The 144,179-nt window shown below is 37.1% G+C and overlaps 2 protein-coding genes and 1 long non-coding RNA gene across 4 annotated transcripts; 2 read left to right on the forward strand and 1 right to left on the reverse strand.

Moving 5' to 3' along the window:
* Positions 1 to 72,061: 72,061 nt before the first annotated feature.
* On the forward strand, positions 72,062 to 77,260 carry LOC139133172 (uncharacterized). Its single transcript, XR_011552543.1, has 3 exons — positions 72,062 to 72,199; positions 76,249 to 76,379; positions 77,074 to 77,260. It is a non-coding gene; the product is annotated as an uncharacterized lncRNA (long non-coding RNA).
* A 1,110-nt stretch (positions 77,261 to 78,370) lies between these two features.
* LOC139133173 (uncharacterized) lies at positions 78,371 to 89,293 on the forward strand. The gene is made up of 14 exons (XM_070699601.1): positions 78,371 to 78,622; positions 79,004 to 79,124; positions 80,025 to 80,239; positions 81,317 to 81,563; positions 82,396 to 82,487; positions 83,021 to 83,114; positions 83,440 to 83,531; positions 84,060 to 84,153; positions 84,493 to 84,815; positions 85,196 to 85,304; positions 86,213 to 86,340; positions 86,546 to 86,777; positions 87,044 to 87,135; positions 87,844 to 89,293. Exons 3-14 carry the CDS (start codon positions 80,159 to 80,161, stop codon positions 87,955 to 87,957), a joined length of 1,698 nt encoding a protein of 565 aa, XP_070555702.1. The 5' UTR covers positions 78,371 to 78,622; positions 79,004 to 79,124; positions 80,025 to 80,158; the 3' UTR covers positions 87,958 to 89,293.
* An 8,945-nt stretch (positions 89,294 to 98,238) lies between these two features.
* On the reverse strand, positions 98,239 to 118,035 carry LOC139133174 (uncharacterized). 2 transcript variants are annotated; one of them, XM_070699602.1, is made up of 17 exons: positions 117,839 to 118,035; positions 110,708 to 110,838; positions 109,824 to 110,010; positions 108,468 to 108,719; positions 107,967 to 108,086; positions 106,848 to 107,062; positions 106,108 to 106,354; positions 104,830 to 104,921; positions 104,202 to 104,295; positions 103,781 to 103,872; positions 103,158 to 103,251; positions 102,474 to 102,796; positions 101,985 to 102,093; positions 100,953 to 101,080; positions 100,516 to 100,747; positions 100,158 to 100,249; positions 98,239 to 99,689 (listed from the first exon to the last, which is right to left on the reverse strand). In XM_070699602.1, exons 1-17 carry the CDS (start codon positions 117,885 to 117,887, stop codon positions 99,576 to 99,578), a joined length of 2,571 nt encoding a protein of 856 aa, XP_070555703.1. In that variant the 5' UTR covers positions 117,888 to 118,035; the 3' UTR covers positions 98,239 to 99,575. The 2 variants fall into 2 exon arrangements, with proteins under 2 accessions (XP_070555703.1, XP_070555704.1); XM_070699603.1 differs by lacking the exons at positions 103,158 to 103,251; positions 103,781 to 103,872.
* Positions 118,036 to 144,179: the final 26,144 nt, after the last annotated feature.

The raw sequence follows: 144,179 nt of genomic DNA on the forward strand, positions 1-144,179 counted from the left end.
ATATACGCTCAATAGCGTTTTTAGCTTCAGATCCAACCTATTCTCTTGTTTGTTCACCTGCACATTTTCGTCCGCGCTTTCAGCAGATCATTCAACAAATTTACAATTCAAGCAGGTATGTCCTCGGCAGTTAACCGTTCGTGCCTCGACTTGCAAAGCTGCTAGCTAAATTATTGCAAACGCTCCACTTATAAATTAATATCACATAGCGCTCAGCCCTTGGTGTCGCGCCAGAGGTTATAATTAGAAATTTTATTTTCAGGTGGACGATTACTTGAATAGTATTGGTTCATTATTGAAGAATAAAATTCAAATAATTATTAATGCTATGTAAATTAGTGTATTATGTTAATTAGTAGTACCACCATGCATTGCGTAAACAATAAATTCAAACAGTTTACTAGGTCACCCGCTGATATATGATGCGCAAAGTTCACACATGTTTTGTCACGGGCAGGTATAGATTTCATATTTAATTGCCACAAAGTTTGACATAAATGGCAATTTTTAATTCTGTGCCATGATAACAACCAACCATATTCTCTATAAGGGACGTATTTATGCCATCACTATAGTTGCCATAGCAACTGTAATGCTAAACGTTCAGTATTGTGATGCAAGCCCGGGGATGTCTTTTTGTGTTTACCTGCGTTATTAATTTGACCAAATCCTTATGATTTATGCCTTCTTATGCATAACAGGGACTAAATTCACCAGTTTTTACCAAATGCTACCAAATTCATCCTTATCATTACAAATGGCTTAAAACATAATTCACTATCAGATAATAGATTCCATAAGTTAAGGTAGTCTAGTGTGTAAATGTGCGTTCTGTTGAAATTCCGGTTAAAAGTTTGTTCTTTTGCAGCTATCAATTTGTGAAGTCGGCAACGTTAACGTGAGCATAAACTTCAAATGATTTGGTAAATGCGGCTCTTTATTTCGCAACAATTATATAAGTAAACGCTGGTGACAGTCACGTTATAAAATGTGGCGGCGCCCATGATTTTAGTCGGATACACGTCCGGTTACTCGCATAGTTTATATTGAACATGCGCATGCAAGGAGACAAGCATTTATGACAAAATCTGACTAATGGCAGCTCCACGGGCATTCAGAGCTTTCAATTATTTCAACATTTTTGCAACGACTTCATTGAAACTACGGCAACTGTTGCTTTCGTAGTGCAACCACATTTTGGGGATTTATTTTCTTTACCAGCGTTGTCAATTTTACTAACTCGTAATGATTCATGGCCTTGTTATGCATAACAGGGACTGAATCACCAGTTGTTACCAAATGCTACGAAATTTAACCTTATCATTACAAATTGTCTAAAACATAATTCACTATCAAACAAAACATTCAACACTGTCATTGATTTTCTAAATATGAGTGTAAAGTGGCGTTCTGTTGAAACTCCGTTTAAATGTATGTTCTTTTGTAATTATCAATTGGTGAAGAGGTCATTTTGGGCATATAATTCAAACGATTGGTTAATACGTCCCTTTGTTTCGCAACAATTATAGATTTGAAAGCAGTGACAGTCACTTTTCATACGTGAAAGATGGTCACACGATTGTACAGACCGGGCGCCGTTGCATGTACAGGGAGCAGTCTGAAGTATCCACGAATAGGTCAATATATGCCATCACAATTCTACTTTGCTATACATCAGCAAGTGTTCAGCTGATTTATTGGCCCCCGAGAAATCATAAATCACTATGGTCGCAAATGGCGAGCTTACGTGCTTGAAATAGCAGTATCAACAATTCAAAAAGACGGTAATGACATGAACAGTGAAACTTTCATTTTTATGGCAAGCGGACTCCCGGGGATTTCTCTCATGATGCGGATCACGAAGTATTTTTCCAAACTCATGAACATAAATTTTGGATCACCTTGTCGCATCACACACGAAATGCATTTACCATATTTTCTCTGACCACACAGTCATACATTTGACATCCGACTCACTGCGGCGTCAAAGGTCCTAGTATTGAGCGTTTTGCTGCAATATTATGTCATCAAATTTATTGTGAAAGTATTGAACATTTTCTTTGACGTCCTTTGGGATAACCTGTTAACTATACGTACAGAGCTCAAGACATATTCTCGCGGTCACCCGGTTGGTTCCGCGAAACTATTTAACAGTGTTCTATACTTATTTTTAGTACATGCAAAATTTTTCTATTTTATAGGTGATAAATGTACAATATCTAACACATCACCAAACTGCTACAAAACATCACAGGTGATGGCAATTGTGAAATTAACTTGCCGCACATTTGAAGAGTAAATGCTAGTAGATCATTAGTACATTGGAAAATGAACTTTATACTGCCCCTATCATTGTGAAATAAGAAAAGTTAACACGTCAATTCCTGCTGGAAGGAAGATACTTAGAGGGTCTTTTCAGGGTTTACAAGGAGAGTACAAACACAGGAAACGAATACAAAATCACATAAAAAAGTAATATGCACGGTTCAATAAATGAAACGGTCTTTCAAATATGTTGAGTGAATGTTAAAACCACTGCGACTACAGGAAAAAATAAATAACTAGAACTGTGCTTTTGAAAGTGATAATGGAAGGAATTAATATCAGATTGCTGATAAAATGTTGACAAACAGTAGTTTGATCAAGTGATCAGCTTACGGTAGTAAAAATACATATGTACCAAGGTATTCTATGTTTAATAATATGCAACTGATGAAACGCTGTAAGATAAGTATTTCTTGACATTTATGGTTTACACCGGATAAGAATCGGCTTTATCACTGTTAATTTTTACGGCGAGTATGCAGAAGACAAGATATAGCGATTTGTTGTTAAGGCCTATATTCAATTCAGTATATGACAATAGAAAAATATAGAACTAAATGGATTAGGTTAAACAATTTGATCCATTCACAATAATCGGTTCATGCACTAGGAAATGCAGTTATCAGTGCATAATGGCTGCGCACATGGAAAATGGAAACAAAATAACCACTTTATTTGTATATTGGATCGTATCACACAACTAGTCAACGTACATAACGGTACTTCGCAGTTAATTGTCCTTGTACCAAGTTTATAAAAAGTCCACCGCGGCATCTGGGATATCTGCACGCAGGGAGCCCAATCTATAGTCTTCCGGACTTTGCCTTGGGAAAATAAATTAGGTTAGCTAGTTCTTTGAAATAGCATGCAGGTATTTCTCTCATATTGTAGTACGTGTTCGAGGTAATTTTGTTTGAACAGTACTTTTTAATTTTTTATACATAAATAAGACAAAAAACTGCTCTACACATTGTCAGAGAAAGGAACACATTTCTCAAAATTTGACCTCATTGTTAAATGTAAGTATTTTGGCTCACTTTACAGGGCTTTGACTCAACGCTAATCATGATTTATATGCATATTCGATTGTTGGTTACGACTTTTGTTATAGTTGGTTTGGAATTCCGTTCAATACATAAGAAACATCTAATGAGAACACAAATTTTGTACTATATACTGTAATTCCAATAAGTAAATACCTAAAAGTTTCCGTAAAGTAATTACAATGGATTCAGAGAAAAGGAACTAAATTTGTAATAATTTAGTCTACAAGGTGTCTAAAAGAAAAAGAATATACAAAAATGCTTTATTAATGTATTTCCCTCAGTCATCATGTAGGGCGATTTAACACTAAAAGAAAAATAGCAGACTCTAAGGTAGTGTGACCCTCGAAAATAAGAGACTTAAACTTTCGATCAAATTTTCCTCACGGAATCTTTCAACCATTCACTTTCAAAGTCAAGAATAAAAATAAGGCGGAGTGTCACCGTGCAAATTTGGTACTAGGGAGACAACATACCCAAGATTTACCGATATTTGAAATTCAAAATGGCCGCCATACCTTGTTAACTCTATGGAGCAAAGTTAAAGATTCAACTTTGACAAAAAACAAGATGGCGAAGGTTTTTTCTTAGTCAACGACCTTCAAAATGAACCCCACCAAGCGGTATTTCAGAAAAGAATCGAAAAAGTTTGAGAGTTTAAATATCTGTCCCCGAGGCGAGTTCGACCTTAACACAGCTGCAATTTTTGTATTTACATTATCCATAGAAATCGTCTGACTAATCGCAATAGGGTAAAGATTACTTTGTGTTTATATTTCAGAGGAAAATGTCGGATATTTAAGTGATGAAGGTGTAGCGACTGTCGGCTATCAGGCTGGCATTGTCTGCGTCATTATCTGTCACTCGTCGAGTTTATCGACCTACATTTATCATGCAGTATTGTTTATAAAGTTCTAGTAATTAACATATTATGATTGGAAGTCTCTTCAGTACAGGTTTAAGAGTATATTTAACAACAGATTTTACATTCCATTGGCTTTGACTTAAAACTAAATATGATCTATATGCATATCCGATTGTTAATTACAAGCTTTTGCAATGGCTCGTTTGAACATCCCTTTAATGTGTAAAAACACCAATATGAACAAAAATGAGAACTGTTTTCTGTAGTACTGTTCTAATGATGTAAACGTCGAAACCTCTTATTAAAGTATACAAATGAATGATGGAAACTCATACTTGTTATTCAGCTTATTAGGTGTCTAGGATGAATGGACATAATTCACTGAGCTTTTATCGTACCCCGTTTCATCGCATGCGGACCTTAACATCGACAAATTCGTCAACGTTCCAGCTGTTGCACATAGGAATAGAAATTTATTAGTTTAGGTTCACTTATCGCAACAGATTAACGATTACTAAGAGTAACCTGTTTGCATTTTTGGGAGAAAATCGGATAAAAAAATCGTAAATTTGAATGATGAAAGAAGCTAACGTCAGCTGCCACGGTAACATTATGCACTTTCGTTCACTGACAGTCCGTAGGGCAAATCGACGAGTTTTTATTCTGCAGTATTGTTCATAAAAGTTCCAGTAATTTACTTATTGTGATGGAACATTGTCTCTTCGGTAATGTTTTGAAAGTATATTTTATTTAAAACAAATATGCGCTTAGTATTACTGTAAGTTTCAAAACAGCTTGGAGTTAGGACGTGCTTGGGTGACTAGAAAAACGTTTCTGGCGATAGAAAATATCGCCAACTGCATTCATTGCAAACGTTCTCATTGGATAGATTTTTCAACAATTGAACCCAATTTGACGTCCACTGTTCTCAATCACAGAACACGTTCAGTGTAGGAAACACCAATCGTTGTACCGACCCTGCACTGTACCGAAAAGAAAAAACTATCGTCAGCGTTCTGTGCAGTTTCATCGCCGGGAAATATGATACAGGCAATATAAGAATGTTCAATCAGTCAGTGGGTGAGTTTTTCAGTGGGAACGCAGCAACACTGACAATGTTGAGTGTGGCACACTGAACGTCGTATAAGGTTAAATTGTTGCAGCAAAATCTATTCAAGGAGGACGTTTGTAATAAATGCAGCTGGTGTTATTTCCATCGCGAGAAGCGTTTTTTCTTATCACCCAAGCACGTTGTAACAGGTGCAGCCAACGAACAATGCACTTTTAAAAAGGTCCTTACTATGATAAGATATATTGTGCATGACAAGTAATGTGAACTGACTAATTTTAAGTCAAGAGGGTAATTAATTAGCTGTTCATAATTTGCCCTCCCACAGAAATTTTTCGACTTACCCTCCCACACTCAAACTTCATTTTTACCCACTCCCACTTATTTTTGCCTGTTTCCCCTCCCCACTGTGAATTTTTGAAGCTCCCTCGCCCTGTGGGGAAAAAAACTTGCCAATTTCCCCTGCCCTGGAAACAATTCCCCTCAAAAAGTTTTTCACCAAGCCCTGTCCCCAGGACAATCAACCGATATCCGCCCTGCCCTACAAAAAAACCCCTAAAATTTGCTCCCCTACCACCTAAAAACATGTCCCCTGCCCTAGCAAAATTAAAATTTCCCCTGCCCTCAAAAATTGCTCCTGGAATAGCTTTTTCGATGAATAGCTCCGTTGGCTGCACCTGTTGTAATCTCAAGCTATTTTGAAATTCAGTGTATACCATCACAATAGTTCGGTGCTACATAATCATAGATGAAGTGTTCACATTGGGTCACATTTCATTTAAAATAATGCATGAAGCCTGCATAAATACATTTTATGGGTAGAAATTTTGCGACGAAAAGGCATGAAATACAGCTGCACACTCTTGAGTCAAGAGACTATTGTGTTTTTATATTTCAAGTTTTTCATTGAGTTTTTTCAACGTTTCCGCTGCTCAATTACGAGCTCCTGATGTGAAAAGAAACCAGTGAAACCAAATAATACTATAACTACTTATTGTAAATAATGACCTACCAGTAGCAGAAAATATCTAAGATTGTTTTGTTCAAAGTAACGATATTTCTCGGATGAAGACTCGCCAATGAAACACGCACTGACATGTACTCATTCTAAACTTTCCATTGCTAGATGTTCAAGTTTCAATACATTTTAATAACCAACGTCAAAGACATGTAAAGATGTCACATATATTGGAAAATGTAAAAGTGTCCTTAGATCGGGAACCCAAACCCTCTCCTTTATTTAGTGCATACCCGTATGTTTGGCAAGCTTATACATCCAGCCAACACGAATCTGGTTGAATCCAATCATAATAATGCTGGCTGTTGCCATGAGTGTCTGTAGTTACAGTTACCATGGCACTATGTCGGGGATGGTCAAACCGTGAAAAGGGGAAAATGATGGACTTAAAAGAAGGAATGAATAAATTTAGAATGCCTTGAGTTACTAGATAAGGATTTCATTTTGCTTCCTAGAACGACAAAGTCAAAGGTATAACGTCACTTATAGAACGGGGTGAATGGGGAAATTTTGTGATATTCACACAGTGATCGCATAAAACTTGTCTTTGCTGAAATCATCCTAGGAGTCTGTTATTTAGTCCAAATATAGTTTGTTATATAACCGTTTAGGACTGCAAGTAAATTTATTCTAGAAATATTGTTTTATATACTTATTCTTTCACCATGATAAAAGCTATGAAATTTGTTTGAAATTCAACTAAAACTGGTGGCGATAATATAGAAAGGCTACTTGTATCGATTTATTTATGTCCCGCTATGTCTCCCATTAAATAGTAAAAGCGGTGAACTCACCCGTTTTTAAATATAAAAAGCTCATAAGTAATTTGCTTGGCTTTAGTTTGTTGTCAGTGACCATCATCCTCCACAAAGTTCTCCTTCTCATGAATATACAGGTGTGACCTTACTTTGATTGAGGTAAAATGTGGTATTTACGATACAAATTTAGGCTTTATTTTGTTTAAATTTGATTTGCAGTTTCCCAGAGCTGCCTTGATTCCTTAATAAAATGTGCTTCAATTAACGTATTATTTTCATCTCTTAATTGTTGAGAGTTTCATTTCATCTGTTCCAAAGGTTGTCATTCTGAAATTGCCAATGCGTTAGTTTTGAAATTTGTATTAATCTTCCATGGGACGACATCCTTCAAGTATGTTCAAATTGTTGTTTGATTTTCATGTGTAAATCACAGGCCCTAATATCCTAGGCCTTTATGCCATTTCAGATTAATAGGTTCCTGGGTTTGCCTAATATAATAGTAACATAACATTTCTCTAACATTCGACATTTGGGTTTTTCATCTTGCTTCACAAACGTCCTTTTGATACTTCAAGAAATAAATTACCCCTTAGGTCGAATACAAAATATGAAATCGAAAAGGAATCTTCGTTTTCACAATTTCGTTGTTTTTGTTCAAAATGTCCCAAAACAATGAATCAAATGTGAAAGTATTCTTATATGGTTAGTGAAATCGTGAAGTGAAGGGGAAACGTGATGGCTAAGGCACGGGCCCTAACGAGTGTTTGCTTTAAAGTAACGTAATATAAACATGGAGTGTTATTGTCTTCCTTTACACATCATTTACACATTGACACTACAACAATTTTCAGTAATAGAGCGCGAAGCTACTGCAGTGAACTGCAATAAAACTGATCACACTAATTAGTTTCAGCTGTAGCCAGCTGGCAAAGTCGACAACATTGTATGTCCTATGCAGACAGTTTGTCTGGGGAAGTTGAAATAAACAAGATTTGTACAGTACATGGACCAGTGCATGGTAATGTTACATTGTATCTTAATCTTGAACACAGGGTGCCAATCATAAACTCTCATTTACAACTCGAGCCTCAGACAGAGCTAGTTTTGCAGACATTTTGGTCTTTATCAATTAGCCTTGTTCAACACCAAAGTGACCACGGCTACAGCTGAAACTAATTAGTGTAAGCAGTTTTATTGCAGTTCACTGCAGTGGCTTCGCGCTCTACTACTGAAAATGGTTGTAATAGTGGCGCTTGTAGTTATAGCCTTGAACGCTCAGTGAGGGTCCAGGCGCAGTACATGTGGTGAACCGACTGGCTATTTACACACACAACGACATGTAGCCCTACGAACCAAATATACAAATCACCGACTGACGGTCAAAATAAAAACGGTTGCACTGCCCTCAGCCTATATTATTGCAACCCGTATGCCAAAGGCAACAGCTAATTACCGTGAATACAGAGGCAAATTCGAAACAGCGCCGACAGCGACAGAGTTGCAAATGGTAGCTTGAACGTTTGAATGACCGACATGTCAAAGTGATTTTCATTATTATGTGCATATACCTTGTTTGTATTCATCACATCGTCGTAAAGATTTTGCCATTTTTCATCACCAAACTCCATTTCTTTCTTTGCAATAAGCAGTGGAGATAAATGATTTTAAAATACTTAAGCACTGCTCACGGGTTACTCCTTGACACTATACAGTACGCTTACAAGTGTTCGTGCACGAAGTCGGAATACCAAACTTTCCCGCTCACCGTTTTTATAAAGCTGTCAACCATATTTGTACGTAGATTTTGTGAGTGTATTTTAAGCCCAATGCCCCCGGGCTGAATGATACAATCAAGTAACTTGAACATTACACCATAGATCTACTAGTAAAAGACCGTCGTCGAAAAAAAACCCAACTGATTTATGGTTTGTTCTAACATGCCAAGATTAAATATATGGTCATACAGACGCACGCTATGTCTGGTAACGTCACTTTGTCCCCATTGCCAACGATTGTTGAGAACTTATATCGACTCATGATCAATCGCTCCTGCTGCAAATTAGCGAATTTAGAGCTGGTGTACAGTATCGTATAATTATACCACATGGCTATAAGCTGATTAATCTGAAAGCTTTCAAAAGAATGAAAATACTTTATTTTCTTTCGTCTATGCTAAGAACACTTTCATTGCCAATGTCGCGAAATAGATAATTTTGAAAGTTTATAAAAGTTATTGAATTTTTTTGTGTGTGTTCAACAAAAGCATACCTTATAAAATGTTCAGTGAGGACCTTCATCTTATAGGAGGTGACTGTTGACAAGATAATCTTGCAGATATTGTAACTTGCTCCTTCGGACATAATCTTATATAGTTTGTCTTGTCTAAATTTTGCCTACTAACTATGGGCATAATCTATATATGAATGGCACAGCGAAATTTACATGGTCACTATCGACCCGACTATAAAGTAAATATTTAAGTATGTTGTTAACAAATAGGTAATATCAGTAGTCAACGTAAGCGCCTTATTTAAATTTCCTACTCAAATTCTGAACTGTTTAACGGTGACGATTATAAGATTCATCTAGTCTACTGTCACATAGAGTCATTTGTCGATTACTTGATATAACAACAAATTAAAATCAAGGAAAACGCGTCGGATAGCAAAACCACTCCATTTAAATTAACAACTGTTCATTTTTTTCTGAAAATAACTGAAAGGCACATCACCAACCAGCGTTCTCCGCTTTAGCACTCTGACATTAAACTCAAAGAAGTTTCTTTCACTCTCGTATTTTACAACGGTGTGTTGTTAAGCACTGCTCGGCCGCGCTTTGTGATTTCTGTACATGTTGTACAGTCGTGTGTTGGCATGATCGTGTCTTTTGCACTGAAAGTTTACAGTATTGCCATTTATTTGATGATTCTTTATCTAGGTATTGTGGAATGTACGACTAGTATGACCTAAAGTATGCCACGAAGGCGTTTTTTCTCAAAGTTGGATCGAGTTTCCTGTATATTGTGACAAAGTCTACAAGAACGAGTGTTAACGTAGCTAATGTGTGAGATAAATGTAATCTTAAAGGCCTAGGTATATTGTCACCTGTTCCAATTTTGCCACAGATACCATGGAAAGAGTAAATCTAACCGTCACAGATTTTAAGCGGGTGGCAGCTTTTTAAAAAACAGCGCCCTCACATTGGCATTTTGAATACCAAGGAACGCCTCTTTGACCATATATGGATATATTTAGATTACAATTGACTGTATACCTTTAAGAACATCATTTGTTATAACATTGGTAAATGAATCTCATCCACAACTGCTTACATCAAAGCTTCTACCTTTCAGACACTTCACATGTTTGAAATATTTCTGCAGTCTGATCATGAAGCTTTGCTTTGCAAAGAAAATTGAAGATGTGTTCTAACCGTTGAACTGAGTAGGAACGCGTTGGCGTTAATTTGGAATGCTTGTGGGCGGCAGTCTTTTCGCGAAACCATGCCGGGTCAACTTCTTCGGATGAATGACCGGTGAAATATAAAGGTCTTCCACAGAGACCGGTGAATGACATGAGTTTCGCATTAGTGGTGTTGTCCACTCGTTGATTTTATTGATATTCGAATTACGTACTTTCATTTAGGTAACTATACGGGGACTGTATCTTAGTGAATGCAGAGAGAACAATTTTAACTTTCAGAAATGCACGCGACGTCCACGTTCAAATTGATTCTTATCAGTGTTCATTTGCTCTTTCACGATTGAGTTTAATGCCAGATCGTGATTATAATAACAGACAGAGCAAAATTAGGGCAGAGGGCCCATGTATTTCTAAATATTGAACGGTCCACCCTACATGACAATAATTTATCCTCTTTGTACCTGTAAGGAGGAAATATATATCTGCTTTAATACATATGCAAACAGTGTCAACCATAAAACTATAAAACCATACGCACAAACGACTGTTTGTCCTCTCTGCTTACTGTACAAGGTCACCCAACTACATGTAGAAGTTGACCTGCCAGTCAACTTCTACATATAGTTTGGTGACCTGATAAGTAAGATACCAATCTACGATATCCGAATCGTGGCCAATTTGGTCAATTTGATTCTTGCTCTCTCCCAGTGCGACACAATCTCGATAGTGCTCGTCCATATGTTTTGTGAAAATGATCAGAATATGTAGAGAAGCCGCAAGGGAACTAGTTTTCCTTATGGTTAAAGTTGAATTAATTACATTCAGAATACGATTCATCTGATGGTCTTGTTGTGGTAGTCTCTTTAATATTAGACTAAAATGCTTAGATTTTCAGAAACATATTTAAGTTTCTGAAGCAACGTAACATTGTTGAGAGCACATCTTGCGCTCCATGTATCGTGAGGGACTAAATTTTAAAAACCCTGAAATTCATGTGAAAAGTAAAGGACTAATAACAAATTATAACTTTAATCGTTTCAATGATATCAACTGAGCACGCCTATAGTATGAAACAGCATTTTGATTTGTGAAAAGAGCATTACCATATTACCTTAGTACACAAACATTGCATGAGTTTAATTACATTAAGTGAAAGCTACGCTGCAAGAGTCGGGATCAGGTTGCTATGCCAATATTTCAAGTTAACTACAGAGTGTGTCCAAACGTGACGAAATTATTGTATCCAAACGTTAACTCCTTCACAAAATCCAAAGTCAAATAACAGCATAAAAAGGGGAATGACTTAAGATTTGTGTTTAAATAGGCATTGGGTGTACGTGGATTTTCAAATATTAAACTGCTCGCAAGACCTGGTTGCCGCAACACATGAAGGTTATCCTTTCCATGTAGGTAGTAAAGGAAAAGGTTATGTTAAGTTCTAATAAATGCAAACAGTGTTAACACAGTGAGTAAACATATAGCGTAAGCACTAAAGAATGTTACTTCCTTTCTGCGTCAGTTTGAACGACGTAATTATTCCATCTTGAAATGTTAACCAATCATAGCTTGGGTCAGAATCAGTAACCACATCCAGACCCTTACATGCAGGGACACGTCCATGAATATCAATAGTCAAGATATGCAGAGATACCGAGTTTTTAATGGCTTATGTGTTTAATTTCAGGCTAAAATTAAAATCGTTAATGTTAAAATGAGACTCAGTCGTTGGTCCTGTTATATTCCCCTTGAATGGGGACATAACGAAAAACGAATCAGCTTTTTTAAGCACCAGCTTTGGAATCAATGATATCATGTGCTGTACTTAACTTCGTATAGTAAGAAATGGCGTGCAAAACAAACATTGATGACGAGCAGGCTGTATAACGAAAAAAGCGACATAATTGTGATTATAGCGACATGAATAGTGATTATAGTTTAACAGAATGGCACCAGTTATAAGCACATGGCATAACTTCTGATTATTTAGAAGTTCACAGCAAACATTGACGCAACTACCGTGCCAAAGTTGTTTTACTCAATTGTACACCAATGCTTCTACAACATTTCTTGACCTTATCGGGACTTTTTGTCTAGGCCTCTCAATGAATTATGCATGGACACCAGGAGAATAAAACGTCAGCAAGCTAAGTATCCAAGAGAATAGAAGTTGTCACTGAAGGCACGATAATCATTTCCAATGACATCAGGCACACCTTTTCGGGCATCATTTTATTCATATGAATCGTTCGTGCCGTGATATGCAGCCACTGCATGAATGTAACAAACAAATCACGATCACGTGGCCAAGCCAACCCCCGACCGTACCGCGAGTCCAAACGTAACGTAAGCACCATGTCAAAACGCGAGTCCCTGTATAAAATCCCGACCACAAATTACGCGTATTGAAAAAACTGGGAGTTATGAATATTGAACCATCCTTAATGCATGGTAATAAGTTAATATGTGCTCAATACAGATGGTAAGAAGAATATACAGAATCTAATTACGAACATGGTACTAATTGAAAACGCACCATAAAGGTTTGAAACGGTGTTTTGATAGAACTGCTTCATAGTGATATTTTGCTTCCCTGTACATAGCCACATTCAACTATGGCCGTAAAATGTTACATTAAAACTCGATCTCGTTGTCCAGCGACGCTTGCTGAATTTGAAATCTGTTTTCGACGCTTACGATCATCTTATGGCTCACACTACAAGGAAAATCCAAATGTTGGAAATTTGTTTTGATATACTATGACTTAAGAGCAACTAAAACCTCTGTTAGAGAGTACATTTGTATATAATCATTTTGGTTACAAATAACTTAACATAGCACTTGGCCATTGGCTCGTGCGACTCGATATAGGTCAGCTAACTTTCAGAGTTTACATCATCTGTTAGACTCGCCCACACATCCAAATATTTGGAGTAACGTTTCTCTTGACCCAGATTTATATATGCTATTGCCACTTACACGAACCTCAGCTCTGAAGAAACACACCTCTCGAAATCCGCTACTCGTACAAGCAAGCAATACACAGCATGTTGCCGCCCACGCGGGATTATCAACAAGAATTATTCCAGGTAGTATTTCGGTAGTATGCCTTCTGGAAATTTAAAGATATCGCTGTATATATATATATTTTTGTCTGACAAAAAGACAACAATGCTGTTATTAAGTGGAGATTACCGGCGCTCACTCGATGTTCAATGTCACAAGTGGATACGTACAGATTTAATACCACCCTGTGAGTTCATTGGGTCAACTCGATAACCGAAATTAGATAACTAATACTTTATGGTCTTGAAATATTTCGAGGGCTGCTATTATGTACCTGTCATGTAATTCAAACATTTTCAGAAAACCAGTGTAAATAAAACGGTAGAGAACAGGCTAAGTGCTTTGCCAACGCTGGAGTAGACGTCCACAATGGTCCAAGCGCATTATTCGGGGGGGGGGGGGGGTAGCTCCTTACGTGCCAAAACGTTATCAGCCACATCCAGTTTTTGTAAGCCAGCGCCTTTCTAGTTTTTGACTTAAACGTTGTCCAGAGTCTCATCCTGAAATTGAGTCTCACAGCTTTCGTTTAAGGTTATCTTGATACCAAACGCCATAGTTTGAATTTTGCGTTTTCCTTTGTTGTTTATGTATGGTTCGAGTTGGATCGTACAATACCACGGCATGTGATAATCAAAATGTCGCCAACAAGTACAATCGAAAGGACCTCAGATTTGACTGAATGCTATAATGTAACATGTCTAGTAACGTCCACTACACATTTTTTTCTGTCGTTGCTGCTATCACGTATTTCATGAAAACATATAGATTCTGATCCAAACTGACACAGAAGTTTTCTGAATGGTTCGCTACAACACAGAGCGACAATTTTGGAGAAAATGGTTGGAGGTAGTCGGAAGATTAGCTTGACCTGATTGTATATTGGAACGCAAACAAGTTGCAATGTCGTAGCCCACACCCATCCGCCGTCTACAGTCACGAAGAACTTACCAAATTTTTCATTCACACAAAATTCATGAAACCCTCTTTTCAAGCTTGTGACCGCCATCATGATAGTCTGCCTAATTCTGACTCATTCGTCCGAAATGATGGTACTGGTAGAACGCACGTACACCTGCATCACCAATTCATGCACCCAGTCCAAACAGACCAGTAGCGCCATAGGCGGCCCAACGCACTATCAATAAGCTTATTATTGAGTTTTCTCAGTTTTTCTCCAGCAGTTCTTCTCCCTTTCTTCATGCTCTGACTGATCGTAGTAAATGAAATACATGACTATATAGCCTAACCTAGCCTCTTGACTTTTTATTTATTTTACATTCAATTACAAGGACGTTTATCTCTCATATACACACATCTTGTAATTAATTAGTCAACATAACTATAGGTTAGGCTATATAGTCATTTATTTTTATTTACCACGTTCAGTCAGATTATGAAGAAAAGGAGAGGGACTGACAGTGACAGAAGAAAACTGAGAAAAACTCAATAATAAGCTTATTAATAGCGTTTGGGCCGCCTGTGGTAGCGCCTTCCTCTACGACATACACCCTACTTGTTACCATTGGCAAATTGCTAAATAGGAGCGCTCAACTGATATCTTACATGTTCAGTTATTGAACATGAACAAGTACATTCACAGCAATTCGATTTTTAGCCTACTGACACCAATTATTGTCCTTGGTAACCGAATGTACACATTATTACAGACTTTGAAGCGTTATTTTTCACGATTGATGTGACTACTTACACATGAGAATCGGTGTAAAAATAAAATATGAAATTGGAACTCTTTTCCAGGGTTCGAAACAAAATGTTTTTATAATGCACATTATTTTCATTCTCTCATCTTGCGCCCTGTGTAAGTTCTCATTAAGTCTATCATATTCTTTGCTTATGGAGCCGTCAAAGGGAAAATTGTCTTCGAGGGCAATATGCTATCACAGGCGGTAATTTAACCTTGCACAACTGTAACTGCTCTTCAGTTGAAGCAAAATTAATCAAAGGTCTTTATAACACACCACATCCGTAGTCTGTGTTCTAATTCGCCAAGTGAGAGGCGTTATTTTTGTGCTAATCCACGAAAACTACGTCATCAGGCATCATTTGTCGGGGCTGGTCGATAACGGTAAAATTGTTTAAAAATGCCCTGCATGTAACTAAATATCATAGAGCGTTAACTGTGAAGAGGCATGTAATAAAAATATTGACTGAGTACATGGGTTTATGTACCCTCGCAGCAGGAGACAATTTGCCCGACGCCAGGAGGGCAAATTGTCACCTGCACTCGGGCACATAAACCCGTGTATTCAGGCAATAATTTATAGTACTACACGACAGTGGCTCTGTTTACGCATTTGATGCTTCATGAAGCTGTCCCTTTTGTTGCTTCGAGCTCAGAGTGAGTACTGACGGGCGTTTATGGGAAACACTACGTGGCATCAACTAACTTGGCTTGAACTGACACCTAATTCAGAAGTTAAGTAGCTTCATAATTATTACATACATCACTTCTTCTTAGAATTCTTTCTAAAATAGTTAAAATATGTGGCTCTGGGTAAACGACAGGACTGCATAGAACCAAGCGCGCTGATCACGTTGACCGCCCTCAGCAATATATTGAACTCAGGTCGTATAAACCAAGGGAGCTACTCTCGCGTACAGCATTCTGAGTCACTTGTGCAGAAATATACATATTTAGTACACATTTCAGCCATCTTCTTGTGATTCTCGATTGGAAGAATTTTTACGATCCCACTCCCCACCACCCACGGGATACACAGCAAGTGCCGCCCACTAGCAATTTGATGCCATCCAGACCTGCAGAAATTCAGAAAGCGACTTTCTAGCAAAACGTACCAAATATCTCACATGTATGTCACTATGAGCGAGGTCACAGCATCCCGTGCCGATGACATCTGCCCCACACACAATTGCATTTCAGGTATAAAATTAGAAGTGACTGCATGATATGTCAGGGGTCTGCGAGGTCCCAATACAGCAACCATATCCGTTCTAAAGGTTGGGGGGGGGGGAAGGATGTCGGACTCTCAAATTTCTACAAGTTTTTCTGATCTACCACTTGTGTGGGGGTCACATTTTAGAGCTCTTGGAGGAAGAAAAACTTGCACCGGCTTAGTTTTTCAAAAATCCAAAATTTAATTTACCCTGCACAGAGTTAACAAGGGACAGCAACCTAACAGACTTATTTAAACCATGATTTAGACTGTCAAAAGTAAAGACAGATATCAAAAACCCTGAATTGCTTCTTATCTCACCGTGTGCGTGTAGGACAAATTTGAAATTATCGACTCTGATATTATCGACTCTGATAAAAAATATATAAAAACCAACCATTTGCGTATAGCGGGAGATATGATTACTGCAGACGAATAATTCGAGAGCATTGACTACGGGACGGAAGTATGAGAGCTGAGAACATTTAGGATTAAAAATTCACGACAGTTGAAGTCCTTCTTTACGCCTGCTAGTTGGCAGAAATTCGCGGTCCGCGCGCAGTCGCCATGTCAAATATCGACCGTTGGCATTTAAAAAATGTGCTTTAAAAATGTTAGCAAGTGGGAGTGCCACTTTAATAATCCGAGCTGATAATTTGAACCGTGGTGACTCAACAAAATTAAAAGTAAATGAGTGAAACCCAAAATAATTATTAAGCAGATGTTCTTTGGACGACCCCTGTCACAATGGGTTTTAAAATCGTTGTGAAATTAAAGACTAACATTCTTTTTTTTTGGTCGAAAGATCACATCACATGACCTAATACACTAAGTCTTGACGACTTGATTTTTAGGTTCTCAGCTATATAGAAACCTCATAAAACGTAATAACCCATAGGTCGAAAACGCAAGCACTGTCATCGAAACAGCGACGGTCGTAAATAAGTCACTATACCAGAGTACAAAGCACTACCGAAAACGTATCGGTTTTAAACGTATTCGCACATGATCGTGAAGCGAGACTTCGTGAGAGTTTCGCCGGCGCGGTAAAGAAAGAAGACCAAGGGAATGTCGAGGATACAGGCCCTGGGGATGCTCAGTAACTAACGGAAAGAAGTTTATTGTCTCCGTTTAAACATGAACATCGATCGCTTGTAGGCTTGAGCGGTCCTTGCGGGCGCAGTTACTGCAGATTTGATGAACATACTTGCTATTTCAACAGAGTGCGACCTGTAGTCTTGTGAGCCAAATATACAGACCGTTGACTGCCGACGACAAATCTACGCCCTGCAATTATTGCAGTACGTCGATGTGGTCCGAAGGTAACAGCTGATAAAAAACGCACCAAACGAGCTACAGCTGTCGTTGTATGGTCCCCTGCCCATTTCTACCGCTGGCTGCGCTGATTATGTACGAAAATAGGCTCAGGTATGGGCCGTCATTGTAGTCAGAATTTTGACCGTATACACAGTCATCTGGCAAGGTCGTGTGATCAGCACGTCTAGTGGCAAGCCTCGAAGGTAGACGAAATAACATCGCCGTTGAAGATATTTGCGCTACTTCACTTTCAAGTCTACGACTCTTCTTCTATGATTGCATATAGTCACTGCGGTGAAATGACGATATCGTTCTTGATTTAGTCTCACACATGACAAAGGATCCCTCCTTTCGCCGCATGTACGGCAGTGAATAAAAAATGAGTGATTTTCCGTTTTTCATTCAATTTCTATAATGCATGCTTGGTTTAGCAAACTATGGAGGTAAAAATTACATCCCACAGTGAACGAAGTTTAAATTTGATGGTCAGAAAGTGGAAAAAGTTTAAGGCGAAACATCTGAGATCTTCGTCGAATAATGTTAACTCTTCAAGTTTGGAGATGGGGGAGTTAACCCCTTAAAGTTTTCTATCCGACAGAAACAATGTTACTTTGATTTATTTGAAAATTCTATAAAATTCACAGCAATTATGCATTTTTTCTCCTTTTTCGACAAAGTCATATTCCTACTCCTTATACTTTGATATTAGGAAAGAAACTTACAATCGAAGACTTGGGTTTTTGAATATAATAAAGGTGTTTAAATTTTCATTTGAATTATGCTGTCTTTTGCAATATCACCCATCCTGAGTATGTTTAAGTATGAATGGAAGTATCACAGTAAGGAAATAATGGGAACCTCTGTTTCATGGGGTGGTGGGATTGTGCAAGACTTAAAGAATTGGTTTTTTTATCAGACATAACTGAACCTTTGATATCGCCCCTAATGCAATTGCAGTAGATTTAACAATAACGCTCGTTACTATTAACCAATGACAGCCGTGCTAACAGAGGCCATACCTGACCCTATTTTCGTGAGCAGCGCAGCCAGTGTAGAAATGGGGCTGGGAGCAAGACTACAATTGTTGCAGCTACTTATCGTTGACAGACTTTGCAGAATTCGAAACAGCGCCAACAGCAACGATCCTCAAATGAGCAACTTCAAGTTAATAAAGACCAACACGACAAACAAATGCCAGCATTACATGTGTTTAATATTCAGTTTGTCGTAAAACGTTTGCCATTTGCGTCAACACATTCAATATCGCCAATAAAAATATGGAAAATCTGACTCACAGCAAATTAAAATAAATTACGTCATTTTGGAAAACCTGAAATTTATTTCCCCCCCCCGCCCTGAAGATAACACAGCGATGGCGGTCATTTTGAATTTCAAATATCGGTTAATATTGGATAACTTTTGTCAATCGTACCAAAATTTGCACTGTGATCCTGATGTTTATTCTTGATTTTAAAAAGGAATGTCGAAAGTAGGGCAAACATTTGAGTGTCGAGCCGCAAACTATTTGAGAACTAGATTAAATACATCGAGATAATTGTAAGAATATTGCAAGAATGTTGCTCTAAGAACTGTTTTACCACAGCATAAGACTTACGCACCGCCAAATCAGCGGTGTTATCTGCCATAGCCGAGTACAAAAGCTATGTATTCTCGCATCAACAATGCTCGGTTCCGGGGCTGAATTTTTGTCTGAAATTTCTGTTTCCGATTGCTCAATATTTGATTCTACTCTCTTCTGTTGTAGATGACAAAACTGCAGCGGAGGGAGCGGCTTTAAACGCCATGAACTCAAATGTTGATATAACATGATAGCAATACGCTATTCGCAGGCAGCAATACGCTAAATTTGTGTCTTTCCTGTGTCGAGCCACTTGGCGAGTGTTATGAAGTGCATTGTACCCATATCTCGTATACACGTCTACTCCGAAGGTTATTGCTTTCATTAAGCATTATGCTAATGGTACCATGTAGTTTTAAAATTCTAACACATACTGAGAAGTGTCTTTCATAGTTGCTAAACGGTAAATATTTTCACAAACAGACGACACATTCTATGTGTAAATTTCATCCAAGCTGTCAACCATTTTGTAATCATATTTTGTGAATGTCTTCAAGGTTCGTAAGGTTGGGTGGGTCAAGTTAGAAGGGCACGTCCTCACATTACACCACATGATTTAATAATAATAAAGCATTAGACGTGGCGACGCCTATTCAAGTATTTGCAAAGTTTCCTCACGAAAGATGAACTGATCAACGTTGACATTAAACAAATATCTCGGAACATATATTGTGCATATGTTGAAAATGTCCATTTTTATCTGTAAACAAGCAAACAGAGGTGAGCCCTTGGTACGCTTAGTAACGATGACATATTTGGAATCATATAAATTATGGCCAATTCTGCTGTTAAGCTTGTTTGATGTGGTTCTTTCTCAATACTAAAGTACAATGCTCTTGACAACCTGCTTGTTCATTCTCCCACCGCCGCCTGCCTTTTCTTTTCTTTTCTTATTGTTGTACGGTCTCGTGTTCCGCAGTGTTACTTTCTAATTTAAACGACTTGCCTTTCTTATTAGTTCTTTAGGGACTATTCCTTCAACCATGATTGTATTCAAACTAAATTCGGAACATTTAGAAATCAAAATACTTATAACTCGCTATCAAATGTTTTCTTCATCCCTACGTTTTCAGTTGTGAACGTACGCGTCTGCTTTCCTTACGAGTGAAAAAGTTGACAAGACCATGCAGAGGAGTATTGTGCACTATTGATTATTCAAAAATGCACGAATACAACTAAATCACGTGTTTGTAGCTAGCCAATGACCTTACTTCGTGTTTGACTCATTATTCGTAAGTGCTGACATATTTGCATCTTCAAGTGCGTCTTGTCAGCATAAATGTTGCCATGGCTGCAACGTTTTGAAAAATATACTATTCTTGGACATTGTACGCACCCACAGAGACACGCATCAGGGCTAACTTCGATTTTTGTCTGTTGAAAGAAGCGCTAATATGAACGAGAAGCAGTTAAGAATTATCGCCTATATTTAATATGACCATGGTATTTATAAACAAAAGAACTTGTATATGATATATTTCCTAGAAACCGCGGAATAAATGTTATTCGCTTAGTTGCTGAGCCAATGATGATAAACCCTCGTTCACTTGCATGAAAAATATTTCAAAAGTTAGTTTACAAACGTTTTGCCCAGTCAGAGATTGCATACGTCATTTTATCAAGAATCACGCCAAGATCACATTAGGTTGTCAGCTATTGGCAGACACGTGCACAAATATTATCCTTTCAGAATTTATCTACCCCAAATAACACATGAAGTTCCCATAAGCAAGACTTAGTTCTCTGCGGCAAGTTTCCAGAAACTAAGCTTAGATGTAAAGTATCTCCTTTCAGCATAGCCATGTCTGACATATGTTTAGGATAAGACGGTTACACTTTTTTCTCTAAGACACGAAATTTAGCCAACTTATTGCCTTTTAGTGAGATTGCCTTTTAGTGAACGCAGTCTGGAGGTTACGTTACGACAGCATCTCAGCCACATGCGCATCCTTTTTTAATGCCTTGCGAGCATTTGGGCCAGGATTTTGCTGATGAATTACAAAATGAATTTCTCCAATCGACAATCATCATTATCATTAAAGGTAAGTAAATTACCTGGTCGCAGAAACAAATGGAAAAATGATACTGGGCCACCTTGAACCACTGATTTGTGGTTGAAGAAATTAAGTGTGGCAGAGATGTAATGTTTTGAATAGGTGATTATTTTGATTTCTCTCCATATTTGGTGCTATATTAGAGCCGATAATGTACGTCTGTCCTGCTACGACATCCAAAATATCAATACACAGTCGCTCAGGCCATAGTCTGTATTGATACGAACAATAAATATTCAAAGAAAATATTCGGGTCATCGTCCCCTTCCACACTTTATTTCATGTTTCAACACCATAACGATTTTCTGACTTTGTTTTACAATGACATCTCACTTCATTGTCCGGTCTGCCCACCCCCCCGCACTGTGTTGCTATCATCTGTGGTTACTGATTACCCACACTGTCACTAGGATGTAGTCTTTTACAAACATTGCCATTTCTGACTTTGTTTTACAATGACATCTCACTTCATTGTCCGGTCTGCCCTCCCCGCACTGTGTTGCTATCATCTGTGGTTACTGATTACCCACACTGTCACTAGGATGTAGTCTTTTACAAACATTGCCATTTTAACTTTGTTTTACAATGACATCTCACTTCATTGTCCTGTCTGCCCCCGCACTGTGTTGCTATCATCTGTGGTTACTGATTACCCTCACTGTCACTAGGGTGTAGTCTTTTACAAACATTGCCACGATCTGACATTGTACACCTACACTGCACGTTAATTTGCAGCTAATTTTTAATAATTTAAAGCATTAGACGCGGCGACGCATATTTAATTATTTGCAAAGTTTCCTCACTTATATCAAAAGATTAACTGATCAACGTGGATAGTAGACAAATATCTCGGAAGTTATATATTTTGCACATGTTGCAAATATCCCTGTTTACTTTAGACAAGCCAACAAGCTCTTTGCGCGTTTGGAAGGTCGACAGATGTTGAATTAGAAATTATGACGTACTTGCGCTGTTAAGGTTGCTTGTTGTGGTTACTTTTCAAACATTAAACGTAGAACGCTCTTGACAACCCGCTTGTTGACTCTCCCACCGCCCCCGTTGGCTAATCTTTTTTATGTTATCGGCCTCAAGTTCCGTTGCAACAGCTAGTGTGACTGTTAAAAAAATTTTCGCCTTCCTAATTACACCCGTGGCTACTTTTACTGTTGATTAAGCCGACTTGATGCAAGTTAGAAATTTTGTTAGTACAAAGGCAAAATCAGTTCTATCTGGGGTTGTAGATGAGATTTTACGATTGGCACCCTGTACTCAAGATTGGGATACAATGTAACATTCTAGTACCATGCACTGGTCCATGTACAAGCCTTATTTATTTTAATTTCCACCGACATACGGCATTGGACACATAAATTTGCGTGATGCTATAGCAATGATCTCTTAAGAATGTTTTGCCTCGTTAGTATTTGAAATAACCTGTGAACGGTGTATTTGCTTGACTTATTGGAAGGTGTACCCGTGCTGCAATTTATTTTTATATCTTTTCTTTTAATAATCTGAACTGATAATTTGAACTGGTGACTCAACAAAAAGTAAATGAGCGAAACCCAAAATAATTAATGCGCAGATGTTCTTGGGACGACCCCTGTCTCAATTGGTTTTTACATCGTTGTGAAATTAAAGGCTGACATCCTTTTTTTTAGTTGAAAGATCACATTACATGACCAAGTAATTCGAAGGAGTGAAATATCTGGCAAGTTTTAGCCAAGTTGAAATTTTAATATTTTGGTCACGGAATGCGAGAGCAAAATGTCATTTGCGTGAAAGAAACCCTACAGACTTATTTAAACCATTATTAAGATTGTCAAAAGTAAAGACAGATATCAGAAACCTGCATTGCTTCTTACTTACCGTGTGCGTTGAGGACAAATTTGAAATTATTGACTTTGATAAAAAAAATTATATAAAATCCAACCATTTGCGTATAGCGGGAGATATGATTACTGCAGACGATTAATTCGAAAGCATTGACTACGGGACGGAAGTGTGAGAGCTGAGAACATTTAGGATTCAACATTCACCACAGTTTTAAGTCCTTCTTTACGCAGGCACGTTGGTCTGGTTAAATCCATTTTAGTACCATATTTTTTCCCACCAATTGTAGTGCAATATTTTGTAATTTTTGTATATTTTTCTATATTTTTTGTAATAAACTTGGACTGAATTGACATGATATCATATTGGCTTCAGATTTTTATTACAAATTCTCGGAATATGTGAAAGAAATTGTTTGAGTTTTATTTTACAAATGACAAAATTTATGTTGGCGCTTAAAGGATTAAATTTCTGAAAATAGACGGGCTTAGTTTCTTTCTCCATATAACTTAGTGCATCGGATAGAAATATTCGTAGTTGTTTTAAAATATATATTTATCAAGGAAAACATATAACTACAATATCTGTGTCCTCGAAATGATTGTATAATTATAGGGGCGGCTGTTTAGCTTTATATTCTTAGCTTGTTCAAGTATGTCTCTCTAAAATAGTGAAGTGCATGGTGTGCTCTTCTGATCATAAATGTGTAAAAATTGCGTTGAGAACATTCGTTAATAGATTTTCTGTTAGTGACACATCATCGTCTGGAAACTTTCCTGTCAAATTTTCACATTTTGAAAAATGTGAAGAAAAATGTTATAAATTACAATTTTAGACATGACTCCGATTTTAGGCAAAATATAATAAGAAGACTATGTAAATTTTTAAGGATTGATTTTGTTTGGTTAACAGGTTACAGGGCGTTACTAGAATGTCTTTTGAAAAGTTTTTTTTTCAAATTGACATTTTATTGGCATCTGTTAATTGTTGAGCAATACATTCCATAGCTTCCAAAGTTCATTATTTATAAATTACGCGCAGACACAGACAAAGACACACACACACACACACACACACACACACACACACACACACATATATAATATATATATATATATATAATAAAATATATATATATATATATATATAAAATATATATATAATATATATATATATATATATATATATATATATATATGACTGGTTAAATATATGTATTTTGAGGTTACGCTAATTAGTATTTGCTTAGTCATTTCAAGTTAAATTTTGATCAAAAAAGTGAAAAATAATGTAAAATAACCTGTGGAAGGCGTATTTGCTTGACTAATTTGTAGGTGTACTCGTGCTGCAATTTATTTTTTATTTTTTTTCCTTTAATAATCTGAACTAATAGTTTTAATTGCGATGACTCAACAAAAACTCAATGAGCGAAACCAAAAATTTATCTTCGGACGACACCTCTTTCAAAGTATCTTGAAATCGTTGTGAAATTAAAAGCTGACATTGTTTGTTTTTTTGTCGAAAGATTACGTGACCGGATACACTAGGTCTTGATAACTTGTTTTTAGGTTCCCAGCTGTACAGAAACTAATTTCGAGGCTTGCCTCTAGACACGTGCTGATCACATGACCTTGCAAGGTAACTGTGTATGCCGTCAAAATTCTGACTACAATGACGGCACATACCTGAGCCTAAGTAGATATAACGATAACGTTAACGCTCGTTACTGTTGACCAATGACAGCCATGCTAACAATAGCCCAAAGTACCTGACCCTATTTTCGTGAGCAGCGCAGCCGGCGGTAGAAATGGGGCTTGGAGCAAGACTACAATTGTTGCAGCTACTTATCGTGGGTAGACTTTGCAAAATTCGAAACAGCGCCAATGGCACCGATCCTCAAATGAGCAACTTCAAGTTGATAAAGACCAACACGACAAACAAATGCCAGCACTACATGTGTTTAATATTCACTTTGTCGTAAAACGTTTGCCATTTGCGTCAACTCATTCCATATCGCCGTATAAAATATGGAAAATCTGACTCACAGAACATTGTAATAAATTACGACATTTTTTGATAATCTTGAATTTTAACCCCCCCCCCCAAGATAATACAGCGATGGCGGCCATTTTGAATTTGAATATCGATTATATTGGATAACTTGTGTCAATCGCACCAAAATTTGCACCCCTGATGTTTATTCCTGATTTTAAAAAGGAATGTCGAAAGTAGGGCAAACATTTGAGTGTCGAGCCGCAAACTATTTGAAAACTAGATTAAATACATCGAGATAATTGTAAGAATATTGCAAGAATGTTGCTCTAAGAACTGTTTTACCACAGCATAAGACTTACGCACCGCCAAATCAGCGGTGTTATCTGCCATAGCAGAGTACAAAACTACGTATTATTGCATCAACAATGCTCGGTTTCAGGGCTGAATTTCTTCTGAAATTTCTGTTTCCGATTGCTCAATATTTGATTCTACTCTCTTCTGTTGTAGATGCAAAAACTACAGCAGAGGGAGCGGCTTTAAACGCCATGAACTCAAACGTTGATATAACATGATAGCAATACGCTATTCGCAGGCAGCAATACGCTAAATTTGTGTCTCTCCTGTGTCGAGCCACTTGGCGAGTGTTATGAAGTGCATTGTACCCATATCTCGTATACACGTCTACTCCGAAGGTTATTGCTTTCATTAAGCATTATGCTAATGGATACCATGTAGTTTTAAAATTCTAACACGTACTGAGAAGTGTCTTTCATAGTTGCTAAACGGTAAATATTTTCACAAACAGACGACACATTCTATGTGTAAATTTCCTCCAAGCTGTCAACCATTTTGTAATCATATTTTGTGAATGTCTTCAAGGTTCGTAAGGTTGGATGGGTCAACTTAGAAGGGCACGTCCTCACATTACACCACATGCGTGAAAGTTATACAACGGCAATATTATCAGATATATTCATCGATAGATTCATGGTTTATTGAGACTTATGAGAGTCAAATATATACTTTAGTAATACACATCATACAATGGCAGGGAAGGAAAGGGTTACAACTCAGAAAAAAAGAAAAAAAATCCAATGTTTCAGAAATCTCACTAAAAATACAAAGAAAAAGCCTTAAGGAACACACTAATTTGAAATATCAATAAAAAGACAACATTATTATTAAATATTGTTGCCATCACGCCATACATGATTGTATGTATTTTGCCGAGCGGAATTCCATTGTAAACTTTCCCATAATACAAACTTACTCGACATATTTTTGAAACTGAATGAAGTTCTTTTTCGAGGTAGCAAATAGACGAGTCTTTGGTTCTTATAAGCGGGGGATATGATAAACAATATTCATCTTCAATTTCATTAATGCGATACAAATCATATTAAGGTACACAAAATAATGTTAACTCCATCGCCTAGGCGGGTTTTAATTCAAATAAAGCTGATTGCTCCTGTTTGCAATAATGGAAGCTAGAGATGAGATCATCCATGAATTATCGATATGTCACATGTATATCTACCATGTGATTGGATCAGTGAATTTAGTAACAAAAGGCAGAAATTAAGGGATACGGTTATGTTATGGACTGATTACGTGAATACGGAACTATCGCTACAAGAATATGACCTCAAATTTAGGCCTAAGACTCACAAAGTCAAAATTTAAACAAACGGTAGTAACAATGCTAACCAAAATATTATTCAACAAATGCTAACACTGCGTACACTTCAAAATGACGATGGCATAGCAACCAAAGAAAAAGAACTATTTATTTTTTTACATTGACTATGAAATCGTTCTTGAGCAATGAGAAAACAGAATAATTGATTTCGTGGTTTTTGAACTGTCACATTTAAGAGTTTTCAGACACCACGCGTGGCTATTTATGTACAGTAAGGTATCTCTGGGATAAATCATCCTAAAAAAATCATCGACAAAAACAACACACAATTGACCGTCATTAGAGAAATCAGTATCAGTTGCCGTATAGGCGTTACGGCTTTTCCGCCGGAAAAAGGGTCTGCCATTACAAATGTATGCTGAGTTTCAATGTCACTGAGGGTCGTCTCAAAGGAACACTGACACGAAGATAATGCCGACACCCGCAACAAGGAGAAGCAGTACGGCACTGATGTTAAGTTTCATAGCAGTCATATCGTTTTCTTTTTTCTCATTATCTTTATCGTATTGATCTTGAAGAAAAAACTCTGAAAGAACAAAGCAAGAGTTCACGAGATGGTAAATAAAAAAATTGCAACTTTACAACCAAAATGTACACATATTTTACCTAAATGTATTCGCATGATTATTTGATGTGTGAATGAGTTTTGCTCCAAATGACATAAAACAAGAAAATAAAATTTTCACATGCATTGCTAAAAATCAATAAGAAATTTATTCTTTTGACACCATACTCGATGGGTTTCAGGTATCTAACCTAGAGTCAGTATAAATTGTTTTGTATTTATGTTTGCATAATGTGTTTGTTCTTTTGTTATTCTCCTCAACTTTGTGTCAACACATTTTCTATTTGGACATTACCCTTTTATGCGATAAAATTGATTTTTGCCTCGAACTCAATCGATTTCATAAAGTTTCATGATTGTCACAAATTATCATTACAGAAAAGATACATATCTGCGACACAAAATCATAATGTACAATCTTTAAAAGCATGCTTTAGTTTCAAAACTATAAATATACCCAGGCTAAAGTGTGGTGTAAAAGTCACATGCCATGCCAAGACGCGTAATAAGGAGCCTTGTGGAAAGTTTTAGAAAAAGAGCTTCAATGTCTGTAAACTTACCCCAATGGCCAACAAAATGCCAGCAATCACTTCCAAAACAATCGATATGATGATCATTGTGACTAACAAGTTGTAATTATCTGTTTCTTGTCCACGGGCAAGGACATCTTTTAATAGTCCTACATGGGAAAAAATCAACGCCCCATCCAATACTTCTTCAGCGAATATCTTTGCTTTCTGGAAGGTGGTAGCCATCTGTAAGAAAATAATCACGGAAAGCATCTGGTTTTCATTGATGATATAATTCAATTGTGCGCCGAACTTGACATTGTGAAAGAACAAATAGAGATCATTGCTGCAACTTGACTTTCTGATCAATTAAAACTCCCTTGCTCGTTTGCTACTTGCTAGCTTGCTTAGTTACATCTGCTGCAATGAATACTTCTTATCGATATTACTACACGAATTCATACTTTCACTAAAATCTTTCCCTTGCGAAGTTTAAAGCTATTTTCAACATTGATTATTCTCTATATGTAAATTCCAAAACCTTCCTTTGCAAAGTGCATGTCTTACCGACAAATTCGGAGCTCTACTTGACCAAATTGCGATGATTCTGATAAAAAAGACGCGACGTATGTGCTTTTATTCAAACACATGATTTTAAGGCTTAAAATCATCATTCTACGCCAGATTCAAAAAATTGCGAAACAAAGAATTACTTAATGAACATTACTGATGAACATCTGATTGCTACAATATATTTCAAATATATTGCAGGATAGTACATAAAACAATACAATAATGAAGCCATTGAAAATATGTACACAGAAGTGTACGGAACACTCACAAGCATAAATAAAAATTATATTTGCTAGTAGAAAGGACTCTCCCAATGACGACAATTTTAAAGCAAAGGGTCATAATTTAATATATATATATATATATATATATATATATATATATATATATATATATATATATATATATATATATATATATATCAGACTTGATGTGAGTACCGTCCGTGAGAGAGAGAGAGAGAGAGAGAGAGAGAGAGAGAGAGAGAGAGAGAGGGGGTGTCCCGTTACTATCCCACCCGCCACTTTCCCTCCGCTTTCTTTTTAATAGATTAGAACATTGTCTTTTTGTGTGATATTTAACTGATATTTATATTCGGTAGAACTCACCGGTGGATTCGGTGCTTCGGCCATCACCTTCCCGCGTACAATACTGTTGCAAATTGACAATAAGAAACGAAGGGATGACAAAAATATTTACGAAAGAACATCGATCAGAAGACGTTGATATATGGAATTTTAAAACTAACCAAAAAAAGATTTTTATTCAGATATATATTAATTACTGTGTATACCATCAACCATAACCAAAGATATGGGTGCAAATTAAAATAATAAAGTACAACATTAAAGGACATTACACAAATTGGTAAAACCATTCACTAACCCTTCCCTCTCCTATATTAAATGAACATCATGATGACGACATTGTCCCATATAGATAGTTAAACAGACGACACAAGAATTCAGCTCGGTGAATTTAGAAATGACTTGCAGAAAAAGATATAAACATACAGACAATAAAGTACGCAACATTAAACTGTCCTTTTCGGGCTTGCCTAGATCGTAAATGTGGTGTTACTGAAAACTACGCATTCCCTAGAATAAAAGCTACTGTGTTGAATTTTTTCTTTCAATTTATTTATGAATCTATTTTGAGATATTCCAAATTACTCTGATTACATAGAGTTTACAGCGTTAGCGTTGTGGAATCCCTTGCCCACCGAAGGCTGACTTGCTTGGCTAGGGACAGTGCTAGCGAAGATTGACAAGTTCAAGTGGCATATTCTTTATGTCTGATTGGTGAATATGGCATAAGTAAATAAAAAGTGAAACTTAATTATTTTTAATGGACGTAGAATCATACTCAGATGCATATCTTGGTGACGATCCGTTTTACCCGTTAAAAGAAGGCAATCCCGGAAAATAAACTCAGATCGCGACAACATTTTTTGCAATCTGGTAAAATATATTTTCTGTCCATATCAAACGAAAAGCAGAAAGACCATTAACGCGACAGATACATAATCCCATGGATTCTTTCTTCTTTTAGTGTTTTTCGCTTAGCCTTTTAACTTCTAGCCTTGGCCTTAACGAATATTGCTCCGCGAAATACAGTCGTATCATCTTATGACGTCAAAAAAAGTAGAATTTAGAACAATATATACACATAAGTATACACAGATTTCTAAACCATACAATGACGAATACATTTAATGATAGATGAACTTAAAAATAAGATAATCTCAGATACAGTAATCTACAGTCTGCTGAAAAGTGCATGTTGTACAGATATTATAAATCTGAAAAAGTGAAAATAATGAATAAAAGTGAAAGAGAATTTATTCTAAACTCACCGAACTCAATACTTAAATTTTAGTAACAGTATATCACAATTATGGACTGCTACATACCTCAAAACTTCCTTAAGTAGTATAGTAAGTCGTCCTTACAGGTAACGTGTCTGGTAGACGGGAATGCGTATGACAACCTTAGGGCAATCGTGAGGGGATTTATAACGTTTACAGGATTGTACCATTCTCATACGACAGGGGCATAAGGTAAGCTGATCAATAGACATTGAAGGTATGCAATCATAACACAAAATAAGAAAGGTTCCAAGGATTATTTAATCAAGCACATAGTACTCAAACGTAATTTAAAACATACACGATATCAAAATAGTTATTTTTCACAATCAAAATGTTTTTGTCACCCGACTGTTTCAGTTGTGAACGTACGCTTCTATCTTCCTTACCCCTACAAAAGTAGTAAGACCGTACCAATGCATGGGTTATTGCTCAAGATAGATTATTCAAGAATACACAAAGAAAAAGAAATCACACGTCTTTAGCTGGCCAATGGCCTTACTTCGTGTTTGCATATTTGCGTCGTCAAATGTGCCTTGTTAGCGTTTATGTTGCCATGGCTGCAATGTTTTGGAAAACATGCTAAGCTCGGACATTGTACGCAAACAGATCTAGGCGAAACTCCAGAGAAGCAAAATTATGGCTGATACTTATATTTTTCTCGAGTTACCATGGTATTTATAACAAAAGGAGCTATATATCCTATTCACTGGATAAAGCGGAATAAATGTTACTCGTTTAGTTGCTCGGACGATAATCAATTCTCGGTCATGTGCAGGAAAGTATTTCAAAAGATAATGTCAAAAGTTTGCCCAGTCAGGGATTCCATAGGCATATAATCATTTACCAGGCATCATGCTATGAGAGGCCGTTAATGTCTAGCCTTTAAGAATTCTCTACCCAAATAACAAATGAAATTCCAAAAGAAAGTTCTCTCTAGCCAGTTTCCCATAACCAAGCGAAGATTGCAAGTACCTCCTTTCCACATACCCATGTTTGACATGTATGTATATATATATATATATATATATATATATATATATATATATATATATAATATATATATATATATATATAATATGATAAAATGGTAATAGTTTTTGCAAGAAGATACGAAAATTAGCCACCTTATTGCTTTTTGAACCCCGTTACGATGTTATGTTACGACAGCATCTAAGTCATATGCGCATCTCTTTAATCTCATGATAGCATTTCGACCGAGATTTTGCCAAGATTTCTACAATCGACAGTTATCATTATCATTAAAGGTAAGTGAATTACCTGGTCGCAGAAACAAATGAAAAAAATATACTTGTAAATGGGCCATCTTGAACCACTGGTTAGTGGTTGAAGAACTTTAGTGCGGCAGTGATGTCATGTTTTGAATAGATTTTTGTTCTTGTTTTTTTTTAAAAAAGGTCGATTTCTCTCCATATTTGGTGTATATTAGAGACGATAATGTACGTCTGTTCTGCTACGACATTCAAAAAGTATAATACTCAGTCGATCCGTCGATAGTCTGTATAGATACGAACAATGATACTCAAAGAAAATATTTAGGTCCGCGTCCACTCCCACGCTTTATTTCATGTTCCAGCACGATTTTTTACTTTGTTTTACAAAACATCACACCACTTCATTGTCCTGTCTTCCCCCTCCGGAGTACTGTGTTGCTATCATCCGTGATAACTGATTATCCACACTGTCACTTGGGTGTAGTCTTTTACAACATTGCAACGATCTGACATCGTACATCTACGTTGCACGTTAATTTGCAGCTAATATCTTATAATTTAAAGCATTAGACATGGCGACGCCTATTAAATTATTTGCAAAGTTTCCTCGCTTATATCGTTGACAGTAAAAAATGCCTCGGAACTCATCTATTTCGCAAATGTTGCAAAGGTCCATCTAGTTTATCTTTAAACATGCAAACAGAGGTAAGCCCTTGGTGCTTATGGTAACGACGACACATAATGAATTATATAAATTATGACACACTTGCACTCTGAAGGTTGCTTATTGTGATCCTTTCGCAAATACTAACATAGGAACGCTCTTGATAACCCGCTCGTTGACTCTCCCACCGGCCCCCTGGTGACTCGTCTATTTTCTTGTTGTCCGGCCTCATGTTCCACAATGTTATTTTCTTAACGGTTCGCCTATCTTATTATTTCTTTAGGGATTATTCCACTAAATTTGGAACATTTACAATATATCAAAATACTTATTTCAACTCACTGTCAAAATGTTTTTCTACACCCTGCGTTTTGAGTTGTGAACGCACGCGTCTACTTTTCTTACGAGTACAAAAGTTGGCAAGACCAATGCAGGGGAATATTGTGCATTATTGATTATTCAAAAATGCACGAAGAAAACGAAATCACGTGTTTGTAGCAAATGACCTTACTTCGTGTTTGACACATTATTCGTGACTGATGACATATTTGCATCAAGGTATGTGTCCTGTCAGCGTTGATGTTGCCATGGCTGCAATGTTTTGAAAAATCTGCTATACAGTCTAATACATAGTACGCCTACACACAGACATACATCAGGGCATTCTTCCATCTTTTGTTTGTTGAAAGAAACACTTACATGAAGGAGAAGCAAGTAAAGAATTATCACACATTTAATATTTTTCCTAAGGTACCATGGTATTTATAAAAAATGGACCTGTATTTGACATATATCCTACAAAAACTGAAATAAATGTTACTCGTTTAGTTGCCCGGCCAATGATGATAAATCGTCGATCACGTGTATGAAAATATTTCAAAAGTTTGTAGGCAACTACTTGCCGGGTCAAAGATTCTATACGTCACCAAACAACATGCTATGACAATCCTTTGATGTCTGCTATCGGCAGACACCTGCACAAATATGGCCTTTTAGAATTTTTTCTATCCCAAATAACACATGAAGTTCCGAAAAGCAAAAATTAGTTCTCTCCAGCAAGTTTCCGATGACTGAGCTAAGATAGCAAGTACCTCCTTTCACCATAGCAATGTCTGGCATGTGTTTAGGATAAGATGAAACACTTTTTTCTCTAAGACACAGAATTTAGCAAACTTATTGCCTTTTAGTGAACGCCGTTTGGATGTTATATTACGACGGTATCTAAGCAACATGTGAATCGTTTTTACATGCAATGTGAGCATTTCGGCCGGGATTTTGCCGATGCATTACTTAATTAACTTCTCGAATCGACAATCATCATTATCATAAAAGGTAAGTAAATGGGTCACAGAGACAAAAAGAACAATTATACTAATAACTGGGCCACCCTGAATCACTGGATAGTGGAAGAACAACTTTAGCACCGCAGTGATGTCATGTTTGAATAAGTAATCATTTTTGATTCCTCTCCTTATTTGGTGCTATATTAGAGCCAATCGTACGTCTGTCCTGCTTCGACATTTAAAACGTTTAATACACAGTCGCTCCGCCCATAGTCTGTATGGATACGAACAATGAATACTCAAAGAAAATATTTGGGTCCGCGTCCTCCCACGCTTTATTTCATGTTTCAGCACGATTTCTTGACTTTGTTTTACAATGACATCTCACTTCATTGTCCTGTCTGCCTTCCCCCGCACTGTGTTGCTATCATCTGCGGTTACTGATTACCCTCACTGTCACTAGGGTGTAAGTCTTTTACAAACATTGCCACGATCTGACATTGTACACCTACACTGCACGTTAATTTGCAGCTAATTTTTAATAAAGCATGAGAATTGATGACTGCTATTAAATTATTTGAAAATTTCCCCCACTGTATATAAAATGATGAACTAATCAATGTTTATAGTAAACAAATTTCTCGGAACTTATACATGTTGTAAATGTTGCAAATGTCCGTGTTAACCTTTAGACAAGCAAATAAGCTCTTTGTGCGTTTAGTAAGGTCGACAGATGTTGAATTATATAAATTATGACGCACTCGCGCTGTTAAGGTCGTTTGTTGACACTAACACAGGAATGCTCTTGACAATCCGCTTGTTGACTATCCCACCGCCCCCTGCTGACTAATCTTTTTATCTTATTGTTGTCCGGCCTCATGCTCAGCGGCAACAGCCAATGTTACTTTCTTTAAAAAAACAACTCGCCTTCCTTATTACACCTGTGGCCACTTTTACTGTTGATTAAGCTCACTTGATCCAAGTCAGAAATTCTGTTTGTACAAAGGGAAAACTAGTTCTATCTGGGGTTATAAATTGAACTTTACAATCGGCACCGTGTGTACAAGATTGTGATACAATGTAACATTACCATGCACTGGTCTATCTTCAATCCTTGTTTATCTCAATTTCCCAGACACATTGTCTGCACTGGGAACACAAATTTGCGTCATGCTATAGCAGTGATCTCGTAAGAATGTGTTACCTAAATTATTAGAAGCGGTATTTTGTGTCTTAATTTTAACACAGGGTGCCAATTGTAAACTCTCATTAACAACCCTTTGTAGGGTCAGTTTTGTCTTTATACAAGCAGAGTTTCTGACTGCATCACGTAGGTTTAACAACAGTAAAGTGGCAATGGGTGTAGTTCTTTTATGGACGTATGATTGAATCAGTGTTAACAACTATTTATGCCTATTTCTTAGTTTCCATACGAAGCAACCATATGATGTGCTGTTGTCTTGCAACTGGTGTGTCTTCACAATAACTCAATTCTAACGAAAAAGTTGAGGGATGAAAGTAACTCGAAGTGATTTATTCTTAGAAAAGACGACGAAATTGACTGGAGCGCTGACAAAGTCACCCCACTGATGCTCAGGTATCGAGCCAAATCAGCTTGCCGTCAATAACAAATCATGTCCTAGACTATATAAAGATCATAAAAGCTTCAATTCTTCGATCCTCAATGCTAATCGTTTAAAAAATGAAAGTGTTGTTTATAAAGAAAAAACAATAGTTTAAGACCCTCTGTAGGTATAAGGAACGTCACACTTATAACCCATTTAATAACAATCTCTCCTCAAGATCTCAGTATTCTAATCCTGGATACGGTTTCTATTTGTTTTGCGATGATATTCAGTAAGGCCGCCTTGAGGCTATTTATCCTACAATTTTTCATGTCTGAAGCCATTACATATTGGATGCACCCCAACTCACTGAAATGCATGTTTAACGCACGTATACGTACAGTGCAGAATGACATGAAAAATTTCAACTTCTGTCAAACGATGCAAAATGAAAATGTGCATCTCGTAAATCGGGAAAGAATTGTAAAAGTTTGAGAGTTAAAACATTGAGTCCTGTCTGACTAAGACCAGGGGACAAATTGTTAATTGTCTATATACAACCATTATTGGCTTTAGAGCGCCTATGTCATTTAAACTGCCCGCGCTCATACGTTTTCACTGTCTGGGTTTCTAATAAAAGTCAACACAAGAACCAACTTAGTTGACGCTACACGCAAATCTGAAACAAGGAAAAACTGTAGTTTTTCAGATGATTTCTCTCTTCAAAGTAACAATTGCAATGTCACTATTCGGGACAGAGTACCATAGTCGAAGTGCGTGTAATTTGTCACGATTCTCACCTTTATTCCGCAGTTTTAGTTTGCAAAAATTAAACTTGTTTCCAACCAGCTTTGCAGGTAGCGTCAAGTTGAACTAGCTTGTTTCCTGTTGATTGTTCTGACAGCAAACGTCTAGACAAGCTGATGCTGTCAGTTACAAAAGAGTGAAACTGTGAAAACTGATAAGTGCAGGCAGTTTAAACGACGTTCAGATCAATCGTTTGCTGTCCAAAGCAAATACTGGTTGTAGAATGCTATACCAGCGATGTACACATGGACAGAGAAATAAAATATCATGCATCATCAATTACATTGAGGCTTTTTCCATATTTCAGCTTGCTGTTTTGACGTCACTTTACAATGAAATCTCATTTCCCTTGGCCTGACAGCCTTTTCAGCCCCTGTGTTGTTATCATACCTTTGAAAAACATTGCACCTACACTGTCATCATGTGCCTACCTTGCATTAAGCAAAATTTGCCTATTCTTATTTTAAGATTAACTCACCAACGAGGACATGAAACTCAATTAAATGGCACTCTTTTATAAAAAAACATGGCACCCAATAATACCCAGTTAGCCATATTTTCATATTCGATTAATTTTCTCAATTAGGGTGGTACATATGACAGGAAACACTGCAGTAACTTAATATAGATGTTGTTCTCATAGTGTTTAAATGGAATGCAAAGAAATATTTAGCAGTATCATGTAAATTAATTGCTAACTTGCATATGTTAAAGAGTTTCCGTACTTCATTACAGTCTTTAAATTGTTAAGGAAGATGTTTAGCGGTATCGTGTTAATTAATTTCTGATATGCGTATGTAATGAACGTTACTAATTAGTATGCTGTGTCCAGAAATACAGCATGGATTTTGGTGAATCTTGGTACAGTTCTCTATTTCTCAATACTGTAATAGTGTGCAAAGACATTTAAAAGTATCATGTCTTTTAATTGTTTATTTGCATAATTTAGTAGTTTTCTTAAATAGTGTGATATGTCTAGAAATACTTAAGCAAAATTGATGAAATTTGGTACAGATGCTGATCTCATAATTTTGTATTAGCATGCAAAGACAATTAGCAGTAGTTCGTTCAATAAAGTGCTGATTTCATATTAATGAATTTCATGATTGGGTTTATATGTCCAGAAAGACTGCGTCCAATTGATGACATGGGGTATAGCTGTAATGTTATATTGCTTTAACAGTGTACAAAAGTGTTTATTTTTAATAATAACACATGAGAACGAGGGCAATATCACGATTTATTGCCTGCCCAAGGGATGGTGGTCATGATCGAAATATTGATGATGCCCGAGCCGTAGGCGAGGGCATCATCAATATTTCGATCATGACCACCAGCCCGAGGGCAGGCAAAAAATCGTGATATTGCCCTAGCTCTCATGTGTTATTATTTTTATTACACCGAACAAGCAAACATGCAAAGACACAAAAACACAAAGACTTCTTCGAGTACAGTTCGCCTTTCTGAGTCCGGACCTCAGCGTAAGTTGTCAGTGCCGAGTCCAGGGTTGCCGCTGAAAGTTTGCCGATCTCCACGGTGGCGTATCCAAATTTGTCGCTTGCATAGTCGCTGAACACAGAAATTGCATTCCTTGTTGCTATTTTCGTTCGTTTGCTGTTTACTTGCATCAAAATATCGTCTAACTGTGCCGGTGACAGCTCTGCATGACGTTTCGCAGCGATAGTAGCAAGTACAAGCGAACGACAATTTGTTTTGCGCAGAAAGGATGCGCAGTAAGTAAAATGACGTCATCCATGTAATATCAAATGCAGAGGGCATCATCAAGTTCGCAGAGGGCATCATCACGTTCTTTTACATGTCACGTGAGTCGTGTTTAACCAATGGTAGTGCACGCTGAATGAGTGAGGTGTAATAATACCTGCTATCTTATTCAACATATTCCTTGCCAACCATCTCAAATGCCTATTTTTCCACTGGGGCCACAGTCCAGTAAACTGAACATACACTTTGACTTGACACCACCATACCTAGCTGATGTTCTCAGTGCATCAGGCACAAAATAACAAGTGGGGATTGTGTCTTTCACGGTAACTTGTCTGTTGATACTTTGTCCAGCAGGTGTATACTATTGCATAGTGAGTAACGGTAATTGACAGCAGTGTCTTCACTAGCAGAATGTTTATAATTATCCTATGATTAGCATCAGAAAAGATTCCACTTGGGGAACAATAGCAGTGCAGAACTTCAGTGACAGCAAAGTATGAAGAGTCAAATTTTTCCAATGGAAAATCGGTGAAATCTAGTCAACAAAGGTCCAAACAAGGGTGAAATATACAGAGATATTGTTATTAAATGTTCACAGAGGATCTGTAATGAAATGAGGCTCCTGTGGCTATGGCAAGATGTAAACTGCGGCAAAATTGAAGAGCGCAGTATGGAGGCTGCCTATAAGACGCTCTATCATCTGCAATGGTTAAATGTTAGCATAACTATGGCTTTAACGTAATGTTTCAAAGGTGAATAATGCACTGTATATAAGAAAATAAAATAAAACTGGTTTGAAATGTCTGGTGCCATAGCGAATACATCTACTAAAGAGAGGAGACGTTTGAACTTGTAATACTGATCCCATTCTTATAGTGAAATTTGACTATCTTCGAAGAAGTAGTATACGTAAACATTAGTTTAACACGCACGTTCTACACACTCTTTCCTTGCATTTATATTTGTAAGATGCAGGTTAAAGTAGAGCCTTGAAGTTCGTACAATGTAAATGAATTGATACTCAGCCAGCAGGCGGATCATAATCGACCCAAGGGTAAAATAATTTAACCCTAGTTACCGATGGATAACTTATAATTAAGAGCCAGCAAAAAATATTTACGTGATAAAGACATCACTACTGTAACAGTTAATGTCAATTTGTACAATTTGTAAAAAATCTATAATCTTAATCATCTTTGGCCATGAAGTAAAGAAAAAATTGCAGAGAACGAATTCTGAGGTCATTGTCAATACGTAAAATCCTACACCAAGAAAGAGAGACGCGTGACCTTATAATTATGACTCCATTAGTCCTGATTTTTTTTTAAGCATTTGCTTCGATAAACACAATTCTACTACTGTTACAGTCACCCACTTGCAGAATTCCTATGGTTTTTCCTCCCCCGCATTTACTTTGTGTGACCGAGAAGTAATAGATTCATTGAACAAAGAATACAAAAAAATCGATTGCAAAGTTTTATCATGCCTTATTACAGTTGCTTAGGTGCTGCGCTGACCAGCCCCTTGATGAACAAAGAGCTTTAGTACTTTCATTTGTCAATGCAGTGGTTGTAAAGGCTTGATTTCTTTCGCAATTGTTCTAATTCTTTAAAGAAAACAAAAGCGTCATGATTGACAGGCCCCATTCCCCATTTCTATTATTAAGTTTGGTGGTTTTCCATTTTACATTCAACAGTAAAAATTCCTATTCAAATGAAAAAAATGGAACTAAACGGAATTATTTTTACCACGTTTGTCATTATTACAGATAAAAGTTCTGAGATTAAATGTTCATTAAAATATTTTAAACTTCCAGTATTGCCAATTTTGAAAAACTTCTTAAGTAGCTTCTTATTCATATATGTCTTGTAGATTTGAAAAAAATAAAATTTGGTAGGTCACTGTGTGCTCAGCTTTTCACATTTTGCCACTATGTAGCCAGGAATTCATAATTTTCATACTCTGTCACGATCGTCATTTTTTGTGCTCTTCAGTACATACCAGCGACCTGGCCTGATTTGGGTTAACTCTAGTAGGTTTGACTGATAAATCCAAAAAGTCCACCGATGTATTTAAAATGCATCAATATAAGATTTGCCTTAGAAATGTGGCTTTACAAACTGCTGATAACAGGTAGTGTCGAACATCTGTAGGCAGAACTGTAAAATGCGTGTTTATTTTTTGTTTGCGTCGATCCCTAATAATTATGCGGCTATATGATAATTTTTTGGTGGGTAGGCTTGACATTTTCTGATCATATAGATGGGCTGGATTTGAAAACGTTTTGAGGGTATCAAGGGAGGATTTAAAAACGCATCAGATTTCAATCGCGATTCCTGTAGCATCCCCGCTCCCTTATCGCTATTTGTGAACGCAGCCATACGGGTGCTGGAAAAGGTTGGAAAGCATGCGCAGTGGAAAACACGTAATGACCAGCTTCCTCCTCTTCTGAGCATTAATAAGACGACCATGAATATGCTACTCGCTGAACTTATTAATCAGTAGATTTAGTATTATGTTGTCTGGAAAAGAATTAAATTTTTCAGATAAATGGTGTTCTATTATGTGTGTAACTTGACTTTTTTCTAAATACCATGCCAAGATGTCGAATTGTCAGTTTAAACCATCCAAATCTAAGATGCGTTTAGAACTATTTGGTGAAAATAATGTTCAAAAACACTAACAAAGCAGCGCTGCTATAATCCTGCATTTCTTTTTGTGACAGTTATGAGTTAAGACATTTCTTAAATCAGGCTATGATAATAAAGCCTGGAGGCCCAGACAGTGTTAAGGCATTGATGTTCAGGCGTCATGCCAACGAGCGTTGGCTAACGTCAGTCTTTGGTTTGCATATTCACGCCTCATACAACGATAAAATTATCGCAATCGGCTGTTTTCATTGACAATATTTTATCATTTAAAATCTGGTGGACTATTGCACAAAACATACCGCAAAGCGCCACAAGCGTTCCCCTTGTATTGTGCTTTTTTTGATGCTCAACGAACATTACATATAGTAGTGTCACATACGCACACTGCTATAAAAATCAGAGGCAAAAACTTACATCTTACAGATAGAATGGCAAGTTTCACAAGTGTTACTTCAACAAAGTCCCATGATTTCCTTGAGCTTGAATGATTTGAGATGGACCAGTGGAAATGCCTAATTGAAATAAATCTGCCTTGCTTCCCTGGTCATCCCGTTAAGAAAAGATGGGAATTTTAAATTTGTTGAAAGCAACTTGAAGTCAGTGTCAATATGTAAAAATATAACCAACTGAGGAAATCTGCAGGACGATATCTGAATAAAGTCATAATAAATGTGTAGAAACGTGTACTTGGCAATGTTGGAAGAAAAAGAGAAGTACGACATTGCAATTATGATCTCATCATTCCTGAAAGATTGGACTTGTTGAGTAGTTACTCCAATAAGCACAATTCTACTATGGTCACAGTCACCCACTTGCAGAATTTCTATGATGCTTCCTCCCCTGCATTTACTTTGTGTGTCCGAGAAGTAATAAATTCATCGAACAAAGAATACACAAAACGATTGCAAAGTTTGATTATGCCTTCTTACAGTTGCTTAGGTACCGCGCTCACCAGCCCCTTGATGATCAAAGAGCTTTTTACAAATAACTTTAATACTTTCATTTTTCAATGCAGTGTTTGTAAAGGCTTGATTTCTTTCGCAATTGTTCTAATTCTTTAAAGAAAACCGGAATGTCATGAATGTCAGGCCCCATTCCCCGTTTCTATAGTTTAGTTTGGTTGTGTTCTCATGACTCATACTGCATTATCCACGGGTTTTACAGACCTTCTTCTCCATCAATCTCAATGTGCATAAAGGTACTGTCACCTGAGCTTTTGACATGACTCTTGACAAAATTTTTTCGTGAGTGAACTTATGATATACAATGATTCCATCCCTTTCTGAAATCTGAAGAAATGTTATCATTAAATCGGCCTTTTTAAAGTTAATGTCTGATTCCCTTGTTTGGCAGTGACAGGAATTAGATCATTTCAACAAGAACGTTAATGACCAGCTAACGATAATGTCAACCGAAATGTGGATGCACATGATATGACTAGTTTGAAGGAAAACTACGCATGAAGCGTGAACGAAAGTTTCAAGATGGTACACTCATGCAACCTGCACACTCGAGAGAAATTAGATTTATTCTCGAAACTTGGTGCTTAACGTTCGCAAGTCTCATTTCGATACAATTACGGGCCTAAAACACAAAGTGTCTAAGTTACTTATTTACAAAACGATGTAACAGAAACAAAGTACTCAAATTGATTAGGTGGTACACACTCCTCCTCAACAAACACAATTGAAATGCGTACAGCTTCTTCGTTCAGTGGACATAAATATGAGCGCAAGAATTCTAAAAAAGTCAAAGAGATTTGTTTATTGCAAGACACCACACTGCCATATGCGCTGTTACGGTCTGAAAGCCACTGTTCAAAGTACAGGTCATAAAACATTCAAAGGTAGAAATTCATTACAAGTGCTTCAAGACACAAACTCAGTAGTTCGAAGGGCAATACTATTACTGCTGTGGAAGGAAGCGTCACACCTCACTGTCTTGAAAGAAATCACGTCAGGCTTCATTCACGAAAGTGGTGGTGGAGTGGAGGAATGCAGGGAGGTTTGAAAATTCGTGGGGTAGTAGAGGGGGTTTAAAAATTTTGCTCTGCGTATAATCGGGGGCCTAAAATTATTTTTGTTCCCTTCTACATTTTACATTATCCGATTCCAAAGTTTGGTGGGTAGTGCAATTAAAATGAATGACATGTTTCTGTTATACAATGGCACTAGTGTTAATAATAATTAAACACTATAGAGAAAAATTTTGTCGCATTTCATGAATTAATTCGAAAATATCTAAAGATATGAATGTCATTGAATTTTCGAATTAAAAAACAAGTAGGCCTCGTAACAGAGCTGAAACTACGACTGTTGATACTCTTTTCAATATTTCAATGTCAAATGCAGTTACTTGCTGTCTACCTACAGCATGCTGAAACACATAGAATTCAGTTTGTCGACAAAGTCTTCATACATAAATATTGATGATAAGTAAATTAGAGTCCAGACTGAAAGTTCTTTGTCAATTATACAAATGCACTGTACACATACACAATCAGTGATGGCAAGCTGAATACTTGACAGTTAAACATGCTGTCTTGTAACCTGAACAAAATATTGTTAACATTATTAAAGTTAATACAGCTATAGCCCCGCTAATGTTTAGGAACAGTGTCACTGTCACTGCATACCGGCCGTGACAAAGGTAGCTCTGATTCTGATGTAGTTGATGTAGAGTTTGGGTCATATGACGCTAATAACAGTGAAACATACATAAGATCAGGCCAGAGAGTAACACAGGAAAGACCAGGGGACTTGACAGTTATCAGCGATTTTTGAATTTTAGCATATTAAAATAATCCGATATTAAAGAAAAAAGATTGGGTCACCATGCATGTTTTTCTAAACAAAATTACAATGAAAGCCACTGTTTTTCACTAAAATCACTGAACATTAATATATAAAAGCTGTCATTTCAAGTTTATGCAGTCAATGAAAGATCACATTCTCGTCGTAAAACAACACAAAAGTGAAACTTTGAACGAAGAAGACTCCAATTTAAATGAAAAAATTGTGTGACTAAATGGAATTATGTACGTTTTACCAAATTTGTCATTCTTTCACCCATAAGTTAAAAGACTACAACGGTTTGATGGAATATTTTAAACTTCCAGTATTGTCAATTTTGTAAAACGTTGTAAGTAGCATTTAAGTCATATAAGCGTTTGTCTTGTGCTTTTGAAAATTATATTCGCTAGGTCATTGTGATCAGTTTTTCACATTTTGCAAAGTGCAGCCAGGAATTCCTAATTTGCAAGCTCTCTTATGATCGTTAATATGTGTGCTCTTCAGAGTTGGATTAACTCAAGTCAGTTTAGACTGATTCATCCAAAAAGTCCAGTGATGAATTTAAAAAGTGATTCATTTTAGGGACATGCCTAAGGAATATGACTCTAAAAGCTTCTGATAACGGGTAGTGTCGAACGTGTGCGAGCAGAATTGCGCAATACATGTTTATTTTTTTTTCTGTTTGTAGATAACTAATAGTTATGTGGCTATATGATCGTATAGATAGGGGACTTGACAATGTTTTAGGGTATTGAGGGAGGATCTGGAAAAATCGGATTGCAATCCCTATACATGAAGCCACCTGAACTCCCTCCTATCCCACCCACCATTATTTATAAACATAGCCTTAAGGACCCTTGAAAAGCTAGGAAAGCGATGGGAAACAAACGTGATGACAAGCTTCCTCCTCTTCTAAGCCTTAATAAGACCACTATGGATGTGTTACTCGCCGAACTAATATATCAATAGATGTAGCATTAAGTGCGAACAATTAATGTTTTCAGATAATTGGTGTTTTATTAAGAGTGTAACTTGACTTTGACTTGACCACTGTAATAGCTAAGGATACAGATGCTTCGTTTTACAGATTTTACAATTTTTTAAAATAAAATGACATTAGGTAATTTATTTCACAAAACTCAGATGTATTACATATTTTACTGTAATATATATGTGAAACTATTTGGTTCTCCACATAATGGGGACAAGCTGCTAAAAAGCCATATTATATAGTTTGTGAAGGAGGGGCATCACTATGCAGTGTCCTATAACTTCTTCTTTTATCAGTGGTTACCTTTGGATATAACAGAAATGAAATTACAAAGAACCACTTAATAGATTTATGTTTGACACAAAGTCGAGGGTGGCTAGAGCTTGTAATGAGCCTTTGGTATTCATATTCATGGCTCATATGACAATTAAGTTATCGCAATCGACTTTTTCATTGACAACATTTTATCATTAAAAATCTGGTCGACTATTGCAGCAAACATACTGCAAAGCGCCGCCAGTGGCCATGTTGTATTGTGCTTTTTGGGATGCTCAACAAGCATAACATATAGTAGTGTCACATACGCACACTACTATACTATGGTTAGTGTTAAGTGGTAGATGATGTAAAAATCAGAGGCAAAAAAACAGATCTTACAGATAGAATGGCAAGTTTCACAAGTAAGACTTAAGCAGAGATCATGTTGATTTCGCTGACATTGAATGATTTGAGATGGACCAGTGGAAATATCTAATAGAAAGAAAATCTGCCTGGTTTCCGCAGTCATCCCGGAAAGAGAAGATTGGAATCTTAAATTTGTTGAAAGCAACCTGAAGTCAGTATCAGTTGAGTATACACCAATGGTGGAAATTTGCAAAAAGAGATATGAATGAAGTCAGCATTTATGTGTAGAAACGTGTAACTGGCTTTGGTACACAAAAAAGAGACGCGTAACCACGCAGTTATGATCTCATTAGTCCTGAAAGATTGGACTTGTTTTGTAGTTGCTTCGATGACACATTTCTTCTTCTATCACAGGACGCCCACTTGCAGAAATTCTGTAGTGCTTCCTCCCCCGCATTTACTTTGTGTGACCAAGAAAGTGTAAGCTCATTGAACCCGCCCCCCCCCCCCCAACAAAAAAAAAACTTTTGCTGGATTCGATGTCTTCTTAACGGTGAATTGCTATGGCACCGTTCTGACCAGCTTGCTCTTGTTCATGAAAACGCAAAAGTGGGACGCCCGTATAATCCAAAACAATTACACATGATTCATTTTCGGAAACAACGAACTCGAAGCAGGCCCCATCACCGCGGATTCCGTGAGCATTGCAACCAGGGTTATAATCAGCTGGCTGGATCAATGTTACAGTGTCCGTACCGTTGAGATTCTGTCGATTTTTGTTCTCGAAAAACAACATAACTTTGGCCCGTGCACAAGCTGAGAACCCTTCTCGCTCAAGCGACCGACGACAAGAATGATTGATAACTTGACTGAGGCGTATCGATATTATTCAAAATGGAGTTCATCATTCGCCATCGCTCAACGGAGAATAAATGGTAAAAATATCTATTTATCGAATAAATTGTAAAATTGAAGAGAGCACGTTTAATTGATTTTTAAGTCGAGTGAAATATCACATTCACTCTTTACACCGAATGTCCCAAACATACTCTTTATTGGGGGACGGGGTTTCAGCAAAATGGTTTTGACTGGAATATCTTTGCTAGATGACAAGGTGCCGTACGGTACGAATTAGAATTCTATCTAGAATTTTATTGATCTTATACTCTGGGTTGATAGTACTGCTTCTGGACACAGTAGTCCCCAAAGATATGTCGAAACCCAGTTTAGCAATATATTCATTGGTTTGATTATGCTATTGGGAATTGTACGATAGCAAGTATATATATATATATAATATATATATATAATATATATATATATATATATATATATGTGTGTGTGTGTGTGTGTGTGTGTGTGTGTGTGTGTGTGTGTGTGTGTGTGTGTGTGTGTGTGTGTGACTGCCTAATTAACTCTACAGCCTGTGGAGGAGTCACAGCTAAAATATTGCAACACCTCGGTAATTTCACTGCTACTGTATTAAGGGTAGGGATAGCGCATTTTGTACCAGCAAAACGTCTTGAGCTGTATGTTGATATCACTCCTGAACTCGCGGGTAGTTAATATGTAAAGCGGGTCAGGGCGTCCGTAAAGTTTTTTTTCTTTTTCTTTTCGCCATGTGAGCTTTGATATTGAGCTGGGACTGTCCTGTTCTTCTTTATTGGAAATAGTTTATACATCTATGATAGTGTCAGCTGTAATATTGAGCAGGGACGGTCCCGTTCTTCTTTATGGGAAATAGTTTTTACAGCAGCAGCAATGTCTTCTGTTTTTCACAGTTCCTTGACCATGTGTGGGCGTGCATCACATGATTGGCCCACGTATATCATAAGTCTGTACAGGTCGTTACACATACACGCTTCATAGATGCTGAAATATGTTGAGCAGCCCATTTGCATATTAAATGAAGTTTTGTAATTAGTGATTTAAATCCGAGTGTTCTTTGCGAAAATTGATGAAATGCAACATGTAATGACCTGACAGATATCGTATTGTTCTGTGAAGCGTACCACTACGTTATGAACCTTTTGTAAACCACGTGAGCACATTTAGTTCACATTTGGTTTTATTAATTATTTCAAACACCTGTAATAATCATTTCATTCAACAATGATATCACACATATATATTTACATACAATAAAAAATATAACAAATGCCATTAACTTTACACATTAGTATATCACTGTAGGCGCCCTAAAGCGCACTGGTCAAACATTATTTATTAGCATACTGGTTGCTTTAGGCTGAGTAAAATACTACAGCTATCTAAATGTGCGTGATTGTCGTGGACATAATTAATTGTAGCCTCCACAATTAACACTTTCTCAATCTACGCGAATTCTTGGGTGCCTGCAAGATATAAATCACCATTAAAGGGATTTTAGCGATATCATGTCAGTTAGCTCAAAACCTTGCATAATTGATAAGCCTTTGCAACAAGGTAGGTTTTTTATCAAGAGAGCAGAAAGTCCAATACATTTTTTGATCAGAAGAATCTTTCGGAGCATGATACAATGCTAATGTTGATGGGACTCTATACTGACTCACGACTTATTTATTGCCTTATATCTAATTTCTTTTTTTACTGATTTGTTTGTTTGTTTCTTTCTTTCCTTCTTTATCTTCTTACTCTCCTTGTGACTGATGAGTCAGTCATCTTTAAGTTGTCATTTCAACGGGGGTTAACCTGGACTTATTGCTTGCGTAGAAATGCTCTCTTTTTCTTTCAATGTTAAATGAATAAACATTTAGTATTTGTCACATTATGTGGAAGTGAATTCCACTTTGATTTGCAAAAGGGGGATAAGACCTGTTGGAGCAGCGTGTTAACAAAGCAACGACACCTTTGAGTGTCAATAGAAGTGCTAAATATATTTACATGGCAAGAAAAAACCTAAACAAACCATTCATATCCTCCCTATCCTGAAAATGGTATCAACCAAAGTGATTACCATGTGTGGTAGTTTGACAAGCATTGTTGGTAGCTTGTATGCAGTATTTTTGGGCAGGGTCACGTTTTTCAACTTTGTTAGGTGTTTGATGTAATTCATAATTGATAAAGCAACATTTTTGGCGAATAGGTTTATGTATCTCTGTAAAATTGTTGGCAGAAGTCATAACTACGTAAACAATAAGTTTTAGTTTTGTAAGTGTGAAGCGTAAACATCGGTAGCTGCAAAATCGTGTAGCTGGATGACGAGATGGTTGTGTTGCTTAAAGTTTAGACCTCAACTGATGACCTTAGCGACTACGACTTCGACGGCATATTTGATCACCTTTCAAATGGAAAGGTGAAGAAATAACTTGCAGTCACACCTAACAGAGGATAACGAGTAGCAAGTGATTCCTTTGGAAAAATCCTTTATGTTTTAAAGTGCCATGAGAGCTGATGCGTCACTTTGTTTCGATTTTTTGAAAGCTGCCTGGTTATTACCAAAAAATGAGTGGGTGTTACCGAGCTTGCCTGTCATGGCAGCGAGGTCAAGAGTTGACGAGAGGTTGTACTCTTCGCATTTTCTTCTGTACAACACTGTGGTAGCTTCTATTCATCCTCGGTCAATGGAACTTTTTTGCAAATCCCCCGATCTATTTGTGCGCTTAGTAATGCAGACAAAATGGGTCAACTGGGCTTCGACGTCATTACTTGGGCAAATGCGTGTTACGCGCTTTCTTGACATCATGTCTCCTCACTTTCATTGACGCTACGTCAGGCATGATATAATATCTGATTGGCCACGCTAACAAAACAAGTCAGGGACTTCCCAATGTAGTCCGTACTGAGACAGCTCTTCTCATATTTATGTGATCTGTTTTATAGCAGAATATGCCCTAGAAAGAGATATTTGAACACCAAAACAGCTACAATACTTTTTATTTTGATCTAATTATATACTTTGATAGGGGGGCTCATTTTTATGATCATAATGTGAATAAAATTTTCACAGGCATATTTTTGTTCAAAAGTATAAAATCGAAGTTTTCCTTAATGTTTAACATAGGGATGGCGGGCATTTTGAATTTCGAGCATGGGTACAAATCGGATACTTTTTTCTCTAGTACCAAATTTTGCATAGTGACCCCCTCCTTTTATTCCTTGATTTCGAAAAGACGTGGCTTCAAATTTCCTTCAGGAAAGTTTGAGCAAATTTAAAATCGTTCAATTTCGAGGCGTGTGCTATTAGGCTATAGAGTGTCATTTAGGCTAATGCTGTCGCTCTATTGCTGAAAGACATACTGTCACTGATTTAAATTCATCCCTACTAGCACACATAGTATATTCAAGAGATGTGATCGAAATTCGGATGGAATTTCTGCATAGTTATATTTTTGAAACGTTAGTGAATTGTCGTGCATGTCGTCAACGGCACAGTCTGAATTTTGAAAATTACTCTTGCCATTTAGTTTTAGGTACACTATGATTATATAAGTACACACCTTTAATGAATTATGTACTCACTTATGTTAAAGTGCTTGACCTCAAATTTCGGTGAGATACATTAATTTCATGTCATTGTTATTATCATTAACATCGTAGTATTGCTTGAAAACGTTATTATTAGCAATCATTGAGCTATTTTATTCTCACATAGTGAAGTTGTCTCATTTATTGACTGCAGTTAGTAAATTCTCATAATGAAAATCTTGCATATTATTCAAAATATGGTTCAATACTAAATACCTTATTCATATTAACCAAACTTTAATCGGTTCATATTGCATAATGCTAAACAGTGTTTTTTTTGCAGTAACCCTTTAATACTCACTGAATCCATTCCGTATCGGTGTCCACACTTTATTTTGAAGTTTTTACCTCGCAAACTTTGCAATAACGTTACATTGATTATTTGTACTTTCAAGACTAAATGCAAAGTTTGGTAATAACAAGTAATAATAAGTCGGTAATAACATTTTAATATCTGGCATAACGCGTTTTCCTCTTAATTATTATACTTACAAAAATATTGCGCTGACAGACAAAATTTTATAGTGTTATTTGAATTGTTGTTTAAGGCGATATTGCTAAATTCAAAAGGTTATCTCAAATTAACAAGTGATTCAGTTGAATAAAATGTTATCATTTTTGTATTCAAAGTATGAAATATAACTCAAATTCTACTTCCTGGCATACTTTCATTAATAAAAACACATGCCTAGACGGACAAACCTTGATAATTTGTTAGTGATTGAAATTTCACGACAGTTATATGATATATTAATACGTCAACTTACTTCATTATATATGTTTCTGAGTCTCAACATTATGCTCATACTATTTTTATGAACAATAGATCGCACGTTTGGAACAATGTCTCTTTAACATGTTAGTTGCACAAAGAGACCTAAGTGTTTCTTTCTTACATATAGCAGGAAAAGACTGTCATTGCCGTAAAAATTACTAGCCTAATAAGCACAATAAACAGATGATTTTCCCTCTGTGGCTATAAAGGCTGTCACAACACCGGCAAAAAAGATAATGCAATTCAAAAAGGAAATTGTGACATTAAAAAGAACATTAATTTTTGAACAAACAATTCATTTTGTAATTAATCCTTATCCGTGTAACTTGAGCGTTAGCAGCAGCTAAGTAAAATGCGAAAAAAATATCGTTTTTAAGTGAAAAAAGCAACTTTGCCCTTGACACATAAGTATCAAATTTTGTACTTTTCAATCTAAGGTTACCTTAAAAGTGTCTGGCATTTACCAGAGCGTAAGGGCAAACGTTCACACGACTTGGCTGGCAAAGTTTTACTAAGATTTGAAATGGCTTATGTTCACAAAACAGAGAAGCGTGATTTGGATTTGTACTATACAGACTATAATGGACACCTGCATGTTCTTTTCAAGCAGTCGCCGGAAGTAGGTACAAGTTCGAATCGGAGCACGAGTGGTAGCGACGATATCAATACATGTATATTCTAAATTCCCGTTAAGATATCTATATAAGAAAATCGATGATATAACTTGATGCTTTCTCTATACCTCCCATCAACCAATAAGCTTCTTTTCCGTACATGATTTGATAACGAAGACACAATTTGGGAGAATATTCAAAAAGTACCTTACGTTGTGGTGAAGAGGATATGTGCTGTTCATATTTCGGAAAGATGATTAGAATATAGATTTCAATAATATTTGAATTATTTTTGACATTTTGACGTCACATATAAGAACATATGCAAGAAAATTTGCACCCTTTCCAGGAAATAGAAACATGTAATTGGCAACTTTGAAAAAGTTTATGCAAATGCAAGATGATTAACAAAGTATCAATAGTTCACGCTACATACGCGCGCTAAATACAGGTTTTGGGTACGATTCCTGTTAACTTCCGTTTGTGAGCCATAGTGCTACTATTTAAGGGCGGTTAGTCACTATGCATTCAGTAACGCTGATGTATGTTTATATATACTCGCAAACGATTGTCGGGAAGATGTTACTTGACGCTATCCGGCAGAACGTACTTTTAAAATGATGCAGACTGAAATAGTGTCGACGTTCTCGAATGAAATTTAATTGTGTGATTTCACTCACAATCTGCATTTTACTAATCAAAGAAATCCCTTTGTATTTGGTATGAGAAAATATTGGAAATTGGTATAATTCTTGGAAATGCAAAATCACTTTTAAGAACTTACCTGTATCTTGTCCATGCCCAGTCGAGTCTCTAGAAGTAACCTTGCTAGTGTTACGTATCAGTCTTCGGGCACTCACCGATAGCGAACGTACATGAAAACAATCTGGCAATCGTACTACTTTTCTCCTAAGGTGATACCATTGTATAGGCGTGGAACATTCTGGTCATGACGTACGTCATAGATTAGGAATTTCATGAAAGTTATACAGCAGCGATTAAAATGCAACATCAGATCTTGTATCATGCAGAAATAGCAAGCTAAATTTGGCAGGTCAACTACGATACAAATAGTCTATTTGATGTTATTCATGTGTTACAGTCATTCACACATCCATACATCTTAAATCGGTACCCTCGAGAAGAGAATGGAATCGCCCCTGTCCATTGTCTATTTCTTAACTTTGAGATGACTTAAACGTAGAGGGCTCAATCAAAGGGAATCAAGTTTGTTTTAATCTGTAAGATTATGGAGGTGTCATAACCTATTGTTTTCCATTGAAACCTTAATCTAGTCAACAAAATTTCTGGCGCGATAGTCTGATGCCTGACACAGGCCTTTAAGCGGAACAATAAAAATCACATTTTTGAAGTCTCTTTTCTTACTTGATAGCCGGGACTTCCAATGGTCTGTAAAATGCCAAGTGAAATATTTTGTCATCCGTTCAGTATAGTTTTTAGCTTACCGGCGTGTTCACACACGTGAGCTCATGAAGCAGCGACGTCTGTCTGTCTGTCTGTATGTCTATCCGTCTGTGTGACTGTGTGCCTTTGTGTCTGTGGGCCCGATATCTCAAAACGGCTCATCAGATCAGAATCAAATCCGGTGCATAGATTAAGTTTGCAAATGGCAAGAACTGATGGGTGTGGTCTGCTTACTTTTGCTCATTTGCATAATTAATGATTTAAGAAAAAAACGGATATACAATGAGAACGACTGCACACAATTTGATGACATTTGCTACAAGTGTTGATCACACCAAGATATGTCAGCCGTGAAAGGGGTGACATGAAAGATAATATTTAATTTGCATATTTAATGAACTTTCCTCATTCGGGATATATCTGAATTGACTGGATCAAAATCGACAAAACTTAGTATGTTTATAGAAGATACTATGATTTTATATTATTAAAGGTCATTAAGCATTTATCTTTAGCACACAATTTGATGACATTTTCTACAAATGTTGATCACACCAAGATATATCAGCCGTGAAGCGGTGACATGAAAGATAATTCCTACTTTGCATAATTAATGAACTTTCCTAATTGGGCATATATCTGAATTGATTAGACTACATTTGACGAAACTTGCTACGAAGCCAACATTAAAGATACTAAGATACAACATTATTGAAAGTCATTAAACAGTTTTACTGTAGCCAATTTCTAATTTGCATATTTAATGAACTTTCCTAATTTGGAAAGTTGGCAAAACATGCTGTGTACATTGATGATACCAGGTTAAACATAATTAAAATTCATTTAACATTTTCATGTCAGCTAATTTACAATTTGCATATCTAATGAGCTTCACAGATTGGCATGTACAGTTTAAATGACTTGAAGAAAGGCAATTACACTTGCTATATAAAGTGGTGATACAATCACAGCAGTCAAAGAAATGTGGTACTTTTATTTAACCTAATTACATATTTGTATACTTAATGACCTTAAGAATTAATCTGTGGTGAATATTGTTGATAATGTTGATCATAAAACTTTCAATGAAGGCAAAAGTTTAAATTTACACACAACGGCAGTATATTGTGAAATACGTGAGTATTTTCAGTTCATATCTAGTTATTGAAATATTTTGAATAACGGTGGACAGTACATACAAGAGAGAGACAAAAAATGACCATGATTGTTTTGTGGTAGTTGTGCATTGGATAGGAGATTAGAGGTAATCCTTTCTTAAAGAAATCATAACAGGGAATATGACCGAAGAAGGGCAAGTACTACAAAATGTTTGCACAAGCCCCATATGTTACACATGTGGCATATTTACCAGTATTGTGAACAATAAATATACCATCCTTCGTTTTTGTTCAGAAACAAATTTGCATGTTCGACGATTCTCAGATGAGTAACTATCTGAAATAGACTAACAGTCATTGCTTCAAAATATAACTTCTAAGTGTGAACACTGTGTAAAAATTCCCTTTGCTTCATGCAGATATCTCTCTTGCACATGCACATATTGAATGATTGAATGGGGTCAGGGTGTCTGAAAAATTACTTTCCTCTTTAAAGGGACGAAGGTGGTCATTTCTTACATTTGTTTATGAATTTTATGAACTTTGTTGATGTTGTTTGACATATCGAAAGATTCTGAATGAATGGGTGACCATGCATAACTTCCACCCAGGTTTTATACACGAAAGATAAAACAGGCGGAAAAACATAACGTCTGTACCATTAAATCGAGCGTGACAGATAGCTTGTCAGATAAATATATTCGACTGTACGTTGGAATGATATCATTGCGTCTTAGAATGTGCATGTGTAAACACAAACTGAAACGTCATCCATATAATTATATGGCTTGAGATCTAGAACACAGCTTTGCGGTTTTTGTTCCCGATTGCTGATGTTGATTTTCCATTTTGTATTTTGATTGCAGACAGACCTTGACGACAAATCCTGATCTTTGATATTTCATTCTTTGCAAGAAAAGGGCACATTTTCGTAACTGACTTTTCAAATGCCTACAGGCTGCACCAGTCACACAGCCGAGGACAACACACTGAGTCTGAGTACAGTAATAATGAATCAGATTTCGTCTCGTTTGTACCGCAATGGAGACTTTTTCCAAAGTCTGTGGGCATGTAAATCAAAACAGAATAAAATGAAGGAACAAACTTTAGCAAACTGCCGCGTTAGTGTTGAGGTGATCGCGAAATTATCTGAAGCCATAAACGTTTGCAAATTGACGCTCGCGTAGATCGTGGGATGAACGCTAGTGAAGAGCCAAGTGACTATTCGGAATAGGGTCAGTCTAACTTCATTGGTCTGGTACACGTAATCTTGGTCGATCACAACTGCGGGTACGAAAACTTGCACGAGTCCAGATGATAGCTTGTCAGATAAATATATTCGACCGTACGTTGGAATGATATCAAATGCGCCATGGAGTTGGAGGCGCAGGTTGCAAAGTTGCTAATCGACTGGCCAGTCACTTTTGGTCCGAAGTACCATTCAACTTTGCCGATACAAATAATTACACATTGCACTGAGAATATCCGTTCAATAAGGCCTCTGTTATACCACGGTCCTCTATCACAAAGAGACTGTGGTTATACCCATGCTGGTGCGTTCGTCGGTGACAGTGTCAAAGTTAATCCGGTGATAATCCAGCGTCCACAGATTAGTAACAGGCCCTTGCTTAGCGCATCAGGCAATCAAGAGCATCAGATAATAGAATGCAGCATAGTGATAAACTAAATATCATCACAGGACAAATACAGGACACCGTGAAGGAGAAACAAACAACCTCTTCAAAACCAGTGCTAAGATAAGGCCAAGACACCCAAGGTTGGTAGTTTAAAGCTTTATCGGCAATATGTATTTGACATATTAGAATCATATAAAAAATAGAAACAAGCAACCTGTAGTGACACCTCACCCCACCATACTCAGAACGGACATGTAAGCTTTTCACTGATAACAGTAATTGATTCGTGGACGATGGTTCTCAATGTAAGTAAAACTGTCTTTAACAGGGAGATTAAATATTTTAAACCACCAACATTTTATTAAGTATGACAGAAATATGAACTAGCAAAAAAACCAAATGTGTCAGCACAAGAAACGTGAAACGCGTACAACATGAGTTGCTGGGATTGGTATGACGCAGGGATTACATACTGAACCCTTTATACTGTCAAAAGCTTGCCATTCAATCATCTCAGCTATATAAAATGTAGGTCTCGGGGGTGTGTTAACAGCGTAATACACATTTGGTCAGACTTTAAAGTGGCACATTGAGACCTCTTTCCTTTACAATGAGCACAACAGCGTTGTATTTCAATGCATATTGTCTGGACAGTAGGCCTCACAATACATGTACGCACATCATGGAATTTTAATTCGTTTTCAACATAGTCTTTGCTGAAAGGACCGGGGTCAAAATAAGTTGAGACTGATTACATTATTGTGCAAACTTATCACGTCTTCGATGTGTTTATTGTGACGCAAGCTTGTCGATTTCAAATTGAATCTCACAAGTCGGAATGGGCTACATCCAAATATAAACTATGACTTGAACTTATATCCGATTAATAAGCTGTCATAAATCTAATATCCTAACCGCGACATGTGGACAGGATCATGTCCATAGCCTTCAGGAGATATGAGGGAAAATACATGTGAAATGGATAAGTGTGTTCAGTGTGTTTCAATGCTTCAGCAATATTTCAGTTCAAATCCTTTCATTGTGTAACGATTTTGATGATTTCGATGACTTTGTTAGAGGAGGTATCATAACAAAGATGTGTCTGTGTCAATATGTATTGTTCATATTATGCTAACACTTTTAGTTTGCCGTACAAGAGAAAGAGCAAATGAATATTAAAAACCTCAAAGTGTTCGTTAAAGTTAGCATCACCAAAAGATGTATCATTTGCACTACTAGTTCCTCTATACTCTGTTGTGTAAGAAATTTACAAAGACTCGTCTGAGAAACTGCAAAGCAGCTGAGTCTATATCAAATAAAATGATGCCATTGGTCCTATTAGATATGGCACACAAAATCTGATATAAATATTCACCTGCATTAAACATGTTAAACATGCTACACGACATGTTTTAGTGATCAAAAACCAATAAGATCACGTGCACCATTTTTAATCTGACACTATCGAAAGGCAAATCACTGTCAACTACTAGACCAGTTTACACATTCTTACGTTTATCTCATTTGTACTTTAGAAGCTCGCGTTACCGGTACTATTAACAGATAATTTCTCCTGGCGTAATCATACTAAACAAAGTTGATTAATACGATGAATGAAAAGACTGCCGATTTCGTCTAAAAGATTTTTCCTGCTTCGTTCACTTATACTGTCCATCTCCTTCCACATTTGTTCGTGTGTTTTGATTTTTTCTGATCTGTAATTTTCAGCCATGTGTTCCTTTTTTCTTGTACAGGGAGCCCTCGTGCTCTGTAACACATATAGGTCGCTCAGAGTTCTCTTTCATCCTGCTACATGTGGTGACATCCTCTTTTCACCGGTCAGCCAACTTACGTCCCCGATCTGACCTGACGAGTGATTGTTTCGCAAATGATAGCATAGGGAGTCATTTGAATCATCCGCGTATTTATATATGCAGGTATGTCCACCACGTGATAGCCCGGCTGGCTCCGTGAGCCTCGCTTGCTAGAAAGACCGTCGAGGGCGCATCACCACATGGTTGAAGATAGAGCTGCACACTGCGTAGCGAACGAGGGAGGGGCTGTGAGAGAGTATATCATGTATTTATGATGTCTACTAAAATACCTTTAAAAACTTACACGACTAGTACTATTACCTTGAAATTTCATAAAATAATGTACGAGTGTACTTCGAACGTTTTTTTTTTGTGTGTGTGTTTTGTTTTGTACCGTACAGTTTTGATTTCTTCCATACTGTGAATGTAAAATGGCATACCAAAACTATCAAACGTCTTCCCAAAAATCATCAATCGGACACTAATTGAAATCTATCAATATGTCTTTGTTCAAATTTCCGTAGAATTGCAAAGCATTTCTTAAATATTTTTTCCGATTGCGTCAAATACATAATTATTATTCAAAACTCTAGTTTTCAGAAACCCAATAGATAGCCCAAGTGATAGCTTTAACACACTGCGAGACTTCATTTCAGTTTATTTAATTACGATGATAGTTATGTAGCTTTTATGGTACTATTTTCATATTTGTCTAAAACTGTTTTCTCCAAATTCACTCGTTCCATAGCTCAAACCAATAAAACAGAATGCTAGAGACTGCTAACATTATGCTGTTTTGTGAAACTGATGGTGAAATTTAAAAAATGTAGTTTTTTGTGGCCATTATTCCCTTACTTATATGAAAACATTGCTATCAAAGAGTGCGACTCAAACATGTTTCAAATTCTTTCTAGGGTTCCTCGACCTGCAATTTTTTTAATGATATGAAAATGAAATAATATTTCTCATTGAAGGTCAATGTCCTTCCTTTGGTAGCTTTCCGCCTTAGGTCATTAAAGCCTAGAAATGACTTACATAGCTTTCTAACGAAATTGCCATAAACTTCGCATATTGTTACATAGTATTTTCGGAGAATATTGCTAATATTTGTAAATGACTGCTTTTTAAAAAGCATCTGCCAGATACTCTTATTTGATTCTGCTATAATACATACATTGATTTCATGGACAAGATCACCAATATTTTGTCATATAGGTTATCTGACAGGTTCTAAATGACGGATTTCCTATGTTGATTAGCAAACCATAATATCAATGGGAGCACAGTGTCATCCACAGAAATATATCCGTGACAGACAAGTTTGGATGAGTTAAGTATCGCAAGTGGACTTGTGCCGATAATCGATAATACATTATTTTTCAGTGGCTATAATCTGTCCTTTCGGTTGTGAAAATCCTACTTTCTAGATACTGAAGAAGAGCGTGATCCAGTATACACCAAGGCGGCCGTATACCGACAACGAACTTTGCATAAATAAAACCTCAGCTAAATAAATGTTGCTAACAGCGATGTGCATTACAGTCTGTAAAGTCGCACATTAGAAAGTTTTCCTTTTAAACGTATACAATGGTCCATAGAGTTGTATTTGAATAAATACAGTAGGACACAATGATAAAAATATCTTTCGTCTTCCAAACAAGGTAATAGAACTGCAGGCGTCAAAATATGTTGAGACCAATTGTACTTGAGGTGTCATCCCATCTTTAGTGGAATTTTATTTGGCCTCATTTTTTACAGATTTCAAAGTGAATCCCGCCTACAGTATATTTGTGATTCAAAAGCTTCTCCCAGCTCTAATACCCCAACCGTAAGCCACAAACTTGATCCTATCAACATCTCGCCGAACATTCGGAGTTGGATTATCGGATTCCAACACCTAGAGTTGTAGAGGATACATCTATGCATCTCTTTCATAGTCAGGCTGCATTGTGATTCAAGCGTTACATTTTGAATTTTGGCACAGTTGTTCAGTGAAAATAGTGTTTTTCCCAACTTTTTGTGATATTATTAAATTGGTTTCGTGTTATTTTTTCTATCCTTTTTCCTCTTTTGAATAGACAGCACTAGTACTCGTTTCTCATGTTGTGCGACCCATGTATGTATGTATGGGTGTATGACTTTTTTCCTAATTGTTGCTAACTTAACTCCCTTACTTCTTTCTAATTACTTTCTTATTACGCTTGTAGTAATGATTTAAAGTTAGTATTAAATAGCATTTCGTTTAACTGTTTTGAATAATATTTAAATTTCATACTTTCCTTCATTATATTTTTATTTCTTTTTCTTCATTTCCCCTTAATTCCACCAAAGCTTTATTTCAATAGAGAAAGACTAGCAGTTTTATAGAATGGCATCTTCATTCTTACATGCACAGTCAAATACACAATAACATTTCCCCTATTATAATAGGTCTTATTTTGAATGACTCTGAAAAATGTTACCCAATTAAGGTCGAACGCGCCTCGGGGAAATAAATTTGGATTCTCAAACCTTTAAAATTCTCTTCTAATATACCACTTGTTGGGATTCATTTTAAAGCTTTTCTTGCAAGAAAACTTGTCACTGGCTTAGTTTTTCAAAAATTGAAAATGTTATTTTTCGCCATAGGGTTAACACAGGGATGTCGGCTACTTTGAATATTAAATATCGGTAAATCTTGGGTGATTTGTTTCTCTAATAATAGCAAAATTTGTATTGTGACCCCCGATTTTTATTCTTCATTTTGAAAGAGAATGTTTGAAATATTTCTTGAGAAAAGTTTGAGCAAAAGTTTAAGTCTTTTACTTTTGAGGCGCGTACTACCGTAAGCTGCAATTAGATTTGCATGCTTATGAACACCTTAACGTCCTAAGCAAACCTGTATTCATACCGTGGTTATCAGCGTAAAACATGTCGCTGAAAAAGCCGTACTTTTCTAAGAAAATCGGAAATCACACTTCCTTTTAAATGCTGGTCCCATATTAGACTGCCATTATTTTTCATTTACTACGAAAATTTGAGAGCAGAACATTTCCAACAGAGAGACCAAAACTGTGTTAACGTTTGTCTTATTAATTTGATGAATAATATCTATCTTTCGAACGCCATAATGTAGCAAGACATGAACTGAAGGTCCCGTGTTTTAGTTTATGAAGTATTTTCATTTGTCTGTTCTCTAATCGGAAGGCAATCAAAAATCTGGCTAATACCTTCTGCCAAATGGAGGTGATGATCATTTGATAGTGTGGATTAAATGGGATTTTTTAATCAGTTGGCATCTGTAAAGGCACCTCATTATTTCTATTAAAAATATGGTATGCATTTATCTACTCCAAATGCGTGAGAAGGTTTGACTTATCTCCAGTTATGACATGCAGCATTCCAGTCAGCCATAGACTACGTATCAGTATGCAGCTCCATGGGATAGGATCGACCGATAAATTTCATACGGCTTGTCCTTCGCCTTAAATCTCCATATGTATTTTGATAATCCTTTACAATTGGCATGTATCACCCACCATTGTTGGTCAAACCCAGCTGCTGTTGCAAGCAAGAAAAAACAAACAAACACATGTCTTTCAAAGGACCTTTGAATCGTAGACACAGCGTTGGCATAGACAGTCTGGGCTACAGTCTGAAGAGTAACATGTTGACATTACACCCACCAGGAGAACTTGTATATACACCCGGATAATAGTTACTGTCTGATATTGAAAATCATAAACACTAACAAATGATATCAAACAAGTACTATATTCTCACAGATTATAGTACTCTGTGTACGTAACTCAGAACTTATCAACTCTATGAAAGAAACAATCAAATCGTATTGTCCAAGCGTTAAAATTACTCAAACACAAAGGTCTCGACCTCGCAGAAGTAATCTCTACTAGTACTGGAGTAACCGCGAGAAATTCCCAACAGTTATGGTAACCACGATCAAGTGCTGTTTATTCCCAACGACGTTCTGTACAACCAGGCGATGGCGTCACACATGGAAAATTCCAGATCGCACGTTGATGCAGATCCTCACAAACGATGACCAGTTTTTGTTTGTCAAAGACTATTATATCACTATTTGCCATTAAAAGTTTATTTTGGCTCCCCTACAATAGTTTGGTTTCTCCTCTCAATTTACAACACTGCACTCTCGCCATACTCTTTCCCTGTAAATCACATTCACACAGAAAGTTTTTGATATAACACGCTTGACTAAGAGTCGCTATCCAGACAGTGTGGCTTATGGTCTTCAACTTTTGAAGAGGATGGGAAATGTTCAGTTCTTATCCGATTCTCTAAAAACTGTCGTCGCTAAAGGCTTTAACACTTCAATTTACACTCAAATAAGGTAAATTTTCTGGTCCATCGGTTTGGATGAACATTCCATCACTTTCGATGTCTAAGAAATTCCTTACAACTTATTCACGCAAAGGAAACCCTTTAAATTCCTTTTTTGATCTACCACTTGTGGGGTTGCATTTTTAATCTCTTTATAAAAGAAAACTTTTCACAATCTTAGGTTTCAGAAAATAGAAAATATTATTTTTCTTCATAGGGTTAACACGGGGATGGCGGCCATTTTGAATTTTAAATATCGGTAAATCTTTGGTAATTTGTTTGTCTGGCATCAAAATTTGCACGATGACCCCTAATTTTTCTTCTTGATTTTACAACAGAATGGTTGAAAGTTTTAGGGCGTACAGTTCGAGCAAAAGTTTGAGTCTTTCACTTTCGTCGCACATACTACCTTAAACAAAATAGTTCATCGTTATGATAATGGTAAAGTGTTTCTCAGTACAAAAGCTTGTTTCTTCAGCGAGTACTTCAGGTTGCTTCTTTAGAAACTGGTCTCCGAAGATTGATCGGCTTTTCGACGTTACAGCGTGGTCGTAAATGCTGTCAGATGATTGCACAGGCACACTGTAGAATTGATACTAGACTTTGGCGACACCTTGAACAAAAATGAGTGTGGATAAGTCACGACTGTCTTTTTCAATGTATACACTAAACTCTGACACAGAATGACATATCAAAACTTTCACCGTCTTGGTTTTTCGAAACTCCAAACTGTAATTTTCTCCATAGAGTTAACGCAGGCAATGGCGGCCATTTTTAATTTCCAAAGTAGCAAAATGATAGTAAATTTGTTTCCCTAGTTCCAAACTTTGCATGGTGACCCCTGATTTTTATCGTTGATTTGGTAAAAGTCTCAGAATGGTTGAAAGTTTCATTTGTTTTAAGAAGTTTCAGCAAAATTTGGATTTTTCACTTTCGAGACGCAACACCGATACGTTTTAGAGCTTTCATACTTGAAAGTAAAGCCTAGAAAGGCTGAATTTTCCCCAGTTCTTGATGGACTGTGCCAACTTTTTATGCCCAAAGAGCCATACCTAAAAATACTCGAAACTATCGGATGACCCTACTCCAGATTGCTCGGTAAACAGATGTTCCACAAATGCAAAGGTTAGTAACTTCAAGTTTATTTTTATATATAATCCCATGGTATTTTTCTCTGTTTGACGGCATCGTATATGAGTGTTTTTCGCGAAGCCGTACAACTTCGAGCCGAAGGCGAGAAGTTGTGCGGCTCCGCGAAAAACACGAGTACATACGATGACGTCAAACAGAGGAAAATACCTTGGGATTATATATTGGGATTATATATTTACACATGAACAGTCTTCTTATTTTTCTTTTGACGTGAATGGATCAAAATTATCGTAACAAATTGCATGGATTTCGTCGCGATTTGTGTTTTACTTACGCGGATTACTTTCATTTAAAGAGTAAAGCGGCCCGTCACCCAGGAGATACTTTCATTCATAAATCCCATCAAGGTGAAATTTGCAACATCAAATGGTATCTCCACCAACCAGACATACGGATTCTGTCACGTGAACCTGTCAATCATTGTCTCGCGCTGTACCGATGCCAAGGCAAGTCGGCCATCGGTACGGTGGACATAATCGTGAAGTAAATGCAACGACACGATCGAAACAGTAATTCTCATTCTCAGAAATTCCGTGGCTTTTCAAAATATCACACAAGTTTACGACCGTGGCAAGCGCGAAATATTCCGTTCGATGACACACAGAGTGTACCGCATTGCATGTTTATGCCCACAACGCTGCCGTCACCAGTCTCTGCCATGCCGGTGGCAACTCGTTAATTCCGATCTCGGTCGTCAATATTTTCGTCCTAAGGACTTTGATGTTTGCGGTGACATATATCTCACCCGTAGATATATCCTAATTTTACTTGACGGAAACTCTGTTTTGAGTGTTGTCTGAGTCAACTTTCGAAGTACATCGGATTCCACAGCGCTGCAGCGCAGCTCAACAGTTGATGTCTTCGCTACATAGCGCTACAGCCTTACGCCGCGCTACAGGTTTGATTCCGAGCAAGAATCTACGAATTTTTTGTATGATGAAGGAAATTTATCGTTGTTTGTCGAATAACTTTATGCTTGTGCCTGAATGTCGCTTTCCCGAGGATTATACTGTACTCATTTATTCAGTTGAACTACCGTTGAGGTGAAGATTTCAGGTTTATCGCCAACCGGAATCGCCAGGTACGACGTCCACATTGAGCCTTACGAGGCGACTCGACTGGATCGGTGGTATCCCTATTCGATTCTCGGGAACAGCTATAGTTTTAGCGACTCAAAATTCCGCTGGACATGACTTCTATGTTTCCATGTGTGGATCTATCGGGTCACCATTTTTGAAAAAGTGTCATGAGAGCACGGCATCGATCACGACAAATCGCTCTATGTTCACGTCTTGACCCGCATGAATGAACGGTACCATGCAAGAAAAAAGTTCCGGTTGGTGACATACAACAGGGGTAATTCGGATTTCTTATCCGTCCTGTTCTACATAACACAGGTGGGAATTCGGGCCAGTTCATGTGATAATCAATATAATGACATCACCAGACACTTAATATCACAGTTATGTTTGTTTCCTTTTCCCTACAAGACAAACACAGCAAAGTGTAGTATACCACAATATGGCAAGTTTTGGCGATCAGTCACGAGTAATTTGGAATTTAAACAACGGACTTGTAAGGCATTGCGTTTAACACTCATGCCATGTGCTCGAGGTTTCAAAATACTCGACAGCGAGCATGGAGAGTTCCAAGACATTTTAAGAGTATCAAAGTTTTATTTCTGTTTGTTTTGTTTGTTTTTGTTTTTTGTCTTTTTGCATTTAGCCATGAATAAGTCCCGCCGTTAGAATTATACATCGATATGAGGCACAATCCTAAGCAATTTGTGAAGTCGAAATATACTTATAACAAAATGAAACATACTATACTGGCAGTGCTTTTTATCGATAGACCAAAGGGTTGCATTGATTATGTTTAAAAATATGTTGACGTGTGATGTCTGGATCTAAACAAATCATTTCCTGATGACTCAAAAAAGAATTGTATGTGATTATAAATTTGCAACAAGTTGCTTACTTTACAACCATCAGTATTCCATCTATTCTCAGCCTCGTCCCAAAAGCTGCACCTGTGTTGTGTAGCGCTAATGGTAAAATCCACTCCTGCATCAGAACAACAATCGTTTTCTTATTTATGTAACCATGTTTGTTTGAGGATACTTGTACATTGAATTCAATCTTGCCAAGAGTACACCAACGTGTTTAAATTACTATCAATCATACAAATCCTTTATACAAAAATCTTAGGTCACAGTAATATTACATGTAGGACAAACTCAATGCAGACACTGAATAATAGCAGTAAGACACTGAATATCAGCGCTCTCTTGGTCGCGGATTAAATTCTCATGTAGTATTTTCAATTGACCAGAGGGACATTTCATATACTATAGCATCAGAAGGGTTTTAGAGTTTATAACGTTTTATATGCTTGCCTTTGACCAGAAGAGCTATTGGAATATATCCTTATTTCTGTACAAGATATCTTGCATAACATCACGCCTTTTTATACCTCTATAGGACTACAGTATTTAGGCTTTCAATCTCACCGGAATTATGTTCAAAGGTCAGGCAGTAATCTCCTGATTGAATCATCCGGTATTCAGCAACGAACAGATTAGCTCTGTACCCCTTGAATTTGATTGTAGACACAATCTTGAATTTGTCCTGGTAGTGGCTGACGTCACAGTTATCATCTTTTGACACGATCACCGTGATGTTTTCATCCAGTGATTCTGATCCATTAAATACAAGCTGAAGTGCATAGAATGGTCGTAGATTCTGGGACAAAGGAAAATGAAACAATCGCTTTACCGGTATTTAAGTCCGTGTAACTTTTACAAATGTCATTTTTTTCGCCAAGCAGGAATAGATACCCTTGTGGATGTTGTACATATTCAAATACTCTGAATTGTAAGCGTCAGAACATGCTCTTGTAATAAAACCCGTACCTTAAGAACCCATCGAAAATTCCTATTCAAGGTATGGTTGACCGTTTCTTCTTTCACCATATTTCCATCAACAAGCAAGAACCCTTGTTTGCCAAAGTGTATCCCAATGTCAGTGGATACATTTTTCACTGAATAAACATAAATATAACAATTATTTAATACCCCGTATTCCCAACATAATTTGTTCAAGAGATAACTTCAGAAATTGAAGTCAAATACTGTCAGAGCGACATTTAGGTCAATGATGATGATGAAGAAGATGATGATTATGATGATGATGATGATAATAATTATGTTGGTGATGGTGGTTATGACGATGATTACAGGTAAAGGCGTTTCTATAATAATATAGTAGTGCAAAAAATGTGATAATATTTTGTTAGAAAAGAAACTGCAGCCCCCATGATACATTGCAAATTGAAGTGTCGTCAAAGTCGGTCTCCGTCTCATTGTGCTAAAGGGTTATTTTATTCTTTTTCCCCGACAGTCAAATCATCTATTCGATGAATATTAAAAAGTCAAAATATCTGTAAAACTCATTCACATCAATGATTATCTAGACTCGCGAGCGCATGAAGACGTACATCTGTGGACCAAAAAGAATAAATTTGATTGAGCTTTAATTTTGCCGGTGCATTCTCTCAAGACACTAGCTAAACTTGATGAAATATATGTTGCTATATAAATCAGAGGCAAAAGTGCTCAGAGGCTAGGGCTGCTAAGATGTTAAGTCGATTATTCGATCTTGTACTTGGCTTTCTGCACACTTATCTCAGAAATTACCTTAGCCTACTGTACCGATGAAAGCATCTGGGGTTAATGTTGGATATGATCGAGAAAGTGAAAATGAAATCTCAAGAGAAAGATAGACAAAATTATCACCTTTTAAATGGATGGAACATATGGTATGGAAAAGTCGAAAATCAAAAAAGGAATAACTTTCAACAATTTTCAAAAAGGTGTACAGATGGTTGATGGGGGAACAATGTAAATGTGCTAATATGCAGATGGATAAGCATGACCATTAATAGCAGGAAAAAATATAAGAAGTTACAAAAGTAAGGAACTTTATCTCCTGCAAACGTTCATACAGCGCCACCTGTGGCGGGGTCAAGAGGTCATCGTGTAGGCTTGTCCTATCCTCTTTTGCCCTGAGACGGTCCTTCAGGCAAAACTGCCATTTCGGCAGCTGGACCTCATCTGAACTTTAACAACGCCCTTCTCCTCCCCTTTCCATCAACATTTTACCATGTATGGATTTGTGTTTGGGCCCAATAAGGGGCAAGATTAAATGAGTTACCTATGTAGGTGAATTCTTTGTTAGACTGCTAATTGGTCACCCATTTTGTGGCCCACTTTATGTATTTCACAGTTATGAGCATGTTAATCATTGTAAGGAAATTTGTTTGTGTGTCAGTTTATTGGCCACCAATTTTCTGGCCTAATTGATGTATCTCATCTTTACAACTTTATTACACGTAGAAGTAGGTTAGTTATTGTAAGGTCAAACGTTTTGTACTATCTTTGTGAGAATTAGTGGCCTGTTTGATGTATTTTACAGTTACAGTTTTTCATTAAATGGTCACCCATTTGGTGGCCCATTTCACCCACAAAGACAGGAGTTGGGTATTCCTTAATTTTGCCGGTGTTATAGCTGGCCGGGGTACAGCATCACTACCAGTGATGTGGCGCCTTGTCCAGATCATACAGCATTAAAAAATTAAAAGATACTAATATATTTTCACATAATAATTTAGGATGAAATGCCCTAATCATATCATTAAGAATATACCAGATTTTTACGATGATATCCAAAGTAACTGATGTGAAATCATTCCACGTGATGATGAACATCAGTTTTAATCCATGTAAAATTAGGAGATTAACTGATTCGGGGTATTAGAAACGTAGAAATATATAATCATGCGGCATTTTAACTGAATTCATTAGCTCTAGTTTTTTTAGAATTACAGACTTGGTCATAATCGGCAAATTCGTCCAGCAGCAGTACCCTTCTAAACAAGTTACAGGATACTGACAAATGAGAATGGCTTGTTCAGTAACCAACTCTCTGGAAAATTTCTTCCATGTCAATGGAAACAGCGCTTGAGACCCCTGAATAGTATTTAACAGAAACAGACCATGTTATTGATACAGAATAGTTTACCTTGAATTTTGTTCAATTCAGGGTCCAGGAATTCCAACATAAGCAATGCCGGCCAAACGTTTCCTGACACTATTTCTTGGTAGTCATTGCCCATTTGAAATACCTAGTGGAAAATTATTTCATATTAGCCATATTAAATTAATGTCGGTTATGTATGAACGCGACCTAAATTACTTATTGTTACGTTTGCAAATAATGGACGTAGCAAAATAGTACGTTCACTTGATAAATATGGAGACAAATATCGTCTATGAACGACATTAAATTTAAAGTGAACACAGTCATACGGTATTCTAATTATAAAGCTGACATCAATTTAAGAACTCACAGAGAGAATACTATATACCTTCCTGTTTGGTTATATTTGTCAGAACTACTGTGATAAGGTTAGCTAAGGAACACACAAGTAATGTCTATAGGCACAATCGAGCAAATGAACAAACCTCTTACCACAATGGACATTGTCATGTTTAGTGTCTCTTTTGAAAAGATGCTCTTCGCTGGTGGAATGTCAAACCCACTGCCATGCCGTAACATTATTTGTCTGTCACAGATATCCTCAGGCGAACCATGTTCAAGGTATAAGACAAATGATGAGGTGTTTAATGTAACTGGGCCGTTGATTCGATCGCTCTCGGCAAGAATGAACTTCGACATTAAATTCACGATAGAGAGAATTGTGCTGGTCAAAACCTTTGTTTCGTCATGAGCCGTTTCAGATGCTGGCATTACTCTCTCCATTTCATTAAGAATTTCTGTTCGGGAATTGAGAATTGCATTTATACCTAAACTAATTTCTGCTATGTAGAAATACTCACCCAGTTACTATCGGGAAATAACCCTTGGGGCTCCATTTATGCAAGATTAAAACTTGAACTTCCTGCCTAGACTTCCTGTGACGTAGGTCACCGGACTCCCTAAGTTACTCAGTTATACTCCGTAAGCGACTGTCCACGCTCGTTAGAGTACGACAGTTAGGAAGTGACAATTTCCCCAAACTACTAGAAGAACCGCCTGGTGCAAAATAACCAGAAAAGAACGGTTAGTCAAGTGTTGAGGGGGGTGCAACACACCCATCAACCGCAAAAACAGTGTAACACACTCCCCCAGGTTATACAAAAACACCAAGTGGGGAGGCGGGCAGGTGTGCTGGGTGAGTATTTCTACATAGCAGAAATTAGTTTAGGTATAAACTACAATTCTGCTTATTTGAAATACTCACCCAGTTACTATCGGAAAAACACAGAATCCCACAGACCTTAGGAGGCGGGGAAACTAGTATTTATTACCAGGGATAACCTGTTGGCCTACAGAAAGCGGACCAAGGGAAAACAAACCGTCCGATTCTGATGCCATGTCCCGAAGATAGAAACTGACAAATGAGTTAGGTGATCGCCATGTACCTGCGCGAAGGACATCGTCCGCAGGAATACCGGCCGAATACACCAAGGAAGCAGAGATAGCCCTAACCTCATGGGCTGTTACTCTGGTAAGGCGACGGTCAGTTTCTGAACTTTCATTATAAGTCCAACGGACCGTTTTTGTAATCCAATTAGAAATGGTCAACTTGGAAATGTCCTGTGAAGAAGCAGGGGGAATAGGTAGAAAAAGTCTAACTCTCCCCGCACGAAAGGACTCGGTTCGTTTTAAATACCAACGAAGACAACGAACCAGGCATAATCGACGCTCTTGAGGGTCTGGGCCTGTCAGCGAGTCAAGAGCTTTAATAGTAACCGGGTGGTTTTAGCACCCAGTACTTGATTCTTAGCCAAGAAACCCGGTCTAGTACGCAAGACTGCTTCCGTCTTGGTAATAGTCAACAACCCATCTGTGGCACCAAAAGCATGAATCTCGCTCCTGCGACTGCCAGATGCTAGTGCTACAAGAAAAACAGTTTTAAGGGTAAGTGCCTTTAAACTGATAGAATCCAATGGTTCAAATGGCGGCCGTTGTAGGCCACTCAGAACCAAAGATAAACTCCATTGAGGGACCAAACGCCGCGCAGGGGGTCTCTCAATTTTAAAATTCTTGAGCATTGCAGTCAAGGCTGTATTGTGACTAAAATCCGGGCCCCCGACACTTCTGATCGTCGCTGCGATGGAAGTGCGATAAACAGACAAGGTGCTCGGGAGAATTCTTTGTCATTATGTAAAAATAGAAAGAATTCAGCTAATTGGCTAACAGAGACTTTGAGCGGATCAACACTCTGTTTACCACACCAATCACAGAATTTTGACCACTTGTCCTCGTAAGTTGCCAAGGTGCTGGCTCTCTGAGGTCTAGCGATGGTGGCGGCAGCTGCTCGAGAAAATCCGCTCGCAACGAGGGATTGCTCGACAACTTGAATGCGTGAAGTTTGAACACGCCTGGGTCGGGATGAACCAGCTGTGGACCCTGGAATAGTAGGTCCTCGTGGAGGGGTAGCTCCAGAGGGCGCTCTACTAACAGATCCAGCAGCATCGGATACCATGACCGTTTGGGCCATGCTGGTGCTACTAGTATCACGGTGGTGACCTCGTCTGCTATTTTCCGTAGAACTAGTGGCAAGAGAGGCAATGGAGGGAACGCGTACAGGAGCAGGTTCCTCCATGACATTGACAGTGCGTCGACCGCCAAGGCTCTGTGGTCCGGGACCGGCGACACAAACAGAGGTAGTTTGCGGTTCTTGAACGTCGCAAACAAGTCTGCCATGGGTGTTCCCCAAATTGCGAAAATCCTGTTGGCAATTTCCTGGGAATTCCCATTCCGTCGGAATCACTTTTCGATCCCGAGATAGGGCGTCGGCAATGTGATTCCGCTTGCCGGGCAGGTGACGAGCTCGAAGGCGGATGTTGTGTTCCTTGCACCACATGAATAAGTCCCATGCCAGGTAACACAGTGTTGGGGATCTGGTCCCTCCCATCTTGTTTATGTAGGCAACCACTGTAGCATTGTCTGTATTGACCAGGACATGCTGGTTGGCTACTGACAGCTGAAAGCGCCAATGTCCGAGAGCATCCTTTGCGGTATTTTCATAATAACCTGAATATATGAGTAATCAGCTAACTTGTTAACAACATTACAAATAAGAATTGCATACGGGATGATTCTGCGAGTACCTCAATTTGCATATGACGGTGCTGTCATATCTCTCACAATAGGCCTAAGTGAAATGTCGTAACTCTCTCGAAAGAGGTTCAACTTCGGAATACAGTAGTTGAAATGATATACGTAAGCAAACCATGTACGTAGAGTGGAACCCGAAGACTTTATTGTCGACCAGGTAAACCAGGACCAGGGCTTTACAGCTACCGGGCTTCGTCTACGGCCACGCCTGAGAGCATGCAGAAGGAGTCTGAAATATGAGAATCTGAACGTCCTCTCAAAAGTCTGTACAGACCACGGCAGCACCTAGGAGCTGCAAAGCATAAACATCTGAATATGGAAAAAATCTTTGATCTCCTATCTATCTTACATTCGAATAAAAACATGTTCTTTTCTAAGATAATAGTTCTTGATAAAGTGTCTTTATCTATTGATCGGACCCCAAAAAACATATTGTTCAAAATACTAGCTGTTAGAAAATTTACAAATGCATAATAACAGTAACGTCATGATACCTGACTCTAATGTCAAACTATAATTGAACCTGCATGATATTAGTAAATAGTGCCAGTAACAAGAGTGGAACTAATTAGGGATAATTGGATAGCGAAGTAAGGTCATTTTAATCTTTAAATGTAAGCTCATCTGCTTTTCTTTTTAAGTTACACACTAGTTTTTTAGAAAAATTTTTAATATTGCTAAAATCAGCTGTATATGGCACCACACACTTTTGCGAAATGTGAAAAATATGAAGATCCAATTATCCCAAATTAGTTTCAATCGTGTTCAGTATGTCTCTGATGTGCATTTCAATAAAAAGGAAAATACTTCTTAATTCCTAAAAGTGAGAAGAGGGTTTCCATGTTCATCGGAATCTTGTAGTTGTTAACGGGAAAATATGAAATAGCCAGTGACATCAAAAACTGCCTAAAGCGATGCGGTACGTTTGTTGACCCATATCTAGCATAAAGTCAAGATATACGGGTTCTTTGTCCATAATAATATTTGTCTCGGATCATAGTCATGCATGGCAATGTGATGGATGAACTGTAAAGCATTCCTCTGCTTTGCAAGAAGCGTGCAATCCTAGTTGATTGTAGACTATAGATAGAAGCGTTGCACGACGAATACGAACTGTTAACAGGAACCGCTCTCTGGATGCTAGTTCAAGCGGCAAATCTGTCTAGACTGTAGCCTACATATTTGTAGCTAATGACTTTCAAACACAGCACATGTTCAGAAAACAGGGTTTTATATATATAAAGCATTTCAAACGCCGATTAAGCGCGGTTGTGATAGAGCAATGGTGGCGAGCAGCGACAACACTATACCGTTTCTTGAAAGTTCGTTTTCGACAGAGAGCTGCTCCTTAAATCCAAGCTACGCCGGATTGCCTTCGCTCATCCTGTGCGCCGTAAGAAGATGTTTGTATTTGTTGAAAGTTGCTTAATTAGGCCGGCAGCGCGAAGCTGTCTATGTAATTCCAAGTGCTTACAATTGTTGGCTTTCAATGCCTCTAAAGTAGAATGAATAATTAACAAGTAAGAACACATCAATTTTCAGAATAAATGATATATTAATTTTAAGCATGATGAGTTAATGTTCGAAGGACATTGCTCTGTGTTTTCTCAGAGAATGAGAAACTCTGCATGTCACTGTGCGTGTTGTGTCGGTGCTTATATACTGGTAACTTATCAAATGAATGTACGGTGGACAAGCTGGACGGAAAAATCTGTCCAGTAAAGAAGAAGAATCGAGGTGACCTGACGTTTGATTATAGATATGCGTGCATCGTCGATATTTTTATGGCAGCTTTGCCTGAATGTCTACGGTAGGTGTCTATAAATCATTAACGCACTGTAGCATGGTGAAACACAACGGTGATATAGGCAAATAGATAAACTATAAGACGAATACGCGATCTGCAGAAAAATGTACCCATACGTTGAAAAACATTTAACAAAGGAGTAATATTGCTCCTAAGTACAGTAGGGATGATGATTAGAAATACCTAAAGCTGGTTTTTGTTAATATTGTGCAAGAACAAACCTTCCCATTTCTCTTCGACTGAAAACTACTTCATTCAGTTCACCTTTAGTTCACGTTCAAATTACTGGACAACATTCAGTTGTGGCCTAATACTCTAACCCTACAGATGATTTCTCAAAAGAGTTGTATATATAGGGAAAAGTGCAGGACGGATAGTTAATGTGGTAGTACTGATGTTTAATATATAATACAGTATAACAATATGCAAACCTTGTTATTAAGTATGATCACCGACAACAACAGATAAGTGTGGTACCACTGAGGCGGGTGTCGTAAATTGGTAACAGCCATGTACCTGACTAGCCCAGATTACACAAAGAGACTAAATCTGTTTGTAATTCACTAAAGCCACTGAATCACTGATTTGTGTCGACGCAATGAATGCAATGTCTAAGCCACTCGTCATTTACTTGAGCAAAGGACAAGTGCAATATAATATGTCAATTGTACTTAGTCTGTAGGAATTATTAAATGATCTTGCTGAGGGGTGGACCATTTGATATTGGCGGACAGGCTTGGAATATCTCGGAAAAAAGAGATTCCAACATTCAAGTCTCCTGAAAAAGTCCAGCAAAAGATAAGAGAAAAATTAAAAAAGATTTCCAGCGGATATGAATGAAAAAATACTGCACGAACTGATATTTTAAGTTTTGCTTAAAATTTTCGACGGCCCTTGGGCTAACCATTTTTATAATTTTTTTTTATGTGAGCGCGCCCTTCGGGCGCCTTAGTATTTTCATGACACTTTTCATTTTCGGCACATCCTTTAGTTACGACATTTCCATAACACCGAATTCATTATATTTCATGTGATTATGCCTTGATTTGATTGATATTTTAAGTCATAGCTCTGCAGTTGTTTTACATGTGTCTGTTTCGAGTTGAAACATTAGGCAGAATTATTCAAGTGTTGCACTTGTAGGGTTTCTCATCCTTACACCTAAATATATCTTGAAAACTCAATTCAGCTTGCCCACATATAGCTGCAACGTACTGGATATCGCGTGTCGTTTGTCGTACTTTGAAAATGGTGCCATCCTCCTCATTCTCGCACTCATCCCAATATTGAATGTTTCTAGAAGTACTTTTTTCAATTTATAACAACTTAAAGCACAACATTAGTAATGCAATGTGAGGAGGGTTGCACAAGGGTTTAGGGCAAGAATTTGCCGTGAAATAGCCCCACTAATAAATTTCTTTATCATATACCCATGTGATTGCCCATATCGCCTCATCATAGTGACGTTTACAGTAAAATGTCAGCCGTGATGTATCACGGTAAGAGTCGTGTTATGCACGATAAATGTCATCGGTTCTGTGGTATTCCCGAATTTCATTTGCAATTTGATAGTTAAGAACGTAACCAAACACCAGATATAAACTGAAAATGCTCACGTGTTTCATTATATATTGCATTTATTTGTAAATTTGAACCTTTGCAACATGTTTGCAACTTCATTGAAAGTATTATGATCAACATAATGAACAATATTCACTACAGATCAACTCTAAAGGTCATTAAGGATTCAAATAAGTAATTAGCTGAAATAAAAATAATTAATTTCTTTGAGTGCTGTCATTGTATCACCACTTAATGTAGCACGTCTAATTGCCTTTGGTAAAGTCCTTCAAGCTATATATGCCAAACTGTGGAAAGCTTATTAGATATGCAAATTATAAATAAGCTGACATGAAAATGCGAAATGACTTTCAATATTGTACAACAGGTTCATTACAGCCGTCGCATCAGCGGTTCGCCCAGCAATGTTGTTAATAACTCAGCTAATTCACTGGATGTTCTGCAACATACCTAGACAATCAGCTGAATGAAACTTCGTTTACCAAACCCTAGTGTAAACATCTGTAATTTTAGCTAACAAAGTCTTAGCCATACCTCACTGATAAAGATAAGAAGAATGACGTGACAACAAAACGGGTATACACAACGGCCTTTAGTCTTTTCATCAAAACCAGCCTAATCAAACAATTTTAAAAATAACTGGAAAATAATAGAGGCCGATCAAACACTGGCCAAAGTTTTTTTCCAGAAAAACCTATTACAGCATTAAAAAGGAATAAAAACATTAGACATCCTCGTTCAAGCAAAAATCAACACGAAAATACAAATGAACATGAAACAGTCTGACCCACAAATCCCTCAAAGTCCAGACCAGAACATAACAACACTAGCATCTCTCTTTGATGAAAAATCGCTACCATCAAACTTACATGCACGGAAAACAAAACGAATCAAGCGATTGATGAAGGAACCGCACTTTTGGTTCCGAAATACCGTAAGACGAATTATTCTAACATATAACCGGTTTTCTCGGGGACCTAGATCACATGACTAGGGTCAAAGCACTATCAATTTACCAGTGTCTTGCCATGTTTCTCCGTATCATAAAACCACACTGGTCGATTCAAAGGTAGAAAACGATGTGTGAAGTTGCCCCCTCTTTTCTTTATGTTTATAATGTATATTTTATTCCGACTTCCGATCCCATTCAACTTTCCTAATATAAAATGGTTTGATCCAGTATGTATCAATGTATCAGTTTTCGCAATCATGCTGAGCGCTACCGCCACAGCCCATATCCGATGTTTACACTATAGGTTTTGACTCTGAAAAATAACCATACGCTTTTATGAAATTTACGAGGCCTACCAAAAATCAGGTCAAAATTGACCTCGCGCAGCACACGGAGGTATGTAGCCACAGATATCTACGGCGTGTTAAAGTACAAATGCAATGTGGACGTACGTTTAACATGTTTAATAGTAGTTGTGCCAGTCACTTCATCTTCAAGAATTACCACGTCCTTACACGTCCCACATGCCGAACCTATCATCTTAGAAAGGAATTTGTGAGCGGATTAGGGAATACTTGAAGTGAGTACAGCTTGATATACACTTTGCTGCAATATACGAATAAACATTTCATAGGTATTTACATCGTCTGCTCGTATATTTTCGTCACTCAACTGGCTTGCCTAAATATGACTAAACTAGCATGAAAGTTTGTATTTCTTGGGAGTATCTTTACTAGTAATATGCTTTGTGTCAAAAACTTACACGGAAAAGGATCACGAACTTGTACTTGCTGGGTCACACTACGAATCGTAAAGTTTGGTGGCATGGTCTGCACCTTCTCTGTCGTGTATTTAAGAAGTGTAGTCGGATTTTGTGGCGCATTTGTCGTATGTTTATTTTATCAAAAGCCTGATTACTGGTACAGTATGTATTTTTACTTATATGTGATCATAACTTTCAAACCAATAATTTGCCAAGACTCGGCTGCAAAATCGGCTCCCTGAACTGAGCAAAAATAATCCTTTAATGCTGGGTCAAGGTACTCGAAAGCTACAGGAGAAACGAGGATGATTACAAGCTTATCCGTAAAGTTCGGCATAAGGTTTACTGCAAAAGCTTGGAACAAGATTTGGAACTTTAAGCTTTTATAAAGGTTAGTTGTTCCATGGTTTAACAAATGTATGCAAGGACAAGCCTCAGTGAATCTTGGGCGTACCAGTCTTAAATCAACGTCGGCACGCTCAACATTGTACTGAGCTTCGGCGCCAAACTTCATATAACCTTTGACTAAGCTTTGACCAAGGCACTACACATCGCATGTGTAGAAGTAGAGCGATTGTGAAAGTTTTGGGGAAGGAAGAAGAGGGGGAGTGAGAGACAAAGTCGGTAAGGGTGAATCATTGGATATACCCGAAAACACTTGGTAACCGTATGACATCTTCGGATCGTTCAGTATTACCGAAATGCGGAAGACGTTTCTTTTTTATGTTAAGAGAAATGAAAATGTTTCTTTCATAGTCTCATTTTCAGGAGCATCCTTGCCTACACCGTCATTCTCCAGTGACTGGTTGCGAATGAGATCACAGGATGAAAGCCAGTCATACATTGCTATAAATCACAACTTAAATGAATTGCCCATTTTTGTGCAGGTGAGCTTGACCATATGTTCGTTTGAATCTATCAGATACACACATCGAATATTTTTTCTTTACATCACACTCTCGATGTAGTCATGTGTTATATACCACCTTTCACTTTCTAATAAAGAGGATTGAAGACAAACTATTATTTTGTCGTAAAATTGTATCACCGCTTACACTGTTGATCGGGTAACAGTTGGAAGACAGAAACCCAACTTATGTAAACTAAAATCTCATTAAAGTTTGTCAAAGGCAATAATGTTATCCTGCTTTTAATTATTCAAGGCAGTTATTGGTCTATTTTAGAAGTTTGATCAACGGGGTATGTATGGCGCAAGATTTTGACTAGAGTACGACATGTATTCAGTAGCGATGAACGTGCGGATTTAACAGTTGCTTCGGTGGTTTAATTCTAGTATATTATAACAGTATATCGAAAGTCGGGCATGAAACGCTGAAAACGGATTTTTCTGCAAGCGTGAGCTCATGCGCGTACCAACTGAGCTATATTGCGAATATAATACTATTACTTTAACGTCTTGACCAATTAGATTGTTTTTATTTCGCGATCAATATTCTTGTACTAAATAATGTTAAATTGACTACTGTGTTTAAACATTTCTATGTCGGCTATGGGAATTGGATGATGCGTTTTGAGTACACCTTCACACTGCAATTTTCTTGATTTCAATGTTTTAAAAAGGTACACCTGCGTGCGATTGATGGCGCAAATGACGGGTTTATTTTCAATGGAGTTGGATCTGCTCAGCGAGGAGACACTACCAGCAATCCATATGGGGGCGTCGTCTACACATACAATGAAAACTGGGTACGAGTGATGGCGCCTCAGAAAGCAAATCGCTATGCAAGTGGATGTCTGATATATACAGGTGAGAATTCATCCAATACTCTCTCTTCGCCTTTGTAAATGACTTTGCTAAGTTAAGAGCAAACCAACTATGTTATTCGCAAAATATCTTTAGTGTTTTTACAATTAGAATCTTCATCTGGTGTGGCTAAACGATTAATTTCCACGGAGAACATCGTATTTTATTTGTAAAAATGGAAATTAAGTCACTGCATGAATGCATGCATGCACGCACACATGCCTGCATATATTTTTGCACACGTTCATACATTGATTCATAGATGGCTACATACGTAGGTAGGTAGGTAGGTAGGTAGGTAGGTACATACAAACATACATACATACATACATACATACATACATACATGCATGCATGCATGCATGCATACATACATACATACATACATACATACATACATACAACATACATACATATATACATACATACATACATACATACATACATACATACATACATACATACATACATACATACATACATACAGTACGTTTGTTCGGAAACTTGTAAATGTATATCATAGCACTACGCAGGGATTATTATTAGCTGCGTCACACAACAGATTTCACAGAATAACTTTTCTTTGGTAGTGAAATAGCACTTGAAGAAGTGGAATGAAACATGTTATAATACAAGGAAGAACGTTTAATTACTTTTAATGTTATTAACGTGCTGTTGAGAAATTTCTGTCGTGTGTAGATTTGACGACTGCAAGCAATGTTTTTTTTTTAGTTTATTCTTTCTAACATGTTGGCCTGTGTGAGAACAAGGAGCAAAATTAATACCCCAAATTGATAATTCCTGTGCTTGAACATAAATACAGGGAGCTGGACGAAGTGCGATATGTTGAGAGCGAAGTTGACGCTGCTTTACAACAAGTTAAAAGTTTGCGTCTTACTTAAACATTAATTTGTTCAAGCGAAGGATATTGCACTAGTCCTTTTGTCCGTCAATGAGACGGCCATATCCCTTTCAAGTTCGCCAAAATATAGAGAAGTATCTGTACAGAGAATTTGTGGCTCCAATATGTCGAAGGCGTACAATTTATCGAACACATGGACAGTGACAAATGCATTACACATGTGCATTGATCAGCGGTCTCCTAAACTCTAGGCGGTCGGCATTGGGGTTATCCCCATAAACAATGCAGTCACGACGGCGAGGTCAAAGTTGAAGTCTGGATAAGTGACAGCTTTCCATCGCCTGGATTTACGTCAGACTGGTTTTCATTTAGTTCTAACCAAAAAGAAAACTCTTTTAAAGAGGTAGAGCACAATCTTGGACGGCAGCCATCGATGGTCCGCGTCCAATACCAAGATACTAACCCATCGCCTGCTGACATCGGATTCACCTCAGATGGTTTTGGTAAGCCTTTGAGTTAATGTAAATCGTTTTCGGATATAGAAACTACTTATTTCTTGGCTTAATAACAGCCTAGATTTCTAACAGCGTATCAAACTCTTCCTTCTGTCGAACTTTAAATTTCATCTTTCAAAGCACCTTTTGTTAAATCGTACATTCGCAAAAATTTATGTGACCATAGTCGGCCGATTGAATACTCATTAAAGGCTCAAAATAATTCGACAGATCTCTATGGGACAAATATTACTTTCTACTCAGTTTAAATAATGCCATTATGACCATTAAGCTGTCATCGCCTGCTCACGTTACACTCTGGTTAATATCTGCGTGCCTTATTTCCCAGTTTGTTTTTGCTGACCTTTCTAACAAATCGTTGTAATGCAGGGTCTGCCCAATGTGATGACGATATTGATTCCAAGGAGTACGGTGGTATAGTATTTGCGTACAGACAGGGCAGTCGTCCGAATATGGGCTCCTAGTTCTACGAAGTCCGAGAAATTTCGGGGTAAGACCTAGCGTTCACTTTCACGAGTGAAAATTGCGTTGATTAGAGAGATAAGGTTTTTATTTGCCGCCTTCTTTGTTGCACAATATTCAACTGTAGGTCGACTTGGAGAGGTTTGCAGTTAGATCGAATGACTACAGGGAAGAGCACGAACTTTGGATATTCTTTTGGTTATAGCTATGATATTCCAATAGAAAACTGTATTTGGTAAATGGTCTCATCTCCATTTACTAGACACTTTAACAGCGCAGTTTGCGGTTTCAGGTTTGTTACTAAATGTAACGGCACGCGCGTGACATCGGACACTACTGCTTGAAATTCGGACACATTTTGTTGTTGCATGCGTGGATGTTGTTGCAGCTTGTAGTGTGAGTCATAAATTAGTGTAGCTTTTAATATCCATTGATACACTAGCAGGCTTTACTACGCCATTTGCGAACAGCACTTGTGCAACCTCTGATCATTTGACCACCACCTGCTTTTATCGACAAATGTTGATAGAATCGGTCGGTTGACATCTCGCAACATTATAACGTGAAAGAAAGAAAGAAAGTATATCGTGGGACGTCAGTTGACTGATTTAATGCTCTGATAAGGTCAACACGGTAGCTCATTTGATAGTGTTTATGGACTAAGAGCAATATTTCGTCGAGTGATCAAAAGTTGCATTTAAAGTGTCGAGTAAACGGAGAGGAGAGTTCTTTCTTGAAAGTATGGCTGACATCATCAAAAGGATACCTGAATTTCGTGCTTTCCCCTGTGGTATGACATAGCCACTCGAATGATCATATATCGGCGAAATGACAATGAACGGAAAGAAAACGTGAACAATAAAGTGCAATAGAATTGTTATCATCCTTTAAAATCACATGGAGCAACAGACTGCCATTCCAATTACAGGTCACTTATTTTTTGCTGGAAGTGGTTGGGGCAATGGAGTAAACAACACAGCTTTTGATGACGGTATCGTCAGAGTTATTGTCTGGGCTGGCGATTTCCCCGATCCAGATTTCAAAACGAACGGCTACGCACTAATGGGCGTTGAAAGTGGTCATCCCACGTACCTAACATTTGAAATACCACCAGGTGTCATCGAAGGGTTTCTACTTCTCGAGGTAAGTCACAAGTGACTAGATATTGGATCTCTTGTTGCCAGGTGGTCTGTTCTGCACGGCGAAGGTGTTGATGAACTATGAAGTTACATGTGATGTTAATTTTGCTCATTTATTCACATAGAATTGATGACCTTTCTGCTGAAAGAACATTATGACGGGGCCTGCTGAGAAAAATCCAAGTCTTCCGACAAAAAAGTTCTATTTCTAATAACGATTAGCGAAACAAATTCATCTTCTTGTTTTACTTCCCAAGGCATGTGACATTTACTGTATGGCCTATCCAAAGTTAAGTTCACCAATGTTGTCAGCAACCATGTTCATAATTCACCTGCTGGCAATGTGACAAACCCAATTCTATGATACAGTTCGTTTGGTCAAGCATGTTCGAGTGAGCATTTGTTATACAATACTTTTCAATTTATAACTTGAACAGGCTGACCAACTGTTTGGTATTTTTTCTCCTCTTTCGGTTAGTATAGAGTTCTACTTGGCTACACAAATATTGTATAAAAGCTGTTACGTTGTCACCGACACAGAGTCAAGCGGCCTGGCCATAGGTTGAGCAGGACATTTTCCATCATCTCACAAGACAGATAACTTATACATGGATGAGTTGCATAACATGGAACTAAATGAGTGCAGTTTTGTTGATAAAATAATGAGGACATCATACAGGCATAAGCTCTAAATATACAAAATTTCAAAAGGGATTGGTTGTACTCAAACTCCGCTCGATATTCAAAGTTGATATTCAGGATTACATTTGTGTCATATGCTGTGCAGGATGCGTTACTCACTGAAAATAACTGAACCTGAATGGTGATAAGGTAGGCTAATGACATATTATATGTCAATAATATTTCTGCACCAAAACGGCTGCCAAAAGAAGACATACCCCAAATTGTTAAAAATATATCTTTTTTTGTTATTTATTTGCGATAAATACAACGTAAGGGTGAAAGGGCCGGCGTTTGAGGTCATACTTCGCCTTACCGCATGCTACTCGCGATAAGCGCAATAATTGCAGCGGGCACGTCTTCGTTGTCTTTGTTTTGTTTGAAAAAAAAACCAACACAGGTACTTGCTGTGAATGGAAGGAACGAAGGTTTCTCGTTCGAAGGGGTCGGTGCTCAGCAAGTCTGCTCTCCACGTGAGATGAATTATGGTGGTATTATATATGCATACAACGACAGCTATGTAAGAGTTTGGGCACCGTCAACTGGACCCGTCATTAGAGTGGGCGACGGTTGGGGTAAGCAACCCGGAGAAGGAGACGCAGACTTTGTAAATGTAACAGTGAAAGTCTACCGTGCTGGTGTGGAAGGTAAGAATAAACGTGATTAATTGTATTTGTGTAATTGGATATGGGATTATCACAGATCCTTCCTGACAAAACAAGGTTCATGCCGGGCCTGACTTTTATGACAAATTGAATCGAGCGGTTGTTTAAATTTTAGATTATTTGCAGAATGTATCATCATCTTAAGATACCTAAACAAATTTGACACATAATTACACAACTCTCACTGAGATAAACAATCACTGGACGTATGACTGATGAAGACAAATTACATGGAAAACGATTGGAACTAATTTGGGATAATTGGATTTTCATATTTTTTAAATTTCGCAAAAGTGTTAGGTGCCAGAAAATTGAATGTTGCAATAATACAAATTACTCATAAAAAACAAGTGTGTAATGTAAAAAGAAAAGCAGATGAGATTACATTTGTAGAATAAATCAGCATTACTTAACCATCCAATTATCCCAAATAAGTTCAAATAGTGTTATGGCTAGAAAATACCCCAGAGAAACATTATTCCAAGGGTTAATTTGCAAATCTGTACAACAATTATCAAATATCTTGTAACCTTGCCCTACATTTAGATAGGTCAATTCCTGGGAAGTCGCACTTTTGATCTCAAAATCAATAGTTTTCGTCATACAATCGAAAATTATTTTGACATCCGCCAGCATGCTCATTTCACATGTGCACCTTATGAAAGCAACTCCAACTTATGAACTATACAGATTGTAAACCCTGCACACTTTGCTCGTCAAAAAAACACAAAATGTTCTGACTATCCCCTTAATAGCTTTTGCTGAGAAAGTTACAGTAAAATTAAAATGTTGCACTACCGCATTTTTCACATAGGTACGACAGCTACGCCTGCGTTAACAGCAACCGATACATTAGCAAATGGGCAGAGTACACATTCCCAATTAACTACAGGGACGCCAATAAAGGTAATAAGATAAGTAAATTAATTTGCAGTGTGCTCAAACGTGCCGAGTGTGCAATTAAGATACTAGTAATACTGACGTTTACTTAAAACATTAATCAGAGTCAGTAAGGCACTACATAGACGCCAAGTTCAGGTTCCGTGATGTGCTTGTCGGTTTGGAAGTTTTTACTTAATTTTTTGTATCCAAGTAATCACAGTAAATATATAAGCGAATTCAGTGCAACAAGCATTTAGGATTATTGCTGCAGTGCCTTGCTGGACCAACGAAAGATTTCAGAAAAAAAAACACTTTTGTAAACATCACTTTTCTATTGATGAATTTCTTGGGACCAGTTTAGAATTTTGTAAATTGTAATCAGGACAGTATGAAGAGCAAGTGATTCTTAGCAGCAATTATAAACCAAATTTGCTATACGTTAATCTCTTTAACGCGATATTAATAATATATATATTTCGTTATATGGTGCTCAGTCACTATCCTTGGAAGGTGCAACATGTTTGTTGCAATAACGTTTCGTATATTGTACTCTTCAGATAACTGACGGAATGCTCGATATACTAGACCAAACCAAAAATTTCGTAAATGTAAATTCTTCAACGATGGATCAGAAGGTTACGCTTGGCAAAGGTATGTAAATTGTGAAACTGTAACCAACCGGGAAGAAAATATAAACGTTTTCACATATTACTTTAAAAGAACAAATCTAATCTAGTCGCTACTGGTGTTTATGGCGCGAATATTTCCCGATTCTGAAATTTAAGTTTCATATACCATTATTATATGAACGGCTCTTGTACGTTTTGGAAGAATAGTACACCATGTTCACGTGGTTCAGTTTTAAAGTGTTCAATGCCAAAAACCAAAACACAAAATGTTTTGACTATTCCCTTGATAGCTTTTGCTGAGAAATTATTTGTAAATTAAATGTTGTACTGCTACATTTTTCACATAGGTACGACAGCGACGCCCGCATTAAAGGAAACCGATACATTGGCAAATAGGCAGAGTACACATTCCCAATTAACTACAGGGACGCCAATAAAGGTAAAAAAGATAAGTACATTAATTTGCAGTGTGCTCAAACGTGCCAAGTGTGCAATTAAGATAATACTGACGTTTAATTAAAACATTAAGCAGAGTCAGTAAGGCACTACATTGACGCCAAGTTCAGATTCCGTGATGTGCTTGTCGGTTTGGAAGTTTTTACTTAATTTTTTTGTATCGAAGTAATCACAGTTAATGTATAAGCGAATTCAGTGCAACAAGCATGTAGGATTATTGCTGCAGTGCCTTGCTGGACCAACGAAAGATTTCAGAAAATACACTTTCGTAAATATCACTTTTCTATTGATGATTTTCTTGGGACCAGTTTAGCATTTTGTAAATTGAAATATTGGACAGTATGGAAGAACAAGTGGGTCTTGGCAGAAATTATAAACAAAGATTTGCTAAACGTAAATCTCTTTAACGCGATATTAATAATATCTTTATTTCGTCATATGGTGCTCAGTCACTATCCTTGGAAGGTGCAAAATGTTTGCTGCAATAACGTTTCATATTTGTACTCTTCAGATAACTGACGGAATGCTCGATATACTAGACCAAACCAAAAATTTCGTGAATGTAAATTCTTCAACGATGGATAAGAAGGTTGCACTTGGCAAAGGTATGTAAATGTGAAACTGTAACCAACAGGGAAAAAAATATAAACGTTTTCACATATTACTTTAAAAGAACAAATCTAATCAAGTCGCTACTGGTATTTATGGCGCGAATATTTCCCGATTCTGATTTTATATGAACGGCTCTTGTACGTTTTGGATGAATAGTACACCATATTCATGTGGTTCAGTTTTAAAGTATTCAATGACACATGTTTGGATCATAGGGGTTGGCAAGGTATGAAAAGGTTTATCAATTTCTTTTTAACGTCTCATCAAATCTAAAAACCAGTCGAGGTTATTATTTAAGCAATTACACACACTTTGTCTATCATTAAACACAGATGTTCTTCGTAACATGGAGAGAGTACTATTAACAACTCGAAACGACCAATTCGTTGAACAAACGGAAAACCAAACCAAGGTTTTGACAACGACAATTATTTCTATCGTGAAGTTGCTGTCAAAGTTTATTCTTTCGGGGAAGTATCCTATCAGCGGCTCGCTTGCACTTAATACGTCAGCGTTTGTCTTGTACCTGGAAAGTGATTCGCCCGATGTAGTCTGTGACAGGGCAATCATGCTTCTACATGGAAGCGGCTTTTACGTCCCGCCAGCTAACAGTATCTTCCAAAGCCCTGTTCCATGGGAGAACATTTCTGTTATTGTAAGTTTTATGTTAATACGTTTGTTACTTCGCCAATAATTTTGTTGTGTTTTACATCATTGCTTTCAGGAATCTGGAACCTATTGTGAAAAGCCTCAGATTCCTTGTAACGAGAGACCGAAATTAATGTATATTTTTCAAAATATATAGCATAGTGACACCATATTCAAGCATTACATATGACTACAAATTTCTGCCTAAGTTTAAATATAGGTTATACATCATACACCCCTCTCTTTGGAAAAACACACAAAGAGAAGTGTTTTGATTATCTTGAAGAATGAAACACTAACTTACGATTATCCCCTGCAGTTTGCAACATCGATACTTCGTCAACCTTAACCCAGTACGCCTAGAAATAATCTTTTTGCTTGTTTCAGATATTCCAAATGATTTCAACGTATCGTTACACAACACAGGGACATTCAGGACCGACAACCGAGCTGCTAATTTTGGAATTCCTTGACCCTTCTTTCGATGAAATTCAAGGTAAACTGTTTTCTATCATTCGTATGGCGGGAAACGTAAACCATGTCAACTACTCACACTTGAATCCTATAAGTCATGATTTTGCGACGTTACATCAATCGATCACCATCATATGAGATACTAAAATATCTTTAGAGGAAGTTGACCAAATTGTGATCTCTCAGGATATAAAAAACCGGCTGACCAGACTTCAGCATGCGAAAGTGTATTAAAATTGAGTGGTATGGTATTTACTGGGAAAAAATCTCGAGCACAAATACTGGTAGGAGGTGCGATTGATTCGAGCAAGCCTGGTTGGAAAGAATCTATGTAGGTAAAAGTTGGAATGAAGTATACATAGTGATACAATTCCTTGGAAATAAAAACTTATATCTAATTCTCCCGTCACGCAAATGTGATAAAACTTGCCAAATATCGTATTAACTTTTAAATTGTCTGTTTCAATGCCTCTTGTGACATGGAATATCAAGGTTATAAATCGAAGATTTAATCTGAAAAACTCGAGTAAATATACCCTTTTTGAAGTACTCCTCGATCTCTTCTAGATATTTTCACAAATCCTATTTCTGACATGGCTATGCATACTCATTTTCCCTGTGAAACTCGATCTTGTAAATATGATTATTAACCATGTCCATATCCATGTCTGCACCTTGCTTGGCTGTAAGCTAGTCGACGTAAACGTTGCTAGAAAATGTGAATGCGTTTGAAATGTTCTCGCTTTTATGCAGAATATACTTAAATACACTATGGATAACGATTTAATGAACATGTATGCCTTAAGTTGTGTAGCGTGGATTAATTACAAATAATAAATTTCCATGCTAATGATGAAGAATATAATTATAATTATCAATCCTCATAATATTGGACCTTATTCAAAACATATCCGGTATATTTATCCACAGTGAACAACGTATCCTCAGAGTTTGGGATATACTTTGGCAATCTGGGTGTCTCTCTCGTCGATGGAACTATGGTTGGAGAAGAAAGTTTCGCCAGCGAATTAAAACGGGTTTCTCGATGGATTCTCAGGGTATGGGTGCTTTTATTGCAAATCATGATGTCAAGGTATAGTGGATATACAAACCAAGGCAAGAAAGCAAACACTGTAAACTTGAGCAAATTTTGCATCTATTGTACAGAGGTATCAACTGGCACGAACTTATAGGAAAACGAAGTTTTTAAGGATTATACAAATTTGATCATAATCAGTATTATTGCCTATTTCTATCTTCCAGAATCTAAGGTCATACCATGCCCTTAAGATCGTTTTCCATAGTTCAGAAACTTTGAATGGGAACACCACCGTATTCATGTCGAAAGGGGACTGTAGCGATATCGACAATTACTATGACAATGGGACCTTCTCGGCCACCATTAAATTCAAGGGAAATACGGCTAATCTGTTCATCCCTGAATATATGATGGCACAGCAGGGAAATTATTGTCTCTCATGCAAACTGAATACCAGTGAGTATAAGTGCTAAAGTACAATAGATTGGCATTACCAAACAGACATTTAAGCATCGATGTGGTACATTACCTTATAAATTATTATCCTTATCAAAAGACAACTAAATACTTCTAAAAAAATTTAAGATCCTAGTGCTAGATACAAGCCCACAATAATCAGTTTTGCAATACATTTAATCGGCATAATCTTAGATAAGTTAAAGTTATCAAACTATTACAACACAACTTTCCATCATACTGGAATTCACTTTCTTTCTCATTAGATACAGGGTCGCATTTTACGTTGGTCGTGACACAGCATAAATGCAGCTTTTGGGAAGAGCAAAACGGTACTTGGGATACTAATGGTTGTAGAGTAAGTTAAACAATTATCATTATGTTCAAATTCACCAGTATCTTATTCCCATTGAATATAGATTTCATCATCAAAATTTGATCTCTCCATCCTCGTTTATTCATTCATTCATTCATTCATTCATTCATTCATTCATTCATTCATTCATTCATTCATTCATTCATTCATTCATTCATTCATTCATTCATTCATTCATTCTATCAATCGTTCATTCATTCAATCCATTTTGTACATTAAGGGACGACTGCATTAACTTGCATGGTACCTGAAACCCGAGTCCTTGCCTGACCAACTCGGGTGACAAACAGAAGACTCTTAATCCCCAAGGTGTGAATGTTCCATTGTTATGTTTACCTAATCCAGCTGGTGCCATTGTAGTGCCATTGTAGAAAAGGCAGGTCTGTGAAATCGATCCTCTAGCGAAGTAGGGTATTCCTAAGTTAATGGAGCCTTCCTGTAATGATTTGTGTATCGATAAATTCATTCGTCCATTCATTCATTCCCTTATTGTAGGCTTTGCAAGCCACTATGAGTTCATAAAATCACGTTACACTTATTGAACGAGTTAAGAAGATATTACACGATAGCATAAAAGCGTTGCAATAAATTAATTTAATGTAAATCAGTTAGCTTGAGAGACTCGGTGCATACATTGATATAGATATACGAGATCTTCACTTGTTTACATTTATGCTTATTTTGTTTAAGGTTTCGTCAAAGTCAAACATCAATTCTACAGTGTGCCTCTGCAATCATCTCACGGCATTTACCTCGGAGTCCACGATCGGAACCAAGAAGAAACAAACCTTGCAAGTTCAGTAAAAAAGCGCCCTCAAGTGAGAGAATTCGCTAATGGAGACGAGTTTATACTTTTATCGTCATTTATTATCTATTTATTATTAAGCGTTGATTTCCTTGTGCAATTACACATTTTTGTCATCGACAGATTTTAAAAGAGAACATTTTAAACAATCTGAATGATTAATTTGTAGTTGTCTTATATATGGAGTAAAAATGCATTTTAATAAATATTTTATGACAATAGCATTAAAAGCTAGATATTTACAGTAGGAAATATTTGCGATTTAACCAACGAGAAAACTAACCTAGATAACTGAGGAAATCAAAAAAATAAAATAAATTCCCACTTTATCGAAATCTCCCTGCATTATTTCATTGTGCAATTATTTGCATTATTGCGTTCAACTATTTGGGAATTTTAATCGATACAATACACATACTACATTATTTAAGATGGCAAAAACTCTTACGTTACATAAATGTTCAGATGATATTTTAAAAATCGAAGTAGAATGTAATGTGATAGTATCTATTTTATATTATTTGTTATGTAAAAGATAGCCAAGAAATACAAGTTCATGGCGCAAATGGTTTATGACTGAATTTACAAAGGGATATGATTTGCTTTCTGTAGAAAAATTATTATTCATATCACGCGGGTTTTAGAACACAACCTTCCACAATTCTCTGTAACATAAAAACAACGAAAGATTTCAGAAGACACACTTTTGTAAATACCACTTCTCTATTAATGGATTTCTTGATACAAATTACATCGGACTCGAAAAGGCACTTTGAAATAACAAACAGGACAGAAAAAATGATGCCCGCTTATTTGTACAAAGAAATGCTCTTTGTGCCTATACTGAGTCAGCGGCTGACCGATTTATGAACTCACACTTTCAGATCTTTCAATCAAGAGTGAAAGATTGCCGATCAGCGATCACCGAGTCCGTCTTATTGAAAAAATACAATTATTTTCCTGTTTAACCACGTGACCTTAATGCCCAAGCTCTTCTGAATATGTAGAATGGTTTGAAGTTATATTGACCTTTCTGCTCAACCACCCCTTGGCACGTTTAAACATTTGTTTTTTTTCATAATATTTTTTTAACCATGTCAATTTCCTACCAAGTCGTCAAAACCGTAAAAGCAGCACACACTGGGCGATACAGTCCGCTTTATTAAAATTTAGGGTTTCCATCGCATATGTATTTAGGTTAGCTGAAAGAATTCATTTATTGTCTTGCATTGCCATATCAAATCAAGCTCAAGACATCCACTTTCTTATCAAGCTTAACTTAGTGAAGTGATCTAGAACTTTTCATCAAGATGTAATAAACGCTTTATCAATTGATGTCAATCCTGTGTTGATATTTTGTACGAGTCTCATGCATGTAAGTATGCGCTTTACAAAAAAACATAAAATAAAATTAACAAAAAAAGTTTAGTACAAAAACTCATCAGTTTAAATTAGGTAAACAGAAAAGTTTTAAACTGAGTTTTAAAAGATCCGATTTATACCGGCGGAACTGTTTTTAAACTCAAGAGACCGTGACCGAGCTCCATCATTTTGGACCTGTGACAGAGGAAACCCGTTCACCATTAGCAGAGGTTGCAAAACCCGGGACAGTTAAGGTAGTATATATTGTGGTTGGATCGCAAATTAAGCGGTTATTGAATTTGAAAATGTCATCAATTTTTCCTTTCTCCTTCATGATGGATAGTCGATTGTATTCAAACGCTAAAGCTCAATTTGCAGAGTCCATACTTGAGTAGCATGCTAAAAACCATGAAATTGTTAAACTATAGGTAATATTCTGTGTTCGTCACAAACATTTGGAAAAACGTTCAGCTTACACACTGTAGGAATTATTTGTATGACTAAGTTGCATTTGATCTCGAACAATCTTATTGAACAGTGCTAAAATACAGCTATCGCGGCCTTAACTAAAATCTCCACTGAATTGTTTCTTTTTTTATCTGCAGACTGAAATTTAACGCCCATTCCGCGGATCACTTCCTATCTTGTTATCATTAGGCATGGGTTTGAATAATAATTTGTGAAATATAAACCATTTTTTATATATATTTCCATATATACAGAATGTCTTTTTATTAACACGTCATGAAAATAGCTTTACAGCGACGTCGTTACAAATTCAATGGAACAATTTCAATTTAACCCTTTGAGTGCTGTAATTTTTCCCACCAAAATTTTAATGCAACATTTTACCAATTTTTATGAATTTTTATGTAATTTTTTGGATAATTTTGGACCACAAGGATATCAAATTTCATTGGCTAATGTTTTTTATCAAAATTTTGTCAAACTCTGAAAAAAATTTTATTTCATAAGGGCGACAAAAATTGACTTTGGCGCTCAAAGGGTTAACCACCAACCAACAAGGTAACGTCAATTGTCCTTCTTTCCTGATAACTTTGAATCTCGCTGCATTATCTATCTTTTGGGCAGAAGTTGAACGCCAATTCGACAGATAGCTCTTACTTCCATTCTTATGGTAGCGACTCAGGTTCATTGTCACTTATTTTCAATCCTCATTTTCACAAAGAAGAAGTGGTCACACACCCGACATGTGGTACTTTTTTATCTGCTCGGTCACCGAAGAGTTCAGAAAATTTGTTAGTTTTTCAAAAACAGTGCGCATACGGCTGTTTTACTCAAAAACACGTGTTTTTTAGTTTTTTTACTCAAAAAAAGTGTAAGTACAAATCTCCAATCGGCCTTGGTGATCTGTTTGCGGCAATCGACGGCTGGGTATACTGGGCAAAAAACCGTGTCCCGGATTTTTGAAATTCGCTTTTGTTTTCGCACAATGCGCCTTCAAAGTGTCAACTTGACGTTTTTTGCATAAATTATCGGCCTTTGTTCACGTTTGTCAGGATATCTTCACTTCCAGGCCTTTTATCGGAAATCTGAGACAAGATCTTTCAGATATATTTATTCACTGTCCACTGGTGAAAAATCAAGCTAATCTGTCCGCGCGCCGCCGACTTATACTTATTTGAATAATGTACGCACTGCTAAAAACGGAACTGAGAAAATCGACGATTTGTGTAAACGACCTATGCGTCACACATTGTGACCAAAAAGTCAGACTCGCTCTCTATTTTCTGCGAATTTTCTTACACCAGGACTAAGTTGAAATATTTAGAGTCAGTTTTGGGAATTTTGAATATGTTTAGGATTGGCAGATTGTGTGCAAAATAGAAAGAAATTACACACTGAACTGACAAATGCTTAATGCCAGCAGTTGGTGTATTTACACAACAAACACAGAGGGGTGCTTAGCGATTTAACCCATTTTTCGAACGTTTAACTAGCATATTAACTGTATACTGTTGTCTCAACGGTTACAATCTGGTTACCAGAGTTCACAGTCAAGACGAAGACGTCGAAACTTGTGTAAAAAAGTCTATCTGATCGAGACTTGTGTGCTGTCATCGTGCGATCGCGTCGGGCATTCACTTGTTCTTGACTCAAGTGTCTCGCGATCGGCAATTTATGCATGTTCTTTGTGAAAAATGATTGTCAAGTTCATGTTAGCGCCGACACTGTGCGAACGGGACGTCACTTGCTAGTTTTCCTACCCCAAGATGAGACGAACGCATGTAACTCTTGACAACATAAAATGTCTGTTGTATTTTCTTAGCTTTAAAAATTTGCACCGCAGTGCAAACTTGTCTCCCTTCGTTACGACGGGAGAGATTGACTCGTGTTATTTTTTCAAACTTTATTTATATGTGTTCTTGTACCGATTTTATCAAACTAACAATAATCACGCCGTAGCGTAGAACAGTGCAGGCTGTCATCGACAGCCTGTTCCGAGAGACAGAGTATCGACTAGTCTACAGTGGAGTCACTCGACTTGCGCAATACCAGCGCACGCATAATTTTTTCGGAGATTTTTACTTTTAGTCAAACTTTTGATGACTGACCTCATATAGCAAAAATTGTTAGTTTCAGCAATTCTAGAAGTTGAGCCGGGTTCGTTTTAACGTTCAATGTTGAGGTCCAGCTAGCGGCTGCGGAGTCTGCGGGTAATTGATAAGTTTGGACAACACGCATACAAGAATCATTCGTGAACCCTCGCAAATCACGTTTGACGTAATTTAATTTTTGGGTTATATTTAAAGAAAGAAAAGGCATGAAAAAAGAAAATATTTTCATTTCGTTTCGAAAAATAAGCAGATCGGTGAACTTGCTCTTGTGAATCTGCATTATGTGTGTATGAACTCCTGCACTCGCTTGGGAAACTCCTTGATATAATGTCGCGTGATGTCGGGTATGGTGTTGTTTAAGGTTTCTCAGCAGACACGAAAAGGCTGCACGATAGAAAGATGAAACTTCGAGTTTAAAAATATAAAAGAACACGATACTAACACCAAGCATGTACAGCAAGAGTGATAACATTATCGCAACTAATAGAAGTTTCATCTCGGTCAGGCTAATTATATCTCATGATTTACAATTGATTTTGACAAGCTGAGAAGCTAAAATAAGCTAAATAATATAGTTAAATTTGCATATTTGTGTTTTTAGAGCAATTGTTGCCCTTTTTTGATCAAAACATCTATTTCTCTGTAGCAGCATGTCCAAATTGATTGGATGTGTATAGATGTGTTGAAATTTCAATATTTGTCTTTTTAGGGCAATTTACAATAATTCCCGTACCGAAGAACTTTCCAGTCAAGTGCTTGAATGATTATAGACCAGTTGCACTCACGTCCCGTCATCATGAAATGCTTTGAACGATTAGTCCTTCACCATTTAAAGTCTATACTTCCAAAACTCTCGGTAGACCAGTTGTCTGATGTAAATAATCTTTACATCAGAACACCAGGAATTGTTGATTAAAAAACAAACGCCACCTCCCTTCGCTTTACCAGTAATTTCCTTGGACCGATCCATTCTATAAATTGAAAAACCCTGTGGCTGAAGAGCATTGTCTGGAATGTCAGCATCCAACCATGTTTCCGTGAAACATAACACGCAGCAATCTCTCATATCACGTTCATTTTTGATACGGCAAAAGATTTCGTCCAGTTTGTTGTCAATTGATTGTAGGTTTGCTAGATGGATGCTTGGAAGAGGGGGTCTCGATGAACGTCGTCGAAGTTTCGCCAGAACACCACCCCTTCTACCCCGTTTGCGTTTACGACGATCGGTGGTATCATCTATTCCATATTTGCTTTGGTGACCGTTGTCAGTGGTTGAGGTACAAAATAGAACGTTGCAAGAATGACACAACAGCCATAGGTTTAATAACTGAAAATGACGAGTCTGCATACAGAAGTGAAATTGCAAATTTAACTGATTGGTGCAATGTGAACATCTTGAACTCAATGTAACAAACCAAAGAAATAATTATCGATTTTAGGAAAGTACATTTTACCCACACCCCAATTACCATAAATGGGAGTGCAGTTGAAATCGTCACTGTTTTCAAGTTTCTTGGTGTTCACCTTTCATATGGCTTGTCATGGCATGAAAATATAGAACACCTAGTAAAGAAAGCACAGCAGCGTCTCTATTTTCTCAGACGTTTAAAGAAATTTGGTATGAATCGCTCTATCCTGGTCAAATTTTATCGTTCTGTAAAAGTATTTTAACATATGGCATCACTATCTGGTTCAACAATATCACTAAGAATGAATTGAATGCTCTTGAACGTGTTGTACGTGTATCACAAACAATCATTGGGGCAGAATTGCCATCTTTACAATCCATCTATCACTCAAGATCTATCCGCAAAGCTGAGGCAATAATCAACGACTCGAGTCATCCCGCTCACAATTTTTTCACATTGTTACCCTCTGGTAGGCGATATCGGAGTATCAAAACGAGAACAGTCCGCTTTAATAATAGTTTTTATCCATCTGCAATACGCATTTTAAATCAATCCTAGCTTTGTGCGCCATTGTTTTAAGGTTTTGCTCAATAATTGTATTTTTATCAGCGTTTTTGACAGCATTTTTAGTATGTATAATTTTATTTGTATGTTCGGTTTGTCTTGTCTTTTATGAGCGCATGTGGAAAGGCAATTTCCAATGCTTTGTATGCATATGGCAATAAAGTTATAAAGTTAAAGTTAAAGTTATGCCATTCATGGTCAAAAAATCTGTATTCTCTGCAAGGGCTTGTCCAATATCTTTGAAATTTGCTAAACAAAAACGATTATTCATGCAGATTTATTCAGTATTTGCTATCGAGAAACTTTCAAAGTTCAACCCTTTTGTGTGTTTTTTGTGTTGGGATTTGTTAGATAGATGGCATTCTACGTAGTGTATTGTTGAATGTTAAAACATGTGTTGCTGTTGTTTTTTGAGGCTGTTTTTTGAGAAAAAATTGAAAATGCTTTTTAAAAGCAAAATAATACATAATGACTTGATATGTTGTTTTATCATTATTGACGTGTTTCTACTTGTTTACCCATTCTTGCATTCATCATTGCAATAACTGCTGTGAAAAAAATGAAACTGATGTGGCCTGCATCTGTTTACCTTGATCTTAAAAGGCAAATACAACTTTCTGTCTTGACAACCATACCATAGTTTCAATGTGTTACCTAGTGTACCTGCTTGGTTTGTACGCAGGACAAGTAGAAAACAGGCTCTATTATTTCATAATTTTCAAGAGATCAGAATACAAAAGTCCTGAAAAGATAAGATAATCACAACTTCCAGTATAAGGGATACAGTCACTCTAAATGTATAAATTAAAATTAAAATGTGTCGGAGGATGTACTAAAAAAATACAGAGGTTTGCTTTCTGTCAGTAAAATCTAAAAAAAATTCAAAATTTTAAAGACTTTTGCAGATTTTTTTTACGCCTTTGTCTTCTTATTTATTTTTTTTTATTTTGCAAACTAGTTTGAAGATTTTTTTTTTCCTAACTTTCTGCTCTGAAAAATTTTTTTTTCTGTTTTTGACCACCCCCCTCCCAAGATCTAATGGTCCGTCCCTAAGATATACTCACTGTGTAAAGCCCTGTACGAACCCGACTCACGACACAAAGGCTAGAAAGAGAAAAAGTGTCGCACATCTTTGTCATCGTCACTAGTGAGCTCCCCGGTGTGGCACTTCCGGGCTTGTAGATCGTCGCGTCAGTGTGTGTATCTCAGAGTGAGTAGCAGTGTGTGTGTTGTGTTTGTTGTGTGTGTGTGTGTGTGTGTGCGCGAGAGGATATACGCATGCGTACTTCGTCCCCCTCATGTAAACTTTTCAGAGCAGTGTGTGTGTGTGTGTGTGTGCGAGTAGATATACGCATGCGTATTTCGTTCCCCCTCATGTAAACTTTTCGATCCTGTATGTATGTATGTATGTATGTATGTATGTATGTATGTATGTATGTATGTATGTATGTATGTATGTATGTATGTATGTATGTATGTATGTATGTATGTATATGAGTGTGTGTTAGTGTGTGTTATGTGCGTGCGTGCGTGCATGAGTGCATATGGGCTTGTGTATGTATGTAGTATGTATGTATGTATGTATGTATGTATGTAGTATGTATGTATGTATGTATGTATGTATGTATGTATGTATGTATGTGCGTGCGTGCGTGCGTGAGTGCATGCATGCATGTATGTATGTATGTATGTATGTATGTATGTATGTATGTATGTATGTATGTATGTATGTATGTATGTATGTATGTATGTATGCACGTACGTATGTATGTATGTATGCACGTACGTATGCACGTATGTATGTATGTGTCTGTCTTCATATGTCTTGTGTGAATTGGTTCACATATATGTATGTTTTTTCACTCATATATGTATTTACTTATGTCTGTATTGATTTATTTATACTTATGCTATAGTAGTTTTTTTATTGATAAATGCATGCAAATACACCCTTTTCGTATGAATATGTTCTTCTAATGTGTAAAATAATTATTTTACATTTGGCGCCTGGTAGAGACAAGTTTGCACTGCGGTGCAAATTTTTAAAGCTAAGAAAATACAACAGACATTTTATGTTGTCAAGAGTTACATGCGTTCGTCTCATCTTGGGGTAGGAAAACTAGCAAGTGACGTCCCGTTCGCACAGTGTCGGCGCTAACATGAACTTGACAATCATTTTTCACAAAGAACATGCATAAATTGCCGATCGCGAGACAGGAAGTAGACAACTTGAGTCAAGAACAAGTGAATGCCCGACGCGATCGCACGATGACAGCACACAAGTCTCGATCAGATAGACTTTTTTACACAAGTTTCGACGTCTTCGTCTTGACTGTGAACTCTGGTAACCAGATTGTAACCGTTGAGACAACAGTATACAGTTAATATGCTAGTAAAACGTTCCAAAAATGGATTAAATCGCTAAGTACCCCTCTGTGTTTGTTGTGTAAATACCACCAACTGCTGGCACTAAGCATTTGTCAGTTCAGTGTGTAATTTCTTTCTATTTTCACACAATCTGCAATCCTAAACATATTCAAAATTCCCAAAACTGACTCTAAATATTTCAACTTAGTCCTGGTGTAAGAAAATTCGCAGAAAATAGAGAGCGAGTCGGACTTTTTGGTCACAATGTGTGACGCATAGGTCGTTTACACAAATCGTCGATTTTCTCAGTTCCGTTTTTAGCAGTGCGTACATTATTCAAATAAGTATAAGTCGGCGGCGCCCGGACAGATTAGCCTGATTTTTCACCAGTGGACAGTGAATAAATATATCTGAAAGATCTTGTCTCAGATTTCCGATAAAAGGCCTGGAAGTGAAGATATCCTGACAAACGTGAACAAAGGCCGATAATTTATGCAAAAAACGTCAAGTTGACACTTTGAAGGCGCATTGTGCGAAAACAAAAGCGAATTTCAAAAATCCGGGACACGGTTTTTTGCCCAGTATACCCAGCCGTCGATTGCCGCAAACAGATCACCAAGGCCGATTGGAGATTTGTACTTACACTTTTTTTGAGTAAAAAAACTAAAAAACACGTGTTTTTGAGTAAAACAGCCGTATGCGCACTGTTTTTGAAAAACTAACAAATTTTCTGAACTCTTCGGTGACCGAGCAGATAAAAAAAGTACCACATGTCGGGTGTGTGACCACTTCTTCTTTGTGAAAATGAGGATTGAAAATAAGTGACAATGAACCTGAGTCGCTACCATAAGAATGGAAGTAAGAGCTATCTGTCGAATTGGCGTTCAACTTCTGCCCAAAAGATAGATAATGCAGCGAGATTCAAAGTTATCAGGAAAGAAGGACAATTGACGTTACCTTGTTGGTTGGTGGTTAACCCTTTGAGCGCCAAAGTCAATTTTTGTCGCCCTTATGAAATGAAGTTTGACAAAATTTTGATAAAAAACATTAGCCAATGAAATTTGATATCCTTGTGGTCCAAAATTATCCAAAAAATTACATAAAAATTCATAAAAATTGGTAAAATGTTGCATTGAAATTTTGGTGGGAAAAATTACAGCACTCAAAGGGTTAAATTGAAATTGTTCCATTGAATTTGTAACGACGTCGCTTTAAAGCTATTTTCATGACGTGTTAATTAAAAGACATTCTGTATATATGGAAATATATATAAAAATGGTTTATATTTCACAAATTATTATTCAAACCCATGCCTAATGATAACAAGATAGGAAGTGATCCGCGGAATGGGCGTTAAATTTCAGTCTGCAGATAAAAAAAGAAACAATTCAGTGGAGATTTTAGTTAAGGCCGCGATAGCTGTATTTTAGCACTGTTCAATAAGATTGTTCGAGATCAAATGCAACTTAGTCATACAAATAATTCCTACAGTGTGTAAGCTGAACGTTTTTCCAAATGTTTGTGACGAACACAGAATATTACCTATAGTTTAACAATTTCATGGTTTTTAGCATGCTACTCAAGTATGGACTCTGCAAATTGAGCTTTAGCGTTTGAATACAATCGACTATCCATCATGAAGGAGAAAGGAAAAATTGATGACATTTTCAAATTCAATAACCGCTTAATTTGCGATCCAACCACAATATATACTACCTTAACTGTCCCGGGTTTTGCAACCTCTGCTAATGATGAACGGGTTTCCTCTGTCACAGGTCCAAAATGATGGAGCTCGGTCACGGTCTCTTGAGTTTAAAAACAGTTCCGCCGGTATAAATCGGATCTTTTAAAACTCAGTTTAAAACTTTTCTGTTTTACCTAATTTAAACTGATGAGTTTTTGTACTAAACTTTTTTGTTAATTTTATTGTATATATTTTTTTGTAAAGCGCATACTTACATGCATGAGACTCGTACAAAATATCAACACAGGATTGACATCAATTGATAAAGCGTTTATTACATCTTGATGAAAAGTTCTAGATCACTTCACTAAGTTAAGCTTGATAAGAAAGTGGATGTCTTGAGCTTGATTTGATATGGCAATGCAAGACAATAAATGAATTCTTTCAGCTAACCTAAATACATATGCGATGGAAACCCTAAATTTTAATAAAGCGGACTGTATCGCCCAGTGTGTGCTGCTTTTACGGTTTTGACGACTTGGTAGGAAATTGACATGGTTAAAAAAATATTATGAAAAAAAACAAATGTTTAAACGTGCCAAGGGGTGGTTGAGCAGAAAGGTCAATATAACTTCAAACCATTCTACATATTCAGAAGAGCTTGGGCATTAAGGTCACGTGGTTAAACAGGAAAATAATTGTATTTTTTCAATAAGACGGACTCGGTGATCGCTGATCGGCAATCTTTCACTCTTGATTGAAAGATCTGAAAGTGTGAGTTCATAAATCGGTCAGCCGCTGACTCAGTATAGGCACAAAGAGCATTTCTTTGTACAAATAAGCGGGCATCATTTTTTCTGTCCTGTTTGTTATTTCAAAGTGCCTTTTCGAGTCCGATGTAATTTCTATCAAGAAATCCATTAATAGAGAAGTGGTATTTACAAAAGTGTGTCTTCTGAAATCTTTCGTTGTTTTTATGTTACAGAGAATTGTGGAAGGTTGTGTTCTAAAACCCGCGTGATATGAATAATAATTTTTCTACAGAAAGCAAATCATATTCCTTTGTAAATTCAGTCATAAACCATTTGCGCCATGAACTTGTATTTCTTGGCTATCTTTTACATAACAAATAATATAAAATAGATACTATCACATTACATTCTACTTCGATTTTTAAAATATCATCTGAACATTTATGTAACGTAAGAGTTTTTGCCATCTTAAATAATGTAGTATGTGTATTGTATCGATTAAAATTCCCAAATAGTTGAACGCAATAATGCAAATAATTGCACAATGAAATAATGCAGGGAGATTTCGATAAAGTGGGAATTTATTTTATTTTTTTGATTTTCCTCAGTTATCTAGGTTAGTTTTCTCGTTGGTTAAATCGCAAATATTTCCTACTGTAAATATCTAGCTTTTAATGCTATTGTCATAAAATATTTATTAAAATGCATTTTTACTCCATATATAAGACAACTACAAATTAATCATTCAGATTGTTTAAAATGTTCTCTTTTAAAATCTGTCGATGACAAAAATGTGTAATTGCACAAGGAAATCAACGCTTAATAATAAATAGATAATAAATGACGATAAAAGTATAAGCTCGTCTCCATTAGCGAATTCTCTCACTTGAGGGCGCTTTTTTACTGAACTTGCAAGGTTTGTTTCTTCTTGGTTCCGATCGTGGACTCCGAGGTAAAGGCCGTGAGATGATTGCAGAGGCACACTGTAGAATTGATGTTTGACTTTGACGAAACCTTAAACAAAATAAGCATAAATGTAAACAAGTGAAGATCTCGTATATCTATATCAATGTATGCACCGAGTCTCTCAAGCTAACTGATTTACATTAAATTAATTTATTGCAACGCTTTTATGCTATCGTGTAATATCTTCTTAACTCGTTCAATAAGTGTAACGTGATTTTATGAACTCATAGTGGCTTGCAAAGCCTACAATAAGGGAATGAATGAATGGACGAATGAATTTATCGATACACAAATACAAAATGGATTGAATGAATGAACGATTGATTGAATGAATGAATGAATGAATGAATGAATGAATGAATGAATTAATGAATGAATGAATTAATGGATGAATGAATGAATGAATGAATGAATGAATAAACGAGGATGGAGAGATCAAATTTTGATGATGAAATCTATATTCAATGGGAATAAGATACTGGTGAATTTGAACATAATGATAATTGTTTAACTTACTCTACAACCATTAGTATCCCAAGTACCGTTTTGCTCTTCCCAAAAGCTGCATTTATGCTGTGTCACGACCAACGTAAAATGCGACCCTGTATCTAATGAGAAAGAAAGTGAATTCCAGTATGATGGAAAGTTGTGTTGTAATAGTTTGATAACTTTAACTTATCTAAGATTATGCCGATTAAATGTATTGCAAAACTGATTATTGTGGGCTTGTATCTAGCACTAGGATCTTAAATTTTTTTAGAAGTATTTAGTTGTCTTTTGATAAGGATAATAATTTATAAGGTAATGTACCACATCGATGCTTAAATGTCTGTTTGGTAATGCCAATCTATTGTACTTTAGCACTTATACTCACTGGTATTCAGTTTGCATGAGAGACAATAATTTCCCGGTTGTGTCATCATATATTCAGGGATGAACAGATTAGCCGTATTTCCCTTGAATTCAATGGTGGCCGAGAAGGTCCCATTGTCATAGTAATTGTCGATATCGCTACAGTCCCCTTTCGACATGAATACGGTGGTGTTCCCATTCAAAGTTTCTGAACTATGGAAAACGATCTTAACGGCATGGTATGACCTTAGATTCTGGAAGATAGAAATAGGCAATAATACTGATTATGATCAAATTTGTATAATCCTTAAAAACTTCGTTTTCCTATAAGTTCGTGCCAGTTGATACCTCTGTACAATAGATGCAAAATTTGCTCAAGTTTACAGTGTTTGCTTTCTTGCCTTGGTTTGTATATCCACTATACCTTGACATCATGATTTGCAATAAAAGCACCCATACCCTGAGAATCCATCGAGAAACCCGTTTTAATTCGCTGGCGAAACTTTCTTCTCCAACCATAGTTCCATCGACGAGAGAGACACCCAGATTGCCAAAGTATATCCCAAACTCTGAGGATACGTTGTTCACTGTGGATAAATATACCGGATATGTTTTGAATAAGGTCCAATATTATGAGGATTGATAATTATAATTATATTCTTCATCATTAGCATGGAAATTTATTATTTGTAATTAATCCACGCTACACAACTTAAGGCATACATGTTCATTAAATCGTTATCCATAGTGTATTTAAGTATATTCTGCATAAAAGCGAGAACATTTCAAACGCATTCACATTTTCTAGCAACGTTTACGTCGACTAGCTTACAGCCAAGCAAGGTGCAGACATGGATATGGACATGGTTAATAATCATATTTACAAGATCGAGTTTCACAGGGAAAATGAGTATGCATAGCCATGTCAGAAATAGGATTTGTGAAAATATCTAGAAGAGATCGAGGAGTACTTCAAAAAGGGTATATTTACTCGAGTTTTTCAGATTAAATCTTCGATTTATAACCTTGATATTCCATGTCACAAGAGGCATTGAAACAGACAATTTAAAAGTTAATACGATATTTGGCAAGTTTTATCACATTTGCGTGACGGGAGAATTAGATATAGTATTTATTTCAAGGAATTGTATCACTATGTATACTTCATTCCAACTTTTACCTACATAGATTCTTTCCAACCAGGCTTGCTTGAATCAATCGCACCTCCTACCAGTATTTGTGCTCGAGATTTTTTCCCAGTAAATACCATACCACTCAATTTTAACACTTTCGCATGCTGAAGTCTGGTCAGCCGGTTTTTTATATTCTGAGAGATCACAATTTGGTCAACTTCCTCTAATGATATTTGAGTATCTCATATGGTGGTGATCGATTGATGTAACGTCGCAAAATCATGACTTATAGGATTCAAGTGTGAGTAGTTGACATGGTTTACGTTTCCCGCCATACGAATAATAGAAAACAGTTTACCTTGAATTTCATCGAAAGAAGGGTCAAGGAATTCCAAAATTAGCAGCTCGGTTGTCGGTCCTGAATGTCCCTGTGTTGTGTAACGATACGTTGAAATCATTTGGAATATCTGAAACAAGCAAAAAGATTATTTCTAGGTGTACTGGGTTAAGGTTGACGAAGTATCGATGTTGCAAACTGCAGGGGATAATCGTAAGTTAGTGTTTCATTCTTCAAGATAATCAAAACACTTCTCTTTGTGTGTTTTTCCAAAGAGAGGGGTGTATGATGTATAACCTATATTTAAACTTAGGCAGAAATTTGTAGTCATACGTAATGCTTGAATATGGTGTCACTATGCTATATATTTTAAAAAATATACATTAATTTCGGTCTCTCGTTACAAGGAACCTGAGCCTTTTCACAATAGGTTCCAGATTCCTGAAAGCAATGATGTAAAACACAACAAAATTATTGGCGAAGTAACAAACATATTAACATAAAACTTACAATAACAGAAATGTTCTCCCATGGGACAGGGCTTTGGAAGATACTGTTAGCTGGCGGGACGTAAAAGCCGCTTCCATGTAGAAGCATGATTGCCCTGTCACAGACTACATCGGGCGAATCACTTTCCAGGTACAAGACAAACGCTGACGTATTAAGTGCAAGCGAGCCGCTGATAGGATACTTCCCCGAAAGAATAAACTTTGACAGCAACTTCACGATAGAAATAATTGTCGTTGTCAAAACCTTGGTTTGGTTTTCCGTTTGTTCAACGAATTGGTCGTTTCGAGTTGTTAATAGTACTCTCTCCATGTTACGAAGAACATCTGTGTTTAATGATATACAAAGTGTGTGTAATTGCTTTAATAATAACCTCGACTGGTTTTTAGATTTGATGAGACGTTATAAAGGAATGGATAAACCTTTTCATACCTTGCCAACCCTTATGATCCAAACACATGTCATTGAACACTTTAAAACTGAACAACATGAATATGGTGTACTATTCTTCCAAAACGTACAAGAGCCGTTCATATAATAATGGTATATGAAACTTAAATTTCAGAATCGGGCAATAATCGCGCCATAAATACCAGTACCGGCTTGATTAGATTTGTTCTTTTAAAGTAATATGTGAAAACGCTTATATTTTCTTCCCGGTTGGTTACAGTTTCACAATTTACATACCTTTGCCGAGTGCAACCTTCTGATCCATCGTTGAAGAATTTACATTTACGAAATTTTTGGTTTGGTCTAGTATATCGAGCATTCCGTCAGCTATCTGAAGAGTACAATATATGAAACGTTATTGCATCAAACATGTTGCACCTTCCAAGGAGAGTGACTGAGCACCATAACGAAATAAATATATTATTAATATCGCGTTAAAGAAATTTACGTATAGCAAATTTTGGTTTATTATTTCAGCTAAGACCCACTTGTTCTTAATACTGTCCAATTTTTCAATTTACAACATTCTAAACTGGTCCCAAGAAATTCATCAATAGAAAAGTGATATTTACAAAAGTGTTTTTTTTTTCTGAAATCTTTCGTTGGTCCAGCAAGGCACTGCAGCAATAATCCTACATGCTTGTTGCACTGAATTCGCTTATACATTAACTGTGATTACTTCGATACAAAAAAACTTAAGTAAAAACTTCCAAACCGACAAGCATATCACGGAACCTGAACTTGGCGTCAATGTAGTGCCTTACTGACTCTGATTAATGTTTTAAGTAAACCTCAGTATTATCTTAATTGCTCACTTGGCACGTTGAGCACACTGCAAATTAATGTACTTATCTTTCTACCTTTATTGGCGTCCCTGAAGTTAATTGGGTGGGCGTACTCTGCCTATTTGCCAACGTATCGGTTTCCGTTAATGCGGGCGTCGCTGTCGTACCTATGTGAAAAATGTGGTAGTACAACATTTTAATTTTACAAATAACTTTCTCAGCAAAAGCTATCAAGGGGATAGTCAAAACAATTTGTGTTTTGTTTTTTTGTCATTGAACACTTTAAAACTGAAGCACGTGAATATGTTGTACTATTCTTCCAAAACGCACAAGAGCCGTTCATATAATAATGGTATATGAAACTTAAATTTCAGAATCGGGAAATATTCGCGCCATAAACACCAGTAGCGACTTGATTAGATTTGTTCTTTTAAAGTAATATGTGAAAACGTTTATATTTTCTTCCCGGTTGGTTACAGTTTCACAATTTACATACCTTTGCCAAGCGTAACCTTCTGATCCATCGTTGAAGAATTTACATTTACGAAATTTTTGGTTTGGTCTAGTATATCGAGCATTCCGTCAGTTATCTGAAGAGTACAATATACGAAACGTTATTGAAAAAAAACATGTTGCACCTTCCAAGGATAGTGACTGAGCACCATATAACGAAATATATATATTATTAATATCGCATTAAAGAGATTAACGTATAGCAAATTTTGGTTTATAATTTCTGCTAAGACTCACTTGCTCTTCATACTGTCCAATATTACAATTTACAAAATTCTAAACTGGTCCCAAGAAATTCATCAATAGAAAAGTGATATTTAGAAAAGTGTGTTGTTGTTTTTCTGAAATCTTTTGTTGGTCCAGCAAGGCACTGCTGCAATAATCCTACATGCTTGTTGCACTGAACTCGCTTATATATTTACTGTGATTACTTGGATACAAAAAATTAAGTAAAAACTTCCAAATCGACAAGCACATCACGGAACCTGAACTTGGCGTCTATGTAGTGCCTTACTGACTCTGATTAATGTTTTAAGTAAACCTCAGTATTATCTTAATTGCACACTCGGCACGTTTGAGCACACTGCAAATTAATGTACTTATCTTATTACCTTTATTGGCGTCCCTGTAGTTAACTGGGTGGGTGTACTCTGCCTATTTGCTATTGTATCGGTTGCTGTTAACGCAGGCGTCGCTGTCGTACCTATGTGAAAAATGCGGTAGTGCAACATTTTAATTTTACAAATAACTTTCTCAGCAAAAGCTATTAAGGGGATAGTCAGAACATTTTGTGTTTTTTTTGACGAGCAAAGTGTGCAGGGTTTACAATCTGTATAGTTCATAAGTTGGAGTTGCTTTCATAAGGTGCACATTTGAATTGAGCATGCTGGCGGATGTCAAAATAATTTTCGATTGTATGACGTAAATTATTGATTTTGAGATCAAAAGTGCGACTTCCCAGGAATTGACCTATCTAAATGTAGGGCAAGGTTACATGATATTTGATAATTGTTGTACAGCTTTGCAAATTAACCCCTGGAATAATGTTTCTCTGGGGTATTTTCTAGCCATAACACTATTTGAACTTATTTGGGATAATTGGATGGTTAAGTAATGCTGATTTAATCTACAAATGTAATCTCATCTGCTTTTCTTTTTACATTACACACTTGTTTTTTATGAGTAATTTGTATTATTGCAACATTCAATTTTCTGGCACCTAACACTTTTGCGAAATTTAAAAAATATGAAAATCCAATTATCCCAAATTAGTTCCAATCGTTTTCCATGTGATTTGTCTTCATCAGTCAAACGTCCATTGTTTATCTCAGTGAGAGTTGTGTAATTATGTGTCAAATTTGTTTAGGTATCTTAAGATGATGATACATTCTGCAAATAATCTAAAATTTAAACAACCGCTCGATTCAATTTGTCCTAAAAGTCAGGCCCGGCATGAACCTTTTAAATTTGCGTAAACTGTATGCTATATGGCTTTGAATAATAGCTATCCAATCAACTGTAAGTTATGAATTTGTAATTGATTAAAAAAAGTCGAATGGAAGTCTCTTTACAAAACAGTGTGAGGACATCAAAAGTTAAACGACTCAAATAGAGCTTGTCTTCAGCTTGAAGGCGATTATAATATTTTGGTATCTATGCCTGCTATTAATTCTTCGGTTGGTGTGCCCTATCTTATTAATATTGCAATCCCTGCTTTTTCTAAGCTTGCCCGTTGTGTCAACACATTCCAATGCATTGGTGATTTCTCAATTGCACAACCAACTCGATGTCTTCTCTCGCGCTTAACTATTATAATTGTTTTGTCAGGAAGGATCTGTGATAATCCCATATCCCATTACACAAATACAATTAATCACGTTTATTCTTACCTTCCACACCAGCACGGTAGACTTTCACTGTTACATCTACAAGGTCTTCGTTTCCTTTTCCGGTTTGCTTACCCCAACCGTCGCCCACTCTAATGACGGGTCCAGTTGTCGGTGCCCAAACTCTCACATAGCTGTCGTTGTATGCATATATAATACCACCATAATTCATCTCACGTGAAGAGCAGGTTTGCTGAGCACCGACCCCTTCGAACGAGAAACCTTCGTTCCTTCCATTCAAAGCAAGCCCCTGTGTTGTTTTTTTCAAACAAAACAAAGACAGTGAAGACGTGCCCGCTGCAATTATTGCGCTTAATCGCGAGTAGCATGCGGTAGGGCGAAGTATGACCTCAAACGCCGGCCCTTTCACCCTTACGTTGTATTTATGGCACATAAATAACAAAAAAAAGATATATTTTTAACAATTTGGGGTATGTCTTCTTTTGGCAGCCGTTTTGTTGCAGAAATATTATAGACATATAATATGTCATTAGTCATTAGTCATTAATATGTCATGAATTTGTTTCGCTAATCGTTGTAGAACGCTTTTGTCGGAAGACTTGGATTTTTCTCACCAGGCCCCGTCATAATGTTCTTTCAGCAGAAAGGTCATCAATTCTATGTGAATAAAAAGAACAAAATTAACATCACAGGCAACTTCATAGTGCATTAACACTTTCGCCGTGCAGTGCACCTGGCAACAATTACGTAAGAGATCCAATATCTAGTCACTTGTGACTTACCTCGAGAAGTAGAAACCCTCCGATGACACCTGGTGGTATTTCAAATGTCAGGTACGTGGGATGACCACTTTTAACGCCCATTAGTGCGTCGCCGTCCGTTTTGAAATCTGGATCGGGGAAATCGCCAGCCCAGACAATAATTCTGACGATACCGTCATCAAAAGCTGTGCTATTTACTCCATTGCCCCAACCACTTCCAGCAAAAAATAAGTGACCTGTAATTGGATGGCAGTCTGTTGCTCCATGTGATTTTAAAGGATGATAACAATTCTATAGCAGTTTATTGTTCACGTTTTCTTTCCGTTCATTGTCATTTCGCCGATATATAATCATTCGAGTGACTATGTCATACCACAGGGGAAAGCACGAAATTCTGGTATCCTTTTGATGATGTCTGTCATACTTTCAAGAAAGAACTGTATTCCCTATCAACGGTCTCCTCTCCGTTTACTCGACACTTTAAATGCAACTTTTGATCTCTCGACGAAATATTTCTCTTAGTCCATAAACACTATCAAATGAGCTAACGTGTTGACCTTATCAGAGCATTAAATCAGTCAACTGACGCCCCATGATATACTTTCTTTCTTTCTTTCTTTCACGTTATAATGTTGCGAGATGTCGACCGACCGATTCTATCAACATTTGTCGATAAAAGCGGGTGGTGGTCAAATGATCAGAGGTTGCATCAGTGCTGTTCGCAAATGGCGTAGTAAAGCCTGCTAGTGTATCAATGGATATTAAAAGCCACACTAATTTATGACTCAGACTACAAGCTGCAACAACCTCCCCTCATGCAACAACAAAATTTGTCCGAATTTCAAGCAGTAGTGTCCATTTAGTAACAAACCTGAAACCGCAAACTGCGCTATTAAAGTGTCAAGTTAATGGAGATGATACCATTTACCAAATACAGTTTTCTATTGGAATATAATAGATATCACAAAAAGGGTACCCAAAGTTCGTGCTCTTCCCTGTAGTCATTCGATCTAACTGCAAACCTCTCCAAGCCGACCTACAATTGAATAATGTGCAACGAAGTAGGCGGCAAATACAAACCTTATATCTCCAATCAATGCAATTTTCACTCGTGAAAGTGAACGCTAGGTGCAGTCTTACCCTGAAATTTCTTAGAATTCGTAGAACTAGGAGCCCATATTCGGACGACTGCCTTGTTGTATGCAAATACTATACCACCGTACTCCTTGGAAGCAACATCGTCATCACATTGGGCAGACCCTGCATTACAACGATTTGTTAGAAAGGTCAGCAAAAACAAACTGGGAAATAAGGCATACAGATATTAACCAGAGTGTAACGTGAGCAGGCGATGACAGCTTAATGGTCATAATGGCATTATTTAAACTGAGAAGAAAGTAATATTTGTCCCATAGAGATCTGTCGAATTATTTTGAGCCTTTTATGAGTATTCAATCGGCCGACTATGGTCACATAAATTTTTGCGAATGTGCGATTTAATCAAAGGTGATCTGAATGATGAAATTTAAAGTTCGACTGAAGGAAGAGTTTGATACGCTGTTAGAGATTTAGACTGTTATTAAGCCAAGAAATAAGTAGTTTATATATCCGAAAACGATTTACATTAACTCAAAGGCTTACCAAAACCATCTGAGGTGAATCCGATGTCAGCAGGCGATGGGTTAGTATCTTGGTATTGGACGCGGACCATCGATGGCTGCTGTCCAAGATTGTGCTCTATCTCTTTAAAAGAGTTTTCTTTTTGGTTAGAACTAAATGCAAACCAGTCCGACACAAATCCAGGCGATGGAAAGTTGTCACTTATCCAGACTTCAACTTTGACCTCGCCGTCGTGACTGCATTGTTTATGGGGAGAACCCCAATGCCGACCGCCTAGAGTTTAGGAGACCGCTGATCAATGCACATGTGTAATGCATTTGTCACTGTCCATGTGTTCGATAAACTTGCAATTGTACGCCTTCGACATATTGGAGCAACAAATTCTCTGTACAGATACTTCTCTATATTTTGGCGAACTTGAAAGGGATATGGCCGTCTCATTGACGGACAAAAGGACTAGTGCAATATCCGTCGCTTGAACAAATTAAAGTTTAAGTAAGACGCAAACTTTTAACTTGTTGTAAAGCAGCGTCAACTTCGCTCTCAACATATCGCACTTCGTCCAGCTCCCTGTATTTATGTTCAAGCACAGGAATTATCAATTTGGGGTATTAATTTTGCTCCTTGTTCTCACACAGGCCAACATGTTAGAAAGAATAAACTAAAAAAAAAACATTGCTTGCAGTCATCAAATCTATACACGACAAAAATTTCTCAACAGCACGTTAATAACATTAAAAGTAATTAAACGTTCTTCCTTGTATTATAACATGTTTCATTCCACTTCTTCAAGTGCTATTTCACTACCAAAGAAAAGTTATTCTGTGAAATCTGTTGTGTGACGCAGCTAATAATAATCCCTGCGTAGTGCTATGATATACATTTACAAGTTTCCGAACAAACGTACTGTATGTATGTATGTATGTATGTATGTATGTATGTATGTATGTATGTATGTATGTATGTATGTAATACTATGTATGTATGTATGTATGTATGTATGTATGTATGTATGTATGTATGTATGTATGTATGTATGTATGTATGTACCTACCTACCTACCTACCTACCTACCTACCTACCTACCTACCTACCTACCTACCTACGTATGTAGCCATCTATGAATCCATGTATGAACGTGTGCAAAAATATATGCAGGCATGTGTGCGTGCATGCATGCATTCATGCAGTGACTTAATTTCCATTTTTACAAATAAAATACGATGTTCTCCGTGAAAATTAATCGTTTAGCCACACCAGATGAAGATTCTAATCGTAAAAACACTAAAGATATTTTGCGAATAACATAGTTGGTTTGCTCTTAACTTAGCAAAGTCATTTACAAAGGCGAAGAGAGAGTATTGGATGAATTCTCACCTGTATATATCAGACATCCACTTGCATAGCGATTTGCTTTCTGAGGCGCCATCACTCGTACCCAGTTTTCATTGTATGTGTAGACGACGCCCCCATATGGATTGCTGGTAGTGTCTCCTCGCTGAGCAGATCCAACTCCATTGAAAATAAACCCGTCATTTGCGCCATCAATCGCACGCAGGTGTACCTTTTTAAAACATTGAAATCAAGAAAATTGCAGTGTGAAGGTGTACTCAAAACGCACCATCCAATTCCAATAGCCGACATAGAAATGTTTAAACAGCAGTCAATTTAACATCATTTATACAAGAATATTGATCGCGAAATAAAAACAATCTAATTGGTCAAGACGTACGCGTTAAAGTAATATATTATATTCGCAATATAGCTCAGTTGGTAAACGCATAAGCTCACGCTTGCAGAAAAATCTGTTTTCAACGTTTCATACCAGACTTTCGATATACTGTTATAATATACTAGAATTAAACCACCGAAGCAACTGTTAAATCCGCACGTTCATCGCTACTGAATACATGTCGTACTCTAGTCAAAATCTTGCGCCATACATACCCCGTTGATCAAACTTCTAAAATAGACCAATAACTGCCTTGAATAATTAAAAGCAGGATAACATTATTGCCTTTGACAAACTTTAATGAGATTTTAGTTTATATAAGTTGGGTTTCTGTCTTCCAACTCTTACCCGATCAACAGTGTAAGCGGTGATACAATTTTACGACAAAATAAAATGTTTGTCTTCAATCTTCTTTATTAGAAAGTGAAAGGTGGTATATAACACATGACTACATCGAGAGTGTGATGTAAAGAAAAAATATTCGATATGTGTATCTGATAGATTCAAACGAACATATGGTCAAGCTCACCTGCACAAAAATGGGCAATTCATTTAAGTTGTGATTTATAGCAATGTATGACTGGCTTTCATCCTGTGATCTCATTCGCAACCAGTCACTGGAGAATGACGGTGTAGGCAAGGATGCTCCTGAAAATGAGACTATGAAAGAAACATTTTCATTTCTCTTAACATAAAAAAGAAACGTCTTCCGCATTTCGGTAATACTGAACATCCGAAGATGTCATATGTTTACAAAGTGTTTTCGGGTATATCCAATGATTCACCCTTACCGACTTTGTCTCTCACTCCCCCTCTTCTTCCTTCCCCAAAACTTTCACAATCGCTCTACTTCTACACATGCGATGTGTAGTGCCTTGGTCAAAGCTTAGTCAAAGGTTATATGAAGTTTGGCGCCGAAGCTCAGTACAATGTTGAGCGTGCCGACGTTGATTTAAGACTGGTACGCCCAAGATTCACTGAGGCTTGTCCTTGCATACATTTGTTAAACCATGGGACAACTAACCTTTATAAAAGCTTAAAGTTCCAAATCTTGTTCCAAGCTTTTGCAGTAAACCTTATGCCGAACTTTACGGATAAGCTTGTAATCATCCTCGTTTCTCCTGTAGCTTTCGAGTCCCCTGACCCAGCATTAAAGGGTTATTTTTTGCTCAGTTCAGGGAGCCGATTTTGCAAGACCGAGTCTTGGCAAATTATTGGTTTGAAAGTTATGATCACATATAAGTAAAAATACATACTGTACCAGTAATCAGGCTTTTGATAAAATAAACATACGACAAATGCGCTACAAAATCCGACTACACTTCTTAAATACACGACAGAGAAGGTGCAGACCATGCCACCAAACTTTACGATTCGTAGTGTGACCCAGCAAGTACAAGTTCGTGATCCTTTTCCGTGTAAGTTTTTGACACAAAGCATATTACTAGTAAAGATACTCCCAAGAAATACAAACTTTCATGCTAGTTTAGTCATATTTAGGCAAGCCAGTTGAGTGACGAAAATATACGAGCAGACGATGTAAATACCTATTGTATTGTATTGTATTTGTTTGTTTCGGACAACATTCGTCCATATAAATTACACAAAGGAAATACAGATACTGTGATACAAAAAATGGTGTTGGATATACTATCCATATATAGATTCATTCACTAACCATGAAAGATCGACTTTCTCCACAGGTTACGCAAGTCAGAACTGTAAAACAGTACATCATTAACCATTCTTACAATTGTATTTTCACTGTAAGATATTCTTTTCATCAGACTATACATTTGCTTTCGTAAAAGAGCATCAAAACTATCAATCCTATTAGAAACAAACATAGAGCTTGCACTACTTCGTCTCTCATAGCCAAGAAAAATGCGAAATGTTTTATTCGTATATTGCAGCAAAGTGTATATCAAGCTGTACTCACTTCAAGTATTCTCTAATCCGCTCACAAATTCCTGTCTAAGATGATAAATTCGGTATATGGGACGTGTAACGACGTGGATAATTCTTGAAAATGAACTGACTTGCACAACTACTATTAAACATGTTAAGGTAGCTTTCCGCCTTTGCGACGACCTCTTTTCGAACGTGCATTTTGCCATCAAGTTGTGTATTTCTACCCAAGTATTATATATCACCTGAAATCTTTCTGTGAATTTTTTTGATTGATCAAGAAAATTAATGAGCGATGAATTTTAATGAAGATTTTAGTGAAAGTGTAAAGAAATTGGGTAAACTGACGTAAAGAAGTTTAAGTCAGAGTGGAAGGGGGCCATTGTCTAGGTGTCAATGAGTAATTGCACTTCAGAATACTGGCTACAAAACAGTGTCTCAGATTTTTGAAAAAAGCCTTAGTTTTTTCACAGTGCTGAATCAAAGTTTATCAACCGATTAGTCTCACAATGTCGTCTAATTAAACAGTGATAACTCGACTCTAAAGACCTACATTAAAAAACTGAGACACTGTTTTGGAGACAACCTATTCGAGAAACATCTGTGAAAATCTGGTGGACTTCCGTTCACGCGTTCTCGAGTTAAACTCTTTTGAGCGTGCTGCAAAGTGACAAAATGCCGAACTGAGAAAAGGGCGATTTAGTAAATTGCTTCGGTTTTTCCTTTATGAATGGCCATAAACAATTTACTCGACAAATAAAACACCAAAACAAGATAGTGCTATCAACTTGTTAGCCCAAACAGTATTTTCACTCATTGAAATCAGTGTTAGCGGTTGAAATGAGGCTAAAAAGGGCAATTTTTAGGAGCGATGTTTCCTCTCAGAGCACAATGTACACAGTGGAAGATGACTAAATAAACTTGAGGAGTGCCCAGGAAGGGATTATGCATAATTATGACGGATTAGCTGTAAGATGTAGACAGAGTATTAACTGTTCGACCTAACTGTCGGGACTGCTACGGCATCTCGATGCCGTCGACACAAGCGTAAATGTAATGAAATTTTATGTCAGCATTCGATCTCGAAAAGGTTTCATAGCCGCGAAAGGTTCTGATTGAGCGATCCCGATTAATGAGTGACATAGCGAATGGAATATCGGTTGACACCACAACTAATTCACCTGCATTTATATGTAGATATAGATTGGCAATGTCTGTGATCATGAGGGTAAAAAAGACCTCCATGCTGTGATTCAGTCAGCTGCTATTTTTTTCGAACTTCACGCACCTTGAAAACAGATTAACACTACTCAACTCCGAGCCTTTCTAAGACAATAGCTTGCCTTCGCTCTGTACGACATTTCTGAAGTGAAGACCGTTTCTCGAGTCATTTTGGCTGACATAGCCAAATGCCAGTCAACGGCAACAAAGTCAAGGGAGAGAGTTCGAGAAAACCTGAAGATTAAGACAAGAACGTCAATCTGAGCCGCTGTTCCCGTCGAGGGCTGTCCAAAATCCGTGTCATCGGTATCGTTACAGATGCTCTCATCGTAGGACAAACTATCGGCCATCGGCGTTAAAGTTTGGCTGTAGTATGATCCTTTGTCTAACATTCTCGGGCTATCTTTTACACTCGCGGACATCGGTGTGGTTGTTTTGGACTTTCGATGATCCCTTTTTCGTTTTCTTCCTTTCACGATGCTGCTTTTGTCTCTGCCTTGGATGCTGAACGTGAACGTGTACGTCACGGTATTCCATGTATTCGCCATCGCTATGCGGCCTCCAGTGGAACGTACCATTTAGGTATACGGGACGGCCGGAGCTTCTCCAAGAAATGTATCCACAGCTCCGGCTGCTTTTTCAAACGTGAAAAAGTGTCTCAAATAAAACATTCAGTATGTGGCAAAGCAACTACAAATACACAGCTCGCCGACACGACTCGTCTGACTCGGATTACGCTGCCAAATATAGTCTTAGGATTCTGATCGACCAAACTACTGTCTGCCCCGATGATCATTGAAACACGGTCCCTCCACAAAAACGTCAATAGGCGGGCGATCTCTGACAAGCGAACTTGACCGTGACTTTTTATCAATTTTATTTAATAATGACTTCAGGCCCTGCCATTACTCATGCTGTAGATTGTAACACTCGATATATGCTGCTATTTGTGATCCGTACTAACCTGAAATTTAATCGTACAAAATTTCACGTCTGGACTCGTTGTGTCGCTAATACTCAGAAGTTGCCAGCTTTTGGGAGCGGCCACCCCTATGAGAAAAACGTACGATCCACCGTTCTGCGCCTGATAGCTACGCATACACACGATGGTCTTAGATACACGCAGTTACGGTAGGTGTCAATGGGATTTTCACAGCGGATGTTACACAAGTGCATGCTACAATACAGTGCCCCTGCCGCTTAGCTTAATCCCTTGCCAATCAAGACTTAGCGGTTGTCTCAAAACGCAAAAACGTGCATCTGTTCCTCTTGTAGATTTTTATCGCAAAATTTCAGCCAGAAACAGAAGCTTTCAGACCAAGATACTCTTCACACATGAAGATCAATATTTTAGGAATACTTTTCAGGGATAAAAAAAAAATCGTGTTTTTGACTTAAAATACCAAAACAAAGGCGGAAAGCTACCTTAAACGTAAATCAACATTGCATTTGTACTTTAACACACAGGCGACCCAATAAGTACTACTGAGTTTTTCAGTGTTTTCTCTATCATTTTCTCTTCTTTCTTCATGCTCTGAATGATCGGAATAAATAAAATAAATGGTTTATATAACATAACCTAGCCTCTGTGACTCTTTATTTATTTTACACTCCATTACAAGGACGTATATCTCTCATACACACATGCTGTAATTAATTAGTCAACACAACTAATTATGCTAATCCGTGGACTTATCAGGGATTTTACGGGTTGGTCAACATCGCGAAAGATAGGAATGGTTAACATCACTATCTTTTCGATGTTGACCAACCTCTGATAAGTCCACGGATTAGCATAATTAGTTGTGTTGACTAATCAATTACAGCATGTGTGTATGAGAGATATACGTCCTTGTAATGGAGTGTAAAATGAATAAAGAGTCAAGAGGCTATAGGTTAGGCTATATAGTCATTTATTTTATTTACTACGATCAGTCAGAGCATGAAGAAAAGGAGAGGGGCTGACAGTGACAGAGAAAACTGGAAAAACTCATAATAAGCTTATCAATATGTATGGGCCCCCTATGCTTTAAACGCCGTAGATATCTGTGGCTACATAGCTCCGTGTGCTGCGCGAGGTCAATTTTGACCTGATTTTTGGTAGGCCTCGTAAATTTCATAAAAGGCTATGGTTATTTTTCAGAGTCAAAACCTATAGTGTAAACATCCGATATGGGCTGTGGCGGTAGCGCTCAGCATGATTGCGAAAACTGATACATTGATACGTTTTTATTCCTTTTTAATGCTGTAATAGGTTTTTCTGGAAAAAAACTTTGGCCAGTGTTTGATCGGCCTCTATTACTTTCCAGTTATTTTTAAAATTGTTTGATTAGGCTGGTTTTGATGAAAAGACTAAAGGCCGTTGTGTATACCCGTTTTGTTGTCACGTCATTCTTCTTATCTTTATCAGTGAGGTATGGCTAAGACTTTGTTCGCTAAAATTACAGATGTTTACACTAGGGTTTGGTAAACGAAGTTTCATTCAGCTGATTGTCTAGGTATGTTGCAGAACATCCAGTGAATTAGCTGAGTTATTAACAACATTGCTGGGCGAACCGCTGATGCGACGGCTGTAATGAACCTGTTGTACAATATTGAAAGTCATTTCGCATTTTCACGTCAGCTAATTTATAATTTGCATATCTAATAAGCGTTCCACAGTTTGGCATATATAGCTTGAAGGACTTTACAAAAGGCAATTAGACGTGCTACATTAAGTGGTGATACAATGACAGCACTCAAAGAAATTACTTATTTTTATTTTAGGTAATTACATATTTGAATACCTAATGACCTTTAGAATTGATCTGTGGTGAATATTGTTCATTATGTTGATCATAACACTTTCAATGAAGTAGCAAACATGTGGCAAAGGTTCAAATTTACAAATAAATGCAATATATAATGAAACACGTGAGCATCTTCAGTTTATATCTGGTGTTTGTTTACGTTCTTTACCATCAAATTGCAAATGAAATTCGGGAATTCCACAAAACCGATGACGTTTACCGTGCATAACACGACTTTTACCGTGAAATATCACGGCTGACATTTTACTGTAAACGTCACTAGGATGAGGTGATATGGGCAATCCCATGGGTATATGATTAAGAAATTTATTAGTTGGGCTTTTCACGGCAAATTCTTGCCCTAAACCCTTGTGCAACCCTCCTCGCATTGCATTACTAATGTTGTGCTTAAAGTTGTTATAAATTGAAAAAAGTAGTTCTAGAAACATTCAATATTGGGGTGAGTGCGGGAATGAGGAGGCTGGCACTATTTTCAAAGTACGACAACCGATCCCGACACGCGATATCCGGTACGGTGCAGCTATATGTGGGCAAGCTGAATTGAGTTTTTAAGATATATTTGGTGTAAGGATGAGAAACTGTACAAGTGCAACACTTGAATAATGCTACTTATTGTTTCATCTCGAAACAGACACATGTAAAACAACTGCAGAGCTATGACTTAAAATATCAATCAAATCAAGGCATAATCACATGAAATATAATGAATTCGATGTTATGGAAATGTCGTGACTAAAGGATGTGCCGAAAATGAAAAATGTCATGAAAATACTAAGGCGCCCGAAGGGCGCGCTCACATAAAAAAAAATTATAAAAATGGTTAGCCCAAGGGCCGCCGAAAATTTTAAGCAAAACTTAAAATATCACTTCGTGCAGTATTTTTTATTCATATCAGCTGGAAATCTTGTTTATTTTTTCTGTTATCTTTTGCTGGACCTTTTGAGGAGACTTGAATGTTGGAATCTCTTTTTTCCGAGATATTCCAAGCCTGTCCGCCAATATCAAATGGTCCACCCCTCAGCAAGATCATTTAATAGTTCCTACACAGACTGAGTAGATATTGACATATTATATTGGACTTGTCCTTTACTCAAGTAGATGACGAGTAGCGTAGACATTGCATTCATTGCGTCGACACAAAACAGTGATTCTGTGGCTTTATTAAATTACAAATCGATTTAGTGACTTTTGGTAATCTGGGCTAGTCAGGTACATGGCTGTTACCAATTCACGACACCCGCCTCAGTGGTCCGACACTTATCTGTTGTTGTCGGTGATCATACTTAATAACAAGGTTTGCATATTACTGTATTATATATTAAACATCAGTACTACCACATTAACTATTCGTCCTGCACTTTTCCCTATATATACAACTCTTTTGAGAAATCATCTGTAGGGTTAGAGTATTAGGCCACAACTGAATGTTGTCCAGTAATTTGAACGTGAACTAAAGGTGAACTGAATGAAGTAGTTTTCAGTCGAAGAGAAATGGGAAGGTATGTTCTTGCACAATATTAACAAAAACCAGCTTTAGGTATTTCTAATCATCATCCCTACTGTACTTAGGAGCAATATTACTACTTTGTTAAATGTTTTTCAACGTATGGGTACATTTTTCTGCAGATCGCGTATTCATCTTATAGTTTATCTATTTGCCTATATCACCGTTGTGTTTCACCATTGCTACAGTGCTGTTAATGATTTATACGATCACCTACCGTAGACATTCAGGCAAAGCTGCCATAAAAATATCGACGATGCACGCATATCTATAATCAAACGTCAGGTCACCTCGATTCTTCTTCTTTACCGGACCGTCAAACGACAGATTTTTCCGTCCAGCTTGTCCACCGTACATTCATTTGATAAGTTACTAGTATTTAAGCACCGACACAACACGCACAGTGACATGCAGAGTTTCTCATTCTCTGAGAAAACACAGAGCAATGTCCTTCCGAACATTAACCCATCATGCTTAAAATTAATATATCATTTATTCTGAAAATTTATGTGTTCTTACTTGTTAATTATTCATTCTACTTTAGAGGCATTGAAATTACACAGACAGCTTCGCGCTGCCGGCCTAATTAAGCAACTTTCAACAAATACAAACGTCTTCTTACGGTACTCATGATGAGCGAAGGCAATCAAGCGTAGCTGGATTTAAGGAGCAGCTCTCTGTCGAAAACGAACTTTCAAGAAACGGTATAGTGTTGTCGCTGCACGCCACCATTGCTCCTGTGTCTAGGTTTCTCAAATATCAAGACCGCGCTTAATCGGCGTTTGAAATGCTTAATATATATAGAACCCTGTTTTCTGAACATTTGCTGTGTTTGAAAGTCATTTGCTACAAATATGTAGGCTACAGTCTAGACACATTTGCCGCTTGAACTAGCATCCAGGGAGCGGTTCCTGTTAACAGTTCGTATTCGTCGTGCAACGCTTCTATCTATAGTCTACAATCAACTAGGATTGCACGCTTCTTGCAAAGCAGAGAAATGCTTTACAGTTCATCCATCACACTGCCATGCATGACTATGATCCGAGACAAATATTATTATGGACAAAAAACCCGTATATCTTGACTTTATGCTAGATATGGGTCAACAAAAGTACCGCATCGCTTTAGGCAGTTTGTCTTTGGCTATTTCATATTTTCCCGTTAACAACTGCAAATTTCCGATGAATATGGAAACCTTCTCACTTTTAGAAATGAAGAAGTATTTTGCTTTTTATTGAGATGCACATCAGAGACATACTGGCACCAATTACTAATATCATGCAGGTTCAATTATTGTTTGACATTAGTGTCATGTATCATGACGTTACTGTTATTATGCATTTGTCATAACGTAAAGGAAAGAAGCTGGAACTGATGAGTTTTGATGTATAACTGGAACTCGTTATTGAATACGGAACCATGCCTGCGCCTAACGGCGCAGTCAACGATACATAAATCTGCCTGTGTGTCAGTCGGACCGAGTTAATTTGTCCTCTGTTGAGTCTTGGTCACACCACGGAGGAGTGACCGTGTCAAGTTCTCCGTAGTTTCCACCATGTCATAACGTGAAGGAAAGAAGCTGAACTGACGACGAGTGTTGATGTATAACTGGAACTTATTAATTGAATACGAAACCATGACTACGCCTAACGGCGCAGTCAACGATACATGACAGAGAAGTGACAGTGGTCCAAGTTTTAGTTTCTGAGTGAATGTCCTGTCTCGGTCACTCCACAAGAGAGTGACCGTGGTTATCGGTCCTTCAGTTCTCCTTCCTTTTCCTCTGAGTTAGTGTGTCCATTTATACAGTATCTTGGCTATGTCGGATGCCGACGCCATAAAGAATATAATAAGACAATACTTTGATTTACCGACATTACAAAAGATTACAAAAGTAGAAATTATCACATGCCCGTGCGTGGTTTGCTACAATTCTTTTGTTTCAAACCCACGCCATGAATAAATTAAAATGATAACAACGGCTCAATATTACGATTGGTTGAAACACAATAGAACATGGGGGTAGTACGCAGAATACCTCCATGAGAAAAATTAGTTACTGGGTAATTCTTTTAAATGTGTAAATGAGCGAGATCATGTTGTCGATACTGTGCTGGTATTTCGTGGCGCCAGCATTGTTAGAGTCCAAACAAAGAAACGTCAGCTTGATCACTTGCGTCCAAGAACGCTAATGTATTGTGAGCGTGAAATTATTCTGTGCGCCAATTTGGAAGATTATGACATGGGCAAATTTCGATATAGAAAATGACCTCATTTTCTATTTCGAAATTGGCCCATGTCATAATCTTCCAATTGTATTTTGAACAATATGTTTTTTGTGTCCGAACAATAGATAAAGACAATTTATCAAGAACTACTATCTTAGAAAAGAACATGTTTTTATTCGAATGTTAGATAGATGGGAGATCAAAGATTTTTCAATATTCAAATGCTTATGCTTTGCTGCTTCTGGGTGCTGCCGTGGTCTGTACAGACTTTCTAGAGGACGTTCAGATTCTCATATTTGACACTCCTTCTGCACGCTCTCAGGCGCGGTCGTAGACCAAGCCCGGTAGCTGTATAGCCCGGGTCCTGGTTTACCTGGTCGACAATAAAGTCTTCGGGTTCCACTCTACGTACATGGTTTGCTGTCGTTCATCATTTCAACTACTGTATTCCGAAGTTGAACCTCTTTCGAGAGAGTTACGACATTCACTTATTGTGAGAGACATGACAGCACCGTCATATGCAAATTGAGGCACCGTGCGAAATTCACGCTAACCCGATGGCCCGAGACCAGCTATTTTCATTACGGACCGGTAACTCTTGAAAGATGTCCTGCTGTTCCTAAGGCGCGGGCCATAACTTTTACTATATGGAAAGAAGTTTGCCCAAATATTTTGCTAAGCTAAATACCTGACAAAATTATTCAAAGAAACGAAATTTACTCTTTCAAGAGATTTGCAAAACGTGAAATTCACAATTAAAAACTCAACAGACAGATCGGTACTATATCTAGGCGGAAGACTTACCTCATGTTTTCTCGCGAGAGTAGTGGCGCTATTCAATACGCTCCCCATTTGTTAAGCATGTGTGCGGGTCGAGATCTCGTTGTGGTCATAAAAGAGTTATTGTTCAGCGTATCGACCGTGTCGAGGTAAACTGGATTTCGAAGACACTGCACCGCGACCTTGCACTTTTATATGATATCGGATATTTAAAACTACTAGACAACGCGATATCGAACTTACAATTGTTTTGTCAGATATTTGAGTTGGTGAAATCTCCAATACAGGATATGCCCACAGTTTTAGACAAGTCTAGTAGAGTTGCACCAGGGAAATTGGGCTTGGCCAGACCGCGGGACCAGATCTGCAAGGTGCAAGTGAAATCCCCGATATACATCGTTACACGCGATTTGACAAGTATCGACGTGAGGGTCGGATTAAGGAATTTGGGCTGGTCAAGATCTGTGAGGTGGTAAAATCCCCTATATAAAGTGGATATTTACCCGCGATTTAAAAGTCTAGAGTTGACTAGTATCGACATTAGAGTCAGTAGCTGGTTTTGGCCTTTACGTTTTTAACCCCGCCACCATAGATGTGCAAGAGACACAAGGCAAGTCATTGTATAGTATCGATATTAGTGTCTAAGCCGATAAATATCAAGTAAACATCTGTGATTTCACAGATCCGGCGTGTCGTGTCGAGACGCGAGGCAAGTCATTCTGGAATTGTCTAGTATCGATTATGAGAGTCCCAAAATCGCCGATAGGTATCAGCCTGAGGTAAAATATTGGCAATTTCGCAAACCCGGCGTGCTGCACAGAAGGCAGGACATTATTGTATTGTCTGGTATCGATGTTAACCCCATAAATAGATTGCTATGTATGACAGAAATATTTTGGAGGTCCAACTTCGATACTAGAAAGCAAATGTTCGAGATTTAAACATTGTGCAAAATCTCGCCTTGATTGTAATTTTACCTTGATGGCCATTTGCCCTGGTCACCTGTTAAAATTACATTTTTGAGATTCGTCTTTTCACGTGGGTTTCGACACTTCAGTATTTTTTTCGCTTCATCAATTGCCCTAATCTTTTGTATTCCCTTCCTTGAATTTTATGATAGTCATCTTCCCTCAAAGAGGGGAAGCCAGAATCGTTTTTGAAATAATCAACTGTTGTAATGACTCCATTTATGTGTGATCCGGTGTTTGTACTCAACCCTGATCGGAGTTCTGGACGCTTAGGTTTTTCGTGTTGGCACGTATTTCAAGCCCACGCTCGTGGTCGTTTTCTCCATGTTAGAAATACTTGTTGTTAAATACTGTTTTAAGAAATAAAAGTGTTTTATGTGTTTGTGCTTAACCTTTCACTGATTTCATATGTTTTTTTAGTTGCCAAAATTTTGGTTTTGATAGTCATCTTCATTTGCTCTCCTTAAAGTTTAAAAGAATTAAAAGGCACAAAATTAGTTTGATGTTAGGATGTTGAAGTGGTGTCTTTTTATTTTTTCGATCAAATTTTCTAGGCCCCTATACTGAGCGCGGGTAAAAATCTGCACTATATATATTTGGATTTGAACTGAGGATCGGACCAGTTGATTTTCTTTAGGGCCAGTGATTTTTTAAAGTTGCTGGCCCGCTTGGCCAGTAGAGATTTTGTGTGAGTTTCACACACTGAATTGAGGTACTCGCAGAATCAACCCGTATCCCATTCTTATTTGCAATGTTGTTAACCAATGAGCTGATTACTCACATATTATGAGGTTATTATGAAAATACCAAAAAGGATGCACAAGGACATTGGCGCAGCGTACCGCCCGATGCGAAGCGGAGGGCGATACGCAGTGCCGATGTCCGAGTGCATCCTTTGCGGTATTTTCGTAATAACCTTATTATTACACTTCTTACATTCGTGACTGACGCGTCAAATTGTCAGAGTAGTGACCGTTTTCGTGCAATATCAACAATTTTTCTTCCGATTTATAGCGCAACTGTGCATGTTGAATGCTATCTCGGACGCGCTTCTGCAAGGTCTGGACAGTGTGTATACACTACAGAGCGCGCGCGAAACATGTTCTGGCACTCGTCCAATGGGTCCTTTGAAACTGTTCAACAGTGAACGCGAAGATACAGCGGCCGGGAATGGGGCTCCTTGTAAAGCATTAAATAGTGTAAAGTTAATTAAGGGTTCATTTGCATATTTAATGAACTTTGTAATTAGGCATATAACTCTGATGAAATTACGGCACCCAATGCGGTGAAACCTGCTACAGATATTGATCTGATAAATACCTAATTGTATTGCAAAGCATTGGGCAGTGTCAAGTTAATAGATAGCTCATTTTCATATTTTAAAAGTTTTGTAATTAGTCATATAACTCCGAAATAAATGCACCAAAATTTGATGAAAGCTGCAACAGATATTAATCTTATAAATTTCTAATCGTGCTTTGAAATATTGATCACTTTCTAGTTAATTGAGGGTTTATTTGCATATTAAATGAACTTTATAATTAGTGATCTTACTGCAGAATTGCAGCATTAAATTTGATGAAACGTGCTACAGATGTTGATCTAATAATTTTTAATTGCTCCATGGTGCATTGAGCAGTGTCAGTAATATAAGGGTCATTTGCATATTAAATAAGGTTTTGTAATTAGTGATTTAACTCGGACAGTACTGTGCGAAAGTTGATAAAATCTGCTACATATAATTATGTTACAGATATCTGATTGTTCTGTGAAGCGTACTACTATTACGGACGTCGCATTTGCGTACGCCCAGCAATGTTGTTCATTACTCAGCCCAAAAACCTAGTGTAAACATCTGATATGGGCTGATGCGGAAGCGTTCAGCATGATTACGAAAAGTGATACATTGATACATACTGGATCAAACAAGTTTATATCAGGAACGTTTAATGGAATCGGAAGCGGGAATGAAATTTACATTATACATATAAGGGAAAGTGAGGGCAACTTCATTCTTCGTTTTCTACCTTTGAATCGACCAATGTCGTTTTATGATACGGAGAAACATAGCAAGACACTAGTGAATTGATAGTGCGTTGACCCTAGTCATGTGATCTAGGTCCCCGGGAAAACCGGTTATATGTTGGAGTGATTCGTCTTAAAGGTTTTCGGAACCAAAGTGCGATTCCTTCACCAGTCGCTCGATTCGTTTTGTTTTCCGTGCTTGTTGGTTTTATGGTAGCGATTTTTCATCAAAGAGAGATGCTAGTGTTGTTATGTTGTGGTCTGGATTTTGAGGGATTTGTGGGTCACACTGTTTCATGTTCATTTGTATTTTCGTGTTGATTTTTGCTTGAACGAGGATGTCTAATACGTTTTTATTCCTTTATAATGCTGTAATAGATTTTGCTGGAAAAAAAAACTTTTGCCAGTGTTTGATCGGCCTCAATTATTTTCCAGTTATTTTTAAAATTGTTTGATTAGGCTGGTTTTGATGACTGGACAAAAGGTCGTTGTGTATACCCGTTTCGTTGTCACGTCATTCTTCTTATCTTTATCAGTGAGGTATGGCTAGGCTTTGTTACTAAAATTACAGATGTTTACACTAGGGTTTGGTAAACGAAGTTTCATTCAGCAAATTGTCTAGGCATGTTGCAGGACACCCAGTGAATTAGCTGATTATTAAAGACATTGCTGGGCTAACCGCTGATGTGACGGCTGTAATGAACCTGTTGTACAATATTGAAAGTCATTTCGCATTTTCATGTCAGCTTATTTATAATTTGCATATCTAATAAGCTTTCCACACTTTGGCATATATAGCTTGAAGGACTTTACAAAAGGCAATTAGACGTACTACATTAAGTGGTGATACAATGACAGCACTCACAGAAATTACTTATTTTTATTTCAGGTAATTACATATTTGAATACCTAATGACCTTTAGAATTGATCTGTGGTGAATATTGTTCTTATGTTGATCATAACACTTTTAATGAAGTAGCAAACATGTGGAAAAGGTTCAAATTTACAAATAAATGCAATATATAATGAAACACGTGAGCATTTTCAGTTCATATCTGGTATTTGTTTACGTTGTTGACCATCAAATTGCAAATGAAATTCGGGAATACCACAAAACCGATGACGTTTATCGTGCATAACATGACTTTTACCGTGAAATATCACGGCTGACATTTTACTGTAAACGTCACTAGGATGAGGCGATATGGGCAATCCCATGGGTATAGGTCAAAGAAATTTATTAGTGGGGCTATTTCACGGCAAATTCTTGCCCGAAACCCTTGTCCAACCCTCCTCACATTGCATTACCATTGTTGTCAGTGTGCTTAATGTTGTTCGAAATTGAAAATGTAGTTCCAGAAACATTCAATATTGGGGTGAGTGCGGGAATGAGGAGGCTGGCACCATTTTCAAAGTACGACAAACTACACGCGATATCCCGCACGGTGCAGCTAAATGTTGGCAAGCTGAATTGAGTTTTCAAGATATATTTAAGTGTAAGGATGAGAAATGGTACAAGTGCAACATTGAATAATATACATTATGAGCTTGTTACGAAAATACCAAAAAGGATGCACAAGGACATTGGCGCAGCGTATCGCCCGATGCGAAGCGGAGGGCGATACGCAGTGCCGATGTCGGAGTGCATCCTTTGCGGTATTTTCCTAATAACCTTATTATTACACATCTTAAAGATGAATCTCCCGTATCCCATTCTTATTTGTAATGTTGTTAACCAGTGCACGTGAGCTGATTACTCATATATTGAGGTTATTATGAAAATACCGCAAAGGATGCTCTCGGACATTGGCGCAGCGTATCGCCCGATGCGAAGCGGAGGGCGATGCGCGGCACCGATGTCCGAGTGCATCCTTTGCGGTATTTTCGTAATAACCTTATTATGCTTATTATACATCTTACATTCGTGACTGAGGCGTCAAATTGTCAGAGTAGTGACCGTTTTCGTGCAATATCAACAATTTTTCTTCCGATTTATAGCGCAACTGTGCATGTTGAATGCTATCTCGGAAGCGCTTCTGCAAGGTCTGGATAGTGTGTATACACTACAGAGCGCGCGCGAAACATGTTCTGGCACTCGTCCAATGGGTCCTTTGAAACTGTTCAACAGTGAACGCGAAGATACAGCGGCCGGGAATGGGGCTCCTTGTAAAGCATTAAGTAGTGTAAAGTTAATTAAGGGTTCATTTGCATATTTAATGAACTTTGTAATTAGGCATATAACTCTGATGAAATTACGGCACCCAATGCGGTGAAACCTGCTACAGATATTGATCTGATAAATATCTAATTGTATTGCAAAGCATTGGGCAGTGTCAAGTTAATAGATAGCTCATTTTCATATTTTAAAAGTTTTGTAATTAGTCATATAACTCCGAAATAAATGCACCAAAATTTGATGAAAGCTGCAACAGATATTAATCTGATAAATTTCTAATCGTGCTTTGAAATATTGATCACTTTCTAGTTAATTGAGGGTTTATTTGCATATTAAATGAACTTTATAATTAGTGATCTTACTGCAGAATTACAGCATTAAATTTGATGTAACGTGCTACAGATGTTGATCTAATAATTATCTAATTGTCCCATGGTGCATTGAGCAGTGTCAAGTAATGTAAGGGTCATTTGCATATAAATAAAGTTTTGTAATTAGTGATTTAACTCTGACAGTACTGTGCGAAAGTTGATAAAATCTGCTACATATAATTATGTTACAGATATCTGATTGTTCTGTGAAGCGTACTACTATTACTGACGTCGCATTTGCGTACGCCCAGCAATGTTGTTAATTACTCAGCCCAAAAACCTAGTGTAAACATCTGATATGGGCTGATGCGGAAGCGCTCAGCATGATTACGAAAAGTGATACATTGATACATACTGGATCAAACAAGTTTATATCAGGAACGTTTAATGGAATCGGAAGCGGGAATAAAATTTACATTATAAATATAACGGAAAGTGAGGGCAACTTCATTCTTCGTTTTCTACCTTTGAATCGACCAATGTCGTTTTATGATACGGAGAAACATAGCAAGACACTACTGAATTGATAGTTCGTTGACCCTAGTCATGTGATCTAGGTCCCCGGGAAAACCGGTTATATGTTGGAGTGATTCGTCTTAAAGGTTTTCGGAACCAAAGTGCGATTCCTTCACCAGTCGCTCGATTCGTTTTGTTTTCCGTGCTTGTTGGTTTTATGGTAGCGATTTTTCATCAAAGAGAGATGCTAGTGTTGTTATGTTGTGGTCTGGATTTTGAGGGATTTGTGGGTCACACTGTTTCATGTTCATTTGTATTTTCGTGTTGATTTTTGCTTGAACGAGGATGTCTAATACGTTTTTATTCCTTTATAATGCTGTAATAGATTTTGCTGGAAAAAAACTTTTGCCAGTGTTTGATCGGCCTCAATTATTTTCCAGTTATTTTTAAAATTGTTTGATTAGGCTGGTTTTGATGACTGGACAAAAGGTCGTTGTGTATACCCGTTTCGTTGTCACGTCATTCTTCTTATCTTTATCAGTGAGGTATGGCTAGGCTTTGTTACTAAAATTACAGATGTTTACACTAGGGTTTGGTAAACGAAGTTTCATTCAGCAAATTGTCTAGGCATGTTGCAGGACACCCAGTGAATTAGCTGATTATTAAAGACATTGCTGGGCTAACCGCTGATGTGACGGCTGTAATGAACCTGTTGTACAATATTGAAAGTCATTTCGCATTTTCATGTCAGCTTATTTATAATTTGCATAACTAATAAGCTTTCCACAGTTTGGCATATATAGCTTGAAGGACTTTACAAAAGGCAATTAGATCTAGACGTACTACATTAAGTGGTGATACAATGACAGCACTCAAAGAAATTACTTATCTTTATTTCAGGTAATTACCTAATGATCTTTAGAATTGATCTGTGGTGAATATTGTTCTTATGTTGATCATAACACTTTCAATGAAGTAGCAAACATGTGGAAAAGGTTCAAATTTACAAATAAATGCAATATATAATGAAACACGTGAGCATTTTCAGTTCATATCTGGTATTTGTTTAAGTTGTTTACCATCAAATTGCAAATGAAATTCGGGAATACCACAAAACCGATGACGTTTATCGTGCATAACATGACTTTTACCGTGAAATATCACGGCTGACATTTTACTGTAAACGTAACTAGGATGAGGCGATATGGGCAATCCCAGGGGTATAGGATAAATAAATTTATTAGTGGGGCTATTTCACGGCAAATTCTTGCCCTAAACCCTTGTCCAACCCTCCTCACATTGCATTACCATTGTTGTCATTGTGCTTAAAGTTGTTCGAAATTGAAAAAAGTAGTTCCAGAAACATTCAATATTGGGGTGAGTGCGGGAATGAGGAGGCTGGCACCATTTTCAAAGTACGACAAACTACACGCGATATCCCGCACGGTGCAGCTAAATGTTGGCAAGCTGAATTGAGTTTTCAAGATATATTTAAGTGTAAGGATGAGAAATGGTACAAGTGCAACACTTGAATAATGCTACTTAATGTTTCAAATTGAAACAGATACTCGTAAAACAACAGCAGAGCTATGACTTAAAATATCAATCAAATCAAGGCATACTGACATGAAATGTAATGAATTCGATGTTATGGAAATGTCGTGACTAAAGGATGTGCCGAAAATGAAAAATGTCATGAAAATAATAAGGCGCCCGAAGGGCGCACCGACATCGAAAGATTTTATAAAAATGGTGTGCCCAGAGAGCAGGCTGAAGATATGTTATAAAATGGGCCGAAGAAAATTTTAAGCAAAACTTAAAATATCTGTTCATGCAGTATTTTTTTACTTCCTTTCCGCTGGCTATCTTTTTTATTTTTTCTTTTGTCTTTTGCTGGACTTTTAAAGGCAACTTAAATGTCTCGGAATCTCCTTTTTCCGAGATATTCCAAGCTTTTCCGCCAATATCAAATAATCCATCCCTCAGCAGGATCATTTAATAATTCCTACAGACTAAATAGATATTGACATATTATATTGGACTTGTTCTTTACTGAAGTACATGACGAATGGCTTACACATTGCATTCATTGCGTCGACAAAAACAGTGATTCGGTGGCTTTAGTGAATGACAAATCGATTTTAGTCACTTTTGGTAATCTGGGCTAGTCAGTTACATGGCTGTTACCAATTCACGACACCCACCTCATTGGTACCACGCTTATCGGTTGTTTATGTTGATCATACTTAATAACAACAACGTTTGCATGTTGTTATACTGTATTATATATTCAGTACTACCACATTAACTATTCGTCCTGCACTTTTCCCTGTAATGTACAACTCTTTTGAGAAATCATCTGTAGGTTTAGAGTATTAGGCCACAATGTTGTCCAGTAATTTGAACGTGAACTGAAGGTGAAGTGAATGAAGTAGTTTTCAGTCGAAGAGAAATAGGAAGGTATGTTCTTGCACAATGTTAACAAAAGCCAGCTTATGGTATTTCTAAACATCATCCCTACTGTACGCAGGAGCAATATTACTACTTTGTTAAATGTTTTTCAACGTATGGGTACATTTTTCTGCAGATCGCGTGTTCGTCTTATAGTTTATCTATTTGCCTATATCACCGTTGTGTTTCACCATTGCTACAGTGCTGTTAATGATTTATACGATCACCTACCGTAGACATTCAGGCAAAGCTGCCATAAAAATATCGACGATGCACGCATATCTACCGGGTATAATCAAACGTCGGGTCACCTCGATTCTTCTTCTTCTTTACCGGACCGTCAAACGACAGATTTTTCCGTCCAGCTTGTCCACCGTACATTCATTTGATTAGTTACTTGTATTTAAGCACCAACATTACACGCACAGTGACGTGCAGGGTTTCTCATTCTCTCAGAAACACAGAGCAATGTCCTTCCGAACATTAACCCATCATGCTTAAAATTAATATATCATTTATTCTGAAAATTTATGTGTTCTTACTTGTTAATTATTCATTCTATTTTAGAGGCATTGAAAGCCAACAATTGTAAGCACTTGGAATTACACAGACAGCTTCGCGCTGCCGGCCTAATAAAGCAACTTTCAACAAATACAAACGTCCTCTTACGGTACTCATGATGAGCGAAGGCAATCAAGCGCAGCTTGGATTTAAGGAGCAGCTCTCTGTCGAAAACGAACTTTCAAGAAACGGTATAGTGTTGTCGCTGCTCGTCAACATTGCTCCTGTGTCTAGGTTTCTCAAATATCAAGACCGCGCTTAGTCGGCGTTTGAATTGCTTATATAAAACCCTGTTTTCTGAACATGTGCTGTGTTTGAAAGTCATTTGCTACAAATATGTAGGCTACAGTCTAGACACATTTGCCGCTTGAACTAGCATCCAGGGAGCGGTTCCTGTTAACAGTTCGTATTCGTCGTGCAACGCTTCTATCTATAGTCTACAATCAACTAGGATTGCACGCTTCTTGCAAAGCAGAGAAATGCTTTGCAATTCATCCATCACACTGCCATGCATGACTTTGATCCGAGACAAATATTATTATGGACAAAGAACCCGTATATCTTGACTTTATTCGAGATATCGGTCAACAAAAGTACCGCATTGCTTTAGACAGTTTTTGATGTCATTGGCTATTTCATATTTTCCCGTTAACAACTGCAAATTTCCGATGAATATGGAAACCCTCTTCTCATTTTTAGGAATTAAGAAGTATTTTCCTTTTTATTGAAATGCACATCAGAGACATACTGAACACGATTGAACTAATTTGGGATAATCGGATCTTCATATTTTTCACAGTTCTGAAAAGTGTGTTGTGCCATATAGCTGAATGGTGCAATATTACAAATTGTTCATAAAAAACAAGTGTGTAACTTGAAAAGAAAAGCAGATGAGCTTACATTTAAAGATTAAAATGACCTTACTTCACTATCCAATTATCCCAAATTAGTTCCAACTCTTGTTACTGGCACTATTTACTAATATCATGCAGGTTCAATTATAGTTTGACATAAGTGTCAGTTATCATGACGTTACTGTTATTATGCATTTGTAATTTCTAACAGCTAGTATTATGAACAATGTTTTTTTGTCCGAACAATAGATAAAGACAATTTATCAAGAACTGTTATCTTAGAAAAGAACGTGTTTTTATTCGAATGTAAGTTATATAGGAGATCAAAGATTTTTTCCATATCAGATGCTTATGCTTTGCTGCTCCTGGGTGCTGCCGTGGTCTGTACAGACTTTCTAGAGGACGTTCAGATTCTCATATTTGAGACTCCTTCTGCATGTCAGGAGCGGCCGTAGACCAAGCCCGGTAGCTGTAAAGCCCGGGACCTGGTTTACCTGGTCGACAATAAAGTCTTCGGGTTCCACTCTACGTACATAGTTTGCTGTCGTACATCATTTCAACAACTGTATTCCGAAGTTGAACCTCTTTCGAGAGAGTTGTGACATTTCTCTAATTGTGAGAGATATGACAGCGCCGTCATATGCAAATTGAGGTCACGGTACTCGCAGAATCATCCTGTATCCCCTTTGTAATGTTGTTAACCAGTGATCTGATTACTCATATATTATGAGGTTATTACGAAAATATCGCAAAGGATGCTTTCGGACATTGGCGCAGCGTATCGCCCAATGCGAAGCGGTGGGCGATGCGCGGCACCGATGTCTGAGTGCATCCTTTGCAGTATTATCGTAATAACCTTATTATGCTTATTATACATCTTACATTCGTTACTGAGGCGTCAAATTGTCAGTGTAGTGACCGTTTTCGTGCAATATCAACAATTTTTATTCCGATTTATAGCGCAAGTGTACATGTTGAATGCTCCCTGACGCGCTTCTGCAAGGTCTGGACAGTGTGTATACACTACAGAGCGCGCGTGAGACATGTTCTGGCCCTCGTCCAATCGGTCCCTTGCAACCGTTAAAGAGTAAACGCGCGGATACAGCGGCAGGGAATGGGGCGCCTTGAAACCGTTCCGTAACGGCTTTTATAGGGCACGCAAAATTCTATTAAAGAGTATTATTTTAACTTATTTGTGATATTTAAAGAAGATCCAAGATTATTGCAGTTAAAATCTACCTCTTTGTGTCTGCGTTTATCTTACGAAGTTTCGTTTGAATAAGAATATTTTGATGTTTCGGCTAACCTAGCCCTGCCCTCATTGGACAACTTAGGGACTGGTCAGTTTCTTCAGCCTGGGGAGATGGATTCCTTCGGGAGGGTTTACCCTGGTTTTAACTTTGGTGATATTGGCGTCCCCATTTTTTCAAATGCTCGATGGGAGGGGGTCAATGTTTGTTCCGAATTAAGGGACTGGACATAAATTACAGGAGGGGGGGCGGTGTTTTTCGAAACACCGCTGCATCAAAAATAGTGACCCTTCAAAAGTTCATGCACAAAAATTAGTGACCCTCCCCCTTATCCGTGCATGAAAATAAGTGACCCTCCCCTGTTACTCAATACCCCCCCCCCCCCACAAACCTGCAATATGTTCAAGACCTCCTTCTGACTTGCTATACTTTTGAAGTCCCCTCCCAAAAGGAAGGCAAAATGTGGCCGATATAACGCTTTGTCCAAAAAATATCAAATCATATGTGTGTGATAATTCATGTAAATGTTCTTTGCTTGAAGTGGCACAGATGCACTTTTTAGTGCATCTGTGTACAATAATGTATTTTTTAGATTTTATCGATAATGTTGATTCACTATTTATTTATTTATTTATTTATTTATTTATTTATTTATTTATTTATTCATTCTGACATCCAACAGGCATAGCCCAATAACTGGATGCAAACAGAGAAAAATTAAAAAATGAAAAAGACAAATTACAACATGCAGAAACTAATTTAAAAAAAAAAAGGCACTAAACAAGTACAACAGAGACTGACAAACATCAAAAACTCTCGGTAGTAAAATGACTATCAGCAAGAGATAATAAAACAGATGACACTTGTGTTTTAAAAGTACTAAGACTGGTAAACAAATCAATATCAAAACGATAGACACTATTTAAAAAGTGACATTGCCCGAGACGAAAAACAATATTTAGACAGGTTAACGCGGTGATTTGGAATCCGGAAAAGGTCAGAAGACCTGAGACGCCTTGGGGGCACAAAGAAAGTGAAGGAGCTATTAATATCTGGACAATCGGTAATGAAATTGACACACACTTGTGAATAAAACAAAGATCTAAAACTTGACGACGAATAAAAAGAGGCGAAAGTTTAAAATAAGAACATAATGTAAAATAATTATCAACATTGTACTCCACACCCTCCTTAAAACAAAGAAATTTAATAAATTTCTTCTGAACTCGTTCAATTTTGTCAATGTACGACTTCTGGTGTGGAGACCACACTACTGAACAATACTCAAGGATACTCCTAACAAGTGCAATGTAAATACTTTTGATGGCAGTGGTATTAGTGAAGTCGCAGCAAGTCCGTTTAATAAAACCGACCAATTGATGTGCTCTTTTGATTGTGCAATTGATGTGATGTACAAAGCTTAGATTTTTGGAGAAATAAACACCAAGATCCTTGATGACATCAACACGTGTGATTGATTGCTTATAAGCTTATAATTGGAATGAACTGGAATACGCTTGTTGGAGAATGAAATAACAAAACATTTTTTAAGATTTAGTTTAACTTTCCATGCTTTGCACCAATTACCAACAAGAGAGATATCTGATTGCAATAGTCTGCAATCCGATTCAGTTTTGATGATCCGAGAAAATTTCGAATCATCGGCATACAGAAACATGGTCGAATGATGGATAGACATGGGCAGGTCATTGATATATAAAATAAATAAAAGCGGACCCAGTAGTGAGCCTTGAGGAACACCAGAGGGAACACACATCTCCGCAGACTCGTGCCCACCGATGACAACCCTTTGTCTCCTACCCTCTAGGTACGAATAAAACCAAGAGAGTAGGTTTCCATGTATGCCGTAATAATTTAATTTGTGAACCAAAAGCTGATGATTAACTGAATCGAAAGCTTTTGAAAAATCGGTGTAAATGGTATCTACTTGAAGACCAGTGGAAACAGCCTCAGTAATAAACTTGTTGTATGACAGAAGATTAGTGGCTGTTGATCTGCGCGGAAGAAACCCATGCTGAGAATCGTGAATTGTACTTTTAACGTGATTGTAAATATACTTATGAACTAAACCCTCAAAAATCTTGCTAAAAAGTGGCAAAAGAGATATAGGTCTATAGTTTGTGACATCGTTTCTAGCACATGGCAGTCGACTATAAGAAGACTGTGAACGTGTATTTTCCAATATAAAACTAGCAATATCTGTTCATCTATAGATGTTTATAACTGATAGAAATATACTTGATTAGCATGGGTTGTTTACATAGTGTTCATGTGAACAAGATATTTGTTTTTGGAATTTCGCTCAAAATGTTGATCCACTATACATGGGAGTCTATGACAAAACTGTAATAAAAAAAAAATCCGAATAATTGATATAATTGTACTTGATTAGAAGAGGGTGGTAACACATGCATCTGTGTACAAGAAATTTGTTTTGGGAATTTCGCATAAAATGTTGATCCATTATAAATTGTTGTCTATGACGAAACTATAATTTTTTTTAAATACAAAACTTGGCAAATCTGTGTATTTATGTATGCTTGATTATTGATATTTATGTTCTTGATTAGACTAGAGTGGTTGAAATTTGATTTGAATTTCACCGAAATGTCGATTCACTATGCATGGCAGCCTATGATGAAACTATGAATATTTTTTTTTAAATTCAAAACTAGGTAAATCTGTGCATTTATTAACACCTAATTATTAGTATTAATGTTCATGACTAGACTAGAGTGGTTTCAAGTCAATGGTTGTGCAAAAAATTTGATTTTGGAATTTCACTGAAATGTCGATTCACTATGCATGGCAGCCTATGATGAAACTATGAATATATTTTTTTAATTCAAAACTAGATAAATCTATGCATTTATGTACACCTAATTATTAGTATTAATGGTCATGACTAGACTAGAGTGTTTCAAGTCAATGGTTGTGCAAGAAATTTGATTTTGGAATTTCACTGAAATGTCGATTCACTATGCATGGCAGCCTATGATGAAACTATGAATATTTTTTTTTCAATACAAAACTAGGTAAATCTGTGCATTTATGTACACCTAATTATTAGTATTAATGTTCATGATTAGACTAGAGTGGTTTCAAGTCAATGGTTGTGCAAGAAATTTGATTTTGGAATTTAACCAAAATGTTGATTCACTATACATTGTAGGTTATGAGGAAACTACAAATAACTCATAGGTTATCTGATCCTAAATTGTTATTCAAAAGTTGTTCGACCTGAAGCTTCATGTTGTTATTGATGACATTTTGCACTATTCTGAATAGTTTGTATTCTGTCAATGTCCTCAAAGATAAAAAAATGTACATACAGCGACATGAACATTTGACACTATACCCAATGTATTGTCAATGGGAGAATGATATCAAATAAGTGATCTCCCAAATTGTTATTGAAAGCGTCATTATAGGGGAAAGTTTATATGCACAATAGGGGAGTTTGATAAGTAGAAATCATGACAACTTAAATCAATGTGGCTGCTTGGATCATCAATACATTGTTTATTATACCCTTAATCTTGCGCCCAATGACAGAAACTGAAAGTGCCAGGAGGTATTTTTTCTTTTCTCAGTATTCCATATTCTTTAATACGTTGTCACATGCAATTTCAGCTTTGATGCATAAAAAGGTGACCCTCCCCATAGGCTTGAACAAAATTTTATGACCCTTCAAAAATGCTTGCGCGAAAATGGCGACCCACCCCCAAAAACACCGCCCCCCCCCCCCCCCTGTAATTTGTGTCCAGTCCCTAAAACACCGGCTTATACTTGTAAAAAATGCGTCACACGAGCCATGAACTTAAATTGTATCGTTCATGTGCAGTTTTAGGGCGTCCTTAGGGCGCGTCACTTTAATATATCTTTAATATACACTTTGCCGTTAGGTCTTAAAATAAAACCAGATATGAACTGAAAATGCTCACTTGTTTCATTATATATTGCAGTTATGTGTAAGTTTGAACCTTTGGCACATGTTTGCAACTCCATTGAAATTATTATGATAAACAATATTCACCGCAGATTAATTCTGAAAGGCCATGAAGTATAAAAATATGTAATTAGCTGAAAAAAAATATTAAATTTCTTTGAAGGCTGTCACTGTATCAACACTTTATATAGGAAGTACAATTATCTTTGGCCAAGTCCTTCAAGCCATATATGCCAAACTGTGAAAAGTCATTAGATATACAAATTATAAATAAGCTGACATGAAATGTGAAATGACATTCAATACTGTTTTAACCTTGTGTAATCATCAATGTACATAGCATGTTTTGCCACCTTTGATCAAGTAAATCCCAGTATATATCCGTAATTAGAAAAGATCATTGAAAATGCAAATTAGGAATTGGCTGAAGAAAAATGCTTAATGACTTTCAATAATGTTGTATCATAGTATCGTTAATGTATATAGCAAGTTGCGTCAACTTTGGTCTAGTCAATTCAGATAAATATCCCTAATTAAGAAAGTTCATTAAATATGCAAATTAGGAATTGGCTGAAGTAAAAATGCTTAATGATTTTCAATAATGTTGTATCATAGAATCTTCAATATATGTAGCAAGTTTCATCAACTTTGGTCCAGTTAATTCAGATATATATCCCTAATTAGCAAAGTTCATTAAATATGCAAATTAGGAATTGGCTGAAGTAAAAATGCTTAATGATTTTCAATAATGTTGTATCATAGTATCTTCAATATATGTAGCAAGTTTTGTCAACTTTGGTCAAGTCAATTCAGATAAATATCCCTAATTAGGAAAGTTCATTAAATATGCAAATTAGGAATTATATTCAATGTCATCCCTTAATATCTTCCACTGCTGATATATCTTGGTGTGATCAACATATGTAGCAAATCTCATCAAATTGTGTGCAGTCGTTCTCAATATATAGCAAATGAGCAAAAAGTAAGCAAGCCACACCCACTAACTAATCTTCCCATTTGGAAACTGAATGTATATACCAAATTTGATTCTGATCTGATACAGTGCGTTTCATCTAGGTACCGCAACTCAGCGTATGAGCCGGACACAATCCACGTACAAAACAAACGATTAGCTCGGGTATCACGACACATTTCAAAGCTACCAACTCATTGATTAATTACAGTGAACCAGCATGCATATGGAGCAGCCCCTCTGTCTAGACTGAGAGATACACTTGATCTACAATGTAACTGTTTTTACAATTTCAGCTAAGAGTTGAAGAGCTGAAGATTTTCTCAACAGAAACGCCTGCTCTTGAAATGAAACGTTACTATGAAACTCTAACTTGAAAGGAATGAAATAAACTTTGTTTCTTGCGTTGACAACTGACATTTGAGGTTCATGTCAGATATCGAAGTCAGCATCGTGTTCGAGCCCTGTGCATTTCATTTCTTACAAGGTTAAAGTTTCACCTCTTCAACTCTTAGCTGAAATTGTAAAAACAATTACATTGTAGATCAAGTGTATCTCTCAGTCTAGACTGCGGAGGCCCTATCAATAAGTCGGTGACTTTCAAACGCGTCGTGATACCCAAGCTAATCGTTTGTGATGTTTTTGAGATATCGAGCGCGCAGACAGACGGACAGACAGACACATACACACTGCGATATTAGCTCACGTGTGTGAACACGTGAGCTAAAAATCAAAACGTACTTTTCCAATTCCTCCTGTGCGTTTTTGAAATCAGCAAACAACGTTCTTACCTCCCAGGCATATACAGTATAGTAATTAGCAACCATAAACAACTGTGTTCCCATGCATGTAAACAATTACATGAACGCTATGTGTTTTTTAAGAGTCTGTGTGCTTAATGCTTGAGTAAGAAAAAACGTTAAACGGGCGATCTCAATATCAAGAGCTCTCAGCTCTACCGAAAAGCCAGGCATTTGAGCTTTTAGGTTCCGTGTAGATCAAGGAATGCAAACCTATATATATATTTAGATCATCAGCCTCGAGGTTACAGGCCCTTACAGGAAAGCATGACACTCGTAGATTTTTGAAGTAAAATAAGAGAACGTGGCTCGACACATCGGCTAGATTACGTTAGGAGTTGCATGGTGTTTTTATGGCCTCTCATTTAATGACTATTTTTGTATTAAACGAATTTCTTAGCGGTGAATATATATGCAGCTGCAGAGCCATTACGCTGGGCCAGGCCTGCTAGCTAGATACGTATTCAAGGCGTGAGGTGTCAAATAAGAGGCCATTATCTCTTGCTAGAAAAGTATGTTTTCGTTTCAATTGTTCAGTGGTCATTCCCTTAAGCTCGTCAAAGGACTGTTACAAGTAGCATTGAAATCTTAGTATGGCCGCCTCTTTTCAGAGAGTTATTATAGCCAAACGGTAGCTAAAAAGGTAGTGGACTTTGACTACATAGACCTTGGTTCGATCCCTATTCAGTCTGCATGACAACCCGGCTTTTGAAGGTGTTGGCGGTACCAGTGATATGATTGGCAATTATCGGGTTATTTGCATTTATGTGATCGTGTCAAATGGGTGGCTTCATTTTCTTAATGCATGAACAACAATTTATATTTATAATCATACTAATATATTCTACGGTAATTCGAATTTTTTATTAACCTGCTCAAAATTATCATTTTCTTGACGATTTACGAACGTTGACGACCTCAGTTGGCAAATGTTACATTATATTTGAATCGCCCGCCCGTACATAAATGATGTCATCCCCATTGCCACCACTATATTTTCTGTTGACATTTGCTAGACTCCTTTAAGTGACCTCCTTGGTGTGTCACTCTATCTGTTACACTTGACATCTGACTTTTTCAAGTGTTTGCGTTTCTATTTGGTATAAATGATTTTCCTGTCAAGTCAAAAAAAAATAATTGTGAACCGATTTTGACAATGTGATTCCTCAAATGACTCCCATATGCGTACATTTTTTTATGTACAATAATGAAAGGTATTAGTTCTTGTAAAGAGAACTATCATTATTTATTTATTCATTTATTTATTTTTGATGTACATGAATGAAAAATGTCAGTTCTTGTAAAGAGAACTATCAAAAGTAATTATCTTTCTAGTGTAGCAAAAAAGACATGTACAATTAAAGTTACAAGCAGCTTCATGAGGCCCAAGCACTTGCAAACACTGACAAAAGGTACCAGAATGATAATCATTAACCCTCTAATGCTGTTAGGTGCTCTATTTCAGAAAATTTAAAGGGTGAAGCACTTGTGGTCACTGATTTATAGGCATATTGGTGAAATCAAGGTCAATGATCGTTCGGGTCTCTTGAAGATTAAGGAAAAACAATTGTTCTCAAATTTATTCCTGTATAGCAAAAATCAGACCTCCAGCTCTATTGCTTAGCCAAGAATTAGATATGTGCATATTGAATAAGGTAGAGGATGTGGTGCCTTCAGGCTGTCCATCCCATTAAATATGGAGGCAGTAGCACTTCTGAAATTGATATCAAATGTCATCTGGTCACATGAAATTTTGGAAAACATTTGTTCCCATATTTACCCCTTTGTACCAAAAGTCACACCTCAAACTCTATTGGCTAGCCCGGAATTCATTACGTACATACTTAATGAGGTACAAGATGTTATGCTATATTATAAAGGTCCCCCATCATACTCAGAATAGTAAAGCCCGTGTGATTACTGATTTATGGCCATATAGGCCTATTTTAGGTCAAAGATCATCGACGCCACGTCAAGGTTATTAGACTATGTGCAATTTTCTTGAAATGAACAAAAATATCTGTCAACATCCTTTTCATGACAGCGCATTCGTATGTAATTAACGACCAAATGACCACTGAGGGCGCCCTCTGGCTCCCCCAATCATAAAATGTTGTCTGGTCCCCGCAGCGCCTCAGTGACAAGCACAAGGAGGCAGGTAATGCGAAACTGCCATATATCGAATTACAAAATCTGATTGGTTGAATCACGGGGCGCTGTCATTGGCTGTTCAATTGTACTTGGAAGTAAAGCTAAAATTATCAGAGTTTCATGATGCGAACATGGCTAGAATTTTACCAAGGATTTAATAACATGATGAATTGAAAATACTCAAGTGTTTCGTTATATATTGCAGTTGTGCGTAAATTTTAACTTTTTCCATATATTTTCATTTTCTTTGAAAGTGTTATGATCAACATCATAAACAATATTCATCAAAGATTAATTATACAGGGCACAAATTATACAAATATGTAATTAGCTGAAATAAAAATACTAAATTTCTTTGACTGCTGTCATTGTATCACCACTTTATATAGCAAGTGTAATTACCTTTGGTCAAGTCCTTCAAACTAAATATGCCAAACTGTGAAGGCTCATTAGATGTGCAAATTATAAATTAGCTGACATGAAAATGCGAAATGACTTTCAATATTATTTTAACTTGGTATCATCAATGTACACAGCATGTTTTGCAAACTTTGATCAAGTAAATCCGGTATATATCCCTAATTAGGAAAGTTCATTAAATATGCAAATTAGAAATTGGCTGAAATTAAATGCAAAAGTGACTTTGAATAATGTTGTATCGAAGTATCTTCAATGTACATAGCAAGTTTTGTCAACTTTGGTCAAGTCAATAAAGATATATATCCTTAATTAGGAAAGTTTATTAGGTATGCAAATTAGGAATTTGCAGAAGTAAAAATACTTAATTACTTTCAATAATGTTGTATCATAGTACCTTCAATTTAAATACCAAGTTTTATCAACTTTGGTAGAGTCAATTCAGACATATATCCCTAATTAGGAAAGTTCATTAAATATGCAAATTAGCAATTGGCTGAAGTACAAATGCTTAGTAACTTTCAATAATATTGTATCAAAGTATCTTCAATGTACATAGCAAGTTTCGTCAACTGTAGTCAAGTCGATTCAGATGAATATCCCTAATTAGGAAAGTTCATAAAATATGCAAATTAGGACTTTGCTGAAGTTAAAAAAGTTGAATGACTTTCAATGATGTTATATCATAGTATCTTTAATGTACATAGCGAGTTTCATCAACTTTGGTCCAGTCAATTCAGATATATATCCCTAATTAGGAAAGTTTATCAAATATGCAAATTAATAATCGGCTGAAGTAAATGTGTTTAATGACCTTCAATAATGTTAAGTCATAGTGTCCTCGATATACATATCATTTTTCGTCAATTTTGATCCGGTCCATTAAGATATATATCCCTAAGAAGGAAAGTTCATTAAATATGCAAATTAGCAATTATCTTTCATGTCATCCCTTAATACCTTTCACAGGTGATATATATTTATTAAACACATAACTTCCCTCTGAAGGGAAGAAAAGCGTTACAAAAACAAACGAGGAAGTTACTCAAACGAAACCAAAACAGTGTTTTGAAGTAATAATACGCAAAAGAAATAAATTCAAGCAAAAAAACCAAATCAAATGATTACATTTCTGATAGGCGTTCCATTCTCAATTTCATACATGTAGATATGTACTGTGCTAGAGGAATTGATATGCTAGTATTTTTCATTATGAATTCAAATTTGTTAGGCATATCATAAAATGTGGTGTTATATTTTGCAGCTGCAGCAAACAGAGATTTCTTTGGCTGGTGTAAAATTTGCAAGAAATGATGAAATGTTGTTCATCTTCTACACATTTACTATCGCAAAGTTTGCAGATTCTTTCATGTACCGGAATTTTATTGTGGCGTCCTGTTTCAATTTTTAATGAATGGTTACTTAATCTAAATTTGACAAGACTGTCTCGGAGATCAATATTATTGATAGTAGTAATGTGATATAACTTGTTGTGATTGTCATTTGTTACATATCTTATCAAATTGTGTGCAGTCGTTCTCAATGTATGTCTGTTTTATCTAAAACCATTATGCAAATGAGCAAAAAGTAAGCAAGCCACACCCACCAAAAACTAATCAGTTCTTGCCATTTGCAAACTGAATCTTTGCACAAAATTTGATTTTGACCTGATGAGCCGTTTTGGAGATTCAGGCCAACAGACAGTCATCGCTGCGATATATGCTCGTGTTTGTGAACACGTGAGCGAAAAAGGATGCACTATTTTGCAGACATGTGCAATTAACAACTTCCGGGAGACCAAAAACTAGCACATTTCAAAATGGCGTTTCGCCTGTATCTGCGTCTTATTACATGCTGCTTGTCTGGTCACGTGAGACGCAGTGATCAGCAAATCATAAAATGATGACTATTAGGAACTGTTCCTCAAATCTCTGTAAATGGGGCAAATTACACAAAGTGATATTCGGTTTTGACTTGTCCAATATATAATGATGCCGAAACCAAAACTAAATAAAAGCTCAACTTTTTTGCCTAACAAGTATAGCCCTTCTCAGCCATTCCGTATTGGTAAACATAGCATTGTCTGATACATTTATCGTTATCACTGTAAATTAACAATACGTAGAATGAGGAGTGTTTTCGAAGAATGCCTTCCATGTTCACACAGGATATTATACTGGCCCTTTAATCAATCAAACTGAACAGCTAATTAGCCCTCACCCCCTCAAAGAGTATCTTTTTCATCCAACTGCAAATCAAAGTCAAATGCCAGAACACCAGGAATGACTTTTGATGCTCACTCAGTCTTAGATTGTTTTGCCGAGGTTTCACTTTAACTGAACCATATATCAAAGTTGTATTTATAAATCAGAACCTAAAGTCACACCTGAAAGTGGTACTTATAATCTGTAATCTTGTGTGTTATGCAGTACTGTGACAGTTCCACAGAATGAAATACCCAGTATTTTCACATACTGCAGATACGATATTAGGTTGAATTAAGCTGTCATTTTAATTTCAAACAATACATATTGAAATTAAAATTGTATAAAACTAGATGTACATACAGTGAAACCTGTGTATGGTGGGCACTCAAGGGTCCAAGAAAAAGTGACCACTATATGGCGGTGGTCTTTCTATTGAGGGTTGGTGTGGCATTACTTTCAGTGTAGGTGGTGTGCTGGATTTTAGGAATAGAGAACAGCAAAAATAAACTCTGTAATATAAATGTGTTGAGAATCATAATACATCCATTTAGTTTCTGAAAGCTTGTAATGCAGATCCAAAATCATCAAAAACAGACAAATATCTTGCTTTCAAGTCTGAGCAGTTTTACACAGGTTTTGTACCAAATTGGGACAATTACATGTGGCCACTGACCACATAACAGAAGTTGCTGTTCTGTAGAAGAGCTTTAACATATAAAATGTTATGCAACTGCTACAAAGTGATCACAATAGAGAGGCGACTGCTCTGTAAGGGTGACCACTGAGACAGATTTGACTGTACCTGATAGAAAGACATGACTGATGTGTAGGATAAGATAAATTAGGTTTAAACCAAAGAATGGACATTAAAAAAAAATAGACAGCAGTTCTGATTTCAAAAGTTTTTAGGTTTTAATACCTCCCATCACACTCCTGTATAATAATACATTTCACACTATCCTAACTCTTGAGTGTGGGTTAGAAGAACAGGCAGTACACACAGGGCATTGTTGGTAGATTGGGCTCAGCAAAATACTTGGTTTGTGGATCCCACTTAGGATCTGAATCTCAAGAGATCCGGTCAAAGATGGCAATGGCGGGCTTTACAACCATTGCGCAAAAACTCGCAAAAATGACAGATAACTGACCAAATATACTGACCAAATAGTCGCCAAGGTCGCCGCAGCAGCGGGAGTAACCATCGAAAAACGGATATCGATGTGAGCCATCGTTTACCAAATAAGCAACAAGCAAACCCACCCCCAATAATCGTCCGCTTTACGAGGAGAAATCTTCGAAACAAACTGTACGAAGCCAAAAAACAACTGAGAAACAAAAGTAGCAGAGACATAGATATCGTTGGTGAAAAAGGTGAACATAACCAAATCTATATCAATGAACAGTTAACTGCCAAGAACAAACAACTCTTCTACGAAAGTAGAAGAAACTCAAGGAAATTGGATGGAAATATGTATGGACTCAGAACGGGAATATCTTCGTCAGAAAAGACAAAGGTCTGAGACATGTGTGCATCAAATCCATCGAAGATGTACAACGCATACAATAGTGAGCCAGTATTTTACAACATTAAAGTCCTGCATAACTTATGGATCCTTCACCATCCGACGACACAGGTTGTAAGTCTATTTGTAATGCACTCGTATTTGATGAACTATGTGAATTTCATCGTAAGAACTCTTCCCGTGCCTCATTCAACTTACTACATATCAATATTCGCTCTCTCAGCAAGCACATTGAAGACCTTATGCTACTTAAGGATAGTATTGAACACGTACCACTCCATGTCATCGCAATGTCTGAAGTTTGGCAAGTAGGAAACCCTTCATTGCACAGTATTCCAGGCTATCAACTAATTCTACATCAAAGACAGTCCGGTCAACAAGGAGGTGGCGTTGGAG

This window comes from Ptychodera flava, chromosome 5 (assembly GCF_041260155.1).
Source record: "Ptychodera flava strain L36383 chromosome 5, AS_Pfla_20210202, whole genome shotgun sequence".
NCBI classification, from domain to species: domain Eukaryota; kingdom Metazoa; phylum Hemichordata; class Enteropneusta; family Ptychoderidae; genus Ptychodera; species Ptychodera flava.

Coding starts and splice junctions, on each gene's coding strand:
- LOC139133174 (XM_070699602.1), bottom strand. CDS start 117,887: ATGCGTGCATCGTCGATATTTTTATGGCAGCTTTGCCTGAATGTCTAC. Junction 108,720..109,823: donor TGGATGTCTGATATATACAG/GTGAGAATTCAT, acceptor CCTAAACTCTAG/GCGGTCGGCATTGGGGTTCT. Junction 101,081..101,984: donor TTCTTTCGATGAAATTCAAG/GTAAACTGTTTT, acceptor ATTTATCCACAG/TGAACAACGTATCCTCAGAG.
- LOC139133173 (XM_070699601.1), top strand. CDS start 80,159: ATGGGCGTTGAAAGTGGTCATCCCACGTACCTAACATTTGAAATACCA. Junction 84,816..85,195: donor GGGAGAACATTTCTGTTATT/GTAAGTTTTATG, acceptor TGCTTGTTTCAG/ATATTCCAAATGATTTCAAC. Junction 86,341..86,545: donor TTTCTCGATGGATTCTCAGG/GTATGGGTGCTT, acceptor TCTATCTTCCAG/AATCTAAGGTCATACCATGC.